This window comes from Ranitomeya variabilis, chromosome 8 (genome assembly GCF_051348905.1).
Source record: "Ranitomeya variabilis isolate aRanVar5 chromosome 8, aRanVar5.hap1, whole genome shotgun sequence".
Taxonomy (NCBI): domain Eukaryota; kingdom Metazoa; phylum Chordata; class Amphibia; order Anura; family Dendrobatidae; genus Ranitomeya; species Ranitomeya variabilis.
Window position 1 is genome coordinate 161,002,764 of NC_135239.1, and position 144,179 is coordinate 161,146,942.

Genomic DNA, 144,179 nt, shown 5'->3' on the forward strand with positions numbered 1-144,179 from the left:
CCTTCAGTGTTCAGTAGTGAACACTGTGTCTGTGTGCTAACAGAGCAAGGAGAAATTACTGAGCTGGTTGTAATCAAAATACACCTCCCTGCCCAAGAATGCGGTCCCTGAGAATCTGCCTGATAAAAGGTCATCGAGGGCCGTAAGTGGCCCTGGGGCCTGAGGTTCCCCATCCCTGGTGTAAAACAATGTTAAGTTTCAGTGACTATTTTTTTAAGTCGTTTTCTTGTAGAAGACATTCTCCCTGACCCTGGACATATTTATTCACACATCTGTAAATCTGTCTGCCTTGGCCTGATGCCACTTTCCGCTTGTATGCAGGGCTCCGCTGACCTCTCTGAGCTACACGCCCTGTATTTCGATGTGCTCGCATCTTCAGACAATTGTGATCCCAGCAATCCTTTGTGCATTGTGTCACCTGAATGTGAACTATACACCTGGGAGGAGAACAGAAACGCAGAGGACAGGTGAGTAAGAGCAATGCAATCTTCTCACTAGGCTCCTAACAAAAGGTCTTCTTATCAATTATGCATCAGTATACTCTGCCTGTGTTGTTTCATGCTGAGTCCTGTGTAGTGTGCGATCCTTAGGGTACCGTCACACAGTGGCATTTTCATCGCTACGACGGCACGATTCGTGACGTTGCAGCGTCGTATGATTATCGCTCCAGCGTCGTAGACTGTGGTCACACGTTGCAATACACGGCGCTGGAGCGATAATTTCATGACGTATTTGCGATGTAGAAGCCGTTGGTTACTGCGCGCACATCGTATACAACCTGTGTCACACGATGCAATCATGCCGCCACAGCGGGACACTAGACGACGAAAGAAAGTTTCAAACGATCTGCTACGACGTACGATTCTCAGCGGGGTTCCGGATCGCAGTAGCGTGTCAGACACAGCGATATCGTAACGATATCGCTAGAACGTCACGAATCGTGCCGTCGTAGCGATGAAAATGCCACTGTGTGACGGTACCCTTACTGAAACATGTATGCCTATGACATAAAATATATACAATACTTTCTGGCATTTTTTTTTTTTACTTTATGCTGAAAAATGATAAAATAAGTCTGGACCAAAATCCAATAGTGTGGAAACCCTGCTGGTCAAACAACAAGACAATAGGACCAATAGGAATTACATGTTTTGTTGGGACTGGACGTGACCAGCAAAGGACAGCTGAGATGTTGTAAACCAAGAAGTAACATTTTATTGGACATTAATATTAAATAAAAATATTAGAAAAGTCGACAAAATTCAACATCCAATAGACCAAGGGACTTGTAGACACATGGGTATTATGGCTTCAAACTCAAAGGTATTATGGCTTCAAACAACCCTTGAATTTGTGTGGAGCCTTAATACAGGACTCATTTGGAGTTTTCTGTACGCTGTATACCTCTGATTTTACATGAGTGAATCAGATGGCATATTATAATTATATTTTCCCTCGGAAATGGGGATGCATTTGGTCCTCTAGTACTTAGCGTGCTTCAGTACATTCACCCCGCGGCCTTAAAGAACATATATATATTCCTATTGACTTTCTTATAAAAAGTATGAATCTATATGCTGTACTTGTGCGAAAGTACCGTACATAGTAAAAAAAGAAAAACACAAATGTAAATATAATATAAAATACACCAATATATAGTTAGGTCCATATATATTTGGACAGAGACATCATTTTTCTAATTTTGGTTATAGACATTACCACAATGAATTTTAAACAAAACAATTCAGATGCAGTTGAAGTTCAGACTTTCAGCTTTCATTTGAGGGTATCCACATTAAAATTGGATGAAGGGTTTAGGAGTTTCAGCTCCTTAACATGTTCCACCCTGTTTTTAAAGGGACCAAAAGTAATTGGACAATTGACTCCAAGGCTATTTCATGGACAGGTGTGGGCAATCCCTTCATTATGTCATTCTGAATTAAGCAGATAAAAGGCCTGGAGTTGATTTGAGGTGTGGTGCTTGCATTTGGAAGGTTTTGCTGTGAAGTAAACATGCGGTCAAAGGAGCTCTCCATGCAGGTGAAACAAGCCATACTTAAGCTGCGAAAACAGAAAAAAAACCATCTGAAAAATTGCTACAATATTAGGAGTGGCAAAATCTACAGTTTGGTACATCCTGAGAAAGAAAGAAAGCACTGGTGAACTCATCAATGCAAAAAGACCTGGGCGCCCACAGAAGACAACAATGGTGGATCATCGCAGAATAATCTCCATGGTGAAGAGAAACCCCTTCACAACAGCCAACCAAGTGACCAACACTCTCCAGGAGGTCGGCGTATCAATATCCAAATCTACCATAAAGAGAAGACTGCATGAAAGTAAATACAGAGGGTTCACTGCACGGTGCAAGCCACTCATAAGCATCAAGAAGAAAAAGGCCAGACTGGAATTTGCTAAAAAACATCTAAAAAAGCCAGCACAGTTCTGGAAGAACATTCTTTGGACAGATGAAACCAAGATCATCCTCTACCAGAATAATGGAAAGAGAAAAGTATGGCGAAGGCGTGGTACAGCTCATGATCCAAAGCATACCACATCATCTGTAAAACACGGCGGAGGCAGTGTGATGGCTTGGGCATGCATGGCTGCCAGTGGCACTGGGTCACTAGTGTTTATTGATGATGTGACACAGGACAGAAGCAGCCGAATGAATTCTGAGGTATTCAGAGCCATACTGTGTGCTCAGATCCAGCCAAATGCAGCCAAACTGATTGGTCGTCGTTTCATACTACAGATGGACAATGGCCCAAAACATAAAGCCAAAGCAACCCAGGAGTTTACTAAAGCAAAGAAGTGGAATATTCTTGAATGGCCAAGTCAGTCACCTGATCTGAACCCAATTGAGCAGCATTTCACTTGTTAAAGACTAAACTTCAGACAGAAAGGCCCACAAACAAACAGCAACTGAAAACCACTGCAGTGAAGGCCTGGCAGAGCATCAAAAAGGAGGAAACACAGCGTCTGGTGATGTCCATGAGTTCAAGACTTCAGGCAGTCATTGCCAACAAAGGATTTTCAACCAAGTACTAGAAATGAACATTTTATTTACAATTATTTAATCTGTCCAATTACTTTTGGTCCCTTTAAAAACAGGGTGGCACATATTAAGGAGCTGTAACTCCTAAACCCTTCATCCAATTTTAATATGGATACCCTCAAATGAAAGCTGAAAGTCTGAACTTCAACTGCATCTGAATCGTTTTGTTTAAAATTTATTGTGGTAATGTCTAGAACCAAAATTAAAATAATGTTGTCTCTGTCCAAATATATATGGACCTAACTGTATAGTTGTTCACACAACTTACCATATTGCTCTTTGCTACTTAGAAAAATAAGTTCTCACAATGCCTGAGTCAGACATAAAAATGATTATAACTTGGCCAAACATCTGTAAATATTGGATATAATATTTTAACTTTATTTTCAGATGGACAGAACAAATTTCTGTCACCCATGTGACTTGTACAGACATCAGAGATGAAATCGGCTCTACGGTACAATTTTACATTTATATGTATTTATTATAACAAAAAGTGGAGAATGTTATTCTAACCAAAAAAGCTTTTCCTAAAACGATTGATGTCTGTAATAACACATAATCTGCCACAATCATAGACCGGGGGCAGGTGGAGGGACTGGGGAATCATAGACCAGGGGCAGATGAAGGGGCTGGGGAATCATAGACTGTGGGCAGACGGAGGGGTCGAATAATCACAGACTGGAGTAAGGTGGAGGGGCTGGGGAATCATAGACCGGGGTCATGCGAAGGGGCTGGGAAATCATAGACCGGGGGCAGGCACAGAGGTGGGGGAATCAAAGACAGGAGGCAGGGGGAGGGACTAGGGAATCAGAGACCGGGGTCAGGCAGAGGGGCTGGAGAATAATAGACCGGAGACAGGCGGAGGGACTAGGGAATCACAGACCAGGAGGAGAAGACCTATCGTACAGTCCGGCCCCTGTGCACCAAAAGCTAATTAGCAGAAAACTTCAGATGGTGATTAAAGAAGAACCACAAAGCGAACTTCTAGTCTTCACAAAACATATCAATATAATCAGTATTACAGCGCCATTACTTCCATGACTTCCATATATCTATGTCAGACGGGTCAGTTTTCTTGCACCACAACTAATGACACCTGATGTCAAAATGGCATAGATTGTCATCAGGTTTTATCATCAGTTTCTACTGCAAAACTACTGAGCCATATCAAAAAATGTAACATATAGTGATTTCTAATCTAGTTCCTCAAAGGATCTGGTGCAACAACTCATGTGACAGATGAATGTGAACGATCCCATGGAAAATTGTGGGATCAGTTCCTCCATCAGTTACCTTCCATTGTTTCACTGCCACGCCAAAGGTAAAATTTAGACGAATGGACAGATAGGTGGAAATTCGGCCTCGCAAATGAATTTCTGCTAGTTCCATTCAGATTACTAGGAAATTTGCATAAACGTCTAGAATTTTTAGTCTTTGTTTTAGTACATTGTACACAACAATTTATTTGGTCTAATATTGGTTTAAATGTACTCTTTAGGGATGGGGAATGAAAAATATCTATGAAGAAGTGTCTGGAATTTTTGAAGCAGAAGGCGAGATGCAGTTTACAGGAAATTGTGGCAACTTCTCCATAAGGTCTCAACAAAGAGACAGCACCCCAATCCAAAGAAGCTTCACACCTGTCACGTCTGTGAAAGAACAACAAAAATATTCCTCATCTATAAAGTCCCAGCAAAGGAGTGGTTGGGATCCTGCAAATGTTCTCCAAAGAGATTCCTCTCCTGTGCCATCGCTACAGAGAAGTTACTCCCCTGTAAGATGTCAGCAAAGAAGTTCTTCTCCTGTGTGGTCACAGCAGAGAAACCCTTCTCCTGTACTATCCCAACAAAGAAGTTCTTCTCCTGCAAGTTCTCATCAAAGATGCGCTTCTCCCATTAGATCCTTGCAACAAAATTACATCACTCCAAAAACACTGCACAATGAATCTTCGCATTTAAGATCCCAACAGAAAATAAATGTACCCATTGAGTCCTATTTAAAGGCAAACACAAATATGAAAGACGAGCATAGATATGCTTCTCCAGTCAGAATACAGCAAAGTACCTCTCCTGCAAGAACACAATGTCCCTCACCGGATAGAACATCTCTTAGGTCTATCTCACCACCTAGAACACCATTTAGATCTACTTCACCAGCTAGAACACCACTTAGGTCTACCTCACCAGCTGGCACACCGCTTAGATCTACTTCACCAGCTAGAACACCACTTAGGTCTACTTCACCAGCTAGAACACAGCTTTGGTCTACTTCATCAACTAGAAAACCACTTAGATCTACTTCACCAGCTAGAACACCACTTAGGTCTACCTCACCAGCTAGCATACCGCTTAGATCTACTTCATCAACTAGAACACCACTTAGGTCTACTTCACCAGCTAGAACACAGCTTTGGTCTACTTCATCAACTAGAAAACCACTTAGATCTACTTCACCAGCTAGTACACCGCTTAGGTCGACTTCACCAGTTAGAACACCACTTAGATCAACTTCACCAGCTAGAACTCTGCTTAGATCTACTTCACCAGCTAGAACACCACTTAGATCTACGTCACCAGCTAGAATACCGCTTAGATCTACTTCACCAGCAAGAACACCACTTAGATCAACTTCACCAGCTAGAACACCGCTTAGATCTACTTCACCAGCTAGAACACCCCTTAGATCTACTTCACCAGCTAGAACACTGTTTAGATCTACTTCACCAGCTAGAACACCACTTAGATCTAGCTCACCAGCAAGAACACCACTTAGGTCTACCTCACCAGCAAGAACACCACTTAGGTCTACCTCACCAGCAAGAACACCACTTAGGTCTACCTCACCAGCAAGACCACCACTTAGGTCTACCTCACCAGCAAGACCACCACTTAGGTCTACATCACCAGCAAGAACAACACTTAGGTCTACCTCACCAGCAAGAACACCTCTTAGGTCAACTTCACCAGCTAGATCACCGCCAAGGAGCACTTCGCCTGTCAGGTCACAGCAAAGAATTTCTTCAGCTTTCAGAGAGCAGCAGAAAAGTGTATCTTCAGTGAATCTTATGAGGAGCATTCCTTCATCCCAGTCACATGAAAGGAGTATACATGATGCTGGCCACAGTAGAAGATCTTCAGAACCAAAAACAGGTCATTCAGCATGTTTTTTACTTTTTCAATAAAGCATAAGCAAAGAGAATGTTTTAATATTTGTGCTTTAGATCAAAGCAGGTTTCCCATTCATATGCTAAGGTCATAGCTAGCTATTTATTATCATTTAAATAAAACAAGGGGTAAATGTTTAATTTTAATAACATAATAAAACATTTTGCATGAAATGACAGAAAAAACATACACTAGATCACTAGTTACAGTAATGAACAATAGTATTCACATTTTTAACAATAAGTTCCCTACCTGGAATGATGGATGCCTTCTGTGTCATGCACAATGTAAAATTATTTCTACTCTAATAATCAAATAATGCAATCATCAAAACAAGTCAATGGGGTGAGATTACAGAGTTAGTGAGATGAGAACATAGTTACAAGTATAACCTAATCAATGGTCAGGGCATGCTAGAGGTTGTTGTATCACAAACTAGAATGCAACAGACCTCACAAGTAGAGATGGGTGAACCCGAACAGTAAGGCTATGTGCACACGTTCAGGTTTTTTCGCATTTTTTCGCGATAGAAACGCATTAAAAAACGCATACATATGCATCCTATCATTTAGAATGCATTCTGCAATTTTTGCGCACATGATGAGTTTTTTTCCGCGAAAAAAACGCATTGCGGTAAAAAAAGCAGCATGTTGATTAATTTTGCGGATTTTTCACGTTTTACCCGCTATTTAATGCATTGGGAAAAACCGCAAAAAAAAAAAAACGCGCAAAAAACCCGCAAAAAAACGCATGCGGATTTCTGGCAGAAATGTCCGGTTTTTGTCAGGAAATTTCTGCAAGAAATCCTGAACGTATGCACGTACCCTAAAGTTTGGCGGCCGTACCGAACACCTACTAATCAGGAATGGACACAGAAAACAGACTTCACCAGGAAGTCTGTGTTGCTGTTTGGGTTTGGCCCCCCGAACACCAGGTGTTTGTCGCACTGTCATGTGCATGACAGAATGGCAAACACTGTATCTGATAGGCGGTAAAATCAGTACTGCCAGTCAGACAGTAACGGTTCCTATGCTGTCAAATGACAGCGTGAGCCCGCAGCTCTGATCGGAGGTATAAAGTTTAAATCCGGTCATTAGTGTCGGCTGATGGGACTACTGCTCACATCAACTTACACCTGCTGCAGCTAATAACAGTGAGAGAAGGAGCGGCTGATGAGAGTATTCATCAGCCGGTGGCTGGCTGTAAATAAATAATTTAAAAAAAAAACTGGCATGAGTTCCCCTTTTTTTTTTATAACCAGCCAGGCAAAACTCACAGCTGGGGGCTGCAACCCTCAGCTATTAGCTTCAGCACGGCTGATTATCAAGAATAGAAGGGTCCCCACTTCATATTTTTTATTTATTTAAATCATTTTTTTAAAAATGGCATGGGGTCCCCCCCATTTTTGACAACCAGCCTTGCTAAAGCAGACAGCGCGGGCTGGATATTGGCCCTACCATCCTAAAAATAGCAGCCCACAGCGGCCAAGAAAAGGCACATCTATTAGATGCGCCAATACTGGTGCTTTGCCCGGCTCTTCCCACTTGACCTGTAGCGATGGCGAGTGGAGTCCATATTTGTGGGATTGACGTCACCTTTGTATTGTCAGGTGACATCAAGCTCACGGCTTAGTAATGGAGAAGTGTCTATAAGACACCTATCCATTACTAATCCTATAGCTGTATGGTAAATAAAGACACAGCCAGAATAAAGTCCTTTATTGGAAATAAACCAAAACACACTTTTACTTTTTATTTAAAAATACAAAACACAGTTATATTCACCTAACGCCTAATTCCACTGAATCTCTCGTCTTCTGTAATAAAACAAAAATGAAAAAAGAATACAGGTGAGGGCTGCCTTTCTGTCCCACGATGTAATCCATTTCTGGGGGATTACTAGCTTTTAACCTCGACGGTGCCAAGATGCGACCATCCAGGATGAGAACCTCCGGTGAATGAGCTGCTGTGACGTCATCGAGGTTACTGCCGGTCACTGAAGCAGCATTCCCAACTGGGCCAATGAACTGCGATGACCTCGGTGAAAGTCTCACAGTGCAGAGGCGAGTTGACCGCAGTTCAAATTTACCACAGTGAAAATCTCCTGGTGAACTGCGGTCAATTCACCTCTGCACCATGAGACTTTTTTCTCTTTGTGCTAGCAGGGATCTCACCGAGGTCACCATAGTTCATTGGTCCAGCCTCGGTGACCGGCAGTAACCTCGATGACGTCACCGCTAGTCACTGAGGCTGCGTTCGCAGCAGCTCATTCACCAGTGGTTCTCAGCCTGGACAGTCGCATCTTGGCACCGTCCAAGTTGAAAACTAATTATCCCCCAGACATGGATTACGGCATGGGACAGAACAACGGAGAGGTGAGGAATATTGTTGTTTTAAATTTTTGTTTTATTACAGGAGACTAGGGATTCAGTGGAATTAGGCATTAGGTGAGTATAACTGTGTTTGTTATTTTTAAATAAAAATGGAAAAGTGTTTTGTTTTATTTCAAATAAAATACTTTATTCTTGCTGTGTCTTTATTTACTATACAACTATAGGATTAGTAATAGATAGATGTCTTATAGACGCTTCTCCATTACTAAGCTGTGGGCTTGATGTCACCGGGCAATATAAAGGTGATATCAACCCCACAAATATGAACCCGACTTGTCACTGCTACAGGGCAAGTGGGAAGAGCCGGGTAAAGCACCAGAATTGGTGCATCTAACAGATGCTGGCTGTTATCTTTAGGCTGGGGAACAATATCCATGGCCCATTACAAGCCTGAGAATACCAGCCCCCAGCTCTGCTTTATCAAAGCTGGTTGTCAAAAATGGGGCGGACCCCCACACCGTTATTTTAAATTATTTATTTAAATAATTACAATACGGCATGAGTATCCCTCTATTCTTGATAACCAGTCTTGCTGAAGCTGACAGCTGAGGGTTGCAGTACCCAGCTCTCAGTTTTGCCTGACTGGTTATCAAAAATACATGGGAACCCACACCTTTTTAAAAATTATTTATTTACAGCGCAGGCAACGGCTGATGAATACTCCAATCAGCCGCTCCTGCTCCCACTGTTATTAGCGGTAGCAGGCGTTGGCTGATGGGAACAGTAGTCCCATCAGCTGACACCAGTGATCGGAGGTAAACTTTAAACCTCCGATCATAGCTGTGGGATCAGTCTGTCATTTGACAGCGTTTGAACCGCAACTGTTTGACTGGCGGTGATGATTTTACCACCGATCAGAAGTGGTGTTTGCCATGCTGACAGCGTGGCAAACACTGGATGTTCGGGCCTCCCATTCAAGTTAATGTTCTGGTACCTGAACTCAAACTTTTTGTAAAACCGTCCGGACCTGACCATCCAGGTGTCCACCCATCTCTACTCACAAGTGAATACAGAACTGAAGAAATGCAGTCAGAAACATAATATGTTAATGATATTCAGTGATATATTGGTGACGTCAGCTGTGATTGGAGCTGTTGTCATTTCCTTTCTTATCCACCTGACCCAGAGCTTTAAAGGAAATCTGTCAGCAGGTTTTTGCTACCTCATCTGAGAGCAGCATACTGTAGTGACAGAGAGCTTGATTCCAACAATATGTCACTTAGCTGGAGCTGTTCTGACAGAATCAGAGTTTTTAGATTGAGCAAAGCAGCAGAGCTGAGAAAGCTGACCCCGCCCACACCAGGCTCTGTACATATAATGTCCATAGACAGAATAGACAGATAGCTACCTGTAACAGGAGGGAGCTTTGCTGGACTAGCACATGATAGTCCAGCAATTATAAGCTCCTGGTGCTAAAACAATCATTGCAAACAAACCATAGGAACTTGATAAGAGTGGCATTACTGAAATCTGTGTGTTAACCCCTATAGCATGCTGTCTTCAGCTGACATAGCAAAAACCTGCTGACAGATTCCCTTTATGGGAAACTGTCAGCACAATTTCACCTCCTAAACTATTTATATGAGCATGTAGCACTCTCAAAGACCGGCAATTCCTTTATACGGACAGTTCGCTCTTCCACTACTTAGAAATCAATGTTTAATTACTATGCAAATCAGGCTGAAGAGCTATGGTAGATCTGAAGCCTCTGTCACTCCAGCTCTTTCCCCGCTCAGAGTTGCCTCCATCTGCTTCACTGACAACCTCTATCCTGTGGATCCATCACTCAAGCAGCAGCTCTTCAGACTCATTTGCATATCCAATTCAAACCCTGATTTCTCAGCAAAGGAGGAACAGACCGGCCATGTAATGGTATTGCTGGACTTGTCTTTGAGAGAGATACATGCTCATATAAATAGTTTGGGGGCGAAATCCTGCTGACATATTCCCTTTAATGACTTGTTTCAACTATGTCTCGCCTCTTTTGCTGCCCAAACTTATTCAGGTCTGCTCTTTTAATAAGTACACCAAAGGAAAAAAGGGAGGGTTTTTGTGTTGATAAGTACACTTTACATATGCGAATGTCCACTAATATAATAACACAAAATCTACTAATAGATGTGAATAAACACAACAACTAGAATAATGTCCAATAAAAAAACACATATTTTTATTAATACATAAGAAATAAAAATTATTAAAAAAGGGGGAATATAGTTTACAGAGAGGATAAATCATGCACCGGGAATTTCACAGGGAATGTGTTAGGACATGGGTATAATCAGAAATGTTAATTTTCCTAAATAAATACATTATACAAGTCTAGGTAAAAATATAGCAGCTGGGTCAATAAATATGCTTATTGAAAAAATGTGTTTTTATTGAACATTATTCTAGATGTGTTTATTCACATCTACAGTTAGGTCCATATATATTTGGACACAGACAACATTTTTCTAATTTTGGTCATAGACATTACCACAATGATTTTTAAACAAAACAATTCCGATGCAGTTGAAGTTCAGACTTTCAGCTTTCATTTGAGGGTATCCACATTAAAATTGGATGAAGGGTGTAGGAGTTTCAGCTCCTTAACATGTGCCATCCTGTTTTTAAAGGGGCCAAAAGTAATTGGACAGATTCAATAATTGTAAATAAAATGTTCATTTCTAGTACTTGGTTGAAAATCCTTTGTTGGCAATGACTGCCTGAAGTCTTGAACTCATGGACATCACCAGACGCTGTGTTTCCTCCTTTTTGATGCTCTGCCAGGCCTTCACTGCGGTGGTTTTCAGTTGCTGTTTGTTTGTGGGCCTTACTGTCTGAAGTTTAGTCTTTAACAAGTGAAAGGCATGCTCAATTGGGTTGAGATCAGGTGACTGACTTGGCCATTCAGGAATATTCCACTTCTTTGCTTTAATAAACTCCTGGGTTGCTTTGGCTTTATGTTTTGGGTCATTGTCCATCTGTAGTATGAAAGACGACCAATCAGTTTGGCTGCATTTGGCTGGATCTGAGCACACAGTATGGCGGCTCTGAATACCTCAGAATTCATTTGGCTGCTTCTGTCCTGTGTCACATCATCAATAAACACTAGTGACCCAGTGCCACTGGCAGCCATGCATGCCCAAGCCATCACACTGCCTCCGCCGTGTTTTACAGATGATGTGGTATGCTTTGGATCATGAGCTGTACCACGCCTTCGCCATACTTTTCTCTTTCCATCATTCTGGTAGAGGTTGATCTTGGTTTCATCTGTCCATAGAATGTTCTTCCAGAACTGTGCTGGCTTTTTTAGATGTTTTTTAGCAAAGTCCAGTCTAGCCTTTATATTCTTGATGCTTATGAGTGGCTTGCACCGTGCAGTGAACCCTCTGTATTTACTTTCATGCAGTCTTCTCTTTATGGTAGATTTGGATATTGATACGCCGACCTCCTGGAGAGTGTTGGTCACTTGGTTGGCTGTTGTGAAGGGGTTTCTCTTCACCATGGAGATTATTCTGCGATCATCCACCACTGTTGTCTTCTGTGGGCGCCCAGGTCTTTTTGCATTGATGAGTTCTCCAGTGCTTTCTTTCCTTCTCAGGATGTACCAAACTGTAGATTTTGCCACTCCTAATATTGTAGCAATTTCTCGGATGGGTTTTTTCTGTTTTCAGAGCTTAAGGATGGCTTGTTTCACCTGCATGGAGAGCTCCTTTGACCGCATGTTTACTTCACAGCAAAACCTTCCAAATGCAAGCACCACACCTCAAATCAACTCCAGGCCTTTTATCTGCTTAATTGAGAATTACATAATGAAGGGATTGCCCACACCTGTCCATGAAATAGCCTTGGAGTCAATTGTCCAATTACTTTTGGTCCCTTTAAAAACAGGGTGGCACATGTTAAAGGGAAGGTGCCATCAAAAAAATTTTTTTTACAGCAATTGTAAAAATGTAAAGAATTAATGTTTACATTTTCTTAAAAAATATTATCATTTGTTTATAATTTAGTAAAATATGAAAAATAAATTTTAAAAGTTTTGGAATTTCCACTTTTAAACACTAGGGGGAGCAGCTGCTGAAATTTCAGAAAAACCTAGTGTACAACTAGCTCACATTACAGCACTGCAGTAATTATGGGCGGAGTCTGCTGACGTGTGTGATGTCTCCTCTCCTTCCCTTCTGGGTGTTTGCTAAGGGATAAGAGGATGATATTCAGGAACCCAGTGAGCAGCCATTTTGTTGGTGACTGCAGAGTAAGGCTGCCGTCACACTAGCAGTATTTGGTCACTATTTTACCTCAGTATGTGTAAGCCAAAACCAGGAGTGGAACACTTAGAGAAGTATAATAGAAACATATTCACCACTTCTGTATTTATCACCCACTCCTGGTTTTGGCATACAAATACTGAGGTAAAATACTGACCAAATACTGATAGTGGGACCGCAGCCTTAGGCTACTTTCACACTAGCGTTGTTTGCAATACGTCGCAATGTGTCGTTTAGGAGAAAAAACGCATCCTGCAAAGTTGTCTGCAGGATGCGTTTTTTCCCCATAGACTAACATTACCGACGCATTGCGATGTATTGCCACACGTCGCAACCGTCGTGCGACCGCCGCCACAAAAAAACGTTACATGTAACTTTTTTTGTTTGTCGAGTCCCACCATTTTCGACCGCGCATGCACGGCCGAAACTCCGCCCCCTCCTACCCAGACCTTACAATGGGGCAGCGGAAGCGTTGTAAGACTGCTTCCGCTGCCCACGTCGGGCATTTCTTTCACAGCATGCGTCGGTACGTCGGGCTCCTCAGATCCTGTCTTGGCGATGTATGAAAGTGAGACGACAGGCGCAGTCTGGGGTGACGCTGGGGGGAAATGTAGCCATATAGTAACAATAAAAATGAGACCCCTCTCTAAAGCTGCCTCACCAGCCCTGACTGCACCTAACTGGAGGTCATGCTGCCCCCTCTATTACCCCAGACCCGCGTGCAGGTGCTCAGCCAGAACCACCATAGAATGGGTCCGCTTTCTGAAGATAATACTGCCATAGTGTTCTCACATAATACCGCCATATAGATCACACATAATACCGCCATATAGATCACACACAATACTATCAAATAGATCACACAATACTGTCATACAGTTCACATAATACCACCATATAGATCACACATACCGCCAGTGTTCTCGCATACCGCCATATAGATCACACAATACCGCCACATACACTCACCGGCCACTTTATTAGGTACACCATGCTAGTAACGGGTTGGACCCCTTTTGCCTTCAGAACTGCCTCAATTCTTCGTGGCATAGATTCAACAAGGTGCTGGAAGCATTCCTCAGAGATTTTGGTCCATATTGACATGATGGCATCACACAGTTGCCGCAGATTTGTCGGCTGCACATCCCAAAGATGCTCCATACAAGGCAGGATGGATCCATGCTTTCATGTTGTTTACGCCAAATTCTGACCCTACCATCCGAATGTCGCAGCAGAAATCGAGACTCATCAGACCAAGCAACGTTTTTCCAATCTTCTACTGTCCAATTTCGATGAGCTTGTACAAATTGTAGCCTCAGTTTCCTGTTCTTAGCTGAAAGGAGTGGTACCCGGTGTGGTCTTCTGCTGCTGTAGCCCATCTGCCTCAAAGTTCGACGCACTGTGCGTTCAGAGATGCTCTTAGGCCTACCTTGGTTGTAACGGGTGGCGATTTGAGTCACTGTTGCCTTTCTATCAGCTCGAACCAGTCTGCCCATTCTCCTCTGACCTCTGGCATCAACAAGGCATTTCCGCCCACAGAACTGCCGCTCACTGGATTTTTTTTCTTTTTCGGACCATTCTCTGTAAACCCTAGAGATGGTTGTGCGTGAAAATCCCAGTAGATCAGCAGTTTCTGAAATACTCAGACCAGCCCTTCTGGCACCAACAACCATGCCACGTTCAAAGGCACTCAAATCACCTTTCTTCCCCATACTGATGCTCGGTTTGAACTGCAGGAGATTGTCTTGACCATGTCTACATGCCTAAATGCACTGAGTTGCCGCCATGTGATTGGCTGATTAGAAATTAAGTGTTAACAAGAAGTTGGACAGGTGTACCTAATAAAGTGGCCAGTGAGTGTACTTCTCACAATGCCGCCATATAGATCTCACATAATACCGCCATATAGATCACACACAATACCACCATATAATTCTCACAATTCTGATCAAGCATAATACCACCATACAGATCACATAATACCGTCATATAGATCTCACATAATGCCATAATACAGCATGACCCCTGCAGCTCCTGTTATCGCACGCATAGAGTTGTGGGTGCAATGGGGAAAGACATGCAGGGGGGAAAGGAATGCATAGGAGAGGATTAGATACACTGTTCACCAGACAGTATCACACAGGATAGGATTAGATATACAGCTCAGCAGCCAGTATCATACAGGATAGGATTAGATACACGGCTCTGTAATAGTATCACACAGGATAGGATAAGATACACGGCTCAGCAGTCAGTATCACAGAGGAGAGGATTATTAGATACACATCTCAGCAGACAGTATCACACAGGAGCAGATTAGATACACGGCTCAGCAGTCAGTATTCCACAGGAGGATTAGATACACAGGTCAGCACAGTATAGGATTAGATACACAGGTCAGCATACAGTATCACACAGTATAGGATTAGATACACGGCTCAGCACAGTATCACACAGGAGAGGATTAGATACACAGCTCAGCAGTCAGTATCACACAGGACAGGATTAGATACACGGCTCAGCAAACAGTATCATACAGGATAGGATTAGATACACGGCTCAACATAGTATCACACAGGATAGGATTAGATACACGGCTCAGCATAGTATCACACAGTATAGGATTAGATGCATGGCTCAACACAGTATCACACAGGATTAGATACACGGCGCAGCAGACAGTATGACACAGGATAGGATTAGATACACGGCTCAGCAGACAGTATCACACAGTATAGGATTACATACACAGCTCAGCAGTCAGTATCACACAGGATAGGATTAGATATACTGCTCAGCAGTCAGTATCACACAGGATAGGATTAGATACACGGCTCAGCACACAGTAGAGGATTAGGTACACAGCTCAGTTAGTATCACACAGGAGATGATTAGATGCATGGATAAGCAGACAGTATCACACAGGAGAGGAGTAGATACACAGCACAGTAAAGGCCCCGTCTCACTAAGCGATTTACCAACGATCACGACCAGCGATACGACCTGGCCGTGATCGTTGGTAAGTCGTTGTGTGGTCGCTGGGGAGCTGTCACACAGACAGCTCTCTCCAGCGACCAACGATCAGGGGAACGACTTTGGCATCGTTGAAACTGTCTTCAACGATGCCGAAGTCCCCCTGCAGCACCCGGGTAACCAGGGTAAACATCGGGTTACTAAGCGCAGGGCCGCGCTTAGTAACCCGATGTTTACCCTGGTTACCAAAAAAAAAAAAACAGTACATACTCGCCTTTCGGTGTCCAGGTCCCTTGCCGTCTGCTTCCTGCTCTGACTGAGCCGCCGTACAGTGAGAGCAGAGCGCAGCGGTGACGTCACTGCTGTGCTGTGCTCTCACTGTACGGCGGCTCAGTCAGAGCAGGAAGCAGACGGCAAGGGACCTGACGGACATCAGATGGTGAGTATGTACTGTTTGTTTTTTTTTACATTTACGCTGGTAACCAGGGTAAACATCGGGTTACTAAGCGCGGCCCTGCGCTTAGTAACCCGATGTTTACCCTGGTTACCAGTGAAGACATCGCTGGATCGGTGTCACACACACCGATTCAGCGATGTCAGCGGGGCCTCAACGACCAAAAAAAGGTCCAGGCCATTCCGACACGACCAGCGATCTCGCAGCAGGGGCCGGGTCGCTGGTACGTGTCACACATAGCGAGATCGCTATGGAGGTCGCTGTTGCGTCACAAAACTTGTGACTCAGCAGCGATCTCGCTAGCGATCTCGCTATGTGAGACGGGGCCTTAACATACATGGGAGGAGATAACTGCTCAGAGTCAGCACCACAAAGGAGAGGATTAGATTCCCTCTCCCCCTCCCCACTGATACTCACGGCTGCCTGCTGAGTCCTTCTCCCTCCCGTCCATGGTCTCCTCCTCCTCCTATGACTGCAGGGCTCCTGCGATCATCCTGGAAAGCTGGCCTGGAGCCCACAGCTGCAGTGTGAGCTCCAGGAAGATGGCGCTGGTCTCCTGCCTCTGCCGTGCTGTGGACGGCTCAGGGGGCGTGGCCAGACACAGCAGAAAGCAGCTTATAATGGTAGGTATAGAGTCGGCTCCCGACTGCAGATCTCTATGCCCTGGGCTGCCGTAAATGCAGAGTGAAAGTGCCGTGCAGCTACACTTACACTCCTGCAAAGCAAAATGGCGGCGTCCAGTGGCTGAAAAAAAAATTAATAATAAAAAAAATGTTAAAGTTAAAAAATGTAAATTTGTATTAAAAATAATTGTTTATATAAACAATCATTTTTAATACAAAAAATAAAATGCGGCACCTTTCCTTTAAGGAGCGGAAACTCCTAAACCCATCATCCAATTTTAATGTGGATACCCTCAAATGAAAGCTAAAAGTCTGAACTTCAACTGCATCTGAATTGTTTTGTTTAAAATTCATTGTGGTAATGTCTATAACCAAAATTAGAAAAATGTTGTCTCTGTCCAAATATATATGGACCTAACTGTATTAGTATGATTTAGGTCTTCTCTTTTGCAGCACATTCTTAAAAGGGTATTCCCATCTTTAAGATCCTATACCAATATGTAGTAGGTGTAAAAATAATATTAGAAAATTACTCCAATTAGAAAGGTAATATTGTCCTTCTGATCAGCTATATCTCGATCCTATGTGCTATGTGCAGGCATTGCAGTAGCTTAGGTATCCATGGTTACGACCACTCATATAGTGACAGCTAGATGCTAGTGGTCGCAACCATGGATACCTAAGCTACTGCAATGCCTGTACTTGAGAAAGGAGATATAGCGAATCAGAATAACGATACTACATTTCTAATTGGAGGTATTTGCTAATATTATCATTATTACACCTGCTACATGTTGGGATAGGATCTTGGAGATGGGAATACTCCTTTAACCTACAGTATATGGGAAGAAAATATTCTTATAGTGCTATAAACTGTGCCCCCTCTAGAAATTATAGTGCCTTACACTATGCTCTCTTGAAAATAACACCTCCACACAGTGCCGTCTGAAAATAAAATTGAAAATAGTATAATAGCTCAATTTGAGACAAAGTACCCCCATAAATAAATGATGCTATACTGGACCCTCAGAAATGAATTCTAATATGCTGTCACTCTGAAATAAATGATAATGTGCACTGCATCCAGATGTCCTAGACCGACTGAAGGGGGATAATAAATAAATGTAAATTATTATAGATTATGATACACTGTGCTCCCAGAAATAAAATATTCTGTTCTCCAAGGAATGAAATTATAGTATTAGTAATATTTTATTTTATATATTGGAAAAGCAGAAAATGAATGATAGAGATTATGAGTGGTAAAGCATACATGTCTATAGTTCAGGCAAATAATAATTTAAAGAGGACTTCTCAGCTCTCCTATCACGTCTGTTTAGGAAATAAATCTACAGTTAAAACCAGAAGTTTACATAAACTATATAAAACGACACATATGCATATTTTTCTCATTATCTGAAATGAAATCAGAATAAACCTTTCCCATTTTAGGTGTCATGTCGGACACTGTCCAGACCAGGTCGTCTGACAGACAGCGGTAATTCCGCGTTTGACCACTGTTTGCTCATTGGCGTCGGCTAGTTTTCGTCTGGCTGCTCCGGGGTTAATTTATCTGATCCTCGGATTGGAAGCTGGGCCATGCAAAATTATGAATACATTTGTCGGAGCTCACTACCTGGTGAGGTGGATTCATGAAGCCTGACATCAGGATGAATACAAAGACCCAGGATGTTGGCACTGCATCATGTGGAACAGTAAAAACCCAGGAAACAGTAAGAACCCAGACAAACATGCGAGGCAGGACACACTAAAAGCCACAGAATCGGGAGGACAGATGAAGAGGGAAATAGCGGGTCCAAAGCAGATCTTAGATGCAGGTTGTAGAATCCACAGCAGGTTGTAACGTAATGAGAATAGACTCTAATTCCAGTTCATAATGTTTACAGCAAATGATGGATTAACCACCAGGTGACAGAAACAATTAATTTAAATTAAAGAATCCACAGCAGATTACAACAGAATATGAACAGAAATGCATACAGCAAATGATGAGCTAACCAGCAGGTCAAAAAAGGTACACATAGGAGTCTGAGAAAATGATATTAACCGAACAAACTGGGTGTTAGCAAACTTCAAACAAACAGCAACTGAACACATTACAGTATCAATACTGAGACACAGAGGTGTGTAATAGTAATAGTGGGACTGAAAGGGACTTGAGAGATGATGTCACTTATGCTGGGCCACCTGTAAGAGATAACGTGGAGCACAACTAAGAGCAGCGTCCATAGGGAAAGGCAGCAGAGCCCACTCCTGAAGACGAGACTGGTACGTAACAAAATTGATAAATTGGCGGTATGTCTCGTAAATATGCATTAATAGAAGGAAGAGTAGGGTAACTACACAGTGTGACCTTTACAATTAGCGCTGCTATGGTCAGACTGTGTAAGGATACAGGAACGTGCCTATTTTACAAGGGGAATAGTACCACTTTGTCTATTTAAGTATATATTTCTAGGAGGAATAACAAAGGAATAGTACAACACAGAGTTATAGAAAAGGTTATCTGGAATTTTAATTTCATGGTGGCTCCTCTGTATAGCAGTGCCACATACAGTACTCGTTACTGGATTGAGATCAGGACTTTATTAAGGTATCCAACCTATTTTTCTTGACCCATTCAAGTGTGCTTTGTGTTTGGATATATTATTTTGCTGAAAGATTAAGCTTAATTTTTTAGCAGGACGAAACAGGTTCTTGACGTGTTTTCTTATTTTTTGCATTTCCCATTCGTCTTTCTAATTTGACTCAACGTCATATTGCTGTTGATGAAAATTACTCACCCAGCACAATGCTTTCATAAAGTGCAAAGCTCTCAATTTGATTTTCCTCAGCGTCTTTGAAAAGGGATTTCTGCCAAAAGAGGAAAAGGAAAACATAAAGTTGTTCCTGTTCTGACTTTAGAGACAAAATGGTGGAAGATCACTGAGAGGAACACTGCAACCCAGAGAAGGCTGAATGTTTTTATTTATAGTAAAACCTTTTGTGCTGGAGGAGTAGTAATAATATCGTATGGCAAGTGGGTGAGAACCGCCTATACTATGGGGTTTATTAAAGTCTTCAAAAACATCGAGCTCTATATTCCTCCCAAAACAACCAGTGGCAAAAAGTTGCTGCATTTTTGTCTTCTGGTCTTAGGATGGAAATCTCTTGCATTATGGCATGCATTTGGCAAACTTAACCCATTACTGATATTACAACTTATATTTTATAAGTACAGATGGCACTGGACCAAATATATAGGAAGTTACTTGAACTCTTCTCTGTTATGTCTTTCTTTATGACCACAGACTCCATGAAGCGTTGGACTAGACCTACACGGCAGCATTTATTACATCATGGAGACCATGGTGTCACACTGTGACATCGCACCTAATGATTTCCTATGGTGTTGCATTGAAAGCTGCGACCTACATTCACAAATGTTTCCAATGTGTTGTTTTTTCTGTCACTGTTTGCAGGTGTTTTGAGGCTCACTTGTCATAAACTTCAATACATGTTGCATGCAACTGCGACTTATCACTTATCTGCTATTTGGCCTGTAATGAAAACACTTCACTTTTGGTCATGAACTTGCAGCTCTCTGGCACCCCCTTGCCCTGCTGGCCAATAAGGGTAATGACAGAGGATAACAAAGTGAGCGCAGCTTCTCTAATTTATGTCGAATATCGCGGCATGTCATGTGAGGGGATGTATATATACCACCGGTTCCTGATAGGAACATATATATATACCCTGATTCAGTCACCATCAAGACCCCAACACCACATAAATATGACAACTATGCTGCCACCACAACCTCTAATAGGTGGAATGGACACCCGTTTGTAATGTGAATTTGCGCAGAGTACGTGGCGGGTAACTTATAGAGCAAGAAGAACGAAGCTAACAAATTTATAAGTTTACTCCAGAAAAAAATCGGCAGTGTTTACAAAAGATACAAATGATAATACAGAAGAGACAAACTATAAGTAAGTACAAACAGTTATGAAATTAAAAGGGCTGAAAATAAGAAACTTACTAAATCTCAGTCAAAGGTATGACGTGTCGATAAAGGGGAGGAGAGGCCCCAAAGAAATGATCCAGTGCCACAGCATGGTGTCTAGCTGTCTCTCTGGCTCTGAATGAATGCCAAAGATGGAAGTTCTAGTCTTATGCTTTGGCCATAAAGCTAAGGCCTCTTTCACACTTCCGTCTTTCATCTCCCGTCACAATCCGTTGAGTTTTGAGAAAACAGGATCCTGCAAATTTTTCTGCAGGATCCTGTTTTTTCTCATAGACTTGGATTAGCGACGTATTGTGAGGGATGGCCATCCGTTTCATCCGTCATGCACTGGATCCGTCGGCCAAAAATGGTCTGTTGGGCGGAGAAAACGTTCAGAGGAACGTTTTTTCAGCACGTCGGAAAATCGCTCAGCGATGCATCCTGCGCTGCCCGTCACTGGCTATAATGGAAGCCTATGGGCGCAGGATGCGTCGCTGACTGTGAAAAACAGGAATCCAGCGACGTATCACGTTTTTATGTTCTGAGCATGCCCGGAAGGATTTTGTAGTCAGGGAAAATCTCTCTCTCTCTCGCTCCCCCCAGAATCTTATACCTGAAAATCCAGGCAGGAACTCCTTAGACGCATCCGTCATAACACTGAATGTGTTGCACACGTTTTCCGCTACTTTCACAACATCCGTCGATACGTCGCTTCACTGCATTACGACGCACCCGCAGCGACGGAAGTGTGAAAGAGGCCTAAGTAGTAGAGCATAGGGACCTTTCGTCAAACTCAATTTGACAGGTGGACCCGCCCCTATCAAAGTGTATCAGAGTGTGTAACCCCTCCCCTCCCTGGCAGCCAGCTGTTCCTCCTTGTCTGGCTCTCCCCTTTTGATATTGTTATCACAGTGTTTAATATTGTTAATTTGATACTGTGATTATTATCACAGTATTTGCCTGCGTTTATATTAGATGCTTATATGTAACTGCGACGAGTTTGAATGAGTCTGGTACTATAATTGCTAGCAGCTGCTAAAATGTATCTCTACTGACCATTAACTAGACAGCCAGAGTTTCTGTGTTGGAGATACAAACATTCCACACAAACATTCCTTAAACCACACAGAAATAATTTGATGCTGTACAGAATGATATAAAAATCATCACATGTACAATTAACATACAGCAAATATTGTTAATTTGATACTGTGATTAGCCTGCGTTTATATTAGATGCTTATATGTAGCTGCGACGAGTTTGAATGAGTCTGGTACTATAATTGCTAGCAGCTGCTAAAATGTATCTCTACTGACCATTAACTAGACAGCCAGAGTTTCTGTGTTGGAGATACAAACATTCCACACAAACATTCCTTAAACCACACAGAAATAATTTGATGCTGTACAGAATGATATAAAAATCATCACATGTACAATTTACATACAGCATTACACTTCTTACAAAATAGATAATATACAGCGTTACAGTTCAGCTACAACAGCACATTTCAGTGGGATTACAGCGTGATGTGCAATAGCACACAGTGGTGCTGAGTTTAATAATATATAGTATCACTGATTTTACAAGTGTTCAGAAAGTGGTGATAGAATAATTTTCAACACTGTCAGGGTGTATGTTAAGAGGTGTTTACCAAATATGTGCTCTGACCAGCAGATAATTAATTAAAATCGCATAAAGTGTGTTAAATAGACATCATACGGATATCGTAGTGAATCAAAATGTATTAAATTGATTACTGATAGGATTCCAACAAATTGATAACAAATTATTCCACCTTTCTTTAATTCAACATTATTTTATCACATATTAATTTCACAGCTGTCTGTGCCGGCTATTTGCACACAACCATTTTGAATCCATGTTTTGCTGACCTTAAACATTTTGATGTGTTTCTCCTGATTTTTCTAGCGCAGCTCGCTGAGCGTTACCACTGTACTCATTTCTCATTGCTGCTTCTGAATGTACACTATTCTCACCCATGACAGTTTTCCTTTAAAAAATATGAATATTATTGAATATAATGTTTTACATATATTACAGTATTTTATTTTTATTAATAGTTACTTTTAACTATTCTTTTAGAGTGTCTAGTAGTTTTATATTCTTTGCCTGATATATTTCTACACAAAGCTTCAAAACTATTTTGTAATTTATAATGTATCACAGTTTTTTCATATGAAGTTACATCTTAGGCCCCGTTCAGACTATTGTAACAACTGTAGCTTAAAATAGAGCCAAATAGCTACTTTCAAATCCGGACATACACCATTGATTTTAATGGGGTCTAAGGGGGTTCTATCAAGGTTTTCCACATAATAGTTATGGAAAGAATAATGCTACAGAATTGGCCGCTCCAGTTATAAAACAAAAATGATGAAAATTATCCATGATGATAATGTGAAAAAGGCTTATGCAGTGGGTTTATGGAACTCTACAATAAACACCATGTGTAGAAATTTGGTTCTAGAACTTGTTGGATTAGTGAATATAATAACGTTTGTCATACTTTATAACATGCAGCTAATGATTCTTGCTTTCAACTTGTATGTAACTGGATTAAAATAAAGAATAATGACCTAGCTGATTGTTTGGGTGATATTGTAAAACCATTTATTGTTTCTACTACTTGGCAATTGTTACATTCAGTTATTTTTATTTATTTATTTATTTATTTTTTTTTTTCCTTGGAATTTGTTAGGCTAGGTTCACATTGCGTTAGGGCAATCCGTTTAGCGCTAGCGGATTGCGCTAACGCAATGTTTATTTAGGGGCCGTGTTAGGGGTCGCGTCAACGTCCCCACTCTCGCAGATCCCCGATCTGCGAGAGCGAGGAACGGACCTCGGGCGCGCCGCGGACGCTGCAAGCAGCGTCCGAGGCGCGTCACAGAAGAACGGCACATCACTAGCGCGAGCCGAAAAAGGCACGCGCTGGTGATGCGCTGCAGGAGAAATTGACATTGCTGTCAATGGGCACGCTAACGGCCCCGTTGCACGGCGTTAATTGCAACATTTTCGCCGTGCAACGCTGTCCGTTAGCGTGCACACATTAACGCAATGTGAACCCAGCCTTAGTCATTACAATTATTTTTGCTCCCAAGATAGGGTTTTAGAGTCACCAAGTTACATAAATGTGCAGGCTCATGAATATTACAATTACAAAACATTCAAAGTTTGTTTCTCCACTTTTTGCAGTTAATAAATCTTATTTTCTTTATAATTTGACTTTTAGTTATAGTTTGTTTCAGTTCTTTGGCGTTCTATGTATACCGTAAATTTTGCTTCCTTTCAGTGAATAATATAAGTCAAATTATTTTTATTCAAAGACATCTAACTTATGTATACTTTTAAAGCTTTGTTACATTTCTAGTCAGTCCACACCATGCTGTGTAACATAAATACATGTGGTCTTGTAGTGATTTAATATAGTGCACCAAACATGATATGGTTTTTGGTTTCTCTGAACTGGCGCAAACAAAACATATAAGGTAGTACGGCACAAGATGTGAGCGTACCCGCAGCTCACTGAGCATTACCACTGTACTCACTTCTCTTTGCTGCTTCTGAATGTACACTATTCCCACCCATGGAGAGTTTTCCTTTAAAATATGAATATTATTGAATATAATGTTTTACTTATGTTACAGTATTTTATTTTCCTGGTGTTACTTTTGTTCGTGTATTACTGGTCTCTTCTGCAGTTGTGATTCGTACCTTTTCTATATAAATATGAGTAAATGAACTGTCCATTATAGAACCATTTTGAATCCATGTTTTGTAGACCTTAAACATTTTGTATAACAGATGTGTTTCTCCTGATTTTTTTTTTCTTGGTTAAGGGATCACTGATGTTTTAATAAACTTTGAATAAATAACTGTGCATACATAAGAAACCTTGCAATATATCTTTATAGAAATAATACTTCTGCACTCATGGCCACTTCTCCTCCACCTTTGCCTCCTTAACTCATCATTCACTGTGAAATAATGCAAAAATCCATCTTTGTGCTGATGGAGGCATCAACATTTTGCCATTATAAGTTTATGGCTCTGTAAAGAGAGATGAGAATTGTCGAAAGAAGATGGAGGCAGACACACACAACACAGAACACACGCACAACAAACACGCAGAACACACGCACAACAAACACACATAACATACAGAACACACACAACACATACAACACACACAACAAACATACACACACAACACATGCAACACACACACAACATACAGAACACACACAACACATACAACACACACACAACAAACATACACACAACATACAGAACACACACACAACAAACATACACACAACATACAGAACACACACAACACATACAACACACACAACAAACATACACACACAACATACAGAACACACACAACACATGCAACACACACAACAAACACACAGAACACACACACACAACACACACACAAGAAACACAAACACACACAACACACGTGTGCTGCTGAAGGCTCTGCGGAGTCAACGTGGTGATTGAAAAGTAGCTGCTATGATGGATTTTTGCATTATTTCACAGTGAATGATGAGTTCAGGAGGCAAAGGTGGAGGAGAAGTGGCCATGAGTGCAGAAGTTTCTATAAAGATATATTGCAAGGTTTCTTATGTATGCACAGTTATTTATTCAAAGTTTATTAAAACATCAGTGATCCCTTAACCAAGAAAAAAAAAAATCAGGAGAAACACATCTGTTATACAAAATGTTTAAGGTCTACAAAACATGGATTCAAAATGGTTCTATAATGGACAGTTCATTTACTCATATTTATATAGAAAAGGTACGAATCACAACTGCAGAAGAGACCAGTAATACATGAACAAAAGTAACACCAGAAAAATAAAATACTGTAACATAAGTAAAACATTATATTCAATAATATTCATATTGTAAAGGAAAACTCTCCATGGGTGAGAATAGTGTACATTCAGAAGCAGCAAAGAGAAGTGAGTACAGTGGTAATGCTCAGTGAGCTGCGGGTACGCTCACATCTTGTGCCGTACTACCTTATATGTTTTGTTTGCGCCAGTTCAGAGAAACCAAAAACCATATCATGTTTGGTGCACTATATTAAATCACTACAAGACCACATGTATTTATGTTACACAGCATGGTGTGGACTGACTAGAAATGTAACAAAGCTTTAAAAGTATACATAAGTTAGATGTCTTTGAATAAAAATAATTTGACTTATATTATTCACTGAAAGGAAGCAAAATTTACGGTATACATAGAACGCCAAAGAACTGAAACAAACTATAACTAAAAGTCAAATTATAAAGAAAATAAGATTTATTAACTGCAAAAAGTGGAGAAACAAACTTTGAATGTTTTGTAATTGTAATATTCAGGAGCCTGCACATTTATGTAACTTGGTGACTCTAAAACCCTATCTTGGGAGCAAAAATAATTGTAATGACTAACAAATTCCAAGGAAAAAAATAAATAAATAAATAAATAAAAATAACTGAATGTAACAATTGCCAAGTAGTAGAAACAATAAATGGTTTTACAATATCACCCAAACAATCAGCTAGGTCATTATTCTTTATTTTAATCCAGTTACATACAAGTTGAAAGCAAGAATCATTAGCTGCATGTTATAAAATATGACAAACGTTATTATATTCACTAATCCAACAAGTTCTAGAACCAAATTTCTACACATGGTGTTTATTGTAGAGTTCCATAAACCCACTGCATAAGCCTTTTTCACATTATCATCATGGATAATTTTCATCATTTTTGTTTTATAACTGGAGCGGACAATTCTGTAGCATTATTCTTTCCATAACTATTATGTGGAAAACCTTGATAGAATCCCCTTAGAACCCATTAAAATCAATGGTGTATGTCCGGATTTGTAAGTAGCTATTTGGCTCTATTTTAAGCTACAGTTGTTACAATAGTCTGAACGGGGCCCAAGATGTAACTTCATATGAAAAAACTGTGATACATTATAAATTACAAAATAGTTTTGAAGCTTTGTGTAGAAATATATCAGGCAAAGAATATAAAACTACTAGACACTCTAAAAGAATAGTTAAAAGTAACTATTAATAAAAATAAAATACTGTAATATATGTAAAACATTATATTCAATAATATTCATATTTTTTAAAGGAAAACTGTCATGGGTGAGAATAGTGTACATTCAGAAGCAGCAATGAGAAATGAGTACAGTGGTAACGCTCAGCGAGCTGCGCTAGAAAAATCAGGAGAAACACATCAAAATGTTTAAGGTCAGCAAAACATGGATTCAAAATGGTTGTGTGCAAATAGCCGGCACAGACAGCTGTGAAATTAATATGTGATAAAATAATGTTGAATTAAAGAAAGGTGGAGTAATATACGTGGCTGTGGCGGTGCTAAAAGTCATGCATTTGTTTCTTACGTACTTTATGCAATTTTAATTAATTATCTGCTGGCCAGATAAATATTATTGGGACTATAGTTGTATGAAAATGTAAATAAAAGAGAATAAACATTATTGGGACTATAGGTGTATGAAAATGTCAATAAAAGAGAATAAATATTATTGGGACTATAAATAAAAGGTCCTATATAATAATAGGTGTAATAATACACTTTGATACACTATGATTTCGGTGTGATATCTATTTAATATGCTTTGCTGTCACTTTGATAACAATTTGTTATCAATTTGTTGGAATCGTATCAGTAATCAATTTAATACATTTTGATTCACTACGATATCCGTATGATGTCTACTTAACACACTTTATGCGATTTTAATTAATTATCTGCTGGTCAGATAAATATTATTGGGACTATAGGTGTATGAAAATGTAAACAAAAGAGAATAAACATTATTGGGACTATAGGTGTATGAAAATGTCAATAAAAGAATAAATATTATTGGGACTATAAATAAAAGGTCCTATGTAATAATAGGTGTAATAATACACTTTGATACACTATGATTTCGGTGTGATATCTATTTAATATGCTTTGCTGTCACTTTGATAACAATTTGTTATCAATTTGTTGGAATCGTATCAGTAATCAATTTAATACATTTTGATTCACTACGATATCCGTATGATGTCTATTTAACACACTTTATGCGATTTTAATTAATTATCTGCTGGTCAGAGAACATATTTGGTAAACACCTCTTAACACACACCCTGACAGTGTTGAAAATTATTCTATCACCACTTTCTGAACACTTGTAAAATCAGTGATACTATATATTATTAAACTCAGCACCACTGTGTGCTATTGCACATCACGCTGTAATCCCACTGAAATGTGCTGTTGTAGCTGAACTGTAACGCTGTATATTATCTATTTTGTAAGAAGTGTAATGCTGTATGTAAATTGTACATGTGATGATTTTTATATCATTCTGTACAGCATCAAATTATTTCTGTGTGGTTTAAGGAATGTTTGTGTGGAATGTTTGTATCTCCAACACAGAAACTCTGGCTGTCTAGTTAATGGTCAGTAGAGATACATTTTAGCAGCTGCTAGCAATTATAGTACCAGACTCATTCAAACTCGTCGCAGTTACATATAAGCATCTAATATAAACGCAGGCAAATACTGTGATAATAATCACAGTATCAAATTAACAATATTAAACACTGTGATAACAATATCAAAAGGGGAAAGCCAGACAAGGAGGAACAGCTGGCTGCCAGGGAGGGGAGGGGTTACACACTCTGATACACTTTGATAGGGGCGGGTCCACCTGTCAAATTGAGTTTGACGAAAGGTCCCTATGCTCTACTACTGGCCTAAGACCTTCCACTTTGCTGACCTCACATATGGGCTATTTTCTGGGAGGTACACATAGCTAGGAAAGTTACCAATAACTAATTTTCTTCATATCTTTAGCCTGGAAGTTCACAGGCCAACGATATTGGCATTACTTTTTTCCCCTGCAAATTTACCGTTCTTTAGAGTCCAAACACGGTATGTCTGTGATTTCCCAGGTTTCTGATGGCCCTGAATGCCGCAAAATGCTGCCATGCATAACCCCAAGTACCCAGATCCTGGAAATCTAATTTTCATGTTTCTGGGATTAATGTGTCTTATTGAATTTGACTTTGAGTATTTTGCTTATAAGACAAAGGGATCTTTGGGGGAAAACACATTCAGCTCTGCTGGCTGGCAGGCAATAAAAACTCATATTCCACATGGACCATTTTCCTGAAGGGAGGGGGTGGAAATTCACAGAGGGGGAGGGGCTGCATGAAGGATTTTGGTCCTACAGAAACCAATGATGGGAGGAGGAGTAGGCCAGCTCTGGTTGTATCCCAGCTCTGGTTGTATCCTGAACAATGGAAAATAATTAATATTTTCCTGACATGGCCATTTTTTTTACAGCGTTTTTTCTTCTTGCACCCATAGACTTGCATTGGCGAGTCTCGTCTGATATACGCGGCCACTGGCATCATGGTGTGATTTTTTTCCGCATGCCGAATACAGGTGAAAAAAAAATAGCAGATCTGCCTCCTTAAATAACATTGATTCGAGTGCATTAATTTTTTTATCACATTGCACTTGGCATATTTATACGCAGATGTGAGCGACCCCTTAAAGGGAACCTGTCACCCCCCCCAGTCGTTTCAAACTAAAAGAGCCACCTTGTGCAGCAGTAATGCTGCATTCTGACAAGGTGGCTCTTTTAGTTCTGGGTGCTGTAACTAGAGAAATAATCATTTTTATAATTTGTCAGAAATACCTGGTCTTCAGTCCTGGAGGCAGGCGTTTCCCCCCTGCTTTAGACGCCACACAGCTGTCACTCACATCTTCTTGGCGCCGCCTCCTCCTCACCGCTGTTTTGAAAATAGCCTGCGCCTGCGCTCTTTTCCCCTGCCTGGTGCAGGCGCAGTGAGCGCTGCCGGTCTTTCCTCATATGCAGCCCAGCTGACTGCGCCTGCGCGGCCGCCCTGCTTGTGATTCCCAGCCCCGCAGTGACTTATGATTTATTCACATTGCGGGGCTGGGATACACAGGCAAGGCGGCCGCACAGGCGCAGTCAGCTGGGCCGCATATGAGGAAAGACCGGCAGCGCTCACTGCGCCTGCACCAGGCAGGGGAAAAGAGCGCAGGCGCCGGCTATTTTCAAAACAGCGGTGAGGAGGAGGCGGCGCCCGGCGCCAAGAAGATGTGAGTGACGGCTGTGTGGCGTCTAAAGCAGGGGGGAAACGCCGTCCTCCTTGACTGAAGACCAGGTATTTCTGACAAATTATAAAAATGATTATTTCTCTAGTTACAGCACCCAGAACTAAAAGAGCCACCTTGTCAGAATGCAGCATTACTTCTGCACAAGGTGGCTCTTTTAGTTTGAAACGACTGGGGGGGTGACAGGTTCCCTTTAAGGGCTCATTCACAGACTTTGATCAGAGTGTGGTCCAAGTATCATCTGTTTTTCTCACACGTTGAGAAATTAAAAAAAAACAAAAACACCTTCTCCATTCTGACAGTCTGTAAAAATTGTACCGCACTCGGATGTCACCCTATTGCGGTCTGATTGTTTACAGAACCATTAATTTGCATTGCCAATTTTGACTCACCCTTGGCTTAAAATCGAACATGTCTCCGTGATTTTCAGTGGACTTCTCAGTCCGTAAAAAATTATGGGCAGGTCAATGTCCCTATAGACTATCCCAGGTACGAGTGTTATCTGTAAAAAACATGGACAGCCTAGTACGTGACAATCGGACGTCTGAATGAGACCAAACTCATTAATACCTAGTAGAGTACAGTATATAAAAAGAAATTAGTTTTACAAACTGGAAATTTTTGGTTGGAGTCAAGCCCCAATTGAGCCAAACTAATACTCTTTGTATTTTATGTACAATTGGCACACTAACAAATATGTAGGCTATGGCATGTCTACTCTACATTTCATTTCCATTACTAATTTTATGTTCTGTATTTATAGAATCTTTTGATAAGAACTATCCTTGGAAAGAAAATGTAAATTCCCCTCGTCATGGAACTAATAAAATTGACCAGTCACCATTCTCTTATCATGGACCATCTCGTGCAAATCACGATCCTCCATCCCTTGGGGTCAGCCACAGGCTCACTTCTTCCACAAGCTCAATTGATTCAGAATGTAGTCAAAGAGGATCCTCAGGCAGAAACCATTACACCACACTAGCGGACATACCTAGAGCAAAGCGTCTGAGACCTGACTTGGCAACTCTTAAAATAAAAGGACAAATGCATAGTCCCGGGAAAGCAGAAGTTGAGCGGATATTTGGTCAGGAACGAAGGTGGGTAGGAATTTGTCATCTATGTTCAACCAATCATTATTATATATCGTAAAAACGTCATAACACTGATATCGGTGGCAGTCCATATTTTCTCACACAGAGATCCAAATACCCTGCATTCTTTCACACAGCCATATAATAAAATATATATTATTTGCTGTCATTTTTTTACTCTCAGGACGACAGAAGCCCTAGAAGCTTTTCAGGCATTAGAAGCTGGGCTAATTGAAAGTCTTTCTGGGAAATACTCACTGATGGAGCAACGTCGAGCTCGACGACAGTCAACTCCTTGCCTTTATCCAGAGGTAAGAAATCATTGTAATAGTGTTACGATCAAGACAAATTCTAATAGTCAATTGTAAATGTTATTGTAGGAAGCACGATGTTTGCATGTGTAGCCATCACTAACTTGAATAGTAAATTTTGAGCTTACCCATTTAGGTGAGTATCCTGCTATTAAACATATCCAATATTGGTGCCCTCATATTCGTAACATTTATAATTAATTTTCTAATTGTTTAATGCTTTTTACTTTATATAGGCTGCATGCACGCTTGCATCAAAAACAGAATTAGAATCCAGTTCAGGGAAGAAGGGAAACAAAGCCCAAACCTCTAAGTCTAAGAAGGAACAATGGACCTCCCTAGCTAAATAAAAATGCAGCCTTAACATTAATTGTTCTAATCCATTTTGACTTTGCTACTTCCTTTTAAAAAATGTGACTGACATTAATTGCTTACAGGAATCAGTCCGTATGCGGCAGGAATTGCGGATGAGGAGAGCCAGTCTACATCCACCGCCAAGGACAGATATGGTGAGGAACTGCACGCTACACAATCATAGGTGTGAGACTCATGGCTTATTCACACGTCCGATTCTTCCACGTATGACAAAAATGGACCAATTATTCTGATCAGAGTTTGAATCAGAGTGTGGCCTGAGTGTCTTCTGTTTTTCTTGAATGTGGAGAAATTAAAAGAAAAGTTTCTCCACCTTCTCCATTCTGACAATCTGTGAAAATTGCATCACACTTGGATGTCACCCTAGTGTGGTCAGATTTTTTTCACGGACCCATTGACTTGCATTGCCGAATTTGATTCAACCCTTGGATCAAAATTGGACATGTCTGCAATATTTTCTGCTGAACTCCCAGGCCAAGGAAAAAATCGGACATGTGCACAGCCCTATAGAATGTGAAACAACAAATGGCGGTTTGTAGAAGGAGCGCTAGCGGCCGTTCCAACGAGGAGGAAATAAGTGCGCAGGTCCCCGCAGCTCCAGCCGGATACCTCACAACGGGGGAGAAAGACTTGCAACAGGAACAGAATACCCGGTCTCAGGAGCACAGAAGGAGAACGCAGACACTAGTTAGGGTAAAACCACAACGCGTGCGCCGTCTTCTTCAGGTACATATTTATTAATGATATGCAAGGAAGCAGTATTTAACCTTACAAGGACAAATCACAGAACAGTGGCGATTACATATGCAAATGTAACATACAAAAAATGGGCATGTATCATTTATTACAACATTTTAGCAGCAAAGCAGCAAATATAACATACAGATAGTGGGCATGTATCATTTGTTACAAATTGCCTAATAAAAACCAATTAGAAGAAAAATAAGAATAAAAAATAAAAATAATCACCAAAGTAATAATAATAAAAATCAGCATAATAAGTTATCTTAAAAAATAAGGAAAAAAAAAAGATACAAATAGACGTCTAATTAGTAACTTTCTAATTAGTAAATTAAAAAAAAAGATACATGATTGAGAAAGTTACTAATTGGACGTCTATTTGTATCTTTTTTTTTTTCCTTACTTTTTATGATAATTTTTTATGCTGATTTTTATTATTATTACTTTGGTGATTATTTTTATTTTTTATTCTTATTTTTCTTCTAATTGGTTTTTATTAGGCAATTTGTAACAAATGATACATGCCCACTATCTGTATGTTATATTTGCTGCTTTGCTGCTAAAATGTTGTAATAAATGATACATGGCCATTTTTTTGTATGTTACATTTGCATATGTAATTGCCACTGTTCTGTGATTTGTCCTTGTAAGGTTAAATACTGCTTCCTTGCATATCATTAAAAAATAACCACCTGAAGAAGACGGCGCACGCCGTTGAAACGTGTTGTGGTTTTACCCTAACTGGTGTCTGTGTTCTCCTTCTGCGCTCCTGAGACCGGCTATTCTGATCCTGTTGCAGCCTTATAGAATATCATAGCAAGAGTGCTCTCTGAGAAAACACGAAAATCGGATGAGGCAATGAGCCCTTAGTGTTTTATTGCCTGTTGCATGTTTCCCTGTTAAAGAGGACAAGTCACCACATCATAATTGACCAATTTTTATTGTTATTTTATTTCCATGAATATTCATTTTTTGTGTGTCATTTTTGTTATTAAATCCACCATACAGTTCCAGATATCGGGGTCTTTTTATTTAGTGCTAATTTTTACGGTCTGTACCATGTGGGTGTGATTCATGGTATAATAATGCAAATCAGCCTAGAGATACTCCTCCAGATAATCATATGAACCACACCCTCTTGGTAAAGACAATAAAAAGTAGAACTAAATAAAAAGACCCATATGTCTGGAACTTAAGAGTGAATAAAAAAAAGAAGCAGAATACTCAGGGGAGGAGCAGAAATCAAATACGTGCAAAAACTGGTGTCTTTTGATCTCTTTAAAGGGATTGTCCACTTTAAAAAATATATAAATATTTATATAACAATTTATCACACTAATGTATTTTTATGAATAAAGGTTCCCTAATCTTCAGATATTATTTTCAGCCCTTGGTTCCCTCAATTTCTGGCCTACGCTCAACACACTTGAGAGATTGTTTCCTCAGCACATCATCATTGCTGTATCTGAATGGCTTCACATAGCTGTATCAGCCCCCTGCTCTGCCTACGCATCGGCTGTAAAATAATCAAACACATTTAAATCCTCTTTTGTTCCAAATCAATGAAAAGATCGAGTGGGTGAAGAACTCCAAAAAGTGAACTGTCTAAACCCTCCCCCAAGCTTCACTTTCATAACTCCCAAACTCAGCCTCTTCTTCACTTGACCAATTAGCTCCTTTTGAACGTCCCCTTTTCCAAATTATCTATTGTTTGCAGGACATATCCCCTCGTTGCTCTCTACACCCACAGGAAGAAAGACAGGAGAGATCCGGTGGGTGGGAAGACTGCCGCCGAAGGCAAGGGAAATGGATAGATGACTGACCCCTAACTGTGGATGGAGAGAGCACTTTTGGCCAATATTTGGGCCAAAGTAACCAGCTTCAAACAAAGCTTTTGTGGCCAAATTTTTCATCATGGTAATTTGTAACTGTGATGGCATTAAAGTTGTAACCCTTGGGAGAAATTAATCCATTAGTGCAATATCACTCCCCTTTTCTGCCCATTAAAAATAAAGAAATTAAAAAAATAAGTATATCTAGTATTTCCGTGTTTATAAAAGTCTGATCTATTGAAATAATAAATTAATTAATATGATTGCTAAACGCCTGGAGAAAAAAAAATCTAAATGTCTCAATTGACCTTTTTCCATCACCACTTTTAACCAAAAAATGCAATAACAAGTAATCAAACTGTCAAATCTACCGGAAAAAGGTAACAATAAAAGCGACAGTTCTTCACTGAAAAAACAAGCTGAATTGACTGAAAAATAAAAATGTTCAGGGTCTCGGAAACTAGAGACACAACTAAAGTGAAAATAAATCTATGTAAGTTTAGTATTGCCGTGATCATACTCACCTGGAGAATTATGATTTAGATAATTGCTTTCCACAGAATTTATACCGTATAAAGAAAACCTAAAAAGTGATGGAATTGCATTTTTTCACAATGTCATTGCTTTTGGAAATTTTTTCTTGCTTTCCAAAACATTGTATAGTAAAAAGAATGGTACTGATGAAAACTACAACACATCCCGCATAAAACAAGCCCTCATATGTCTATATCACAGAAAAATAAAAATGTTATGGCTCCTGAAAGAAAAGGAGGAAACAACAAAGGCGCAAAAATTAATATTCACCACAGAGGCAAGGGTTAATATGTATGCTGCTTATGTTGTTGCTCAGCACTATTTTTAGTAAAATAATTATACGAGTTAACTTGACCCGGGGGCACAGCAGTCATTTTACTGTGATACCTGAAAATTATCACACTAGTTTTCTGCTGCTGAGGACCGGCTGATCTTGACTAAAAGTTCTCTTTCCTCTGACTTCAAAGACAGAGAAACAGGAAATATTGGTGAGAAGCAAAGAGGTGTTCTGATTCTAGTACAAGTATAACACGAGTCAGGGTGGGGCCAAATAGTAGAAAAAATAATACAACGTGAGAGTCCTCAGTGATTTGTACCTCTTAGTTGCTAAAGGGAAAGGTGGTGACTAGTGATGAGAAAACGTGCTCAGATGATATTATCTGAGTATGCTTGTGTGCCGAGTGACTTCGGCGTGCCTTAACACTATCACACCTCCCAACTTTTCAAGAAGTCAAAGAGGGACAAAGGTAGCGGCGTGCGCAGCGGCAAATTTTAGGCCACGCCCTGACTACACCCATTTCACAACTAGTCACACCCATATCCGCGCCCCGACCACACCCATTTAGCACTGCTGATTACAGTTTCATAAACAATAATTATAAACAGAAAAAAATATGGCCACACAGTTTTCCATACTGTATAATGACCACACAGTGCTCCATACTGCATAATGGCCCCACATGATGCTCCATACTGTATAATGGCCACACATGATGTCTCATACTGTATAATGGCCCCACATGATGCTCCATATTGTATAATGGCCACACATGATGCTCCATACTGTATAATGGCCACACAGTGCTCCATACTGTATAATGGCCACACATGATGCTCAATACTGTATAATGGCCACAAATGATGCTCCATACTGTATAATGGCCACATAATGCTCCATACTGTATAATGGCCACACATGATGCTCCATACTGTATAATGGCCACACAGTGCTCCATATGTATAATGGCCACACATGATGCTCCATACTGTATAATGGCCACATAGTGCTCCATACTGTATAATGGCCCCACATGATGCTCAATACTGTATAATGGCCACACATGATGCTCCATACTGTATAATGGCCACATAATGCTCCATACTTTATAATGGCCACACATGATGCTCCATACTGTATAATGGCCACACAGTGCTCCATATGTATAATGGCCACACATGATGCTCCATACTGTATAATGGTCACACAGCGCTCCATACTGTATAATGGCCCCACATGATGCGTACAGTATAATTGCCACTGACACATGATGCTCCATACTGTAAAATGGCCACACATGATGCTCCATACTGTATAATGGTCCCAAATGATACTCAATACTGTATAATGGCCACACATGATGCTCCATACTGTATAATGGCCCCACATGATGCTCAATACTGTATAATTGCCACACATGATGCTCCATACTGTATAATGGCCACACAATGCTCCATACTGTATAATAGCCACACATGATGCTCCATACTGTATAATGGCCACACAGTGCTCCATACTGTATAATGGCCACACATGACGATGCGAGTGTACAGTCGGGGCTGTAGATGTGTCCCAGCAGCTCTGCTTCCAATGCAGGCAAGATTTTACCATCTGTCACTGTCCACACTGCTGCCTCATGGATCCTGCACATTGCAATATAGCCCAGCTCTGTAAACTCTGCATACACTCGGACAACACCACTATCTACTGGCTCCACTCCATAACTGCTGTAGTATATAAAGCATACATATATATATATATATATACTGTGCCTATGACTAACAGGCTGCACTAGATTGCTGTAACTGCTGCCACTACTCCTGGTTATAATGCCTTGTACTGTAAGCACAGCAGAGCCAGCTGCATGTATGTGTGCAGCACACACACACACACACACACACACACACACACACACACACACACACACACACACACACACACACCTCAGAATGGTAGCCCCCCCCTACAATGTGTAGGGAATAAAGGGGGGTCTCATGGCCACACAGACTATGAATAATTCTAAGGCCCAGTTTTTATAGTGTTAAATTAGTGGTCAAACTCGGGGCAAATTATTTATATATTTTTCATCTGAGTAGGATAATCTGGCTTTATCCAGTTTGTTTTGGCGCTCTTTTAACGGCTGTCAATTGGTTAACAGCATGTTGCTGGGCTGTTGCTGGGGTATTTAAAGCCAGGCTCTGGCTAGTTTGAGCCATTCTGAGGTACCTGCCGAAGAAAAGACGATCCCTCCCTCCCTCCCTTTATTTATTCCTTGTCGTGATGTTTGTATTGTGGGAAGATCGCCCAGTCTCTGGGTGGATTGTTTATTGGATTTTGGAGTGTTTTTGGTCATATATCTGAGTAGTTTATTCGGTAATATCCTGTTTTGGTTACAAAGTTACCCAAAAATAAACATCACGGCCAATTTTATCCACACATATTTTGTTATGTCTTTATGAATGAGGCTTGTGTTGCCATGTCCTTTCTCCCTCTCTGAAGCACAGCCCCGGAAGAAGATATGGAGTGGTGTGGCCTAATACAAGGGGACGTGTCGGCTGCTTCTCCTGCTGGCTGTGCGGGAGAAGTGGAGTCCCGTGCGGGACTGCGGGGCACAGTCTTACAATCGGGACAGTCCCGCAGTAGGAGGGACAGTTGGGAGCTGTGCACTACATTCGATTCCCCCCAGGTGCACGTCTCACAGTTGTTCGACAGCCACAACACATGCAGGGTTGCCTGTTTGTTAGGTAATTCCTGCATGTGCTGAGGCTGTCGCACAACTGTGAGACATACAGCCGTGGGGACTCGAACACATTTTTTTGAGCACGCCAAAGACCTTCGGAGAACACCCGAGTGTGCTCAGATAACACCTTATCCGAGTATGTTCGCTTATCACTAGTGGTGACTGTTCGCAGGATATTCAACTCAAGGAAAGTTATTCCCCATGAATTTCATGCTCCTTATTACGCTTTGGGTCTCTCCAGAGCCTAGTACATAATAAACATAAGATATAAAAACTAAAAAAAATCCTTATACTCACCTCATTGCTCCTGCTCCGGTCCCTCCGCTCCTCAATGTCACCCGACTGGTGCTCACTGCTTCTTCAGATCGCTGCTGTTTGTGCTTAAATCCCCGGGCCTCTCACCCTGGTCTTGGACCTCCGGCTTTGATGGGCCCGGGAGGTACATGACCTTTTGTGGGCCAGTGTGAGAAGCCCAGAAATTTCTGTGCAAGCGTCAGCAATCTGAATATAGTAAGATACAGACAGGTGATGGAGCAGAGAGGTTGGAAAGGTAAGCAGAAGTGAATTACAAAAAAATCCACGTTTTGGTGAATGCAGATTTTTAAAAATTTGAGCAGAATTGTATTCCACTTTAATTCATTCAATCGTCTCTAGTGATGACAAACAGCAAGTGTCTGAGACTACTCCGGTATCTGATGAATGCCTGATGAACAGACCCAAGTAGTCTTGAAAGCTACTATTTGTCATCACTTTTTCCATTCCGCTAAGGAACCTCAATTTTTATTATTTTTTTTCTATCTATATTTTTCCTGTAGCCAAATAGTAGAGACATCAGAATTGTTTTGTGAAGGTGCCACTTTTGGCTGGAGGTCATCCATATCTACTGTCTCCGGGGTCACACTATGTCAAGTAAAATAAATTAAATTCTTTCTCTCCATTGCTCGAAGATTTGGACACGGGCAACCGCACAATGTCAGTAGGTCCAGATTCCACGGAAGATGAGAAATATATGTTAAACCAAAGAAATAAGAAAAAAGTAAAGTGGCACCACTCTTCAACTAGAGGACAACTCGGACATATGCACTGCATCCAGCGTGCTTACCAACGGAGGTGCTAGCGTGTGAAAGCAAGTGATTAAGCTGGCGGTAATTCAGAAGAAAAGAGAAACGCAGCACTCACCGGAGTTGGAGAGGATAAGTCTTCTTTATTTAGAACTTGTAGCAGTACATGTTCACGGCACGGGGGAGTAGGAGGTGAGGAGCGTGTGAGGCAAGACGGACAACGGCCGTTTCGCGCTGAACGGTAGCGCTTCTACGGGTCCAACGGTTGGACCCGTAGAAGCGCTACCGTTCAGCGCGAAACGGCCGTTGTCCGTCTTGCCTCACACGCTCCTCACCTCCTACTCCCCCGTGCCGTGAACATGTACTGCTACAAGTTCTAAATAAAGAAGACTTATCCTCTCCAACTCCGGTGAGTGCTGCGTTTCTCTTTTCTTCTGAATTACCGCCAGAAATATATGTTAGTTTGTACTATATTATATTTAGAAAGTACGTACAATGACATTGCCGAGATCCCTTAGGCTATGTGCACACGTTGTGGTTTTTTTCGCGGTGAAAACGCTTACAAAACGCATCCCATTATTTTTAATGGAATTCCGCATTGTTGTGCCCATGCTGCGTTTTTTTTCTGCAAAAAAAAGCATAGCGGAAAAAAAACGTAGCATGTTCATTATTTTTGCGGAATTTCCGTGACTTTGTCGCTATATAATTGTATTGGGACGCTCTGGAAAAAAACGAGCAAAAAAACGCAAGCGAATTTCCTGCGAAAGGAGTCCAGTTTTGCTCAGGAAAATCCTGCAAACATCCGGCAACGTGAGCACATAGCCTTATACTTCTCCCCCAGCAACATGGCCGCCACATTATATAGAGATAGTGGCGCTGCTGCTTTCCATGCACTCTATAACAGCTGGTAACAGCAGATCAGTGGGAAGCTGGACCCTAACTAATATCAACAACCCTTCCTATGGATAGGTTATCATTATGATAGTATATACAGTAATATTATGTAAAAACTCCTTCATATTTCATGTGTGTCATTATAATATTGATAGCAGCAGAATGTATTAGAAAAGTGATTGGTATGGTAGATATTGGGTGTGGATTTCAGATCAAAGCTAACCGAAAGAAACTTTAGAGGACGGATTTTACTATTTTTAGACATTTTGATCTTCCCATTTGTTTTTATGCCTCCCTCAGCAAGCTGACACCCTGGGAACACTTCCTTCATTTCTCTCAAGGGAAGGAGGCGTATACTGGGTACTGCATTACAATGGAATATAGACAGCTAGATCCAGAAATATTAGGACAGTGACCGAATGTTTGTGATTTGGGCTCGACATGACACTATTTTTTATTTTAAAAAGTGCCATTGGAAGCCTTGCAAGCCGTGCAGTTACTTATGGGGGCGATGCTGGTTTTTGCACAGCAGGTACCCTGATGCCACGCTCGGACAGTGTGCTCTCCTCTGTGTTACTGGCTCATTATTGCTAATATGAGTCAGCAACACAGAGCGAGCACGTGACTACACATCGCACAATGACAGCGCGCGCGCATGACTACACATCGCACAATGACAGGGCACGCGCATGACTACACATTGCACAATGACAGCCCACAGGGGCACAGCAGGGACTAGCATGGCCCCGGAAACAAGGGTCATTGTTGATGCTGTGTTTCTATGAGAGGAGAGGCCTATGCACCCTGTTCTGATAACGCTTCCTTTGAGTATCCCAGGATGCACTGGGGAAACTGAAAGAAGAGTCATCAGACAGTAAGTAGGGAAACAAAATACAATAGCTATTAGATAGTGTAGTCAGGGGACAGTAGGGAATTTTTAATGCAAGTATATTAGATACTACAGCATCAAATAGATAAGGATTTAGATTAAAATTTATTTGACCTCCTGACCACCCCTTTAAGCAAATATTTGGCATTTTCATACTGCCAAATATTTCACATTTTGACTCATCAGCACTAGTGATGAACCAACATGCTCGGATAACATGGTCAGGTGTTATCAGAGTGTCTTCGGCGTGCTATTATTTAAGCACGCCCAAGATACTCGGATAGCACCCAAGCATGTACAGATAACATATTATCCGTGCACGTTCGCTCATCAGTAATCAGCACTGAGCACCAGCTGCCATTTTCAGCATTCCAGTTCCTATATTTGCATGAAAATTTAAATCACTAGCTCTTATTTCCATCTCAAAGATATGATTTTTAGCCTCGGTTCATGAAGACCTGTTAGGACTCTGAACATTTTTTATTACCTTTTTGTGCATTACTGCCCTTTTCCAAGATGGCGTCTTTGGTCTCATGTGCACTGTGTCTTCCTGCTATAAAACTCCACCCCAGCCTTCAGTCTGTGCTAGAGTATTCTGCCTTGCATCCAGCTCCTGACCTCTGGTGACTCCCTGGCTATATACCTGCTCCTGTGAACCTGTAGGGTTATCCTGCTACTCTGCTCTGAGTTCCTGCTGCATACACCAGTTCCAGTAATCCTCCTTCATCTGCTGCTCGTGTTTGCTTCCATCTGCATTTGCTGGACATGTAAGCTGTTTCTGCTCTGCAAGAACCTGAGACTATTACCCAGACCTCCCTGGTTGAGCTAAGATATTATTTGAACTGCCTTATAAGCATATCTATCTGTGTTTGGACTAAGACAAGGACTTATTCGTGTCAAGTATCCTCAAGAATAATTGTGCTTCATAGACTTTCTGCATGATTGCATTTTCCTCTGAAGTTTCCTATAGACTGCTGAGCTGCATTTGATATTTGCACCAAGTGTTGTGGACTTGAGTTTCTCTCTGCACCTATTTGAATCACCGATAATATAGACTTTATCTCTTATAAAACTGTGTCCTGTAGTTGTCTTGTTCCACGCAAAGAGTCTCCTGAGTTATCCCCTATAATTATTACAAGACCACTTCAGGTTAGAATGCTCCTAGCATTCGATGGGTGTGGCTGAGTCCCACTAGTCGCTCCAACTTCTGAGTTGATGGCACTGCTGGACATCTTCCAATTTTGAAGGGAAGTAAGCATGATGTGTCTTTCATTTCCTTTGCCAACCGCTGTGCCTACGGTCTTCAATGTTGGCCATTTCGTGTTGTCCTCAATACTTAGAAACACAGGCAGGTACTTATCCATCATGCAATACAATCAAGGAGGCTCCATATTTATTCATCAGCAGGACAACAACCCCAAATACACAACCAAAATCTTTAAGAGTCAAAAGAACAGCAACGAGTTCCAGAATTTATGGTATGGTTCCAAATAGCCCTGATCTCAACATCGAGTCTGTGTTGTATTACCCTAAGGGAAAGAAGGAGTTGTGAAAGCCTCCATCCACAGAAGATCTGTGGTTAGTTCTCCAAGATGTTTGGATTAGCCTCCTTGCTGAATTCTTTCAAAAACTGCATGCAAGTTCAAGTGAACCTAGAAGAATTGATGCTTTAATGCCTTTTTGAAGTCAACAGGGCGTTGGTAACTTCTATGCATGAAACATTATTGTTCTGCCCCCTTGGTGTACACCAAAGTCTTCCCTGGGCTCTACATATAGTACATGACACAAAACTTGCCAGTAAGTACTGTATATACTGTACCACTGACTCCAGACCTCGGCTATCAGAATGCAACAGATATTATCTATTATTCTATTACCACATAATGACGCTTTTATGTTGATCACTAATGTGTCTCATCACACAGGGATTCAGTGGTACAAAAGCAGCGAGTACTAGGAGCCGGGACCCCTCCCCGTACCGTACAAGTGCTCAGGTAAAGCTATGGTAACTTTTAAGTTTTACCTTAATTACTGTGTAAAATAATAAGTTGATTGTATACAGGAAAAATAAATGATAACTGTAATCCTCCTGATATAATGTGATATTGCTTCCATTACCTTACCTAATAGATCTGTGTCCCCATTAGGGTCGAGCAGCATTTCAGGAGCCTGAGTGGATCGATCGGGATAAAATACTGAGACCTGTGGGACCACAATATAAGGTTTGTATATGATGGAAGGAAAGAGGGATATCTAGATGATTAGCTGTTACAGTCTGGGAAATCAGACCGTCCTATGGCCCTACAGGGTAAATTCTGAATTATACAGGGCTCACCTAAATAACTGCCTTGTCCATGTAATGTACGGATGAGAAGTGTCCCCCAGAGGGAGAGGCACTCTGAATAACAGATGGGAGCCCTGAGCTTTGTGGAATGGAGTGTGTCAATGACTGCCTTCTGCACATCTGTCAAGTCAGCAGTCTTCTCCATGATTGTGGAGCCTACTGAAACAGACCAAGGGACCTTTTTAAATGCTTAGGAAGCCTTTGCAGGTGTTTTTTGTTAATTTTTCTAATTTACTGAGATAATGACTTTGGACTATCTGCTATGATACCTTCCATAGACTGTACATACAGAAAGATTCCTGTTCTTTTTCTGTAACACAAAGAAGCAGCAATATGGAGATCATTATGCAGCAGTACTAAGCAGCATAGCTGTGAATCCAGCGCTGAAGTGAAACACATTTGCTAGAAGCTGCAGCTAGACCGGTCTAATCTCTCACTATGCTGAGTGCTCCTCACAACTCCTGCCCCATGCACTCTTCAAAGACTTTAACACCCTCTGTAACCTGATACCTCACTGTGCTGGCAGTCTTTATTCTTTGACCAAGATGGATTTGTGCTTTTTTTATTGCGAAGTGTAGAATAACTATGGTTCTTTGACGAGAATATTACAAAGTTTCTTATATATTCACTTATTTGTCTGATTTATGAAGTTTTTTGCAACTACGTTGACCACATTAGTGCATAATTACCGTGTTTCAAATGTGAAGTTTTGTTTTCCGTGTTTATCTTGTAAAGTATCATCAGAGAATTTAGAAAACAACACAAGACAGACACACAATAACTGCTTTCATACAGGACACAGATTGCAGAACTTCACATAATGCAGCTCTGTAGCAACTAGTGTAAATCATTGCTGCACTATGCTGACCGCTTTGCTGCTCTTCTCCAGCACAAGTTCTCTCTCATGTATCAGCCTCGTGGTTAGATGATTCAGTTAATTTTCTTTTCAGCATGTTTTCTGGTAAATAGAAAACAAACTGGTTTCTGGAAAAGTCTACAAATATTTTACATTTTTAATGCAGAAAGAAGAAAAGTTCAGCAAAAACACTGACTTGGCCTGGAAAAATCGAGAGACCTTCCTAAAATCGGTGAGACAATATAGGTGTGTATATATGTAGATGGTTCTCATGGGTACAGTCCCGTTTATCTGATGACAATATGAGCCAGAGGGGCAGTTATGGTACAGACCGCCATGGCTGTATAAAATGTTTGGTTTAGCAACATTCCTGACACCACTTCTACTTCCAAGAAACATTGAGAAAGACCGAGGGCAGCATGATATAGGGCCAAAGACTATTTTTCAGTGTTGGCTCATTACTGGGATTTGTGGTGTAATTTTGACAAAATTACTGTTTTATCTACTGCAGCTCTTCTAGTCTTCTAAGCTCCTGCACCATAATCATAATCAGTAAATAAATAGGTCACTAGAACCACCATCAGTACATGAATACATCAACAGAATCACCATCAGTACATTAATAAGTCACCAGAACCTCAATCAGTACATGAATACATCATGAAAACCATGGTCAGTCAATAAATACACCAGTAGCATCATCAGTCCATGTATACATCACCAGAATCACCATCAGTACATGAATATATCACCAAGCTTAGCACAGCAATCAATTATAATGCCAAGTCAGGTCAATATACATTTGTATCTCATGATCCTACACCTCCCAGTATATCCTTAACAATGGTATGGAGATGCTGGGAGTTATCAGTCAGACTGCCGACCGTACAGGAAGCACAGTACAGATGAGACGTAGCCAGTATCAACAAGTAAACATTTACATCCAGGTACCTTATAGGTGACATCTTCTCTGATTAAGTAATTTCTTTCTTTACGTCTACATCTTGTCCAGATGCCATGACTATTCACATCCACAGCTCTTCTTTGCTTATTCCCTCTTCTCCAATCTGCAGCAGCATATCCCCACACGGTGCCCTTAAAAATAAGAGTGTTATTAAAATGCCCTTTGCATAAATATATCTATCTATACTATGCCTTAAATAAGCCTCTTATGGTATTTGGCCTCCATACTGTCCGACTTAATGATCTATACCCACCCCACTGTCTCAATCATCAGCTATACAGTAGTCACCACACTGTCAGTCCTTATGAGCCACGGCCTATACCATGGCTGTCCTCTCTCCACTGTTTTCTCTTATGCTCTCTATATCTTCACACTCTCCTCCTGCCATGCTAACCTTTCTCCTTATTGTGCGCATTTCACGCGCCCCCTCTCCATTTACATTCTGTGCCCCATTTTCACACTATGCCCTCATACTGACCACCACGTTGTCGTCTCCAAACTGTACTCTTTTTTAACACTGTCCCCCTACAACCTGCAGTAACCACCGATCGACCAAACCACTGCAAGACCAGCTCTACCCTCACCTACTGTATCCTCACCCATCCCTTGTAGATTGTGAGCCCTTGCGGGCAGGGTCCTCTCTCCTCCTGTACCAGTTGTGACCTGTATTGTTCAAGATTATTGTACTTGTTTTTATTATGTATACCCCTCCTCACATGTAAAGTGCCATGGAATAAATGGCGCTATAATAATAAATAATAATAATAATGGTATGAAAGTCACTACAGCCACCCATACAGAATGATAGACATAACAGCCACCCAATATACACCATGATGTCCACCAGAGTCCCTCCAATATACAGTATAATTTCCACCACAGCCTCAAATAAAGAATGTCCTCAACAGCCCCCTATACAATATGGTCACCACAGCCTCCAATACAGTATGATGTCTCCAGAGCTCCCAGTATAATGTCCCCCACAGCCCCCTATACAGTATGAGGCCTCTCCACATATCCCATATAGTATAATGTCACCACAGCCCAGGTTTTCTGTCCCCACTGCTCCCAGTATAATGTTCCTCATAGTCTCCCATATAATATTATGTCCCCCACAGCCCCTCTGGTTATGTTCCAATTCGCTCCTCTTGTAATGTCCCCACAGCCAGCCCCATGTAGGTCCCCTCAGCCTGCTCCACATTTGTCTCATCTGCCAACCCTACACATGTCCCCACAGCCAGACCCATGCGTTTTGCTGGAGTTCCGAGAGGAGCAGGAGGCTGATTACATATCCTCTGCACATGTCCTTGCAGCGCCAACATCAATTGTATGTACGTCTGACGGACAGAAATACAATTGAGTGCAGGGATGGAGCGATGGCCGGGGCACAGGCAGAGAGAGGGGTGAGCGGTGTAAGTGACTGACACTGCTCCCCTGTGTGCCTGTGCCCTGGCTGTCATGCTGAATGCCTGTGGCTGGGGGAAGGCGTCAGGCAGCCATAAGCATTCAGCAATGTCACTTTTTTCCCCCAAAGTGTACCCCCCCTCAGGGAGGCAGAAAGTAGTACCCTAGGCAGGTGCCTACTCTGCCTACCCCATGTCCTGGCCCTGCTAAAACATCTACACTATGGAGCGTCGCTTTGTTGTCTTTTTCTTTTAGACACAGTGGCGTGGGCGGGTTATACAGAGCTAAGCATTGTGAGGACTAGCAAAGCTGCAGCAGATAAAACTGATTTTAACAAAACTATAGAAAAAAGCAGAGTTAGTGACACATCACTGGAATGATTGTTTCTGTCCCTAATTTACGCTGTCCTCAGATTGGGAAGAATAAATCTTGGGACAGATTCCTTTAAAAAATGTTGGCATAAAATAGGACCAATGATGTGGCCCAAGCATCACCATGTTCTACTTGGTGAGGTGAGAATAGTACAAGATTAAAAAGCAATGTATATAATTGAGGAACCATTTGTATGATATTGGTAGCACATCTAAACCTAGCTATGGTGACGGCATGTCACATGAGATGCAGGAAACGTTGCTGGATGTAACTGCAGAAGTAGTGCAGACATTTTATCTATTTTTCTGCCGTTATGTAAAAACAGTATGGCTGTCTTCTCCCGAGCTTGGAATGTCTGCCTGCAGGGAACAATCAATTACTGTACATTGAACTGCACAGCAAATTCTTTAAGGCATCCGAACCCAACATAGTAAACTATTTACATTTAATCCCAGCTATAAAGATTGTTTTCCATTTTCAGAAAACCTCTGTCCTCAGGTGCACTTTGGTTTTTGAAAAACAAACTGCGCTTTACTCTCCCTCACCCGGTCCAGTGCTGTATCTCCAATGCTGCTTTGTCGTCCGTTATTGTCTGCAGCCAATTTTACAAGAAAGAACACAAGAAATGTTAATTTCAGCTACATTTTCTTTTTTTTTGTAAGTGTGACACGGGATTAGACTACAGGGAATTAACATACAGCCTGATTCTGTTGATTATGTTACAGCACATCTGTGCGTATAGGTGCTGTATTTTGTAAAATAGGAAGAGACTTCTTTTTGTTGTTGTTTTATTTTTCGTGTTTGTGAATTTCCATTTAACGTGGAAACATAAACGAGTGGGATAACATTGCTGACACCTTCCATTGCAGACACCACTGCCGGTAGAGGCTCCATATGAACATCAAACTTCTTATACTGAACGTCAGAGCAAAGAGGTAAAAAAATTTTCACTTACGAGAGGTCAGACTTCTTATCAAAATCAGGATAGAAGATGCTGGAGTGTGTATGACGCGGACTGATGTTAGCAGAGCCCCTTCCTCTACTTACAAATGCAAATTTCACCAACATCACAGCAAATATTTCAAGAACCTGGAACCTTCCTGGAACCTGTGGTTGTTCAATTGTCAAAAAACTACAAGTCCAAGCTTCCCATAACAGCCAGCAACCTTAATGGCATTCTGGTATTTGTGGCCAACAACCAGTGGTCTAGAAGACATGACAATTTCAGCCCTGAGTTTGTTGTTTTGTGGCCATATACTGTGACTAATCACTCCTAGCTAGTAACAAAAGGATTTTATTTTCCATATAACATTGATGGAACTTTATATGAATGTACTGTGCAATGTATTTAATTTATGCTTAAAAGTGTTTTCTGGGAACATTCATTATTTCTGTCAATAGGCTACCAATATGTGATCAATGCAGTTACCATCTCTAGGATGCCCACCGATAAACAGAAACAAAGGGCAGGGACGCTATCTAGGGTGTCCGAACACTTCCACTACAATTCTAACACAGAATTGCACAAGGACACGCTGAGCTGTGCCCCCTAAACAGTATGATGTCCCACAGTAGTATCACACTGTATGATGGCCACACAGTAGCCCCCACACTGTATAATGGCACCATAATAGCCCCCACACTGTATAATGGCACCATAATAGCCCCCACACTGTATAATGGCACCATAATAGCCCCCCACACTGTATAATGGCACCATAATAGCCCTCATACTGTATAATGGCAACATAATAGCCCCCACACTGTATAATGGCACCATAATAGCCCTCGTATTGTATAATGGCACCATAATAGCCCTCATACTGTATAATGGCACCATAATAGCCCTCATACTGTATAATGGCACCATAATAGCCCTCACACTGTATAATGGCACCATAATAGCCCTCACACTGTATAATGGCACCATAATAGCCCCCACACTGTATAATGGCACCATAATAGCCCTCATACTGTATAATGGCACCATAATAGCCCTCACACTGTATAATGGCACCATAATAGCCCCCACACTGTATAATGGCACCATAATAGCCCTCATACTGTATAATGGCACCATAATAGCCCTCACACTGTATAATGGCACCATAATAGCTCCCACACTGTATAATGGCACCATAATAGCCCCCACACTGTATAATGGCACCATAATAGCCCTCACACTGTATAATGGCACCAAAATAGCCCCCACACTGTATAAGGGCACCATAATAGCCCTCACACTGTATAATGGCACCATAATAGCCCCCACACTGTATAATGGCACCATAATAGCCCTGATACTGTATAATGGCACCATAATAGCCCTCATACTGTATAAGGGCACCATAATAGCCCTCACACTGTATAATGGCACCATAATAGCCCCCACACTGTATAATGGCACCATAATAGCCCTGATACTGTATAATGGCACCATAATAGCCCTCATACTGTATAATGGCACCATAATAGCCCTCATACTGTATAATGGCACCATAATAGCCCTGATACTGTACAATGGCACCATAATAGCCCTCATATTGTATAATGGCACCATAATAGCCCTCATACTGTATAATGGCACCATAATAGCCCTCATACTGTATAATGGCACCATAATAGCCCTCATACTGTATAATGGCACCATAATAGCCTTCATACTGTATAATGGACCATAATAGCCCTCACATTGTATAATGGCACCATAATAGCCCTCACACTGTATAATGGCACCATAATAGCCCTCATACTGTATAATGGCACCATAATAGCCCTCATACTGTATAATGGCACCATAATAGCCCCCACACTGTATAATGGCACCATAATAGCCCCCACACTGTATAATGGCACCATAATAGCCCTCACACCCTATAATGGCACCAAAATAGCCCCCATACTGTATAATGGCACCATAATAACCCTCATACTGTATAATGGCACCATAATAGCACTCACGCTGTATAATGGCACCATAATAGCCTTCATACTGTATAATGGACCATAATAGCCCTCATATTGTATAATGGCACCATAATAGCCCTCACACTGTATAATAGCACCATAATAGCCCTCATACTGTATAATGGCACCATAATAGCCCTCACACTGTATAATGGCACCATAATAGCCCTCATACTGTATAATGGCACCATAATAGCCCTCACACTCTATAATGGCACCATAATAGCCCTCATACTGTATAATGGCACCATAATAGCCCTCATACTGTATAATGGCACCATAATAGCCCTCATACTGTATAATGGCACCATAATAGCCCCCACACTGTATAATGGCACCATAATAGCCCCCACACTGTATAATGGCACCATAATAGCCCTCACACTGTATAATGGCACCAAAATAGCCCCCACACTGTATAAGGGCACCATAATAGCCCCCACACTGAATAATGGACCATAATAGCCCTCATATTGTATAATGGCACCATAATAGCCCTCACACTGTATAATGGCACCATAATAGCCCTCATACTGTATAATGGCACCATAATAGCCCTCACACTGTATAATGGCACCATAATAGCCCCCACACTGTATAATGGCACGACAATAACCCTCATACTGTATAATGGCACCATAATAGCCCTCACACTGTATAATGGCACCAAAATAGCCCTCATACTGTATAATGGACCATAATAGCCCTCATATTGTATAATGGCACCATAATAGCCCTCACACTGTATAATGGCACCATAATAGCCCTCATACTGTATAATGGCACCATAATAGCCCTCATACTGTATAATGGCACCATAATAGCCCCCACACTGAATAATGGACCATAATAGCCCTCATATTGTATAATGGCACCATAATAGCCCTCACACTGTATAATGGCACCATAATAGCCCTCATACTGTATAATGGCACCATAATAGCCCCCACACTGTATAATGGCACGATAATAACCCTCATACTGTATGATGGCACCATAATAGCCCTCACACTGTATAATGGCACCATAATAGCCCTCATACTGTATAATGGCACCATAATAGCCCTCACACTGTATAATGGCACCATAATAGCCCTCATACTGTATAATGGCACCATAATAGCCCTCACACTGTATAATGGCACAATAATAGCCCTCACACTGTATAATGGCACCATAATAGCCCTCATACTGTATAATGGCACTATAATAGCCCTCACACTGTATAATGGCACCATAATAGCCCTCACACTGTATAATGGCACCATAATAGCCCTCACACTGTATAATGGCACCATAATAGCCCTCATACTGTATAATGGCACCATAATAGCCCTCACACTGTATAACGGCACCATAATAGCCCTCACACTGTATAATCGCACCATAATAGCCCTCATACTGTATAATGGCACCATAATAGCCCTCACACTGTATAATGGCACCATAATAGCCCTCATACTGTATAATGGCACCATAATAGCCCTCACACTGTATAATGGCACCATAACTAGCCCTCATGCTGTATAATGGCACCATAATAGCCCTCACACTGTATAATGGCACCATAATAGCCCCCACACTGTATACTGGCACCATAATAGCCCCCACACTGTATAATGGCACCATAATAGCCCTCACACTGTATAATGGCACCAAAATAGCCCCCACACTGTATAAGGGCACCATAATAGCCCTCATACTGTATAATGGCACCATAATAGCCCCCACACTGTATAATGGCACCATAATAACCCTCATACTGTATAATGGCACCAAAATAGCCCCCACACTGTATAAGGGCACCATAATAGCGCTCATACTGTATAATGGCACCATAATAGCCCCCACACTGTATAATGGCACAATAATAACCCTCATACTGTATAATGGCACCATAATAGCCCTCACACTGTATAATGGCACCAAAATAGCCCTCATACTGTATAATGGACCATAATAGCCCTCATATTGTATAATGGCACCATAATAGCCCTCACACTGTATAATGGCACCATAATAGCCCTCATACTGTATAATGGCACCATAATAGCCCTCACACTGTATAATGGCACCATAATAGCCCTCATACTGTATAATGGCACCATAATAGCCCTCACACTGTATAATGGCACCATAATAGCCCTCACACTGTATAATGGCCCCATAATAGCCCTCATACTGTATAATGGCACCATAATAGCCCTCATACTGTATAATGGCACCATAATAGCCCCCACACTGTATGATGGCACCAAAATAGCCCCCACACTGTATAAGGGCACCATAATAGCGCTCATACTGTATAATGGCACCATAATAGCCCCCACACTGTATAATGGCACAATAATAACCCTCATACTGTATAATGGCACCATAATAGCCCTCACACTGTATAATGGCACCATAATATCCCTCATACTGTATAATGGCACCATAATAGCCCTCATACTGTATAATGGCACCATAATAGCCCTCACACTGTATAATGGCACCATAATAGCCCTCATACTGTATAATGGCACCATAATAGCCCTCATACTGTATAATGGCACCATAATAGCCCTCATACTGTATAATGGCACCATAATAGCCCTCACACTGTATAATGGCACCATAATATCCCTCATACTGTATAATGGCACCAAAATAGCCCCCACACTGTATAAGGGCACCATAATAGCGCTCATACTGTATAATGGCACCATAATAGCCCCCACACTGTATAATGGCACAATAATAACCCTCATACTGTATAATGGCACCATAATAGCCCTCACACTGTATAATGGCACCAAAATAGCCCTCATACTGTATAATGGACCATAATAGCCCTCATATTGTATAATGGCACCATAATAGCCCTCACACTGTATAATGGCACCATAATAGCCCTCATACTGTATAATGGCACCATAATAGCCCTCACACTGTATAATGGCACCATAATAGCCCTCATACTGTATAATGGCACCATAATAGCCCTCACACTGTATAATGGCACCATAATAGCCCTCACACTGTATAATGGCCCCATAATAGCCCTCATACTGTATAATGGCACCATAATAGCCCTCATACTGTATAATGGCACCATAATAGCCCCCACACTGTATGATGGCACCAAAATAGCCCCCACACTGTATAAGGGCACCATAATAGCGCTCATACTGTATAATGGCACCATAATAGCCCCCACACTGTATAATGGCACAATAATAACCCTCATACTGTATAATGGCACCATAATAGCCCTCACACTGTATAATGGCACCATAATATCCCTCATACTGTATAATGGCACCATAATAGCCCTCATACTGTATAATGGCACCATAATAGCCCTCACACTGTATAATGGCACCATAATAGCCCTCATACTGTATAATGGCACCATAATAGCCCTCATACTGTATAATGGCACCATAATAGCCCTGATACTGTATAATGGCACCATAATAGCCCTCATACTGTATAATGGCACCATAATAGCCCTCATACTGTATAATGGCACCATAATAGCCCTCATACTGTATAATGGACCATAATAGCAACCGCAGGATGACATCAAGTGACCTACAAAAGGAATGGCAAATGGCAGCTGGGGTGAAGTGCACGGCAAGAACAGTTCGTAACAGGCTCCTAGAAGCAGGACTCAAGTCATGTAAAGCTAGAAAAAGCCTTTCATCAATGAGAATCAAAGGAGGCCAGGCTGAAGTTGGCCAAAGACCATAAGGATTGGACCATAGAGGACTGGAGTAAGGTAATCTTCTCTGATGAGTCTAATATTCAGCTTTGCCCAACACCTGTTCGTCTAATGGTTAGATGGAGACCTGGAGAGGCGTACAAGCCATAGTGTCTTGCACCCACTGTGAAATTTGGTAGAGGATTGGTGATGATCTGGGGATGCTTCAGCAAGGCTGGAATAGGGCAAGTTGTTCTTTGCGAAGGACGTATGAATCAAGCCACATACAAGGTTATCCTGGAAAAACAGTTGATTCCTTCTGCTCAGGCAATGTTCCCCAACTCCGAAGGACAATGTGCCATGCCACACAGCTAGGTCAATCAAGGTGTGGATGAAGGACCACCACATAAAATTCCTGTCATGGGCAGCCCAATCTCCAGACCTGAACCCAGGGCCGGCATCAGCACCCAGCGTACCCGGGCAAGTGCCGGGGCCCTGGCGAGACAGGGGGGCCCATTCAGGGCCGGCGTTAGTGGCAGGCAGCTGCCAGTGCCTAGGGTCCCTGCTCCCCCAGGGGCCCTCAGGTAGCGGCTCATCACGCAGTGGCTATGGGGCCCCTGAGAAGCAATGATGGAGGAGAGAGCGTCCCTCTCCCATCATTCCCTACTCTGCCTCTGACACTACCGCTGCGGGTGCGCGATGATGTCATCGCGCACTCGCTGTGTGTCAGGCAGTGCAGCGGCAGCCGCCGAGACCGGAGCAGGGAGGGAGCAGCGCGGCGCGGGAACGTTGAGAGGTGAGGAGTGGTTTTGGTTTTTTTTGGTAACTATAACTGAGTACTGGACTATGGGGACATTCTTGGGGGGAGGGAGCTTTGCTGTATACTACATGTCTGTGCTGTATACTACATGTCTGTGCTATATACTACATGGCTGTTCTATATACTACATGGCTGTGCTATATACTAGGTGGGCCGTGTTATATACTACGTGGGCTGTTATATGCTACGTGGGCTGTGCTATATACTACATGGCTGTTCTATATACTACGTGGGCTGTGTTATATAATATGTGGCTGTCCTATATACTATATGGGCTGTTATATGCTATGTTGGCTGTGCTATATACTACATGGCTGTGCTATATACTACGTGGGCCATGTTATATACTACGTGGGCTGTTATATGCTACGTGGGCTGTGCTATATACTATATGGCTGTTCTATAAACTACGTGGGCCGTGTTATATACTATGTGGCTGTGCTATATACTACATGGCTGTTCTATATACTACGTGGCTGTGTTATATGCTATGTGGGCTGTTATACTGTATACTACATGGCTGTGTTATATGCTACGTGGCTGTGCTATATACTACGTGGGCTGTGTTATATACTACATGGCTGTGTTATATGCGATCATGAATCGTGGTATGTGTTAAAGGGGGGGCCCACTGAGACTCTTTCGCCTGGGGCCCTCAAAAACCTGGAGCCGGCCCTGCCTGAACCCCATTGAAAACCTCTGGAATGTAGTCAAGAGGAAGATGGATAGTCACAAGCCATCCAACGAAGAAGAACTGCTTACACTTTTATGACAGGAGTGGCATAAGGTCACCCAAAAGCAGTGTGAAAGACTGGTGGAAAGTATGCCAAGACGCATGAAAGCTGGGATTAAAAATCATGGTTATTCCACCAAATATTGATTTCCGAACTGTTCCTGAGATAAAACGTTAATATTGTTTTAGTATTGTTATTTCTAAATGATTATGAACTTGTTTTTTTTTTTTTGCATTATTTGAGGTCTGCAAGCAATGCATCTTCGGAGACATGTTGTCAGAAGTTTATAGAATAAAAGAACAATTTACATTTTACTCAAAAATATACCTATAAAGAGAAAAATCAGACAAACTGAACATTTTGCAGTGGTCTATTAATTTTTGCCAGGGCTGTATATGAGAAATGTGCAGAAGGGAAGGAGGGAATATAAGACATCTATATAATCCCAGCAGATGATGCACTCAACCACCTAGAAAACCATAGATGTAAATCTGCACATGCAAGAACACGGTACACGCAGGTACACAGCTTTAATAAAACACAACATTTACATTTTTCTTATCAAGCTACAATTGGAAAAAAACCTATGGACATAAACTATAAAAAATATATTTTGCTATCCCGTTAAAGGGAGTCTGTTCATACTAAATGACTTACAGAGGAAAATTACTCCCTATAAAAAAAATCATGCCTGTAGTTTAGATTTCACTCTTTTGGTTTTACAGAAAAAATATTTTTATTACATATGCTAATGACGGGTCCTCGATGTACCCTTTTGGCCAAGGGTTCGGGGCATTGTTCTGCCCCCTTAATTAGCATCCTCCGCACTTCCACTTGGCTTGACTGACAGAGCTCGTGTGCTGGAGAAAGCACTGCTTCAATTGAAACCACGACCTTGCCCATCCCACTGACTCTGTAGGAGTCTAGCCAGTGCGGGCACCCACAGTATCGGTGCACCGTTCTACCCACTCATCCCTCTCTCCTCTCTTGCATCGGCCGCCCGCTACTGTGTGATCCTGTGTACTTCGAGCGGCAGGACAGGAGAGAGGGGTGAGCGTGTGGCTGTACTGACACTATGTGTGCGCACTTGCTGGGCACCTGCAATATCAGGGTTTTAACTCAAGACACTGCTCTAGCAAGCGAGCGCTGTCAATCAAGCTAAGGCCACGTTCACACTATCAGTATTTTACATCAGTATTTGTAAGCCAAAACCAGGAGAGGAACAATCAGAGGAAAAGTATAATAGAAACACGTCACCACTTCTGTATTTATCACCCACTTCTGGTTTTGGCTTACAAATACTAATGTGAAATACTGACCAAAAACTGAATATGTGAACTGTAGCCTAAGGGGAAGAACAGAGGAGGCTAAGTGAGTGGCTACAATGGTGCAGTGAGTATTTGGCCACACCAAAAAGTGCACCGAGGACCCATTATTTGAATATCTAATAAATAGGTTTTTATGTAAAACTAAAGCCGTGAGTCTATAGGACAGGTATTATTTTTATGGTGTCTAAGTTCCCTATATGACTGAATAAGGGGTTACATTTGAAATTTGGGGCAGAAAGACTCCCATTAAATAACAAGAAAAAATAAAGATGACACATTTCCTTTAAGTGGGAAGCCGCAGAAAACAGCATCTTTGATTTTCAAAACAGCCGTATCCTCACATTGCTTCTTAAAGCAATTCCACTGCTACTAAATAATCGCTTGATCACTCTATAGGAAAACATAGATATACTACATAGATATAGTAACAGTCAGAATATCATGTAACCTGCATACTCTGAGTTTTTCCTTCGCTGTATTCTGTAAATGTACATTTTTCCCTCCGTGCTTGCTGGGTGGGCTGGCTCTTTCTGGAGTAATGTAAATCTCCAAACAGCTGTTCCCTTCCCTTCTCCCACTCATGCTAATTCACTGAGACATTGAGAAGCTGCAGCTGCATCCCCTTCCTCTCCCCTCCGCCCTTCTATTTACTGTTTTTCACGTCACACATTTTTTTTTTCAGTTAAGTTGATTTTCGATCATTTATAGAAAGTGGAGAAGTTTGCAGACAGATTTATTCTGATTGCCACATTTGGAATGGGGAAGGCTTTTCCTCCTTCCTGTGGATCAACAGAGCAGCATAAGTTGAACTAGATAGACTTCTATTTTTTCTAAATGTCCTCCCAAACGTCTTGTTTTGCTGTGATTTTTTTAAAAAGCGCAGCACACTACTGACACTGAAATAAATATTTTTTTGCTAATTGTTTTTTTTTTACTGCAGAATTACCAAGCAAGTATTCCAAGAACATCTGCAGAGCCAGCAATTCGCCACTTCGACAGCTCGCAATATAAAAAATCTGAGAGGTCCCAAAAAGTGGAGCAGCAGTATAAACCATTGCCTACCAATAACTCAGAGTCATACTACACTGGATCTAACCACTTACATCACACACAGCGTTCTCTCTCGTATGGGTCTCTTCACGAGAATGAGCAGCTCTATACTGAAGCCAACTCTATACAAGAGTCAAAAAATGTGGGGTGGTCACAATACAAGCCTGCGGGGCCACTTTCCTGCCACACACCAGAACCGCAAAAACAACAGTTTTTGGGTTTTTCTGAAATTGAAAGTTTACCTCTTAAAATTGAACTGAGGGCAACTGGAACGCAAACAGAAAAGGAAATGTCAGCAAATGGTACTGTGATCTGCAAAGGAAGCCCACCTGAGTCCGAGAGTAGAAAGTCACAGGGCCCGCCATTATTATCAGATACTAAATTACAAAATATTCAAGATCCACCATTCTTTCCACCAGAATCTGGCAACAAGTCTCCACCTGAGTTTATGAAATGGAAACTGCAAAAGGTACAAACCCCCTCCCCACATTCCAGCAGCTCCCCCAATTCACATGATCATTTCAGTGAGCCTAATCATGGTAATCTGAAGGATTATAAATCCAGTGCTCCCGAGATCGTCCATAATGATGCTGTAAGCTCACCAACAAAAAAATCTCCTAGGGTAGAATCTTCAGTATTAGAAAAGCCGGCATCTCAGCACCCCAAACTCAAAACATCCCCTACGGTAGAATCTACAGTATTAGAAAAGCCAGCTTCTCAGCACCCCAAACTCGAAAAATCTCCATCTAAAGGAATGATAGACCTAAACAACAGAGATTGCCCTTATGAAAAGGAAAGTCTACAACAATCACATTCACCATCATCAAGTTATTCTCCAGAAGAGGTCAACAGTACTGAAGAACTAAATTATAACCCAGGAAGGTCTCTGTATAAGCCGGCAGGCCCTCTTTCTTGTTTCAGGCCAGAACCACAGAACCAAGTACTTGTGGCATGGTATAGTGGCACCGAAAGCCCGCTGTCCAAAGTTGTGCTAAGGCCAACGAGAACTGTCATCGAGACGTCCACAAATGATACTTCAGAATCTGCAGAAAGCAACTGCACCCATTCACATGATGTGGAAGTCCAAAAAGAGCCAAGGTGTCAGAATGTCTTGGATGGGAGTGAACGTCCACCAGAAGCTCGAAGCAGGCCTCATACTCCATCGGAAAACTTAAAAACGGGTCATGAGAAGCTACATATGGCTCCAAAAAATACCCTTCAGAAGGATTATCAGAGACCTCCTTCTCCAGAATATATCACCTATGACCTGAAGGAATTAGACTTATCAGATGCTTGTGAGATGCTTCACAATGTAATAATGTCTCCTCGCTCTAAGTCACCTTCAGATGAAATGTCATTCACTACAGGATTTATACATGTGCAGGACGGTGAATATTGCCCTGCGGATAGCAGTACTGAAGAATACGAAGAAGACTGTGACATCGATCTGTACCTGAACACAATGGCCAACCACAGACAGGTAAGGCCCACAATGAAGTCTTCCACTGGCTGATATTGTTTGCGTAATACACATTTATTAAAGGGGTTGTCCGGGGCACGTGGCTTATACATTGATGGCCTATTCTTAGGATAGGTCATCAGAATCTGTGGGGGTGCGACACCCGGTATCCCCACAGAACAGCTTTTTCCGGTGCCGGATGGATGTGTCGAGTTGCGGAACGACACAGCTTCGTCAGTTGTATAGTGGTCATGGCCGGGTACTGCACTCCCGCCTCTCATTGATTCGCCGTGGATGGAGCTGCGTAGCTATACACCTAAGCACTTCTGGCTGCCGCCAGCACCGGGAACAGCTGATCGGTGGGGGAATGCTGGGTATCACTCCCCCAACACCGATCTTATAATAATAATGTATCCGAACAATACACCACCAATGTAAAAGTCCCGGACAAGCCCTTTAATGCATTCATATTCACATGTATATTCCTGTCATTAACCAGGCTTGATTTTGGCATTACTAATTTTTGCCAAGAGAAAAGATAAATAATATTGGATGCAATAATGAGGTTACAGTTTGAAGGGCAATCCCACATTAATACTATATGTTAAAGTATTACTTCGTAATTATATTGTCTTGTTTTCATGAGAACTGACTTCTCAAAGCTTGTCCTCTCCAGACTCATTCATGTGTTCTCTATGGGGAGAGCGGAGTAGACAGCTGCCAGACATACTTGTCAATTGCTTATCTGCTTGCAAAACAAAATGATTGGGAGATTAAATTTAATCTGCCTAATTAATAATTGTTGGAGGTAAATTGTCAGGAAGATCAGTGTCTGGCCCATAGATCTTAACAAATCATTTACATATAAGAAATGTCTCTGGAATAAGACATTGGATCACAGATGCCACTGTATCAATTTCTTCAGCTTCCTATGACCTATATGCCCATATACACAATTTAGAAAGGTTAATCCTACTGACAGATTCCCTTTAATTCCAAGTGAGTGTTATCTGAGTTTTTACTGGGGGTGTGTACTTCTTCCCCCTGTATGACGTTGACCAATCAAAAGCAGGTAGCAACACTCAAAGGAAAGAACACGCCCCCACCGTAGCTTAGAGCAGGTGTCTCAGTGTGTGAGATGTAATGATACCGCCCTGATCTCCTGGTCTAGCCTCCTACATGAGTCAGTGTGGGGGAGAGGCAGCACAGCTCAGTTTACATGTGTCACATACAAACTCTTCTGAGAAATCTGATCCAAGCTATGGTGGGGATGTGTTCTTTTTTCTGTCTGTTGAGTGAAGTGTTATGTGTTTATGATTGGTCAGCATCATACAGGGGGAAGTGAAAACTATGTAATAACACCAACTTGGATATAAGAAAGTTAACTCATTTTATTCTGCTCTGCAGTCACCATTACGTGTCCAGTTCAACACCACAAATTTGGTGAAAGGTGCTCTTTAACTTTTGAGCCATGGTATTCCTTCAATGCATTCAGTTTGCCTATAACTCAGTTTTTCAATTGGGTCAACTCTTTGGCTTTTGAATTTTTTATGTTTCCCAAGTCAAAGCAAAGTGCAGTTTTTCACAGATGAAAAAAAGCAGGATTTTCGGAGTTTTTCCTGCGTTTTTGTTGTCTCTTGTGCATGTTGATAAAAGTTTAGTGCAGCAAAAACGGATACCTGCGTATTTTGCACTTGCCCATTGTTTCCAATGGGTGGAAAACTCTGAAAATACACTGAAAAAATGCTGAAAGTAGTGACACGCTGCAGTTTGCAAAAATGCAGCAGTTTTCCAAATCAGTCAGGAAAATAAAACCAAGGTGTGTACATGAGATTTCGGAAATCTCATAGACTTTGCTGGAACTGTAAAAAACAGCTTAAAATTTGCATAAAAAAGCTGTAAAAACGCAACGTGTGAACAGAGCCTCCTGCATGGATGACACAGGGATGGCAGTGCGCACTGAGTTCTTCACGCGGGCGTGTAACCCCTCTGATTCCGCAAGGCATTGCAGAGGGAACGAGCGCCCTCTCTGCTCCCATCGGCATAACGCGATGCGCTCACGTTATGCCAATAGTCTCCATGGTGAACCCAGGCCAAAAGATGGCCGCGGGGTCACTCATGGACGGTGGCCTGTAAGCTCCTGCTACGAGCTGACGCCTCCTCCCTGCATGCCAGATGCTGATCTAATACCCTACAATACAGAAGCACTGCAGAGTATTAGATCAGCGATCCGTCAGTGTAAAGTTGATCTTCCATCCTGGGACAATGTAAAAAAGTTTTAAAAAAAAAGTTAATACATTTTGTAAGAATATTAAAAAAATAATAATAATAATCATAAAATCAAGAAAAGAAGAATAAATTTTAATCAAATAAATACATTTATTTATGTAAAAAAAACGACAACCCATATTTGGTATCACCACGTTCAGAAGGACCTTACCTCTTATGGTACGTTTTAATCACAATAATTTGCCCCAAGTAACTCAACCCGTATTTCATAAGGGTTCACGCACCACAAATAACTAGATATCACACTGATAGAAACCAGTATGTAAAAAATGGTGCCAAAAATTGGTACTCACTGAATAAAAGTATATCTTTATTGTAAAGACAATTAAAAACATGATAACTAGAAAGGTGATAGATCAAAAAAATGAAGAGGGACTACAAAGCCCTGGGGTATCCTACAACAAAAACCCACTGATGTACGCAAGCCCCAAACAGAAAATCCAATTTAATCACAAAGGTGCTCAGATGATAATAATAGTTGCAATATGCAATAAAGAAGACAAAATGTGAAAAACGCTAATAGTAGCAGCAAAATAACAGGCGACTCCTGTAGAAGCAGAGCGAAACGCGCGTCGGGGCAGAGGGGCGCCTGGGAATCTCCACCAGCAATTTACTAGGCATGTAACGCCCTGTTATCCATTTTAGATTTTATACTGTTTGGGGCTTGAGTACATCAGTGGGTTTTTGTTGTAGGATACCCCAGGACTTTGTAGTCTTTCTTCATTTTTTGATCTAGCACCTTTCTTATCATGTTTTTAATTGTCTTTACAATAAAAATATACTTTTATTCAGTAAGTACCAATTTTTGGGATCATTTTTTACATATTGGTTTCTATCAGTGTGATATCTATTTTGGTACGTGCCCATAATCCGGAATAGCAGTGTTTTGGACGTAGCTCACCTGCACTGTGTCCAAAACGCTGCGTTCTACGTTAGAAATCCCATGCCCACTGTGCTCCTATTTGACGCTGCGTAAACTCACCCACGGTGCAGGTTTACAAGCCGCAGCATGTCTCTGCAACAGAAATTTCCACAATAGAATGCATTGGATGTGGTAAATCTGTATTGCTCAGTGATCACATGCGGATTCACTTGCGTGATTAGAATGCAGTGTTTTGGATGCACCAAAAAAACACTGCATCCAAAACGCTGCTACCTCCTGACCGTGGGCACGTACCCTAAAACTGTCCCACTAGTTAGCCCCTTCAGTGAACACCATTAAAAAAAATAAATAAAAAGACGAGGCAAAAAACAATTATCATTATACCGCTAAGCAAAAAAGTGGAATAAAATGCGTTAAAAAAGACAAATATAAATAAACATGGTAGCTCTGAAAACATCATCTTGTCCTAGAAAAAACAAACTGCCATAAAGCTCAATCAGGGGAAAAATAAAAATGTTATAGCTCTCAGAATAAAGAGATACAAAATTAATTATTTTTTCTATAAAAGTTTTTATTGTGTAAAAGAGCCAAAACATTAAAAAAAACCTATATAAATGTGGTATCGCTATAATCGTACTGACCCGAAGAATAAAACTGCCTTATCAATTTTACCACACACGGAACAGCATAAAAAAAAAACAATCCCTGAATTGCTGGTTTTTGCTCATTCTGCCTCCCAAAAATCAGAATAGAAAGCGATGAAAAGATGCAATGTGCCCAAAAATGGTGCCAATAAGAAAGTCAACTTGTCCTGAAAAAAACAAGCCCTAACATGACTTTGTCAGCAGAAATATGAAAAAATTATAGCTCTCAAAATATGGTGATGCAAACAACTAGTTTTTGAAAACAATAAAAGCGTCTTTTAGTGTGTGACAGCAGCCAAACATAAAAACTATATAACTCTGGTATCGCTGTAATCGCACCGACCCGAAGAATAAAGTCGCCTAATCACTTATAATGCATGAGGAATGGCATAAAAAATAAATAAAACTAAATCTTCACATGCTGTTCTGCCTCCCAAAGATCACAGTAAGGCTCAGCGCGCATTTATCCTGCGCACTGCACTGAGCGCTTACACTGGGGTTTCCGTGTAAAACTCTGAAATAGGTGATTCAGATGGAACCCCCGGCGGAAGATGTGATATAAAGAGGCAGATGGAGGCACTGTGGATGCCATATGACCCGTGATCCGACAGTGTCCGTCTTTTTAGGATTGTATAAAAGTGCCGTCCGCCACAGTTTTGTGCACTTCTGAAAAGAAGGACACCGCTGAACAGGGGCCAGAGTAACTCTGCTGCTTCATTATAGTGAATGGATCCCTAGGGGGTTTAATCTGAAACACGACACTCAGAGCTTTAGATGGAAACACCAAAGTGCTCAGGGTAGAGCGCCGGATAAAAGTGATCCCAACCGTTATGTAAAGTGTTCCCAATAAAAGCTTCAACTCAGTCCACAAAAAAAGCAAGTCCCCACTCAGGTCTGTCATCTGTTAACAAAAATAAAGGGGGCTTCCACGTTACTGGTAGCACAAAGGCTCTGGAAAAGCTCTATGGCTCCTTGCCTCCCAAAAGTAATTCCCCAAATTCTCCACTCCCAAATTCAACTGCCCCCCTCCCTTCTGAGCACCACATTGTGCCTAAAACGCATAAAGGCTATGTGCACACGTTGCAGATTCGTGTGTGGATTTTTCCGCACAGATTCTGAAAAATCCACAGGTAAAACGCCCGGCGTTTTTACACCTGCGGATTCCGATTATGGAACAGGTGTAAAACGCTGCAGAAACCGCACAAATAATTGACATGCTGCAGAAAATAAACCGCAGCGTTTCCGCACAGTATTTTCCACAGCATGTGCACTGCGGATTTGGTTTTCCATAGGTTTACATGGTACTGTACAACGCATGGAAAACTGGTGCGAATCCGCAGCGTCAAATCCACACCGTGTGCACATACCCATAGCGTCCACGTTTGCCATTTCTGTAGCACTAATTTACAGGTGCACGCCTCCAGAAGCATGAGATGGGCACAGTGTACTGATGACTAGAATGGCAGATTTGCAATTTTCACTCCGCAACATCCACTGCTGCCTCTTTCTGGAAAACACCCATGGAGTCAAAATTGTCACTACACCGGCTGTAGATAAATTCCCACAGGGATACAGGTAATTTCCCCTTGGGGGGGGGGGGGGGGGAATTGTGCTCTTCTAGCACTTAGGGGCTCTGTATATGGAGTCTGCAAACTACTCTAGCAAAATCTGTGCTCCAGGAGGCAAATAGTGCTCTGTTCTTCCCGTGTCTCTCCGTATGGCTAAGCAGTACTGTACAGCCACATATGGGGTATTGCCACATTCAGCAGGCATTGTGGGACACATTTTGGAGCCATTTTTACCTATTTCCCAGTTTTAAAATGTAAAATATGGGGCTGAAACAACATTCTGGTGGTAATAAATGTAATTAATTTTTCTTCACTGCCCAATGGTATAAAATTCTGTGACCCACCTGTGGTGTTAATATGATCACTACACCCCTAGATGAATTCATTGTGAGGTGTAGTTTGTAAAATGGGGTCACTTATGGGGGGTTCTGCACCTTAGGGGCTCTGTCAATGTGACATGGCACCCACAAACCAGTTCAGCAAAATGTGAACTCCGATATGGCGCCTCTTCCCTTCTGAGCTTTGCACTGTGCCTTAAACGTAGTTTTGGACCACATATGGGGTATTGGCGTAATCAGGAGAAATTACACAACAAATTTTAGGGTCCATTTTCCCGTTACCTTGTGAAAATAAAAATTGGGGGCTACAATTATTTGTGGGAAAAAAAATATTTTTTTATTTTTATGGCTCAATGTTTTAAACTTCTGTGAAGCACCTGGGGGTTGAAGTTGCTCACCACACATCTAGATAAATTCCTTTAGAGGTCTAATTTCCAAAATGGTGTCACTTGTGGGGGGGTTTCCACTGTTTAGGCACATCAGGAGCTCTCCAAATGCAACCTGACGCTCACAGAACATTCCATCAAAATCTGCGTTACAAAACGTCACTCCATCCTTTCCGAGCCATCCCATGTACCCAAACAGTAGTTTCCCCCTCAGGAGACATTGCACAACACATTTTGGGATCCATTTTCTCCTGCTACCTTGTGAAACTAAAAAAAATGGGGCTAAAAACATTTTTGTGGGGTAAATGTGAATTTTTTTATTTTCATGGCTCTACATTATAACCTTCTGTGAAACACCTGGGGGTTTAAGCTCTAGATAAGTTCCTTGAGGGGTCTAGTTTCTAAAATGAGGTCACTTGTGGGGGGGTTTCCACTGTTTAGGCACATCAGGGGCTCTCCAAACACAACATGATGTCTGCTAATGATTTCAGGAAATCTTGCATTCAGTCAAATGACGCTTATTCTATTCCGAGCCCTGTTGTGCGTCTAAACAGTAGTTTTCCTCCACATGAGGTATCTGCGCACTCAGGATAAATTGCACAACAAATTGCAAGGTGCATTATCTCCTGCTGCCCTTGTGAGAAAAAAAAATGGGGCTAAAAAACATTTTTGTGAGGACACGCTGTGCTAGTCGCACAGCAGATGGGACAAGGAGCTGCTTGCTGTTACACTATTTTGTCAGGAAAATGGCGCAGTCTAGTGCTCTGGTGACGTTTTGGCACGTCCATGTGGGGAACATATAAGGTGCAGTTGTTCTGATGCTCAGTGTAGTCCGTCACTGGCCGCCGTGTCCGGGAGCAGCAGCGCTGAGGCCTATGGCACCTGCTGTACCCAGGGTTGTGCCCACAGCAGCGGTGGCAGGTGTGGCACCTCCCGAGGGGCCGTGCTGTCACCTGCAAGGTCCGAGAATGAGCCACCCACCAGCCCCATAGCAAGTAGCAGGACAGCAATGGCTATAAGAAAAACAGCACTACAAGTCCCAGCAACTTCTTCCAAACTTCTCTGCTTAACCACAAGGCCTTGTGACACTACTGCCCCCATTATGCTCAGTATGCTGGGAGTTGTCGTCCCACAGGAGCTGCAGACAAGCTCTCTTCTTGCCCGGTATCTGCACGGTGGGGCAGCAGCTCCGGCACAGTGTGTCAGTTCCTGCAGTCAGTGTGCACTTCCTATGTGACCTCCTCCTCCTCCCGCCGGTTCCTCCTTCCTCGCTCGGGTACTTTTCCTGTCCCCTCCCAGGAAGTTTCTAAAGAGAAAAAAAATAGAGGAAACGCAGAAGGGAAAAGTTCCTAAAAACGACGAAGTTGGGGACTTTACCGTGAGGCCATTAGAAGAGGCGGGAGCCGTGCCCGGGCGTGCGAGAGCAGGACACGGAGGAGACTGGACACGGAGGAGCCATGACGGTGAGACTGCAGGCACGGGGTGCAGCACCTCACCTGGCGGCACCGGCCATTACCGGCGTGGGTGACCGGGGAAGCGTGCTGCATTACCTCTGTGCCACCCCCTATATCACCTCTGCGTCCCCTATATAACCTCTGCTTCTCCCCCCCTCACCCCATACCACCTCTGCACTCCCCTACCCCATACCACCTCTGCACTCCCCTACCCCATATCACCTCTGCTCCACCCTGGCACCCAATATCAGCTCTTCTCTACCTGCACCCCGTGCCCCCTGCACCCCATACCACCCGTGCCCCCCGTCACCCCATACCACCCGTGCCCCCCGCACCCCATACCACCCGCACCCCATACCACCCGTGCCCCCCGCACCCCATACCACCCGTGCCCCCCGCACCCCATATCACCCGTGCCCCCCGCACTTTTGTACCCTCAGGGCAGGAGAGCTGCCCCCTCTGTGCGACCTGTCCACCACTACAGCTGTGGCAACAGTGCAGTGATATGTGAGGTGGTCTCCTTAGTGGGCTCACGCGGGCCCTGGAGCTTAGGAGACCCCAGCAGAGAAGTCCTATAGACCGGGGATGACTGGGGGCCCTGTTGGAGATTTTGCATTGGTGTCTGGGAGCTAAACCCTGCAGCAGCCATAACGGCGGCCATACTGCTAAACAGCGTGTCCAAAAACACATGGTTAAAGGGGTTGTCCACTTTAAGTTTGTTATAAATAAATAAAAAAACAAAACCTACAAATGCGCTTTACACTCGGCGTCTCCTCAGCTGCTATCTGTTATTGTCTGCAGCGCTGACATCCCTGCAGGCCATCATTGAGTTCAGGGGCTTTTTGTTTTCATTCACTTCCATGTAATCCCGGAAGGGCAGGTCCTCTCCATCAGTCTGTCCGGTGTGCTTTCTTTTGGTGCTTGGCATGTCTCCCCCTCCTGTGCATCATGGAGTCAGTGGTGCTATAGACATTCAGTAATAAATCAGTGACACAGTTCAGTCTTTGGTGCGATTCCCGCGTAGCTCAGTGACGTGTTCTCGGTGCTGTCACCCTTCAGTAATGTCCGGCTGTGGTGCTAGTTCACACAGGGGTTTGGTCCGTATGGAGTCTCCGCGCAGTATTCCTGTCCGATTTACAGAGCACATAAATAATAGTCAGCGCCTGCACCCGTCCGCTGTCTGGGCGAGCACACAGACATGTCCGCTGGTTATGAATGTGACTGGTCAGTGCTTGTCTGAACGTAGCCTTAGGCCTTGTGCGCTGACTGTATCCAAGAACAGGAAGAATTGTTGTTTTCCCATCAAAATGAACGATTTAATTATCAATGTCTGGGGTCTCTCGGGGGCTGCTGGTATTCATGGTAGGACTAGTCTGGCAGTGCTGTTCGTAAACCAACAGCCATACGTTTTTCTTGTTTGGGGGGACGAGGCGCCTTAGGAGGAAATTCTGCAACACTGCAGTGAGGTGACACTTCCTGGAAGTCACTAACCCTTCACATTGTCAGGCTTTACAGCACTGTCTATTTACTGTACAGTAATGGTCATTAACCTGTCGCTTACCAGAAGGTACAGAACTACAACTCTCAGCATCTTGGGAACTGAGAACGGCTGGCGAGCCACAGGCTGCGGACCACCATTGTAACGGAGGAGATCGGTCACAGTGCTGTGCTCCACTTACTCCCAGCATCCGTCCTGGGGGGCTACATGGACAACTGGGCAAGAAATGATCAGGTGCTGTCTGTCCGGGGTCTCCGGAGCCCCCATATTAAAAGCATTGTCTGGGATGAAACAACCCCTTTATATAATTTGGGGAAGGACTTGTCAAAAATAGTAACAGACATGACATATAATTGGGGTATTAAGAGGGGTTCTCCATCATTCTGCCTGCCAATCTGTACTGTCTGTATGCTCCCCGCTTCTGCTGACAGTGTCTGTAATTGTCTGCAGCGCTGATATTACATCAACAACACTGCAGCCAATCTGAAATGATGGCACATGGCGCTGAACTCACTGATTGTCTGCAGTGCTCAGCACTGCAGACAATAATAGACAATGGGACCAGCGGAGGAGACTCAGATCCCCGTGTTCTTGTGTGCCCCTCCATGTCTTCTCGCAGGCAGAGGAAGGGGGGACCCAGTGCTGGACCACTCAGGTGAGAGGACACTTTCTACACATCATGTAGACAGACATCTGGCTGTCGTCCCCTTATTAATTGCCCCAAGGTGCTGCATAAAGTGAATAAAAACATTCTATATTTTCCTCCAGGAGTGGCACTGATTCTCCGCTCTCAGCCCTGTGCCCCCTGCCGGTCTCCTGAAATAACCTGCTACTACTGATTGGCTGCAGCGTTTACCTCTCTTGTCCAAGTGGAAGAAACAATGTTTTATGTCAGGAGTTCAGCAAGGACACAGGGCTGACAGCAGAGCAGCGGTGCTGGTCCAGAAAGTAACTACAATTTATTTTTTATTTGCTTTATGCTGTTTTTCTTTTTTTGTGAATAAAAAAGTAAATTTTCCTTTTTTTTTTTGTTGTCATATTCGTTGGCATTTTTTATTTATTTATTTTTTTTCACCGGATCCTTAAAAAAGTCACAAGCCGTTCTTGAATTTTGCACAAAGTAAACCAAAAAGTATCTTCTATTTTATTTAATTTTATTTTTTTTTTTAGCTTAAAAAGTCACATAGTTCTCAAAAAAGTCACAAAAGTTGTGCAAAAAATTTGTCGTGTACATAGAATTATTACTGGAGTAAATTTTGAAACTGTTCGAAAAGTTGCAAATGATAAATGAGGTGAATATATCTAGTAAGCCCACAGTGCCAAAACAAACCCCAGACTAAGTGCAAAAGTAATGATGAATCAGTGCCATTGACTCAGAGGTTGCTTTATCAGACAATGGACACTGGACCAGTGCACAGAACACAACTTTCTCTTGTGTCCATCACAGGCTTAAAACTAAAACATATTTGAGAGTGAACCCTACAGAAAACTAATAGACCATATAAATCAGTCCAGAAAGTAGTAGTAATCGATGTACAGTGGCATTAAAAGTTTGGGCACCCCTAGTCAAAATTACTGTTATTGTGAACACTTAAGCATGTTGAAGATATGATCTCTAAAAGGGCTAAAGTTAAAGATGACACATTTCCTTTGTATTTTCGGCAAAAAAAGGTAATTTTTTTACATTTTAAAAATGACAAAAAGGAAAATAGGCCGATGCAAAAATTTACGCAACCTTGCAAATGTGTGCGCTCATAACTTTGACCAATGTTTCAGACCTTAATTGGCCTGTTAGGGTTATGGCTTGTTCACCATCATTGTTAGGAAAGGCCAGGTGATGCACATTTCCCAGCTTTATAAATTCCCAGCCTCCTCTAACCTTGTGCCAAAAACAGCAGCCATGGGTTCCTCTAAGCAGCTGCCTAGTACTCTGAAAATGGTGGAGGCCCAAAAAGCACGACAAGGTCATAAGAAGATAGTAAAGCGAATTCAAGTTTCCCTTTTCTCAGTTCGAAATGTAATTAAGAAATGGCAGGTGACAGGAACAGTGGAGGTCAAGATAAGGTCTAGTGGACCATGCAAAAATTTCAGTGAGAGCTGCTTGTAGGCTTGCTAGGGAGGCAAATCGGAACCACCCGCTTGATTGCAAGATATCATCAGAAAGACTTAGCAGACACTGCAGTTGTGGTACATACGGTAGTTCTACTGTTCAGAGACACCTGCACAAATATAGCCATCAAGAGTCATCAGAAGAAAACCTCTCCTGCGTCCTCATCATAAAATTCAGTGCCAGAAGTATGCAAAAGAACATCTGAACCAGCCTGATGCATTTTGGATACAAGTCCTGGGGACCGAAGAGGTTAAAATAGAACACTTTGGCCACAATGATCAAAGGTATGTGTGTGAAGAAAAAAGGGCACAGAATTTCAGGAAAAGAACATCTCGCCAACCATTAAGCACTGGGGAGGGATCAACCATGTTTTTGGTTTGTGTTGCAACCAATGGCACGGGGAACATTTCATGGGTAGAGAGAAGAATGGATTCAATGAAATTTCAACAAATTCTTGATGCAAACATAACACCATGTGTAAAAAAAAGCTGAAGTTGAACAGAGGATGGCTGGGTAATGATCCTAAACACACGTCAGAATCCAGACTAGACTATCTCAAAAGGCGCAAGCTGAAGGTTTAACAATGGCTCTCACAGTCCCCTGATCTGATCATCATTGGAAATCTGTGGCTAGATCTCAAAACAGTAGAGATTGCAAGACAACCCAGGAATCTCACAGAACTGGAAGAATTTTCCAAGAAAGAATGGATTAAAATCCCTCAAACAAGAATTGAAAGGCTCTTGGCTGGCTACAAAAAGGGTTTACAAGCTGTGACACTTTCAAATGGGGGTGCTAATAGATACTAAACGTACAGGGTGCACAAACTTTTACATTGACCCAGTTTCCTTTTTGTAATTTTCAAAATGTAAAATATTAAAAAAATATATATAATTTTTTTTTTTTGCATAAAATGCAAAGCAAATGTGTCATCTTTAACTTTAGGCCTTATAGATTTCATTTCATTTTCATCTCACTTAACTGTTCACAATAACAGTAATTTTGACCAGGGGTGCCCAAACTTTTACATGCCACTGTATATGATGTTTACCCCAGGGCTATGGACATCTGTGATGCTGGAATTATTTATGGCCTGAGAGGCGTAGGCCATCATTATCAATTAATGACATTAATTACCATTAATTGTTGCCTTATGAGAACACCATTATTAGTAAGGCGAGGTGTAATATCCGCATTAGTGCCCTTGTTACGATTAGTTATTTTCCTCCCCCTGTCTATGACTCAATGCTCTGCACGTTACTACATGTATTATGTAATACTAGTATTTCCAGACTCCGTAATATATGGTACAGCCGTCATTCATGGTTTTCAGCTGGTTATTGCTTCTTACTATGTCTGCCCATCCCGTGAGTTTAGTGTGCCATCGCCCCGGGGTCTTTCATTGTTATTGTGTCTCTCTCAGCTCTTCTTTCTCTGCTGATATTTGGTCGTGGATTGCGCCGTACGCCGTATATGTTAGCGTCAGGTTGTGTAATCTGGTTAGTTCTTCCTATTCCTTGTGTTCCTGTCATGTACACGGTCCCCTCATACACATCGCTAGTTGGGGTCACTTTTCTGTGATGGTTGTACAGGGTGTACACGGTCCCCTCGTACACATCGCTAGTCGGGGTCCCTTTTCTGTGATGGGTGTACACGGTCCCCTCGTACACATCGCTAGTCGGGGTCCCTTTTCTGTGATGGTTGTACAGGGTGTACACGGTCCCCTCGTACACATCGCTAGTCGGGGTCCCTTTTCTGTGATCTTGTACTGGGTATACACGGTTCCCTCATACACATCGCTAGTCGGGGTCTCTTTTCTGTGATCTTGTACTGGGTATACACGGTTCCCTCATACACATCGCTAGTCGGGGTCCCTTTTCTGTGATCTTGTACTGGGTATACACGGTTACCTCATACACATCGCTAGTCGGGGTCTCTTTTCTGTGATCTTGTACTGGGTATACACGGTTACCTCATACACATCGCTAGTCGGGGTCTCTTTTCTGTGATCTTGTACTGGGTATACACGGTTCCCTCATACACATCGCTAGTCGGGGTCCCTTTTCTGTGATCTTGTACTGGGTATACACGGTTCCCTCATACACATCGCTAGTCGGGGTCCCTTTTCTGTGATGGTTGTACTGGGTGTACACGGTCCCCTCGTACACATCGCTAGTCGGGGTCCCTTTTCTGTGATGCTTGTACTGGGTGTACACGGTTCCCTCATACACATCGCTAGTCGGGGTCCCTTTTCTGTGATGGTTGTACTGGGTGTACACGGTCCCCTCGTACACATCGCTAGTCGGGGTCCCTTTTCTGTGATGGTTGTACTGGGTGTACACGGTTCCCTCGTACACATCGCTAGTCGGGGTCCCTTTTCTGTGATGGTTGTACTGGGTGTACACGGTCCCCTCGTACACATTGCCTTTTCTGTGATGGTTGTACTGGGTGTACACGGTTCCCTCGTACACATCGCTAGTCGGGGTCCCTTTTCTGTGATGGTTGTACTGGGTGTACACGGTCCCCTCGTACACATTGCTAGTCGGGGTCCCTTTTCTGTGATGGTTGTACTGGGTGTACACGGTTCCCTCATACACATCGCTAGTCGGGGTCCCTTTTCTGTGATGGTTGTACTGGGTGTACACGGTTCCCTCGTACACATTGCTAGTCGGGGTCCCTTTTCTGTGATGGTTGTACTGGGTGTACACGGTCCCCTCATACACATTGCTAGTCGGGGTCCCTTTTCTGTGATGCTTGTACTGGGTGTACACGGTTCCCTCATACACATCGCTTGTCGGGGTCCCTTTTCTGGGTTTTCCAGGAATGTAATACCTATTCTTCCCGTACACCATCAGTATGAGATTGCGTGCTGGGACCCCCAACAATCAGCTGACAGAAGGCACCATGGCGCTTGGATATGGCACTCCTCACTATATTGACTGGTGCCGCAAGCTCTAACATACAGGTGAATGGCAGATGCTTGCACAATGCCAACTTTATTTGCCTGGGGCACCCGCCCATCTGATATTGATGACATACTAAGGTCAGGAAAATCCCGTTACTGTACGGAGATTTTTTTGATTATACCGCTTTGTAATACTTTGCACTATATAATTGCCATCTTGGACATCCTGAACGTGTCCTACAAAAGAAATCTTGCTATCGCACCATCACCATTGATACCTGAGCCCTGTAGTATGTAGCGTCCTATTAACCAGCTGCATGCTGACCGTTTCTCTGATCATTCAGTGTCTCCTATATACCAGTGGGGTATTGGGTGTCTGAAATGCTTATGCTCTCTATGGGGCAGTCTTACTTTTCGCCCATCTCATGCGGTATTCACAGGGTGAAACCAAATCTGCTACATCCGTCGTATGTCTCTCTCTGCCCCCCTTTGCCCTCGAACCAACGGGCCTGTGGCCAAGGGGCGGGTGTCACCAGCGTCCCTGCCATGCACACAACAACTCTGTAACTGGAGAAGGAAAAGGCTGGAGAGGGGGACAGGACTCAGTCACATCAGACTCTCGTGTGCTGGCGAGATAGAAGAAAAAATAGATTGAGTCCCCTAAATGTATAGATAGACTGGAGGAAGTCTGTAGGACACGGCTTAGGTCTTGTGGCCTGTGCGGCCATGACTGAAGAATTGCCTTCCAAGAAGGACAAACTTCATTGAGGCACCGTGGTGGTGAGACGTGCCCATGTTGCCCAGTAATGCACCCTCTGAGAGAGGTGCCAGCTCTGACCTGGAGGTATGAAGTCCTCCGCCAAGGACCACATCTATCCTCCTGTGGTGTTGCATCCCTTTCCTGTTCGGTCTCTGCTGTACACATACATAGTCGTATTAACCCCTTCCGCTCTTTTTGTACTACTGAATGTTCAGTTGCAGTCCATGTGTGTTTTCTCTCAACAGCCCGACCTGCTGAACTTCAAGAAGGGCTGGATGTCCTTGCTGGACGCAAATGGAGAGGTGAGTGTAGATCTGTGTGCTGTGATGGCTGTTACTTGGTCAGTAGTGGTGTGCTGTGAGCTCAGCTGTGGCTATAACCCCGGCCACCATAGCCACGTGTACATAGCTTTGCCCATGTACAGGGAATGTGTCCCTATGGGCTCGGGAGGTGGCCAACGTCTATGGCCAGACATGTAAGCATTGCATACAGTGTCCTCGGACCAGTAAGGGAATATTTATTCTCTTCTGTTTGCTGTATCCCTGGAGCCATTGTTTTCCCGGCCAGCTTACAAAGCCCTTACCTGCTGCCGGTGTTTTCCAGGTGTATATAATGTTAGCTACCAGCCTGATATACAGGATATTACAGCGGCGCTGTCTCTGGACACAGCGTGTAGAGCGCAGACCGGTCCACACAGAGGATGCATATAATACAACTGGTGCAGATCTGTGGCTGCTTGACGGGAGCCATGAGATTGTCCTCCTACCTCCCGGCATCCACAGCACTTCCTTTATTTAGCCGTCCTGGTTCAATGATACCTGTGCTTTATGCGCAATAACAGCATCACGCCAGGCCAGCAAATAATAATAAGATGCCACAAGGTTGGAGGCGAGTCCCAGAGGTCCCGTCTGATGGCCGCAGATTACTGACCTGACCGATGGACCGGGTCCTGTGACTAGATTGGCACCAAGTCCACATGTAATCATACTGAGGATGTAATTTACTTTTATCCTTCCTCGTAGTGGAAGAAGCACTGGTTTGTCCTGACAGATTCCAGCCTCAGATATTACAGAGACTCCAATGCCGAAGAGGTGAGCATCTAGTTTCCGAATGCGCTATTTTCTGTTTTTGATGTAAAGTGTCAATATATTAAAGGGGTTGTCCTGCCTTAAGGTACAAGTCTGCAGTCAATCTAACTTTTTGCCCCTAAATCTGAGTATATGTGTATGTAGTATCAGTGTGATAATGCACTCGCCTTTCGCCGCCTCTTCCATCATACAGCACAGTTCTGCTTCTCTTCTCGATGACATCACCTCTCTTCAGATTCTCCGGATCACACTGTGCCCTGCGTGACACGGAAGTGGCTTTTCCAATGGAAGTCTATGGAGTATCCGAATGAGGCCCCATAGGCTTACATTGTGATAGACTTCTGGCTCTCAGATAAAGTGATCCGAAGAGTCTGAAGACGTCACTCAGAAGAGGAGCAGAACTGTGCTAGATGTTGGAGAAGACAGCAGTAGGCGACTATATTAACCCCTTCATGACCCAGCCTATTTTGGCCTTAATGACCTTGCCATTTTTTGCAATTCTGACCAGTGTCCCTTTATGAGGTAATAACTCAGGAACGCTTCAACGGATCCTTGCGATTCTGAGATTGTTTTTTCGTGACATATTGGGCTTCATGTTAGTGGTTAAATTTGGGTCGATAATTTCTGAGTTTATTTGTGAAAAAAACGGAAATTTGGCGAAAAATTAGAAAATTTTGCAATTTTCACATTTTGAATTTTTATTCTGTTAAACCAGAGAGTTATGTGACACAAAATAGTTAATAAATAACATTTCCCACGTCTACTTTACATCAGCACAATTTTGGAAACAAATTTTTTTTTTGCTAGGAAGTTATAAGGGTTAAAATTTGACCAGTGATTTCTCATTTTTACAACAAAATTTACAAAACCATTTTTTTTAGGGACCATCTCACATTTCAAGTCAGTTTGGGGGTTCTATATGGCTGAAAATACCCAAAAGTGACACCATTCTAAAAACTGCACCCCTCAAGGTGCTCAAAACCACATTCAAGAAGTTTATTAACCCTTCAGGTGTTTCACAGCAGCAGAAGCAACATGGAGGGGAAAAATTAACATTTAACTTTTTAGTCACAAAAATGATCTTTTCGCAACAATTTTTTTATTTTCCCAAGGGTAAAAGGAGAAACTGGACCACGAATTTTGTCCAATTTCTCCTGAGTACGCCAATACCTCATGTGGGGGTAAACTACTGTTTGGGCACATGGTAAGGCTCGGAAGGGAAGGAGCGCCATGTGACTTTTTGAATGAAAAATTATCTCCATCATTAGCGGACACCATGTCAGGTTTGGAGAGCCCCTGTGTGCCTAAACATTGGAGCTCCCCCACAAGTGACCCCATTTTGGAAACTAGACCCCCCAAGGAACTTATCTAGATGCATAGTGAGCACTTTAAACCCTCAGGTGCTTCACAAATTGATCCGTAAAAATGAAAAAGTACTTATTTTTCACACAAAATTTCTTTTAGCCTCAATTTTTTCATTTTCACATGGGCAACAGGATAAAATGGATCCTAAAATGTGTTGGGCAATTTCTCCTGAGTACGCCGATACCTCATATGTGGGGGTAAACCACTGTTTGGGTGCAAGGCTCGGAAGGGAAGGCGCGCCATTTGACTTTTTGAATGGAAAATTAGCTCCAATCGTTAGCGGACACCATGTCGCGTTTGGAGAGCCCCTGTGTGCCTAAACATTGGAGCTCCCCTACAAGTGACCCCATTTTGGAAACTAGACCCCCCAAGGAACTAATTTGGATGCATAGTGAGCACTTAAAACCCCCAGGTGCTTCACAGAAGTTTATAACGCAGAGCCATGAAAATAAAAAATTATTTTTCTTTCCTCAAAAATGATTTTTAGCCCGGAGTTTTTTATTTTTCCAAGGATAATAGGAGAAATTGGACCCCAAATGTTGTTGTCCAGTTTGTCCTGAGTACGATGATACCCCATATGTGGGGGTAAACCACTGTTTGGGCGCACGGCAGGGCTCGGAAGGGAAGGCACGCCATTTGGCTTTTTGAATGGAAAATTAGCTTAAATCATTAGCGGACACCATGTCGCGTTTGGAGAGCCCCTGTGTGCCTAAACATTGGAGCTCCCGCACAAGTGACCCCATTTTGGAAACTAGACCTCCCAAGGAACCAATCTAGATGTGTGGTGAGCACTTTGAACCCCCAAGTGCTTCACAGAAGTTTATAACGCAGAGCCGTGAAAATAATAAATGTGTTTTCTTTCTTCAAAAATATTTTTTTAGCCCAGAATTTTTTAATTTTCCCAAGGGTAACAGGAAAAATTTGACCCCAAAAGTTGTTGTCCAGTTTCTCCTGAGTACGCTGATACCCCATATGTGGGGGTAAACCACTGTTTGGGCACATGCCGGGGCTCGGAAGGGAAGTAGTGACGATTTGGAATGCAGACTTTGATGGAATGGTCTGCGGGAATCATGTTACATTTGCAGAGCCCCTGATGTGCCTAAACAGTAGAAACCCCCCACAAGTGACCCCATTTTGGAAACTAGACCCCCCAAGGAACTTATCTAGATGTGTGGTGAGCACGTTCAACCCCCAAGTGCTTCACAGAAGTTTACAACGCAGAGCCGTGAAAATAAAAAATCATTTTTCTTTCCTCAAAAAAGATGTTTTAGCAAGCAATTGTTTATTTTCACAAGGGTAACAGGAGAAATTAGACCCCAATATTTGTTGCCCAGTTTGTTGTGAGTACGCTGATACCTCATATGTGGGGGTAAACCACTGTTTGGGCGCACGTCAGGGCTCTGAAGGGAAGTAGTGACATTTGAAATGCAGACTTTGATGGAATGGTCTGCGGGCGTCACGTTGCATTTGCAGAGCCCCTGATGTGCCTAAACAGTAGAAACACCCCACAAGTGACCCCATTTTGGAAACTAGACCCCAAAAGGATCTTATCTAGATGTGTGGTGAGCACTTTCAACCCTCAAGTGCTTCACATAAGTTTATAACGTAGAGCCGTGAAAATAAAAAATAATTGTTCTTTCCTCAAAAATTATGTTTTAGCAAGTAATTTTTTATTTTTGCAAGGGTAACAGGAGAAATTGGACCCCAATAGTTGTTGCCCAGTTTGTCCTGAGTACGCTGGTATCCCATATGTGGGGGTAAACCACTGTTTGGGCGCACGTCGGGGCTTGGAAGGGCGGGAGCACCATTTGACTTTTTGAACGCAAGATTGGCTGGAATCAATGGTGGCGCCATGTTGCGTTTGGAGACCCCTGATGTGGAAACCCCTCAATTCTAACTTCAACACTAACCCCAACACACCCCTAACCCTAATCCCAACTGTAGCCATAACCCTAATCACAACCCTAACCCCAACACACCCCTAACCACAACCCTAACCCCAACACACCCGTAACCCTAAATCCAACCCTAACCCTAATCCTAACCCTAATCCCAACCCTACCCACAACTGTAACCCCAACACAACCCTAACCCTATCTTTAACCCTAACCACAAGCCTAATCTTAACCCTATTTCCAACCCTAGCCCTAATTCCAACCCTAAGGGTACCGTCTCACATAACGATTTACCAACGATCACGACCAGCGATACGACCTGGCCATGATCGTTGGAAAGTCGTTGTGTGGTCGCTGGGGAGCTGTCACACAGACCGCTCTCCAGCGACCAACGATGCCAAGGTCCCGGGTAACCAGGGTAAACATCGGGTTACTAAGCGCAGGGCCGCGCTTAGTAACCCGATGTTTACCGTGGTTACCAGCGTAAAAGTAAAAAAAAAACAAACCGTACATACTCACATTTCGGTGTCCTTCAGGTCCCTTGCCGTCTGCTTCCCGCTCTGACTGAGTGCCGCCGTACAGTGAGAGCAGAGCACAGCGGTGACGTCACTGCTGTGCTGTGCTCTCACTTTCCGGCCGGCAGACAGTCAGAGCGGGAAGCAGACGGCAAGGGACCTGAAGGACACCGAAATGTGAGTATGTACGTTTTTTTTTGTTTTTTTTTTTACTTTTACGCTGGTAACCACGGTAAACATCGGGTTACTAAGCGCGGCCCTGCGCTTAGTAACCCGATGTTTACCCTGGTTACAAGCGAACGCATCGCTGGATCGCTGTCACAACGATCCAGCGATGACAGCGGGAGATCCAGCGACGAAAGAAAGTTCCAAACGATCTGCTACGACGTACGATTCTCAGCAGGGTCCCTGATCGCTGCTGCGTGTCAGACACAGCGATATCGTATGGATATCGCTGGAACGTCACGGATCGTACCGTCGTAGCGATCAAAGTGCCACTGTGAGACGGTACCCTAACTCTAATTCCAACCCTAACCCTAAGGCTATGTGCCCACTTTGCGGATTCGTGTGAGATTTTTCCGCACCATTTTTGAAAAATCCGCAGGTAAAAGGTACTGCATTTTACCTACGGATTTACAGCGGATTTCCAGTGTTTTTTTGTGTGGATTTCACCTGCGGATTCCTATTGAGGAACAGTTGTAAAACGCTGCGGAATCCGCACAAAATTGACATGCTGCGGAAAATACAACACAGCATTTCCGCACGGTATTTTCCGCACCATGGGCACAGCGGATTTGGTTTTCCATAGGTGTACATGGTACTGTAAACCTGATGGAAAACTGCTACGAATTCGCAGCGGCCAATCCGCTGCGGATCCGCGGCCAATCCGCTGCGGATCCGCGGCCAATCCGCTGCGGATCCGCGGCCAATCCGCTGCGGATCCGCGGCCAATCCGCTGCGGATCCGCGGCCAATCCGCTGCGGATCCGCGGCCAAATCCGCACTGTGTGCACATGCCCTAACCCTACCCCTAACACTAATTCTAACCCTAATTCTAACCCTAGTTCTAACCCTAGTTCTAACACTAACCCTAGTAGAAAAAAAATATATATATATTTTATTTATTTTTATTATTGTCCCTATGGGGGCGATAAAGGGGGGTCATTTACTATTTTTTTTATTTTGATCACTGTGATAGGCTATATCGCAGTGATCAAAATACATCTGAAACGAATCTGCCAGCCGGCAGATTCGGCGGGCGCAGTGCGCATGCGCCCGCCATTTTGGAAGATGGCGGCGCCCATGGAGAAGCCGGACGGACACCGGGAGGCCCGGTAAGTATTAAGGGGGGGTGATCGGATCACAGGGGGGGGGGGGGACCGGAGCACAGGGAGGGGGGACCGGAGCACGGGGGGAGCGGACAGGAGGACGGAGGAGCGGACAGGACGACTTAGGGGGGCGGACCACGTAACGGAGCACTGGGGGGGCAATCGGTGGGGTGGGGGGGGGACAGATTAGGTTTTCCAGCCATGGCCGATGATATTGCAGCATCGGCCATGGCTGGATTGTAATATTTCACCGTTTTTTGGGGTGAAATATTACAAATCGCTCTGATTGGCAGTTTCACTTTCAACAGCCAATCAGAGCGATCGTAGCCATGAGGGGGTGAAGCCACCCCCCCTGGGCTGAAGCACCACTCCCCCTGTTCCTGGAGATCGGGTGAAATTGGAGTTAACCCTTTCACCCGATCTGCAGGAGCGCGATCCCTCCATGACGCATACGCTGCGTCATAGGTCGGATTGGCACCGACTTTCATGACGCAGCGTATGCGTCAAAGGTCGGGAAGGGGTTAACAAACTGACATGACATTGCATGCACATGTACACACATTTAAAGAAGGAAAAAAAGGTCATGTTAGGGTTTCCTTAATGGATATATGGGGAATGTTTTGCCATGTTAAATGCAAGTATGTGATTTGCATTCATACGGTTACACGCCGAAAAGACGTGCGTGGCCTCGCTCAATTTAGTGCATTGATCGAGGCTGTACACATCTAGTCGGAATGTGGCCCAAAGTAAGCAAATCACATATTTGCTGTCAAATGACCAGCAGTGGCAGGGAAGAATCTTCACAGTGCGCTGTGCCTGTGATGTGAGTGTTCGCAAGTCCGCAGTCACATAGGCTACGAGTCTGCAGTCACTTTACTGAAGGAAACAAGCGACGTCCCTTACCTTTCTACAGTAATGATCCATGAAACATACAACTAACATCTTGAAAGAAATCTGTTTCCGGGCTTTTCCCACATTATCTGATAGCAGCATGATGCAGAGGCAAGGACCCTGATTTCAGTGATGTATCAATTATTGGGCTGCGCACCGTAGTTTTCATAAAACCACAGGATTAATTAGAAATCTGCAGTAATTGGCCATCACAATGCTTTATTTTTTGCGGAGGATGATGTGGCATATTGTAAGCATGTGTGGAGTATTTTGCAGAATATTATTATGCCTTGTAAGTTAGCACCAAAGACTAGCAATTCCTCATCTGTGACGGGTATGGATGCAGCTCCAGGAGTATACTTGGTCCAATGCAGCAATTTTCCCCAACCCTCCTCCGGGGTTTTTGTTTGTTTGTTTTTTTAGCCCCGCTGCACAGATTTCATGTTTTGTAATCACAGCATTTCCTCTTTGTTTCTGCATCAAAATCCACTTTTGTCACATGCAGATTTTTTTTGTGAATTTCACCCTATGCAATGCAAGAGTGAAGACTGCAATAAAATCTGCACAAAGCATTGACATATTAGGGATTTTAAAATCCGCACAGCAGACCAATTTACGTGTGGAAAATTTCTGCAGCATGGAGATGAGATTTTAAAAATCTTATCGACTTTGCTAGAACTGTATAAGGTATGTGCGCGTGTTTGTTTGTAGCATTTTTTTTTTCTGCACTAAAAACACATTTCCTGGCAGGAAAAATGCAGCGTAGGATGAGCACATTTTTAATGCGTTTTTACGTGAGCATTTTATGCATTCATTTGTGTAGTTGAAAAAGGCTGCAAGAACATTAAAAGAATTGACACAATGCAGAGTTGAAAAATGCATTGATGCTTAAAATATACGGTACATGGGGAAAAAAAAGCATCGTGTGCATTTCAGAAATCTTATTAAATTTGCTGGTGCTGTAAAATGGAGCATTGTTTTACACGTATGGTGGACATAGCCTTTCTCTGTGTTTCTTCCACATTGAACATCTGCGACATGTAGGTCCGGCCTTAGTGTGAAATACTGTCCCTCAGCCCCTGGCATGGATTGCTGGCAGCATGCAGCTGCCACTAACAGTCCCATCTATATGAATCTGACCCCTAAGGAAATATGTCTATAGAAACCAAAATGTGGCTTCTCTGCTGTATAATAACTGTTGGTTTGTGTCCGGATCACTTCTGGGAGGCATTTGTGCAAGTTTTGAGGAATTCATCAATCAGGGATGAAAAAGGAGTAAAACATAAACAGTCATTATGGACGTCGGCCAAGTTGAGCTGTAAGAAATGTAGAAATGAAGGGTTATGTGAAGGTTCGATGCATTACAGTGGTGTAATAGTGTATGTTGGAGACTCCTCCAAGTTCTCTCCAAAGAGGAGCAGAAATAAGTAGGAAACCACTGTGGTTTTTTGTAACGTGGCCAGAGGTCATCATTAGTGTTGAGCGAGTATTCTCGTTACTCGGGTTTCTCTGAGCATGCTCCGAGTATTTCGGCGTGCTCGGAGATTTACGGAGATTTAGTTTATGTTGACGTAGCTGCATGATTTGCAGCTGCTAGACAGTTTGAATACATGTGGGGGGTTGCTTAACAAACAGGCAATCCTCACATGTATTCAAGCTGTCTAGCAGCTGCAAATCATGCAGCTACGTCAACATAAACTAAGTCTCCGAGCACGCCGAAATACTCGGAGACCACCCGAGCATCCTCAGAGAAACCCGAGTAACGAGCATACTCGCTCAACTAGTCATCATTAGTGATGAGTGAGTGTGTTATCCGAGTGTCTTCGGTGTGGTTGAATACTATGTTTGGGTCCCTGCTCCTGCATATGTTGCGACTGTTAGGGTATGTGCACACGTATCTGTGAGGGCTGCGGATTTTTCCGCAGCGGATTTGATAAATCCGCAGGTTAAAACCGCTGCGGTTTTTCCTGCAGATTTATCGCGGTTTTTATTGCGGTTTCCGCTGCGGGTTTACACCTGCAGTTTTCTATTGGAGCAGGTGTAAAACCGCTGCGGATTCCGCACAAAGAATTGACATGCTGCGGAAAATAAACCGCTGAGTTTCCGCGCGTTTTTCTCCGCAGCATGTGCCCTGCGGATTGCATTTCCCATAGGTTTGCATGGTACTGTAAATGCATGGGAAACAGCTGCGGATCCGCAGCAAAATTTGCAGCGTGTGCACATACCCTTAAACAGTTCCTGCATGTGTTGCGGCTGTTAAAAAGAAAAAAAAAAAATCCCTGCATGTGTTGCGGCGGTTGTACAGCTGAGAGACCTGCAGCCGCAGGGACTCATAGTATTCTAGCAGACCTTAGATACTCGGATAACACCTGAGCATGCTCAGATAACGCCTTATCCAAGCACGTTCGCTCATCACTAGCCATCATACACAGATTTGTTTGCTCCATGTACTAGAAAAAAATCCAGATATTACATTTTCTGAGTTTGTATTTGAAAATGCTGAATTTTTAGAGTTTGATGTAACTAGATTATACTCTCAATAATCAGATCTTCCTGATGTATTTTTCCCCATTTGAAGAGGGAGGAATTTTGGTAAAAATACAATTCTAATAGGGTGCTCATACAAATACCCTGTCTCCTGCAGCACCACCATTAAGTGTGGAGGAGGCCGTGCCCAGGATTTCAGTTTTATTGGGTCTGTGTGATGTGTGTACTGAAGGATCTGCGTTTATGGGGACTATATTTAGGGTAGAGTTTGTCAGTTTCGTGGTGTTTCTATCACATTTAGCAGTCTCCTAACACTACATAGGTGTAACTTTGCTGTGCGATATTACAATGTTCTGACTCGTCCTAAGTCTGCGTTGTCGCTCACCATTTTGTGCAGAGCTTTGTGTGTAGATCGGCGCGTAGATAGCAGCTTTATAAGAAATGAAAAAGTGAATGCGAGTGGGGAGCAATGGTGCAAGTCTTAACACATTTTCCTCCACTCCTCAGGCAGATGAATTAGATGGGGAGATTGATCTGCGAACTTGTACTGACGTGCCGGAATTTGCTGTACAGAGGAATTATGGCTTCCAGATTCATGTGAGATGATTTGCAGAATTTACATGTTCATATGTCGGTGTGTTGTAGTATTTTATGTCACTGATATTTTATCTAGAAGAAAAACTGATGTGGACACTTTTTTTGCTACCATCGTCCATTACCAGTCAGCAGCCATTGCCCTTTTTTATGGCAGTAGTCTAATAAGACCGCATGCAGACAAGGCTTTACCCATTGCTGAGTGTTATAGACAGTACTTTTGGAAGAAGAGGATATTTTATATTACTACGTTTTTGGAAAAGGAAAGGTAAACTCCAGATAAAACCTTCCTGTGCTGCCTGCAGTAAGGCGATGTTTCAGGTCGTCTGTACCCCGACACTGCAGGCATATGCAACCCTTACTAACTTTTTTTTTTGCGCCTGTACATAAGGGATGTAAACATTGAATAAAGTTGAACTGATACTCTGTTCAGTGTGTAGTGGTTGCTGCCGAGTGCTGAAGATCAGCTCCTGTTCTATTAGGCCAGAGCTCTAAGAGCAGCTGACCGGTGGGATCCTTAGTGATCTGATATGAATGACATATTGTCAGGATAGTTCACCATTATTATTTATCTGGACATGCCATTTTTTTAAACATCTTACTCTTCTTCTAGACAAATGAAGGTGTATTCACACTTTCCGCCATGACATCTGGTATAAGGAGAAACTGGATCGAAGCACTGAGAAAAAATGTCCACCCAGTTTCCATCCCTGATGTAACCAAGTAAGCATCTGTTACACTTCAATGGTCAGATATGCAAGTACAAAAGATATAAGCGGATGGATTATGTCAATTACCAGTTTGATGTTCTACCCTGGGCCGCAGGGGGGATGGGCTACTAGCTGGTTCCTAGTTCCTTCACAGCACGTTATTCGACGTGGCCCCCACTTTCAAAGTGAACAACAAGCATAACAGCTTGAGCAGCATAGCATGGCCTTACACTAGCCTTTATCCCCTTTGGGTCACTCCGCTCCTGCCCTCTGAGCTGAACCTAAATCTCATCCCCTTGCCTCTAGCAGCTAAAAACTCCAAAAGCTAAGTGTTCGGTCCGTTTCAGAGATCTTGAAAATGTAACTGGTGTGTGACCAGGACTTACGATAAGTTCATATTCTCCTTATGAAATCATAGCAGACTTATCTAAGCAGTTAGACCGCATGGCATCTATACAGGGGGTCTTCCTGTAGTAGCTTGATACTAGCTAGCTGGTGGGGGTGTGAATTTCTTCTCTGAAGCTGAGAATGCTGGGCCCCCCTCCTGAGCCAGGTGTCCTGTTACAGCTGCACAAGTAAGGGTACTGTCACACAGTACCATTTTGATCGCTACGACGGCACGATCCGTGACGTCGCAGCGATCGTATGATTATCGCTCCAGCGTCGTAGACTGCGGTCACACGTTGCAATCACGGCGCTGGAGCGATGCCAAAGTCCCCGGTAACCAGGGTAAACATCGGGTAACTAAGCGCAGGGCCGCGCTTAGTAACCCGATGTTTACCGTGGTTACCAGCGTAAACGTAAAAAAAACAAACAGTACATACTTACATTCCGGTGTCTGTCCCCGGCGTTCTGCTTCTCTCCACTGTGTAAGCGCCATAGCCGGAAAGCACAGCGGTGACGTCAGACGTCACCGCTGTGCTCGCTTTCCGGCCGGCAGGCGCTCACAGTGGAGAGAAGCTGAGACGCTGGAGGACAGACACCGGAATGTAAGTATGTACTGTTTGTTTTTTTTACGTTTACGCTGGTAACCACGGTAAACATCGGGTTACTAAGCGCGGCCCTGCGCTTAGTTACCCGATGTTTACCCTGGTTACAAGCGAACACATCGCTGGATCGCTGTCACACACAACGATCCAGCGATGTCAGCGGGTGATCAAGCGACGAAAGAAAGTTCCATACGATCTGCTACGACGTACGATTCTCAGCAGGATCCCTGATCGCTGCTGCGTGTCAGACACTGCGATATCGTAACGATATCGCTAGAACGTCACGAATCGTACCGTCGTAGCGATCAAAATGGTACTGTGTGACAGTACCCTAAGGGGGTTTCATAATCCCATGCCAAATAGGATACAAATGATTGACTTGAAATTATATCCCCAATATTCTTTACAATTGCCTCTTAGGCAATTCACTCTGGCCGCTGTACAGTTTTCACATCAAAAGGTCGCTATGTGCCACTTCTGCGTCACAGCATAATGCAGGTGATTGTGGGCACATTGAGATCTGCAAACTAGTGCGATCATGGCAAACAAGTGGCTAATGGCTAAACCATCTGAATTTTTTGTGACCTGCCTATCACAGTACCTTCCATGCAGCCCATTAACCCCTTAATTCCATATGACGTACTATCCCGTTAAGGTGACCTGGGACTTGATTCCCAGTGACGGGATAGTACGTCATATGCGATCGGCCGCGCTCACGTGGGGAGCGCGGCCGGGTGTCAGCTGACTATCGCAGCTAACATCCGGCACTATGTGCCAGGAGCGGTCACGGACCGCCCCCGGCACATTAACCCCCGGCACACTGCGATCAAACATGATCGCAGTGTTCCGGCGGTATAGGGAAGCATCGCGCAGGGAGGGGACTTCCTGCGTGCTTCCCTGAGACCCCCGGAGCAACGCGATGTGATCGCGTTGCTCTGAGGGTCTCTTACTTCCTCCTTGCTGCAGCAGGCCCGGATCCAAAATGGCCGCGGCATCCGGGTCCTGCAGGGAGGTGGCTTCACAGCGCCTGCTCAGAGCAGGCGCCGGGAAGCCTGGAGCTGTGCACGTCAGATCGCCGATCTGACACCGTGCACAGCAAAGTGTCAGATCAGCGATCTTACACTATAACATGATGCCCCCCCCTGGGGCAATGTTATAGTGTAAAACCCAAAAAAATATTCACATGTGTAAAAAAAAAAAAAAAAAAAAAAGAAAAAAATTTCCTCCAAAAAAATCTCTCCCCCCCCCCCCCCCCCAAAAAAAAAAAATATTGCTCCTATAAATACATTTCTTTATCTAAATAATAATAATAAAAAAAAAAAGTACACATATTTAGTATCGCCGCGTCCGTAACGGCCCGACCTATAAAACTGACCCACTAGTTAACCCCTTCAGTGAACACCGTAAAAAATAAAAGAGGCAAAAGACAACGCTTTATTATCATGTCGCCAAACAAAAAGTGGAATAACACGCGATCAAAAAGACGGATCTAAATAACCATGGTACCGCTGAAAACGACATCTTGTCCCGCAAAAAACGAGCCACCATACAGCATCATTAAAGAATAAAAAAGTTATAGTCCTCAGAATAAAGTGATGCAAAAATAATAATTTTTTCTATAAAATAGTTTTTATCGTATAAAAGCGCCAAAACATAACAAGAAATGATATAAATGAGGTATCGCTGTAATCGTACTGACCCGAAGAATAAAACTGCTTTATCAATCTTACCAAATGCGGAACGGTATAAACGCCTCCCCCAAAAGAAATTCATGAATAGCTGGTTTTTGGTCATTCTGCCTCACAAAATTCGGAATAGAAAGCGATTAAAAAATGTCACGTGCCCGAAAATGTTACCAATAAAAACGTCAACTCGTCCCGCAAAAAACAAGACCTCACATGACTGGACCAAAATATTGAAAAATTATAGCTCTCAAAATGTGGTAACGCAAAAAATATTTCTTTGCAATAAAAAGTCGTTCAGTGTGTGACAGCTGCCAATCATAAAAATCCGCTAAATAACCTGCTATAAAAGTAAATCAAACTCCCCTTCATCACTCCCTTAGTTAGCGAAAAATTTAAAAAAATGTATTTATTTCCATTTTCTCATTGGGGCTAGGGTTAGGGCTAGGGTTAGGGTTGGGGCTAGGGTTAAAGCTACAGTTAGGGTTGGGGCTAGGGTTAAAGCTACAGTTAGGGTTGGGGCTAAAGTTAGAGTTTGGATTACATTTACGGTTGGGAATAAGGTTGGGATTAGGGTTAGGGGTGTGTCAGGGTTAGGGGTGTGGTTAGGGTTACCGTTGTGATTAGGGTTAGGGGTGTGTTTGGATTAGGGTTTCAGTTATAATGGGGGGGTTTCCACTGTTTAGGCACATCAGAGGCTCTTCAAACGCGACATGGCATCCCATCTCAATTCCAGCCAATTCTGCGTTGAAAAAGTAAAACCGTGCTCCTTCCCATCCGAGCTCTCCCGTGCGCCCAAACAGGGGTTTACCCCAACATATGGGGTATCAGCGTACTCGGGACACATTGGACAACAACTTTTGGGGTCCAATTTCTCCGGTTACCCTTGGGAAAATACAAAACTGGGGGCTAAAATATAATTTTTGTGGAAATAAAAAAGATTTATTTTCACGGCTCTGCGTTATAAACTGTAGTGAAACACTTGGGGGTTCAAAGCTCTCACAACACATCTAGATGAGTTCCATAGGGGGTCTACTTTTCAAAATGGTGTCACTTGTGGGGGGTTTCAATGTTTAGGCACATCAGGGGCTCTCCAAACGCAACATGGTGTCCCATCTCAATTCCTGTCAATTTTGCATTGAAAAGTCAAACGGCGCTCCTTCCCTTCTGAGCTCTCCCATGCGCCCAAACAGTGGTTTACCCCCACATAAGGGGTATCAGCGTACTCAGGACAAATTGGACAACAACTTTTGGGGTCCAATTTCTTCTCTTACCCTTGGGAAAATAAAAAATTGGGGGCGAAAAGATTATTTTTGTGAAAAAATGATTTTTTATTTTTACGGCTCTGCATTATAAACTTCTGTGAAGCACTTGTTAGGTCAAAGTGCTCACCACACATCTAGATAAGTTCCTTAGGGGGTGTACTTTCCAAAATGGTGTCACTTGTGGGGGGTTTCAATGTTTAGGCACATCAGGGGCTCTCCAAACGCAACATGGCGTCCCATCTCAATTCCAGTCAATTTTGCATTGAAAAGTCAAATGGCGCTCTTTCGCTTCCGAGCTCTGCCATGCGCCCAAACAGTGGTTTACCCCCATATATATGTTGTATCGGCGTACTCAAAACAAATTGGACAACAACTTTTGGGGTCCATTTTCTCCTGTTACCCTTGGTAAAATAAAACAAATTGGAGCTGAAGTAAATTTTTTGTGAAAAAAAAGTTAAATGTTCATTTTTATTTAAACATTCCAAAAATTCCTGTGAAACACCTGAAGAGTTAATAAACTTCTTGAATGTGGTTTTGAGCACCCTGAGGGGTGCAGTTTTTAGAATGGTGTCACACTTGGGTATTTTCTATCATATAGACCCCTCAAAATGACTTCAAATGAGATGTGGTCCCTAAAAAAAAAAAATGGTGTTGTAAAAATGAGAAATTGCTGGTCAACTTTTAACCCTTATAACTCCCTAACAAAAAAAAATTTTGGTTCCAAAATTGTGCTGATGTAAAGTAGACATGTGAGAAATGTTACTTATTAAGTATTTTGTGTGACATATCTCTGTGATTTAATTGCATAAAAATTCAAAGTTGGAAAATTGTGAAATTTTCAAAATTTCCGCCAAATTTCTGTTTTTTTCACAAATAATCGCAGGTAATATCAAATAAATTTTACCACTATCATGAAGTACAATATGTCACAAGAAAACAGTGTCAGAATCACCAAGATCCGTTGAAGCGTTCCAGAGTTATAACCTCATAAAGGGACAGTGGTCAGAATTGTAAAAATTGGCCCGGTCATTAACGTGCAAACCACCCTCGGGGCTTAAGGGGTTAATTAGCACTGTGGTGCTATGTAGCAGCGATCTTTGGCTGTATGATGTCTTGGCGAGAGTCTCCGTATACCCCCATGTGACTGTTAGGGTATGTGTCCATGTTCAGGATGGCCGGCGCTTTGGACGGAGCAGAAAACTCGCTCCGTCCAAAGCGCCACCCCCTTCTGTAGACTCGATGATGCCGGATGTGTTCATTGCACACATCCGGAATCATCGCACCCCACACATAGGGCGGCGCCGCAAGGTAAACGGACATGCTGTGTTCTAAAAAGACGCGCCGCATGTCCGGAAACGCAGGGCCGCCGGATGCGTGTTACCACGCATAGTGGAGACGGGATTTCATAAAATCCCCTCCACTATGCTGTAACATCTTGATGCTGCGGATTGAACGCTGCGGCTCCACGCAGCGTTCAATCTGCAGCTATTCCGGATGTAATACGGCCCGTGGACACATACCCTTAGGCCTTGTTTTGTTCCAGGGCATGTCTCTGGTTCTGCACTTTCTACAGTTACTTCTGCTTTTTGTCTCCTGGGGAAATTGAACCTTTCTTTCTTCTGATGGAGGGAGTGCCCCCATTGTCTTTAGAGGGGGTTTACATGAAGCAGCCTTTGATTATAGTTTGTATGGGACATTTAGTTAATCATGTTCTCCCTTAAACCTTAAACGTCTCTTTTCAAGACTAAATAAATATAATTCTTTAATAAGTCTTTCCTGAGAGCTAACATCTTCAATGCCCCTTATCAGTTTTGTCGCTTTTCTTTGTACATTTTCTAACTCCAGGACACTAAGGGTACCGTTACACTAAATGATTTACCAACGATCACGACCAGCGATACGACCTGGCCGTGATCGTTGGTAAGTCGTTGTGTGGTCGCTGGGGAGCTGTCACACAGACCGCTCTCCAGCGACCAACGATGCTGAAGTCCCCGGGTAACCAGGGTAAACATTGGGTTATTAAGCGCAGGGCCGCGCTTAGCAACCCGATGTTTACCCTGGTTACAATTGTAAATGTAAAAAAAACAAAACAAAAAACACTACATACTCGCATTCCGATGTCTGTCACGTCCCTCGCCGTCAGCTTCCCGCACTGACTGTGTCAGTGCCGGCCGTAAAGCACAGCACAGCGGTGACGTCACCGCTGTGCTCTGCTTTTACTTTACGGCCGGCGCTCAGTCAGTGCGGGAAGCTGACGGCGAGGGACGTGACAGGCACCGGAATGTGAGTATGTAGTGTTTTGTTTTTTTTACATTTACAATGGTAACCAGGGTAAACATCGGGTTACTAAGCGCGCCCCTGTGCTTAGTAACCCGATATTTACCCTGGTTACAAGCGAACACATCGCTGGATCGGCGTCACACACACCGATCCAGCGATGACAGCGGGTGATCCAGCGACGAAAGAAAGTTTCAAACGATCTGCTACGACGTACGATTCTCAGCGGGGTCCCTGATCGCAGTAGCGTGTCAGACACAGCGATATCGTATGTATATCGCTGGAACGACACGGATCGTGCCGTCGTAGCGATCAAAGTGCCACTGTGAGACGGTACCCTAACACTAGGTGGTTGTATTAGATCCTGTGATGTGAGTCCATATTTAACCCCTTTACGAGATTGTGCATAATAGTATGCCGATGTCAGACTTTCCCTGTTTGGTGTGGGCTCTGGCACTGAGCCCGCACCTTTCCGGACACATGTCAGCTGATATATACTGCTGACATGTGCCCAGAACAGCCGCGGGTGGAATTGCGATCCACCTGCGGCTGTTAACTAGTTAAATGCCTCTGACAATTTCTAACCGTGGCATTTAACTCGCGCTTACCGAAAGTGCGTCGTAAATCCTGCCATCGGTGACCCTGTCACATGATCGCAGGTCACAGATGGGTCGGCATGACAACCTGAAACAGACTTCTATGGTTGTCATTGCCAGATTTCTAGGAGTGCCACCCTGTGATCGAAGCTGATAATCGCCTGTGTGTAGCAGAGGCGATCAAAGTAGTGCAGCTTCTAGTCTCCCATGAAAAAACAAAAAATTAAAAGTTCGAATCACCCCCCTTTCACTTCAATCAAAATAAAACAATAAAAAAAATCAAATATGCACATATTTGGTACCGCCGTTTTCAGAATGGCCCGATCAATGTAAAAAAAAAAGATTAACCCAATCGAAACTTCATAATTACGCTTTTTTGGTTGATGCTACATTGCAATAACGAGCGATCAAAATGATCGAATCTACACCAAAATGGTATCGATAAAAACATCATAAAGGCAGGACAGTTCTAGCATTTAGTCAACATGGTAAAAGACAAACAAACTGGAATTGCACTTTTTTGCAATTTCACATCACTTAGTGTCCTGGTTTTCCAGTACACTATATGTTAAAACAAATGGTGTCGTTCAAAAGTACAACTCGTCCCGCAAAAAACAAGCCCTCACATGGCTATTTTGACCGAAAAATAGAAAAGTTATGGCTCTGGGATTTAGAGGAGCAGAAAATGGAAATACCTCTGGTCGTGAGGGTATTAAAAAAATAAATAAATAAATAAAAAAAATAGTACACTGCATGTACAATACCCTGAATGATGGCCTGTATCCAGAAAAGTAAAGCTCTGACCACCATTAAAGAAATGAAGGGCTTGTGTAGCACCGCTCTCCTGTGTAATCTGACATGGCTGCTGCACCCAGGTGAGATAGTTGCCCCTGCAAAAATCCAACATCCAGGAGTTATTGAGCTTGTATTTAATAGCTCATATGCCCAATACCTGATCAAACATGAAAATGACATGATGATTGCAGATATATGCGGCATAGTCCCACTAAGTCAATTAGCCAAGTGAAATGCCAAAATAACATTTTGGTGACTATTGGCTTGTTTTTTTTAGGTTTTACAGCAGATATGATAAATTAAAGGATAACATCAATGTTTATTCCAAAATAGTTAAAAGCATCTTCATTATTGTATATTCCATAAATGGATTAGGCAAACGATCTGTAAGATATGGGAGTTATTGGGAGTTTTGATCCCTTTGGCTATGTTTTCACATTGCTTTATTCTGCAGCCAAAACCTGATCCCTGGGCAGTAAAAAGGCTGCAAACAAAAATCGGGTTTTGCTGCTTTTTTACTGCATTTTTCAGGATCCTACAGTTCAGCTTTCCTTCCACCATGCATACATGAACAATGTGAGGTGTTAGGGCAGCAATGCAAGACATATGTGATGCCATAAAACATTTTGGGGTGGAAAAAGGCAATTTGATTAATTATTTAGTGGATTTTTTTTTTTTTTTTTACATCTGAAAAGTGACTATTCTGAACAGAACAGCTGGATTCATATATGAAGCACGGGCGTGAACTAAGGTTATGAATTCATGAAAAAAGAACACAATTGCAAATGTGAAAACAGCAGGGGGAGTGGAATTGATCGGGCGTAGTTTACCTAAGACATTGGCAGTGCATTGACTTGGTCAGGCTTTGTTTACTTTACACGCATCACTATGTTAATGGGGTTGTCCACTACTAGGATAACCCCTTCTCGTATCCCATGTTTGGCCCCGTTAAAGTAAAAGCACCTATACTCACTTCCCGTCCCGGTGCTGTTCCAGCACTCTCATTCCTGGGGTTCACGTGAGCGTGCCATGTCACGTGAGCCCTGTGCCCACTCAGCGCTGGCATCACTGCCCCCGCCTTCATACGTGCTGAGGAGCGCTGTTGCAGATGGTGGCACTGGTGTACATTATACCTGCATTTCTGCACATTTCTCTTTTTCAGGCTGTCGGAGAGCAATAAGGAGAATACATTTGTTCCCACGCGGCAGAGTCAGAGACCAGATGAACTCCGGCTTGGCTCAGAAGTCCGAGCCAGGAAAGTGGAGCTGGCAGGATCTCGCCAGGGTTCCTTTGATTATGTAGAGTTGTCCCCGCTGTCCCCCGGAGATGAACGGGATCAGAGATCGGAGGAGCGCAGACGCTGGTTTGAAGCGCCCCCTGGAGGAGACTCTTCTTCTACACGTCGTATCACACAGACCCCACTCACAGAGGAGCAAAAGCAACGCCTCGGTGACGATATTGAGGCTAAATGGAGGGAGCTGGAGCGGCTACCATTGCGAGACACAAAGCAGACGTCCCTTACGTGTCTACTAGGCGGGAGCAGAAACAGGACTGGTGGAGAAAGCACGGCGGCACTTGAGAAGCAGGTACGTACAGTGCTATTATTTTATTTCTACACTTTGTTGTGTTTTGAAGCTTGTATTGTGCCATGCAATAACAAGGCTTCAGGTGACACATGGGGACATGAGAAATTTAGGGACAGAAGCTGGGATTGCTCTCCTGTGATGGAAACTGTGGCCTCTTGTAAGGAATATCCTGACCGCTGATATGAAGGCGTGAAGGTGGCATATGCTGGAGCACGAGATCATGAAGGAGAACCTGCTGAGGTCCAAGAAAGCTCCCTGCCTTCCGCCAAACCAGAGAGCACAATGCGCTGACTTTTTCTGTGGGTCACCTGTGGTGTGCCAGTGACTTTTGTGGCTTTCAAATGTACTAATAAATGTGACATTTTATCTAGAAATCACACCTTCCATCGCAGGAGGATCTTTCCTTTTTCTGCATTGACTTACGACTTATTTTTTTAGTGCAGCCCTATTTTCCCCCCTGAAGATAATGGGGGCCTCACAGAACCAATCTGACACCAGTGTAGATGGAGCTATACTTCATACTGCCTTTACCAGTAGTTGAGGGGCTTTATGGTGATGAATTACTATGCATTGCTCATATTTAGGTCCAGAGTTTAAAGATGCAGCTGGAGAAGGCGAAGAAGGAGACGGAGACCCAGAGGGGAGCGGGCGAGGGGGCTTTACCCCAGGGTTATATATCTCAGGTAAGTTCCCCATAGATGGCATGCCTAACATAGTGTGCCATAGGATTATTATTCCTCTTACATTTGCTCCTGGTATATGGTTATTATGTGTCTTTGATTACTATTAAAAGGTTTTTCCCACTAAATACATTTATCACCTATTGATGGGATAGGTGATAAATCTACTGTGATATCGCTGGAAGTCTGATCGCTGGGACCCTACAAATCTTGAAAACTGGATCCTAAAGTTCTTTGTGTGGTTAATACAGTGTTTCTCATGTGTGACTGCCACTCCATTCTTTTCTATGGGGCTGGTGGAAAATGTCTGTCAACAAGTCCCATAAAAAGTGAATAGAGTAGTGGTCAGACAGGCAGACCACTGCTGCAGTGGGGTCCCACTATACGGACCCTCCAAGAGTCATACATTAAAGGGAATGTGTCAGCAGTTTTTTGCTATGTAATCTGAAAGCATCATGATGTAGGGACAGAGAACCTGATTACAGTGATGTATTACTAGGCTGTGAGAAAAAATAGAAAAACCAGCTCACCCTGTGTGTAGCGTGTTGAAGCACGAACTCCAAGGGACTACTTGAAGAGAACTATATAAAAAAAAAAAAATGGTAAGGTCCCAGCTTCCGTGAAGGCTTCAATTTATTGGTAAAAATAAAAATTTCATGGCCTCAATGACTGCAGCAACGCATTTTGAACACTATAGTGTCGTTTGTCATTGCTGTGTGTTGCTGTTTCAATAAAATCAGTGTTTTTATCAGCAGGAAATTATCAGTACATGACTAAGCGCCTCGTGCCTCCTAGTCATTCTGCTCTGTGTAACCCCGCCCCTTCCACTGATTAGCAGTGTACACAGGAAGCGGCCAATCAGTGATGTGGGCGGGGTTATACACGGCTGTACCTCAGAGAAAACTGATTGTATCAGGACAGCAAGCAGCCTAAGTAAGTGACACATCACTGGAATCGGGGGTCTCGTACCCTACCTACATTGTGCTGCTATTTAGCAGGACAGCCCTTCCGTGTCCCAATAGAGAATGTTTCAGCAGTGTTAATTTCTGCAAATCAAGTTTAGACTACCGGATCTGTATTGCACCAAATTTAAGAGGGTGAACGTGGCGTATCAAATCTGGCACACCTAGGCAAACTTTTTTATTTTATTTTATTTTTTTGTCTTCCCGCATCATGGTGGGCATAAACTTTTTTTTTTTTTTTTTTTTTCTTGTTATTTTGTTTACATTCATAAGAAGTTGTCACGGCAATTATAAAATGCAAATAGTTCATGATTTGGCGCTTGTCCACCTTCTGATATGATACATTTGCTCAGTTATTAATGATAAACAATTATAGATAAGTTTTTGTATGAATATTCAAAGAAATGAATTCTCCCAAGTAGAATCTAATAATAATAATAATTGTATATATATAGCGCCAACATATTCCGCAGCGCTTTACAACTTATAGAGGGGACTTGTACAGACAATAGACATTACAGCATAACAGAAATCACAGTTCAAAACAGATACCAGGAGGAATGAGGGCCCTGCTGCTCGCAAGCTTACATCCTATGAGGAAAAGGGGAGACACGAGAGGTGGATGGTAACAATTGCTTTAGTTATTTGGACCAGCCATAGTGTAAGGCTCGGGTGTTCATGTAAAGCTGCATGAACCAGTTAACTGCCTAAGTATGTAGTAGAAGTAATCTAGTAGAAGAGTTTAGTTACCAGAAAGGTTAGCCTGTGCCCTGAGTGTCATGCCCCTGGTCACTGATGGTCATGCCCTGGTTATGGCTCCCATTATCCACACTGCACAGAAATGCCCTCCAACTGTTGTTGCAGGTAATGGCGCCACCTAATGGCAGAAATAAGAAATATGCAAAGAAGTAAAAGTTCACACTTCTGCATAGCTTTCTCCTAAAGCGAGAATGAATGTGACAAACCTAAGAGTAGAGATACCAAAATCTCTGATTCGTGCTGCTCAAGATTTGGGCAGCATGAGTCACGTAACAGGCTCTCTATTTCTAGCAATTTGCATCCAAACATCCAATATTTGCTTGATTTTAGGACTCTGATACATGTGCATCACGTCTAACAGCAATAATGTTGTAAGCACACATTCCCTTTACTCTGTATTGCAGGAGGCCTGTGAGCACAGCCTCTCTCAGATGGAGAACTCGCACAAGCAGCTTTTATCCGAACTCCAGAGACACCATGAATGGGAGATCCAGAGACTGCGGCAGGAGAAGGATCAGCTGTTAGCGGAGGAGACCGCAGCCACGGCATCTGGTATGGCGCAGTACAGTAATGGATGTTGGTGCCGGGGATATTTCTTCGCCCGTTCTGCTAACACTACTCTCTTTGATGAATTGTCAGAGCTCGTCTGCAATGTAATGAAAGTCCTTCTTCTGTTAATCAATATGGAATTGAAAGCCGCTATTGTAAAATCGCCGCATGTACCCACCTGCTACATAGTGTCTGCAAGCAGCCAAGGAATCAGATTGCGGCTGGATGTTTACAGAATCCTAGTGTAAAATTTTGGGAAAAACTCCGACCATTATGTACAGACAAATGGTGCAAGTGTTTGTATTCTCCTTATTGAGAGGCTCCATCACTATGGCTTTAGTCCGGGCATAGTGGACCCAGCAGCTGGACCCCGATCCCCAGACTGATGGCTGACGTGCGTTGCTAATTCTGCAGGTAATGTGTAGATTTTTAGTATCCTCTTTGCTCTTCCACAGTGATTGAAGCTATACGGGCTGCTCACAAGGAAGAACTACAAAGAGAAGTGGAGAAAGCTCGGACATTCCAACATGGCGGCTCCTCAACCAATGAGATGCTCCGGCGGCAGCACCAGTAGGCTCTTCTTATTTGTTTGTTTTTTTTATTTTGATTTAACATGTAGATTTGTGACATCACTTTTTTTTTTTTTAATTGGATACATTTTTTTTTTTTTTTAATTTTCCTTTTTCTTACTATAACAATCACAAATAAATAACACGCTCCCCCCGTCCCCACTTCCCTTTTCCATCTATGGACCTTATAAATTTCATCATAGATATAGCGGACCATCATTTACAATCAAAGATGGAGAACATGTTGATACATAAAAATAAAAAGTACCGGCAAAGAGAAAACTGTTCCATCAAAGCGTCCAGACATCATATTTTTACACTATGACCTGTACACTGGGTGCAGCGAAGAAGTTGTTCCCAAAATTAGAACATAAGTATTTACACCATGATGGACAGAAGACTGAGAAACCATAAACTAATACCGCCACATAGCAGGAGAGGACCATCTGAAAGGGATCATCCCAAAGATATCATAATGGGAATAAATGGGGGGAGTGAAGTTGCCTAGATGGGTTGTGCTTTTTTTTCCCAAGGCATGTTCACACATTGCGTTTTTGCCTTGGTTTTCCACATGTGTTTGCCACGTAAAAAGTTTTACCGTCTCAGCAAAGTGAATGAACTTTCTGAAGTGTCATGTACACGCTGCTTACTTTTTACTTGCAGTTTCATATCTGCAGCGTAAATTCTTTCAGCTTTTTTGCAGCATTTTTCACCCAGTCAAATGAATGGGGAAAAATGCATCAAAAACTCATGCAAAAAAAATACATCAAAGCTCATTTATTGTACATGTTTCCTGCAAGAAACTTGTTTTCAGTACAGAAGGGAGTAGACGACAGCGCTTTTAATGCAGACATCTCTGTTGCAAATACTTTGTGTGCCTTTTTTATGTATTTTTTTTTTCCCCATTCATTTGAATGGGTAAAAAACACTGCAAAAAAAAAAGTTTAAAAAATTGACATGCTGCAGATATGAAACTGCTTCAAATCTACAAGAAAAGAATAAGCAACCTGTGAAATCTCATTCACTCTGCTGGTACAGTAAAACACAACATTTTTTTTCCTCTTGAAAAACGCAACGTGTGAACACGCGCATTTGCTACAAGCAATGATTTTATTTGTTCTTTTGGACACAGCAGCTCCTCATCCATGCATGTTTAGTGTGCTTTGCCAAGTGATGCATTATGGCGTCAAAATGTCATGTAGGTTGCTTATAGGTTTTCTTTTTTTTCTCTTTTATCCTCCGGGCAGGTCTGATATGGAAGCACTAAGGCGGGAGCTGCAGACTTTGTCCGAACGTTACTCACAAAAGTGCTTAGAGATTGGAGCATTGAACCAGGCTGCATCAGAGCGAGACAGAGAACTGCAAAAATACCAGCAAGAAGTAAAGGAGCTGCTGAGGCAGAATCAGGCAAGTGCTGTAGTCTCTAAACAATATTTCTCACCACCGTGTATTATATTCCTAATCAGAATCCCTTGACTAAGGGCTCTTTTCTGTGTAAAGGGAAGAAAGAAAAAAATAAATCGCACTGATGTTGATCCAGAAAAGTAGGACGAGTGTCATGCAAATACAATGTGATTTTTCTCACCTAGCATTCCTATGCAATGCGCTTTTAACATCAGCTTTTACTTACAGAAATTCTGTCATTTAAAGTTATGTTTAGAAACAAAGCAATCTTATATAGAGATATACAGGTGCATCTCACAAAATTAGAATATCATCAAAAAGATAAGTTATTTCAGTAATTGAACACAAAAAGTGAAACTCATATTATATAGAGTCATTCCAAACAGAGTGATCTATTTCAAGTGTTTATTTCTGTTAATGTTGATGATTATGGCTTACAGCCACTGAATACCAAAAAATCATTATCTCAGTAAATTAGAATACTTTATAACACCAGCTTGAAAAATGATTTTAAAATCCGAAATGTTGGCCTACTGAAATGTATGTTCAGTAAATGCCCTCAATACTTGGTCGGGACATGGAGGCGATCAGCCTGTGACACTGCTGAGGTGTTATGGAAGCCCAGGATGCTTTGATAGCAGCCTTTAGCTCGTCTGCATTGTTGGGTCTGGTGTCTCTCATCTTCCTCGTGACAATAACACAGAGATTCTCTATGAGGTTCAGGTCAGGTGAGTTTGCTGCCAATCAAGCACAGTGATACTGTTGTTTTAAAACCAGGTATTGGTACTTTTGGCAGTGTGGACAGGGGCCAAGTCCTGCTGGAGAATGAAATTTCCATCTCTAATAAGCTTGTCGGCAGATGGAAGCATGAAGTGCTCTAAAATATCCTGGTAGACGGCTGTGCTGACTTCGGTCTTGATAAAACACAGTGGACCTACACCAGCAGATGACATGGCTCCCCAAACCATCACTGATTGTGGAAACTTCACACTAGACATTGGAAATCAAGGTCCCGGAGTCTGGAGGAATAGTGGAGAGGCCACAATCCAAGCTGCTTGAGGTCCAGTGTAAAGTTTCCACAATCAGTGATGGTTTGGGGAGCCATGTCATCTGCTGCTTTATTCTCTAGAAAATGTGCTCAATAGAGGATAAAAACATCACCGTAAACAGTAGATAAAATGCGATATCAATGCGTTTCTGGTGACTAAGCACCCTTAATCATGAATATGAATACATATGCACATGACAATTTTTACTTATTTGATCCCTTGAATATAATTTATGCTTCGATTTTTCTGACTTCATCAACTTAGACTATGTATTGCTGATGCATCACACCCATATCAGATCAACACAGGTTGTAATGTAGCAAATAGGTAAAAAGCCAAGAGGTGTGAATACTTTTGCAAGTCAGTGTAATTGACTTACTAAGGCTACTTTCACACTAGCGTCGTTTGGAATACGTTGCAATGCGTCATTTAGGAGAAAAAACGCATCCTGCAAAGTTGTCTGCAGGATGTGTTTTTTCCCCATAGACTTACATTAGCGACACATTGTGACGTATGGCCACACGTCGCATCCGTCGTGCGATGGATGCGTCGTGTTTTGGCGGACCGTCGGCACAAAAAAAGTTACATGTAACGTTTTTTTATGCGTCGTGTTCTCCATTTCTGACCGTGCATGCGCGGCCGGAACTCCGCCCCCTCTTCCCCGGACATTACAATGGGGCAGCAGATGCGTTGAAAAACTGCATCCGCTGCCCCCGTTGTGCTTTTTTTACACAGCATGCGTCGGTACGTCGGGCCGACTCACTGCAACGGGCCCGTACCGACGCTAGTGTGAAAGTAGCCTAATTCTACTCCATACGTTTTTTGTTTTTTTTCAAATTGCCTCATGCAATGTAAAGTTATTTGGTATTTTTTAAATTGTGTATCATTTATTTTAATTTTAGGAATTAAACAACCGGCTTTCAGAAGAAATCTCAAAATTGCGGACCTTTATGGCTGGTAATGGGCCAAGTGAGGGACGGTTACAAGCAGGAGAGAGGAACAGTGCCGAGCTGGAGGTGACTGCACTAGCATGGGTTGAAGGATCATGGTTGATTTGTTTAACATAGCAATTTGCACGCTTCTGCTTATGGCGGAGTTTTGTTATACTCCTGCATTAGTTTGTCTTACAAAATACACTTACATTTCTTATGAATTTTTGGGGGTGAGGGTTAATGAAAAATGTATTCCTTCCTGCATCATAATGCTATGTGAGGCTAGTGAAAAGTGTATTTATTTGTTTTTTTGCTGAGTTTTTAAAGCAGAAACTTTCCATAAACCACTAGTTTGATAGGAGAGCTGAAGTCCTTTTGGTTTTTGGAGAGTTTCTGCTTCAAATACTGCACAAAAAACTCAGCATGAATACGCCCTTAGGCCACATGCACATGTTTGAGTATTTGGTGAATTTTTACCTCAGTATTTGTAGCCAAAACCAGGAGAGGAACAATTGAAGAAAAAATATAATAGAAACACGTCACCACTTCTGTATTTTTTTTACCCACTTATTTGGGGGGTTTGCAAATACCGAAAACTCCCACAATACTCAACATGTGTATGTGGCCTTGTGATGTCCTGACGTATCAGTGTCTGAAATAAGGATGGAAACCAATGTTTATGGAAAAGTTCTGGTTTTTCAAATACAGAGAAGGAGGAAAAACAAAAGCAACACAGGTTGAAGAAATGCAAAATTGGCCAACATCCCTAATGGGTTAAACGGGAGGTTTCTGCATCCGGTATGTGTGTCCGTCTCACTCCAGTAGTTGTACTTTGACATGGGATTAATGTGTGGGCTGTAAGAGATCGCCAATCATTTATCCAGGGCAGGTTGTAAAGTGACACAAATGACAATGATTTGATTGATGCTTTCTGTGGGCAGCCGATATATAGGAGTCATTCAGGTCATAGTGTAGTGTATAGAACCAGCCGTGACATTATGACTGCCTCCTTTAGGCACATAGCTAACCCTGGTGTAAATATGATGCACAATCCGCAGGCTGTGTGCAGACAGTATCTTAGAAGCCGCCTAAAGAATGAGAATGTCAGTGCTTTTCACCAAACTTTGATGCAGTTAAAAAAAAAAAAAAAAAAAAGTGACTTGAGATGGAATATGTATACAGCAGAACCCTATTGACATTGCTGTGTATTATGTTCATGTACTGGATCGCCTTTTCTACGGATTCTGATTGTAAAAAGTGCCGTGTGCACATAACCTTACATCGGCTTTTGCTTTGATTTTAGAAAGGAAGAATGTCATGTACCTATTACTGATGCAGTGGAACCTGCAGGGCACACTGCCTTCTCAGGGGTTTGTCAGAGGTTCTCTGGGGGCAAAACACGCGACTAAGGCTGCAGATATCACCTCTGTGAAATGAGCTGTAAATCCAAACCGTTTCCACATCAAAATGTGTGGGAGTGGATTGTGTCCCTGCAGGATTTCTAGTAGTCCGTAGCAGATCAGTCACGTACCCCTAAATAATACCATCCTCCTCTACTCCCCCCCCGTCACCACCAGCAGTAAGCACCGGTCCTTCTTCCTCATCACTTTAGCTGCCTGAGTCCACTCGATCCCACATGTGCTGAGATCCATCTACAGCCGACGTCATTCTTGTCAATGTGTCCGTGCTGCTGCTCCTCCCGCTATTGTTTGTCCTGCTGTGTGTCCTTAATACTCCAGGACTGGAAGATGATTACCATTTTAATTAACCACAATATTCTCCCCCTAAATAAAACAAATTAGTTTTGCAGATCAAAGGTATTTTAGGGTTTTATTTTCTAAATATATATGGTAAATAATAATAATAAAATGTTTCTCCTTCTCTCAGGGGTGCCTGTTAAAGCAAATTTAATGAAAACTCAATCATGGTAAAATTGATCACGTTCCACCATGTTTCTACATAGCATACAACATGCAAAAATAGCTTCTGCTAAAACTTTAGTGTCCCACATGTAGCCACAACTGTCCATGTATTCGACTTTTCATCTAGTATTGATGGACATTTGTCTGTGTGTATATGTATGTATGTGTATGTGCGTTCATACATACATACATACATACATACATACATACATACATACATACATACATACATACAGACCCAATTCATTGTTAACATCTGGCACATTGGTTTCCATTGTCTGATATTTCTGGAATATTTTCTAGCATGGGCCATTTGAGTGATTCTTTTTTTTTTTATTTATTTATTTTTTTTTTTTGTTTCATTAATTATTTTTGTGCATGTTTCTCTAACCGAAGTGCTTCAATTTTAGGTTTTACTTCGAGTGAAAGAGAATGAGTTGCAATATTTAAGAAAAGAAATCTCCTGTCTCCGTGAAGATGTCCAGAACATGCAGAAAGTAAGACATTTATGTAATTGTGTTATTGTTGTAAAATTGGTAATAGATATAGATACCAGAAAAAATACTTGCTGAGAGTGATTTAAAAAGGGAAGTTGTCTATATATCTGCCTATTGCAACCCACCCAGACCACCATATTTACATCTAAACACTATGGAACAATGCAGGGCTACTGTACCTGTAATATATTAAAATGCTGCTTGTGACTTTTATGCATATTTGTGCTCAGAGCTTGTATTATATCCTTTTTTTCCTCTATGTAGTCATGTTGTTATCAGGAATGACAAATTTCTCATAAGTCAGTGGTAAATCTGATCTGGGTCTGCTAACACGAAGCTGTTCTTCTATGCCATCAAGACCCCCAGTGCCAGTTCCCATAGAGCCATGGGCATTGCCACTGCTTCCATTTACTACATATCGCTTACTAAGCACTATGAAGTTTGGAAAAAATAAAGATGGAAGTGGTGATAAAGTGACCTGCTCCTGACAGACTGCAGAAGTAATAGGGTATTTCAGCATTGTCAATGTCACGGGTTTACCGCAACATAGAGGAGCCAGAAGATCGCAGCGTCTGATTTCTCCTACTCCTGTACTGATTAGAAGCACTTCACCTTCATATTAAATGGTGTAAGTTTCTTTTAGCAGTGCAGGGGTTAATCTGCTCAGTTGAGAGCTCCAGGGGCGTTAAGGCTCAGCTGTGCACTGTTAGCCATTCCCATCTCCTATATAATCTGGGTCCTGGCTAGCACTCATTGTCAGAGATGGCTTATGCTGCATGGCTGGAAGTTGTTGATGGCTGTTATTGGAGAAGGCATTTGGTGGATTTATCTGTGACTGTTGCTAGGTTTTGAGGGTGTGATTTCCTTTCTTCTCCTACTTTGGTTTAACCCCACCCTCCACTTCCTTGTGTTTACCTCTGTTTGTATGAGTATATTTGTATGATTGGTATTTTCCTTTAATCCTGTTCATATCACCTTGTTAGTCTGGTTGGTGTATTACTATGTATCATTGCTTAAATTTAAGAGGGGACTGGATACCTTTCTGGAAAAGTATAATGTTACAGGGTATATATATTAGATTCCTTGATAAGGCGTTGATCCAGGGAACTAGTCTGATTGCCGTATGTGGGGTCGGGAAGGAATTTTTTTCCCCATGGTGGAGCTTACTCTTACCACATGGTTTTTTTTTGCCTTCCCCTGGATCAACATGTTAGGGCACGTTAGGCTATGGGTTGAACTAGATGGACGTAAAGTCTTCCTTCAACCTTAATAACTATGTAACTATGTATTACGGTACACTACTACTTCCCTCTTTCCTGCGTGGGGAAAAGGTACAGACTAAGGGCGGATTCAGGAGCTAAGGCAAGGTACGTGGCCCCGGCGTCTTCACCATCAGAAAATCCGAAGAACAGGGCGAGCTAGGGCGCCCCTAGCGTTGGGGACAGGGAAGGAGCCCCTGGTCCCGGGACACGGAAGGAGCCCCTGGTCCCGGGACACCTAACAACAGTCGTGACAGTCAAAATGTCACTCGGGACCTAAACCACTAGCTGACATAAGACATTTGGATGTTAAAGAGAATATATCACATGTATTTTTTTCTGCTAGTTAGAACCAGATTTCTTATTAATCGCTCTGGAAGACACATGTGGGTATACGCCCCACCACTAAGAGGCTCATCGCCAGGTAGAAATAAACTGTTGGCTGTGCCGCCTGGTGGGCTATAATCTTTTGTCAGACAAAAGGCAGCTAAGGTTAACCTAGTGTCTGTAGATGAAGACTTGATCTGTATCAGGTCTTCTGTATGTTGTAGATGTAAAGTAAACTGAACGTAGCAATAACTATATATAAAAAATGGAAAAGTATTTATAATGTATGCATAAAAAAATAATGTATGATATAAAGTGGCTAAATGGACTAATGGAAGACCATTCAAGATTAAAGAAAAAACAAAAAGAAACCAACTCGAACTAATGGTCAAAAAAGTACAAATGCAATTTTTGTTAAAATAAAATACCTTTATTAGACAACAGTGGTAAATAGTAGCACTAAAGCAAAGATGTGCTCGTACTTGGAGTACATAAACACAGTAGTTAAAATATTCCATATAAAAATATTAAAATTACAGCAGATCCCAAGGAAACAAAGTTAAATAGAAACCATATGTGTTATCAAAAAAAAGAAAAATAATGGAAAATAAAATATATAAAAAAATACCAAAAATGGGGGTGATGCACATGTGTACGTTCCAAAAATAAAGAAATAAAATACACACACACACACACACACACACACACACACACACACACACACACACACACACACACACACACACACACACACCCCCCGTATATACTCGAGTATAAGCCGAGATTTCCAGCCCATTTTTTTGGGTTGAAAGTCCCCCTCTCCGCTTATACTCGAGTCATACCCAGGGGTCGGCAGGGGAGGGGGAGCGGGGGCTGTCTAATTATATTCACCTGCTCCTGGCGCGGTCCCTGCTTCCCCGGCGCCGCAGCTTCTTCCTGTACTGAGCGGTCACATGGTACCGCTCATTACAGTAATTAATATGCGGCTCCACCTCCCATAGGGGTAGAGCCGCATATTCATTACTGTAATGAGTGGTAACAGTGACCGCTCAATACAGGAAGAAGCTGCGGCGCCGGGGAAGCAGGGACTGCACCGCGCCAGGAGCAGGTGAGTATAACCGGGAGGGGAGCGCTGCGCGATATTCACCTCTTCCTAGTTCTGGCACCGCTCCATCTTCAGCGTCTTCTGCAGTGACGCTCAGGTCAGAGGGCGCGATGACGTGGTTAGTGCGCGCCCTCTGCCTGAACGTCAGTGCAGAAAACGCTGAAGATGGAGCGGCGCCGGAATGAAGTCGGGTGAATATTGAAAGTGCCGGGGGCCTGAGCGACAGAGGTGAGTATGTGATTTTTTTTTTTTTTTTTTTTTTTAGTCACAGCAAATGGGGCAAGTGTCTGTATGGAGCATCTTATGGGGCCATAACGTTTGTGCAGCACTATATGGGGCAAATGTCTTTATGGAGCATCTTATGGGGCCATAATTAACGTTTGTGGAGCATTATATGGGGCGAGTGTCTGTATGGAGCAGCTTATGGGGCCATAATCAAGGTTTGTGCAGCACTATATGGGGCAAATATCTTTATGGAGCATCTTATGGTGCCATAATCAACATTTGTGCAGCATTATATAGGGCAAATGTGTCTATGGAGCATCTTATGGGGCCATTATTAACCTTTATGCAGGATTATATGGGGCATATTTTAATATGGAGCATCTTATGGGGCCATCATAAACTTTATGGAGCATTATATGGGGCTCCTGATTCAATATGGATATTCAAAAACACTTAACCTACTGATGTCTCAATTAATTTTACTTTTATTGGTATCTATTTTTACTTTTGACATTTACCGGTAGCTGCTGCATTTTCCACCCTAGGCTAATACTAGAGTCATTAAGTTTTCCCAGTTTTTTGTGGCAAAATTAGGGGGGTCGGCTTATACTCGAGTATGTGTGTGTAAAATATATAATATACCGCGACCAATCAGCGACGGCCACAGTCCGATTAGTCCCTCCCTACTCCCCTACAGTCACCGCTCACACAGGGTTAATGCCAGCGGTAACGGACCGCGTTATGCCGCGGGTAACTCACTCCGTTACCGCCGCTATTAACCCTGTGTGACCAAGTTTTTACTATTGATGCTGCCTATGCAGCGTTAATAGTTTAAAAAAATCTAACGTTTAAAAATAATAAAAAAAATAAAAAATCATTATATACTCACCTTCCGCCGGCAGCTTCCGGTGGCAAGGATGGTATGCGCGAAGGACCTGCCATGACGTCACGGTCATGTGACCGCGACGTCATCACAGGCCCTGCGCGAGAAGGACCTGCCATGACGTCACGGTCATGTGACCGTGACGTCATGGCAGGTCCTTCTCGCGCAGGTGCGAAGAAGCTGCGATACCATGGGACAGGCAGGGACAGCGTCAGGAGTGCCAGGAGCAGGTGAGTATTTCATATTCACCTGTCCGCGTTCCATTCGCCGGGCGCCGCTCCGTCTTCCCGTCCTCTGCAGTGACTGTGCAGGTCAGAGGGCGCAATGACGTTATTAGTGTGCTCGCCGCTCTCTGCCTGAACAGTCAGTGCGGAGAGACGGGACGCTGAGGAGCAGCGACGAGAGGTGAGTATGTGATTTTTTAATTTTTTTTTTATTGCAGCAGCAGCATTACATGTGGCACAATGCTGTATGGAGCGTCTATGGGGCCATAAAGAACTGCATGGAGCATTATATGGTTCATCTATGGGGCCATAACTGCATGGAGCATTATATGGGGCCATAACTGCATGGAGCATTATAAGGGGCCATAACTGCATGGAGCATTATATGGGGCATCTATGGGGCCATAACTGCATGGAGCATTATATGGGGCCATAACTGCATGGAGCATTATATGGAGCATCTATGGGGCCATAACTGCATGGAGCATTATATGGGGCATCTATGGGGCCATAACTGCATGGAGCATTATATGGAGTATCTATGGGGCCATAACTGCATGGAGCATTATATGGAGCATCTATGGGGCCATAACTGCATGGAGCATTATATGGGGCATCTATGGGGCCATAACTGCATGGAGCATTATATGGAGTATCTATGGGGCCATAACTGCATGGAGCATTATACTACGTGACTGGGCAAAATACTACGTGACTGGGCAATATACTACGTGGACATGCATATTCTAGGACACCTAATGTGTTAGAATCAGGCCACCATCTAGTGTGTGTGTGTATATGTGTGTGTGTGTATGTATATGTGTGTGTGTATATATATGTGTGTGTGTATATATATATATATATATATATATATATATATATATATATAGCTAAAAGGGTAAAGTATATCGTATAAAAAAAGTGCAAAAATGAATAGAGAATGCAAACAATACTTATTGCCAATAAGTGAGAAACCCCAAACCAAGTGGATAAGATTAATTACGGTATGGGAAAAAAAATTGTGTAAAAAATGCAAAGGTACAATAAAATCCAAGTGGAATAATATTGGTAGTATACCTTTAAGGCCCGCTGGTCCAAGTACAGAGGACACCCAGATGCGCATTTTAGATCAAAATCCTTCTTCAGGGGGTCTTGTCCACCCGATAGTGAGAGGCCACCCAAGGAGTGACCTTGTGGGCTTCCGAAGATGCCGAATGGATGAGCATAATTCTCCTATATGTAATCCTCACCCTCGCCTCCATGGGTTTTGATTGTTATTCCTCCTGGGGATCTCCTTTTATCTTTGTTCCCTCTAGCCCACCCTTCTCTGCAGTTTTACAGCCTTTTTAGATTTTTTTTTGGTTTGTTTTTAAATGTAAACACTTTCTTGCTTCTTCTCTGATGCCATTTTTTTGGGTGTTTCAACATATTTTTGTGACACTTCATGGGATCTTCAGTGGTCACCAGAGTCCCACTGGTCCCCCCAACCCACTTAATGACTAACACACCAGGGGTGCCACACGGCTTGATGGCTTAACTAGTTGAGACCCCGGCTTTAGGGTATGTGCACACGTTCAGGTTTTTTGGGTTTTTTCGCGATAAAAACGCTATAAAAACTCATTAAAAACGCATACATTATGCATTCTATCATTTAGAATGCATTCCGCATGTTTTGTGCACATGATGCGTTTTTTTTCTGCGAAAAAAACGCATCGCGGTAAAAAAAAAGCAGCATGTTCATTAATTTTGCGGATTTTCCGCGTTTTTCCCGCTTGTCTATGCATTTGGAAAAAAAACGCGAAAAAAAAATGCATGCGGATTTCTGGCAGAAATGTCCGGTTTTTGTCAGGAAAATTTCTGCAAGAAATCCTGACGTGTGCACATACCCTTACTTGTAGCTAGTCTGCAATCATCATTTCATTCTCACGGCGGTGTGTAACTTCCCTCCACCCCCTCCATTGCTCGGGGATGGACAGAGTGCAGCTTTATAATCTTGAACACTTTTGCGCTAGTTACTGGGGCAGATGCTTATTTTCTCGGGTTATCTTTCAGGCTGTATCTGCATTCCTGTAGGCTCCTTTTCTGGTTCTTTTCACCTGTCCCGGAACTCTTCTTTTCCACAACCAGCATCCAGACAGATGACCCAGCTGCCAGCGCCATTCTGGCTCAATCACAAGGCCTCAACCTTTTGTCGCAGGTCTGAGATCCATGGAGGGGACAGAGTTATGTCTGCTCTATCTTCTCCTTCTTTTTCACTGCTTTCCCACTTTCGCTAGTGGATAAAGGTGGAATACGTTGCAGTGATTTTTGGCACTGGACTCGCTTGGCTTGGCATTGCTCTCCGACCTTATTTAGTTGGTCACAGATGCTCCATGGCCTTTTCCTTCTCATTATGACCTTCTTTCACAATGTCCATTGTTTACTTCAGCTGCGTTTTAAGTGTGGCTGGTAAAACTAAGGTTCTGAGATCCAAGGGTCTGTCTGACTTTGTTGTGTAGAATGAGCTGAGGGCTTGTAAGCTGCAATCTGCCAAGGTTTACCTCTGCACCTCGCTAATGTGAACAGAGGGCCTTCCATCACTTGGTTTTCTTCACTTCTAGAATACCTTCCTTTTCTTCAGTTTGGCATGTGTATAGGCCTCAGCCTTGCCTCCCCAAAGGGACACTTTTTTTGCCCTTTCCATACTTTATCAGCATATGCTGGATTTTTATAAGCTGGTGAAGACCTTCATTTTGGGCTGGCACATTGCGGCCATCCACGCAGGCATCCTGTGGGCCCTTGGTACCTCATCCTTGTTCTGGCTGCACTCTGGGAGTCTCTCTCTCTCGTTTTTTTTTTAGCCTCTCTGCAGGGTTCTTTACATGGAGGGTGACTCTTCCTTGTTCTCAATCAGGACACGTTGGTCTTTCACCCTTATTGTTTTTATAAACTTTCTTTTCTTCCATATCAATGAGAGCATCATACTCTCATCCTTTTGGAGTCTCATTCCCAGGAGTCTTCTTTGCACCATGACGTCCAAATGACCCTGAACAGATCAAATTTTTCAGTTACTGAAGCCTTCCTGTGTTCAATTATCTCTTCCTGATCCCTGATAGGTCACACAAGGGCCTGTCGGCCTCCAAGACAACCATGTCCAAATGGATTGGCAAGGCCATAGTTGTAGGCTAACCGAAATCTCAGGCCTTATATCTTATAGCTTATCCATCCAGGCTGGTGGGGCCTTCTGGGCAGTCAGGCATCAGGCCTCTTTGTCTCCGGTTTTCAAGGCTGTCACCTGGGCCACTGTCCACACCTTTGTCAAATTCTACAAGATGCCAGCGTGGGGTGTAGGATGCTAAAGGCCGCTGTCTGCTGGGCAGCCTGCATGGTCTCCTGGTGTCTTTTTCCTTCCCTTCTGGGAGTGTTCAAATACATGCCACAGTGCTGTGTCTCCCAATGCTATTAACAAGAACAGTGGAGTTTTGTACTTGCTGTAAAATCTCTGGGAAGCGAGCACTGTTGATCAGAAGCAGGGGAAGGACCCCAATATGTTAATAAAGAGGCGTAACTGTGCACCACACTTTTGGCCACACTGTTTTAATGCAAAGGTTGTTATCATTGTGGCTGCACTGTTACACAAATGGTTAGTATCTCTGTATCTCTGTTTGTAAAGCATAACTGTTAAACTCTGGATATTGCCGTACTATCTAATTTTCTGTTTTGGGCAAAATTTGTCATAGAAGTAGTATGTGTCCTCAAAAATCTATTTTTCTTCCCTTCTAGGATAAGAGATACGCATCAGAAAAATACAAAGATATTTATGTAGAACTTAATAACATCAAATCTCGGTCAGAACGCGAAATTGACCAGCTGAAAGAACACTTGCGACTTGCCATGGCCGCTCTGCGAGAAGAGGCTGCAATGCGCAACAGCGTCGGAGAGTAACGGTGAGAGATCTGCTCGTCTACTGTCATGTAATCTGATAAATGGACCATGCACTCACCCCGTGCATAGGCGTCCACGTCATACACATCATGTATGCCACTGTAGATTCACCAAGGACACTTATTTTATTTTTGGCATCTGTTGTCTCAGTGGAGACCTGTGGATACATTCGGTGTTGGCTATCCTTGCTAACCTACTGCACATGTAGACATGGCCTATTCCGTGATGTTCTTGTCTGTGTGCCGTGCCTCTGCGTCCTCATCCCCCTCCTATACCCTGATATACATACAGCATATATTACTTTTATTTTAGTCATTCCAATAACGTTTTGTATTCTTTCTGCAGGTTAATGCACTGACTCTTAATCACGGAGATGGATATCACTCACACCGACAAGTGACATCGCCGAGTCTCCACCTTTCACCACAAAACTGCTCCATTTTATATGTGAATCACAGAATTTTATACAACTTGTTATTAATATTGTTAATATGTTATTAGAAATGGGGATTCCTCCAACCTTCTAGACAGTGGTACAAGGTCATATAGCTCAAATTGAGGTGTCCACAGGTCTGGCGCATTGTCACATATCCTACCTATTACTGTTACGTATGGGGAAGCGACTGTATGTAGAGCAGGGAGTGTGCGGGGAGGGGGGCATGACCGGTTATACAGTAAGTGCACTAAATGTGAACACTGCCAGGAAGCGAGTAGGTCCGTACCCAGCAGATAACGGTTTTACATCACAGGGACTAAGAGAATAATTATATGTATATGCCCTTGTTTTAATTATATAGGGAATATCTTTGTACAGATGTGCATTGTAAGGTTGGGGGCAATGTATGAATGCTGGGTGCAGTAGTGCCCCCAGTGTGTGTGGATTTATAGTCGTTCATTTTAGTGAACACTGTATGATGATTTTGAAAGGCGAAATTGAGTGCTAGATACGTGGAGCAACGTGAAGATTTGACACATGATTGAGTACTGTGGACGCCCACAACTATAGAAAAGCACATATGCAGTTAGCATTAAATAATCCACTGTTCATCAAACTGTTTTTTGCTCTGTATTTTATTTTTTGTAAGATTATTCACGTGTTGTTCAGTTTAGTTAAAGTGGTTCACAATATTTTGGGGCCTTTTTTTTTTGCATAAATGCATATATTTAGAGCTAAAAAAACAATTTTTGCAATTAGATTTCATTAAAATGTTGCATAGTTTTTTGCTTTAGAGGCCCTCTGTTCAACTTTTTGATGTGGTCTATGGTCCTAAATCATATGAGAGGAGATAAGGAAAAAAAAAGACAGATAAAAGCTGCAAACTTCCTGTCCAACGTCATGGTGAGCTCACTGACGGATTCTCCATGAATTAATTCTACAGCCAGCAATACACAGCACAACAGAGGCGCTCAGGAAGGCACACATTGCAAACACATCCTGTGTAAATAGTTTTTTTTTTACATCACAATACATGCATTTTGGTTGCAAAAAAAAAAAAAATTTCCAAAAAGGTAGACAACCACTTTAGGCTGGCCAACGTGTAATGTGATCTCATCGGTTCACCTCAGCCACTCGCCATACTTTGTGCCTTTTATTGTTCCTAGTAAATGAATATGGATAGCACTGCAATATATTCAATATCTGTACCATGTATAATGGCCTCATCCTGCATGATCTGTGACTTATGGCTTCACTAGGCCTAGATATGGAGCACGTGTATATAGTGCAGAAGAGCTGGCATCAGCTCGCTCCTTGGCGGCTGTCAGACCTCAGCTTTCATTCTCCAGCCTCTCTCATAGACCACTTTGTATCGTAACCAGTTCAATAGGCTAGCCAGCTTTCTCAATAACTGATGGAACCAAAAAAAACACAATTTACCTCTTCTTTTCCCACAAGATGTAGAGATGATGCCCTAGTGGCCCCTATGTCTTTGGTAACTGGTGGGCAGTCTGTGCCAGCCACTTGTAATCAATGATAGCGGGCATGATGCCATTGTACATGACTGATGTGGCCAGTGATCGGCTTCACTGGCCACGTGCCAGCCACATGTAAACTAAGGCCAGGGGCACCTCTTCAGCGTCAGCACTGTAATGGTGGGGACTATAGTTTTTTTTATTTTGTAACATATTTTGTGCTGGATAAACCTCTTAATGTCAGGCATCGAGAATGTGCCCGTACTACACACCATAATATTGCAATAAACCTTTTCACAATGGAATACCTTAACTGACCTATGCACGAGTGTAGTCGGGTAATACTTTATCCTAGCGCGCGAGCATAGTTGGATAACACTTTATCCTAGCGCATGAGCGTAGTCGGATAAAACTATCCTAGCGCAGGAGCGTAGTCGGATAACACTTTATTCTAGCGCACGAGCGTAGTCGGATAACACTTTATCCTAGCGCAGGAGCGTAGTCGGATAACACTTTATCCTAGTGCACGAGCGTAGTTGGATAACACTTTATCCTAGCACACGAGCGTAGTCGGGTAATACTTTATCCTAGCGCATGAGCGTAGTCGGATAACACTTTATCCTAGCGCATGAGCGTAGTCGGGTAATACTTTATCCTAGCGCATGAGTGTAGTCGGATAACACTTTATCCTAGCGCACGAGCGTAGTCGGATAACACTTTATCCTAGCGCACGAGCGTAGTCGGATAACACTTTATCCTAGCGCATGAGCGTAGTCGGATAACACTTTATCCTAGCGCATGAGCGTAGTCGGGTAATACTTTATCCTAGCGCATGAGTGTAGTCGGATAACACTTTATCCTAGCGCGCGAGCGTAGTCAGATAACACTTTATCCTAGCGCGCGAGCGTAGTCAGATAACACTTTATCCTAGCGCACGAGCGTAGTCGGATAACACTTTATCCTAGCGCACGAGTGTAGTCGGATAACAGTTTATCCTAGCGCGCGAGCGTAGTCAGATAACAGTTTATCCTAGCGCACGAGTGTAGTCGGATAACAGTTTATCCTAGCGCGCGAGCGTAGTCAGATAACAGTTTATCCTAGCGCACGAGTGTAGTCGGATAACAGTTTATCCTAGCGCACGAGCGTAGTCGGATAACAGTTTATCCTAGCGCACGAGCGTAGTCGGATAACAGTTTATCCTAGCGCACGAGCGTGGTCAGTTAAGACTTTATCCGAGCACATGAGCGTAGTTGGATAACACTTTCTCCTAGCACGCTCGCTCATCACTAGTTGTGAAGCCTCAGCATCCAACATGGAATGCTGGGAGTTGTAGTTTCACAACAGCTGGAGTCCTGAATCTATCTGATTATTTTGAATATTCTTTTACAACACTGGACCACATAATGGACTTTAAAAGGGACTGTCCAGGATGTAACAACTGATGATATAACCACAGAATGGGCCATCAATATGAGATTGGTGGGGTCCGAAACCTAGCACTGCCACCGATCAGCTGACATCTGCTCATGCAGTGCTTGGATAGAAGCAATGTACGGGGTGGAATGTAGCAGCCAGTGCCGAGTACGGTGCTTTATGTCCCACTCACTCCATCTGATTGCGGGAAGTGTCGGACCGCTAACAATATCGTATTGATGACCTGTCCAAAAGGTAGTGTAACAATGGATAAGCCTCGGAAAACCCCTTTAACCTATACAGCGAATATTTGAGAGACTGGCAGAGCTATCACCGATATTCCTATTCAAGCGCTCCTTCATCGTTTTTAAATGGTTATAAGCCTTGCCATATATAATAAACGGTTTTAGTGTTTTTATGTGGGATTTTATTTTGTAACCTTTTAAAAACTTTTGCATTTTATTTTATTTTTTTAACGCTTAGAGAGGCCTTTGAAGGAAAAAATGCCATAAAAACATCCTATTCATAGCATGTGTGGTGTTCTGGAAACCAAGCCACAAAACCGATGTGTGCGTAAACTTTTCAAGAATTTGCTTTAGACTAGAAACTACGGTACCATTTGATTACATTAAGTTAAGTTGGTTTAAACATTTTTTTTATTTTAAAACTCCCAATAATGCCGCACAGAACCCTCATAACTCTAAATGCAGCTGTTTACAGTTAATTCCATTCATTCACAGAAATATAAAACTAATGCTGTATTATAAACTACGGTAATGCCGAATATTTAAGAATAATCTATTGATGGATGAAAGGCGTGTTGTTGTGTACTTTACTGAAGGTCAGAGACAATTATTCTGTCATTATTTAAAACCCTTGTTAGGATTTTGATTTTAGACTTGCAGCTTTTTTATACTTTTGCTTCTGGAGGATGACCCTACTAGATTAGCATTTTTATTACAGACAAGGATGTGCTTTAATTTTTCTATTTTACAGATTGTCCTAATGATAAACTGCATTTACTGGACAGACGCGCAGCAAAATCCAAACACGGGAACCCAGAACTACTATACTTGGTCTCTTGCAACTTTCTTGTTCCACACAAAGGTGTTACCTTTTTATGTTTTAAACTTTTTTTTTTGTTTACTTTTTTTTGTTAGATTAGCAGGATTGAGATGGTGCTTGTAAATAAAGTGGCTGAATTTCTGGGCTTCTTTACTAGATTTGAAGTGACAGGCGAGAAGGTGCGAGACTAGTATCATTTTACAAACTTTGTAATGTTTCATACACATGGAAGTTTTTTTTTGTTTTTTTTATGTGGTCTCTTGTGAAACTGCAAGGAAACTAATTATGTCTTCCTCGTTCTTGTCTTCACCTTCCAAGATTGCACTGGATTAGGAATAAGATGTCTTAATTGCTTTTCTCTTGGAAGACTGACTACATTGATGTTGTGCCTTTTTAATAAAGGGGATGGTATTTGTTTTTGTGGCTTGTGATATCCCCGGATTGATAGCCATGAAAAATCCCCAACTTTGCTCTATACCACTCCCTACATCCCCATATGTCTAATGGTTGTCACTCAGTTTTAATAAAGGATTTATCTATTGTATTTGTTTGGTGTTTGTGTGTTTTTTTTTGTTTTTTTTTACATGATCTTTAGGATTAAAGCTTCTTTCAGGCAATTGAGAACTACAGTGCCCACAATGCCATGGTGAAGCTCGATGCATATTAGTCACATGATTAATAAAGATCTTAAATAGTAGGTGACCTTCTTAACTGTATAATCCTTTCCTGAATGAGTCCAAGCTAAGGGCAGATGCTTGCAGAAAAACTGCCGTCAGTAATGCAAAATGTATTTAATGCATTTTCTTTAAAGTCTTTAAAATGATGTGATTGTAGCATATACTTCAGCTCTGGCAAAAATTAAGAGACCACTGCAAAATGTTCAGTTTGTCCGATTTTTCTCTTTTTATAGGTACACTTTTGAGTAAAATGTAAACGTTTTTTTATTCTATAAACTACTGACAACAAGTCTCCGAAGTTCCAAGCAATACATTTTGTATTTATTATCTGAAAATGAGAAATGGTCAAAATATAAAAAAAAATGCATTACTTGCAGACCTCAAATAATGCAAAAAAAAAAAAAAGTTCATAATCATTTAGAAACAGCAATACTAATGTTTTAACTCAGGAAGAGTTCAGAAATCAATATTTTGTGGAATAACCATTATTTGTAATCACAGCTTTCATGCGTCTTGGCATGCTTTCCACAAGTCTTTCACACTGCTTTTGGGTGACCTTATGCCACTCCTGGTACAGAAATGTAAGCAGTTCTTCTTTGTTTGATGACTTGTGACTATCCATCTTCCTCTTGATTACATTCCAGAGGTTTTCAATGAGGTTCAGGTCTGGAGATTGGGCTGGCCATGACAAGGATTTGATGTGGTGGTCCTTCATCCACACTTTGATTGACCTAGCTGTGTGGCATGGCGCATTGTCCTGCTGGAAAAACCAGTCCTCAGAGTTGGGGAACATTGCCTGAGCAGAAGGAATCAACTGTTTTTCCAGGATAACCTTGTATGCGGCTTGATTCATACGTCCTTCGCAAAGATTAACCTGCCCAATTCCAGCCTCGCTGAAGCATCCCCAGATCATCACCGATCCTCCACCAAATTTCACAGTGTATGCAAGACACTGTGGCTTGTACGCCTCTCCAGGTCATGAAACGACCAGGTGTTGGGCAAAGCTGAAAATTAGACTCATCAGAGAAGATTACCTTACTCCAGTCCTCTATGGTCCAATCCTTATGGTCTTTGGCAAACTTCAGTCTGGCTCTCCTTTGATTCTCATTGATGAAAGGCTTTTTTTCTAGCTTTACATGACTTGCTTGAGTCCTGCCTCTAGGAGCCTGTTACGAACTGTTCTTGCCGTGCACTTCACCCCAGCTGCCATTTGCCATTCCTTTTGTAGGTCACTTGATGTTATCCTGGGGTTGCTGAGTGACATTCAAATAAGATGACGGTTATCCCGGTCAGTGGAGAGTCGTTTTCGCCCTCTGCCGGTCTGTAGTTTTGTTGTCCCCAATGTCTGCTGCTTGACCTTGTTGTAATGGACTGCCATCTTAGACATTTTAAGGATGGAGGCAACATGACGCGCACTGTGTCCCTCTGCTAGTAAAGTCAGAATTGAGCCCTTCTTTTCCTCACTCAAGACTTTTCTTTTCAACTCCTTTGGCATGGTTAAAACTTTATTTTTTCATTGCTATTACTTTTGGGATATTACTGGCACTAGTTCTGCCATCCAGCTGCTTGTCCTATTGTAAGAGGATTGTGAACACCACTGCAGTGTTTTTTATACTTTCCTTTGCTAATTAAGATTTGGTTGAGGTGATCACATAATCAGAAGCACGTTAACTAGAATGAGGTGTACTCTGGTTGGAATTCAACTGACACTGGAATGGCATGGCTGTCAGACATGAAGAGAAGCTGATTTATATAAAACTGTGCGGTGGTCTCTTAATTTTTGCCAAAGCTGTATATATATTTTATACACAAATAATAGAATACTTACCAGTCCCCTCTTCTTTAGCTCAGACCAGTCACATGATCATGATGTTAACAAGGGTCCTAAAGTCCCAAAGAGTACAAGACCTGTGGTGCCATCACAGTCACATGACTGTGATCTCACGGAAGGTCCTTAAGCTGTCTCAGTCTTAGGTTTTGATGGCCTTCAGTAAGGAAAAGGGGCCTTAAACTATATTTGGAGTTGGGACCCTAAGGGTACGTGTCCACGTTCAGGATGGCCGGCGGTTTGGACGGAGCGGAAAACCTGCTCTGCCCTAAGCTCCACCCTTTCTGTGACACGATGCTGCCGCATGTGTTCATTGCACACATCTGGCATCATCGCACCCCACACATAGGGCCCTGTGTTAAACGGACATGCTGCGATGTTAAGACGCGCCGCATGTCCGGAATCGTAGGGCTGCCGGATGTGTGTTACCACGCATAGTGGAGACGGGATTTCATAAAATCCCCTCCACTATGCTGTAACATCTGGACTCTGCGCAGCGTCAAACACGCGGCATTTCCTGAACGTGGAAACATACCCTTACTATACCTGGCCCGAGGGTACTCTTGAAGGTAGAGAGGCCTGGGTCCCCGACCTTACTATGGTCCTGTGAAAAACAAAATCTGTCCCCTCCCTCACCCGATGAGGCATGAAACAGAAATGAAAGGTAACCCAGACACAAAGACAAAACAGGGATAACAGAAAACCTCTATCATACAAATGCACTAACCACTAATCGGGAGGAGGATAGGGGCAGGGAGGAATAAACTAAATGGGAAAAGGGTACCAGGAGATAAACACACACACGTACAACAGCAAACTACAGAACACCACAACTTCAACCCTCTACTTATCTTTAGCACACAGCAAACAAAGGTGAATCTCTAATGGTAACAACAAACTCCTATTCAGCACAGTGTCTAAGAGCAAGGAAGCAGAGCTTTCACTGGCAAGGCAGAGAGAATCTGTCCATGTTTTGTAAGAGTTAACAACCAGATCAGAAGCAGCTGAAATGGAGCTACATGTTTCTGACCAGCATAGAAAGGGTCATTAACCCCTTCAGCACCAAAGCAAATTAATAAGGAATCCAAATACACAGGCTAAGGCCAGGGTCGCACTTGCAACTGCAATGCGAGAAACTTGCGCGAGTCTCTCGCCTCAATAGCCGGCACTGCCACTGGCGGTTCAGACCGGATCGTTCAGATGCAGAGAAATGCATGAAGCAGCACACTCCTGTCCCAAGTGCCGGCGGCAGTGCTGGGTATTGAGGCGAGAGACTTGCGCGAGTTTCTCGCATTGCAGTTGCAAGAGAGACCCCGGCCTAAATGGAAGATCTGTGATTCACAATACGCAGTGATCTTCTACCCCCAGATCTCCCAGGTTGGCATGACACACTTGTGACACTCAGTGCTATTATCAATCTAATTTTTGCTGTAGGCGATAGGGGGCCCCTGGGGAGTGGGAGCCCTAGGCAAATGCTTATTTTGCCTACCCCTAGCGAAGACCCTGCTCCGGTTCTGTAATATTGTCCCCTGTCCTGCAGTAATGGTCCTGATCTTGCAATAATGCCCCCCATCCTGGTCCCAATCCTGTAATAATGTCCCTCATCCTGTAATATTGGTACCCTTCTTGTAGTAATGTCCCCACCCTGGTCCCATCGTATAGTTATGTCACCATCCTGATCCCATCTTATAGTAATGTCTCCAACGTGGTTGTATCTTTTAGTAATGCTCCCATCCTGGTCCCATCTTATAGTAATGTCTCCATCCTGGTAGAATCTTATAGTTATGGTACCATCCTGGTCTTATCTATTAGTAATGTCTCCAACCTAGTCGTATCTTGTAGTAATGTCCCCATCCTGGTCCCATCTTATAGTAACAGAATCTTATAGTAATATCCCCATCTTGTAGTAATATCCCAAATCCTGGTTCCCTTCTTGTAGTAATGTCCACATCCTGGTGTCCTTCTTGTGGTAATCTCCCTATCCTAGTTCCTTTCTTGTAACAATCTCTCCATCCTGGTTCCCTGCTTGTAGTAATAATAACCCAATCTTCTAACAATCTCCCTCTTTGCGTCACTCTTTACATACACATAAAAAAAATATTTTCTCCTGACATAATTTCCTCGCTGAACAGTGTTCGCTTCCCCCTCCACAGTCAGTTTGGCGTATAGTAGTTACGTCATGCGCAGCCGCAAAGGAGATGCCAACATCAGCTGCTGGCCTCTGATCACCTAGTGGCTGGTATTAGTAATGCGATGCAGAGGACTGGCTTCCGTGCCGCAATACATTTCACTTGAATTTGTGTCTGAGGGCGCACATTCGGTTGAAAAGAAGCGCTCGTGTCGGTGGGCCCCTGACTCTGTGGACGTGATGGTCTCAGAGGTCCAAGGGCCACACAATGTAGTCTCTGTGGCCGCATACGGCCAACATGTTTGAGAGCTCTAATTTGTCATGTGCATTCTATCTATCTATGATAAATCACTATCGTGAAACGGTAACCCTTCTTTACATACGTCTAGTCTTGAGGAAATGTTTGTTGGTGATTCTGTCTTTTGTTGTTTTAAAACACCACTCCAGTGGTATTTTTTTTTCAGCACTGGAGTGGCATTTTAAATGTAAGCTCTTTGCCCCCAGTCATATATTCACCCTCCAACGTCTTCACCGTTTCTCAGCCCCATTCTGGTCCCGCAGCCCCATCTTGTGAGACTGGTTACAAGCTCTCAGTGCAAGTCTATGAGAGACAGAACGAGGCCTGAAACGAGGATCTCATGGACTTGTATTGAAAAGTGACCTCCGACGCGCTCCATGAAACACTGGAGATGCAAGCAGGTCACGTTTCGCCGGAGACCGATGGGAGCAGCGGCCTAAACAGATGAAAACCCCAGAAGATTAGTATGAGACAAGGGGCAGGTGACTTACATTTAAAGCACCACTCCAGCAGTGCAATAAAATAACAATAACGCTGGAGTGGTGCTTTAATGAGATTTTTACAACACTAGTTAAGATGTCTCCATTCCTGTGAGCCCTCGCGGGCAGGGTCCTCCCTCCTTCTGTACCTGTTAGTGCCTTGCTTTTTGCTCATGTATATTGTTTGTCTATATTTGCCCACTTTTCACATGTAAAGCGCCATGGAATAAATGGCGCTATAAAAAATGTATAATAATAATTCCCAACCAATGTATCTGAATACTCACAAATTTCATAAATGTATCAAAAGTGCATGAGAGTTGCAGGTGATTTGAAAAAAAAGGGTATTTTTAATAATGTAATGAAGCGCATGAATTTGCAAGTTTTTAAATATAGTGAAAATTGTATCAAATATATATCAATATGGCCATGTGAGGGCTTATTTTTTGCAGGACAAGTTGTACTTTTGAATGACATCATTGGTTTTACTATGACGTGTACTAGCAAATGGGAAAAAAATTCCAAGTGCGGTGAAATTGCAAAAAAAGTGCAATCCCGCACTTGTTTTTTGTTTGGCTTTTTTGCTAGGTTCACTAAATGCTAAAACTGACCTGTTATTATGATTCTCCAGGTTATTACGAGTTCATAGACACCAAACATGTCTAGGTTCTCTTATCTAAGTGGTGAAAAAAATTCCAAACTTTGCTTAAAAAAAAAAAAAAAAAAATTGCGCTATTTTCCGATACCCATAGCATCTCCATTTTTCGTGATCTGGGGTCGGGTGAGAGCTTATTTTTTGTGTGCCAAGCTGATGTTTTTATTGATTCAAAAAAGAAAAGAATGTCCGGCTTCACCGAATCCGTAAAAAAGAGTTTTCTATATTCACAAACTTTAAGCATAGAGGATACAGACTTCAGCACGAGCCATATGGGTAAGAATCTCTTTTTTAATGATACCACGTTTGTGCAGATATGTTCTTTTGATCGCCCGTTATTGCATTTTAATGCAATGTCGTGGCGACCAAAAAAAAACGTAATTCAGGCGTCTCAAATTTTTTTCTCGCTACACCCTTTAGCGATCAGGTTAATCCTTTTTTTATTGATAGATCGGGCGATTCGGAACGCAGCGATACTAAATATGTGTAGGTTTGATTTTTTTTAATTATTTTATTTTGAATGGGGTGAAGGGGGTGATTTAAACTTTTATATTTTTTTTCACATTTTTTAAATTTTTTTTATACTTTTGCCATGCTTCAATAGCCTCCATGGGAGACTAGAAGCTGGCACAACTCGATCGGCTCTGCTACATAGCAGCGATCATCAGATCGCTGCTATGTAGCTGAAATTCAGGCTTGCTATGAGCGCCGACCACAGGGTGGTGCTCACAGCAGGCCGGCATCAGTAACCATAGAGGTCTCAAGGACCGATCATGTGACGATGTCGGCGATGCTCTCATTTCCAGCCGGAAGCGCCGGTTAAATGCCGCTGTCAGCATTTGACAGCAGCATTTAACTAGTTAATAGCGGCGGGTGGATTGCGATTCCACCCGTCGCTATTGCGGGCACATGTCAGCTGTACAAAACAGCTCACCGCTGGAGCCCGCATCAAAGCGGGGGTTCTGACCTCGGACGTACTATCCCGTCCGAGGTCAGAAAGGGGTTAAAGGGAATGATCTATTGACTAAATCAGTTTTTTAAATTAAATGTATTTTTTTTTATATTTGTTATTTTATATAGCGCAGTCTGTAATAAAAATAAAAAATAGAAATCTTGCAATTTTCACATTGGCCACTGGGGCTTATTTAGGCTCACACTTCCTTTTGTTTCAGGAAATAACACATGGACATCAGCCACAATCCCGACCCAATCTTTTGTATTGAAGAGTCCAATGAGCGTGTGCAAAGGTGATAGTGAAGGGAGAGGGATCAGGAACCCTGTGACATCTCATAGTGTTGTTGATGGATCCTGTGTTATCAGCCGTGTGTAGAGGTGTCACCTGTCATTGTAACTCTGCTTCTGATAATAAGAGACTGTTGTAAACTGTTCCCGAAAGGACAGGAAATAGGAGTCTTAAAAAGGCCCCAGTGGCCATGTGATAACTGCAAAATTACTAATTTTATTATTTTTTGAATAAAGATCGTGATTGACAATGGTTTATTTTATAATACAAGTAAAATAAATAGGTAATTTTCTGATGATGTCCCTTTGAAGTTACTGCTGAACAGTTTTTTTTTCTTGTGTTTTTTCCCCAGAGACTTCTATTAGGAGTCTTAAAAAAAATCACAATTAAAATCGCAATTGCTTTTTTAAATGTAGAATCATAATGTTTCTGCTGTAAAAATGCATTAAAAATCACTGCAACAAATCCTCACCATAACCCAGAGGAAAAAATGCATTAAAAACAATAAAAACTGAATAAACAAAGCAGATTGTGCAAATTCCTTTGGATAACATGCAAAAATGTGCAACTGAAAAAAAATTGAACTTTTCTGCACATGGAAACTTGGCCTTAAGACACTTTTCTCTATTTTACAAATAACTACACACTTTATAACCAGGAGAGATTTACTAAGCAAAAAGTGCCTGAATGTCGGTGGAAATGCACACAAAAAATCCCCATATATTAATTTAGAATTTTCCAGTTTTGAAATTAACCACCTTTCCTTATGCCAGAACATGGCTGGTGCCTGTTTCACCAATATTTTGCAACATAAAAAGGTGCACATTGTGAATAACGTTTTTACATTTATTTTATGACTCTCTTGACGTCCGTGTCTCTTTTTCTAGATGCTTTTCAAAACTGGAAAATTATAAATTAATATATGGGGATTTTTTTGGTTATAGGATGTTTTGCCCCCGGGTACATTTCGCCCACACACATTTCGTCCCCAGCATTTGGCCCCCAGGATGATAATTACCTGTTGCAGCTGCAGCTCCTTGGGTCGGAGTGCAGTCTAGCAGTTCCCTGTGACGTCAGATGGAACCAGTTGATTTAACATGTCACAAAAGTGCAGCACTCTGTACAGTACTTTTGTGACATGTGGATTGATGACGGACGGAAATTCATGAACCACAAGGACAAACTGGCGAAACATCCAAACACAAAATTCTGGAGGCAAAACGGTACAAGGGTGAAATATAGCCGGGGGTGAACTGCTGGAGGTGAAACATCCAAATCCCAGGAAAGGTATCCAGCATGTCTGTATTGAGTTGCCACAAGTATTACACACCATTGTTATTGTTCACCATTTTGTGAAGTTGTCAGAAAATGTTACCATTGTTGCTATTATGTATTTTGGGTTACTAACAATAAATCTTCTGTGGATCTTTGTGCCAAAAATTTACAGAAGCTGTAAATATATATACACTGCTCAAAAAAATAAAGGGAACACTTAAACAACAGAATCTAACTCCAAGTAAATCAAACTTCTGTAAAATCAAACTGTCCACTTAGGAAGCAACACTGATTAACAACCAATTTCACAAGCTGTTGTGCAAATGGAATAGACAACAGATGGAAATTATTGGCAATTATCAAGACACACTCAATAAAGGAGTGGTTCTGCAGGTGGGGACCACAGACCACATCTCAGTACCAATGCTTTCTGGCTGATGTTTTGGTCACTTTTGAACGTTGGTTGTGCTTTCACACTCGTGGTAGCATGAGATGGACTCTACAAGCCACACAAGTGGCTCAGGTAGTGCAGCTCCTCCAGGATGGCACATCAATGCGAGCTGTGGCAAGGTTTGCTGTGTCTGTCAGTGTAGTGTCCAGAGGCTGGACACGCTACCAGGAGACAGGCCAGTACACCAGGAGACGTGGAGGGGGCCGTAGGAGGGCAACAACCCAGCAGCAGGACCGCTAACAGCCTTTGTGCAAGGAGGAACACTGCCAGAGCCCTGCAAAATGACCTCCAGCAGGCAACAAATGTGCATGGGTCTGCACAAACCGTTAGAAACCGACTCCATGAGCATGGTCTGAGAGCCCGACGTCCACAGATGGGTGTTGTGCTCACAGCCCAACACCATGCAGGACGCTTGGCATTTGCAACAGAACACCAGGATTGGCAAATTCGCCACTGGCGCCCTGTGCTCTTCACAGATGAAAGCAGGTTCACACTGAGCACATGTGACAGACGTGACAGAGTTTGGAGATACCGTGGAGAGCGATCTGCTGCTTGCAACAATCTTCAGCATGACCGGTTTGGCAGTGGGTCAGTAACGGTGTGGGGTGGCATTTCTTTGGAGGGTCACACAGCCCTTCATGTGCTCGCCAGAGGTAGCCTGACTGCCATTTGGTACTGAGATGAGATCATCAGACCCCTTTTGAGGCCATATTCTTGTGCAGTTGGCCCTGGGTTCCTCCTAATGCAGGACAATGGCAGACCTCATGTGGCTGGAGTGTGCCAGCAGTTCCTGCCAGATGAAGGCATTGAAGCTATGGACTGGCCCGCCCTTTCCCCAGACCTGAATCCGATTGTACACATCTGGGCCATCATGTCTCGCACCATTCACCAAGTCACATTGTAGCACAGACTGTCCAGAAGTTGGCGGATGCTTTAGTCCAGGTCTGAGAGGAGATCCCTCAGGAGACCATCCGCCGCCTCATCAGGAGCATGCCCAGGTGTTGTAGGGAGGTCATACAGGCACGTGGAGGCCACACACACTACTGAGCATCATTTCCTTGTCTTGAGGCATTTCCACTGAAGTTGGATCAGCCTGCAATTTGATTTTCCACTTTGATTTTGAGCATCATTCCAAATCCAGACCTCCATGGGATATTAATTTTGATTTATTTTGATCATTTTTATGTTTTATTGTTCTCAACACATTCCACTATGTAATGAATAAAGATTTGCAACTGGAATATTTCATTCAGTGATATCTAGGATGTGGGATTTTAGCGTTCCCTTTATTTTTTCGGAGCAGTGTACATACATAGATATGGCACTTGATGCTTCTATCCAATGCCTCTTTTTCTTTTTTAGACAAATTAAAATTGTGGGCAGGATGTTTAACAAGGTGTATTTTTTGACAGACAGAAATGTATCATAAAGCTTGGATGGGACTGTGTGCCCACAATGAGATTTTTGTGAATTTTTAATGTTGCGTATTTTTGCTATGTCAAAAATGCAGCATCTTACAGTTCCAGCAAACTGGATGGGATTTATAGAAGTCTCCTGCCATCTGTACTTCTTTTTAAGGGCTTTAGATTTTTTCACGTACCAGAAAAACAGATTGATTATTCTGATCAGAGTTTGACCAGAGTGTGGTACGAGAGTCATCTGATTTTATTGTATATGGAGGAGTTAAAAAACAAAAATTCTCCACCTTCTTCATTCCGACAGTCCAAGAAAATTAGACTGGACTCGGATGTCATCAGAGTGCAGTCCAATTTTTTCTGGGACTCATTGACTTGCATTGTCAATTTTGATCTGACACTCGGATCAAAATCAGATATGTCCCAATAATTTTCCGAGGCCGTCTCAGTCCATGAAAAATCACAGACATGTGAATGGCCTCATAGGCTATCACAGGTACTAGTGTTATCGTTGAAAATCACGCATAATCACTCATAAGCAAATAGACGTTTGACTGAGCCTTTACTCAGCATAAACTGACCTGCGGTGCATGTTTCAAATCCATAACATGTCAATTTTTGTTGCAGGTACGCTGAATTTTATGTACAGATTTTTCCCTGAGATGTGCATTAGATGTGGGAAATCCACAAGTAAAAAACGTGTATGCATTTTTAGTGTGTTTCTGCACCGGAAACACATCATAAAGGCATGTAATCCGCACATCGCTATATGAATATAGTTTTGTCAAAACCAAATACCAGGAAGTATGAAAAACAAAGCAGCTTTGTTTAAAACATAACATATCAACAAGAGACAAAAGACGCAGCGTCAAAAACACAAAAATAACGCATGTAAAAAATGCAATGACGAAGGCTGGCAACCTAATTTATTTAATGGGTGCAGAAATTCTGGCTCATCATGGGAACAGAGCTCAAAAACTTTAAAAATAAAAAGGTCTTGTGTGGTTTTATTTTTTGCTAAAACCAAAATCAGGAACAGGGTGTGTGCACTACATAAGGATTAGATGCTGAAGCTCCGGCGGTACCCCACCACGGTAATGATGAATTCTGCTTAGTAACTTAGTACGTCTTCCCCAATGTAACCCATTTACAGGCTAGAACAAGGCTCTACATATAGTGTCAATAGCCATAATCAAATTGCAAATAACTTTTTTTGCCCTTCAAACTAGAACATATCAATAAAAAGGATTTTCCTAATTCTTTATCCAAATCATCTCTACAGAAAATGTTTCAGCACAATTTTGAAACTTTTTTTTTCTATTTTAGGCAGGAAGTGTTTAATGAATTCTGCAACATATGATGAAAACAGATAATGCATATCAGACTACGCACACATTAGGAATAGCAGAAAAACATGTGTAAATATTACGCTAAATATATCTGATTGGGGTAAAAGTCGGCATTAATGTGATGCAATTCATTAGGCAGGTTACACAATTTACTCTTTTGTGGCCGGAGAATATTTTCACCAATATTTTATAAGAAAAACAAAAAGACATTTTCAATTAAATGTTATGCATTTTATGACTCCTTTAACCACCTCCTTTTTTTCTTGTCACCCTTGAACGCAGGTGTAAATATTATAAAAAAGCACAATAAACAAAATGAAATGGTTTACAAAACACAAGAAAAATGTGCTACATTTTAAGGCAGTTGGTGATGTAAAATCTCATAGTGTCTGCTGTCAAATGTTACATAACTGCTCAAATAACTAATCTGCTCCCACAAATGTTGAGTGATTGGTTACATTATTACAGGAATCGTGCAATGTCTAGAATAAAATGGTTCCAGGTATGCAGAGTTGGCAGAACCATGTGATGGAGATTAAGGAGCTGTAAGTGATCCCTGCTGCAGAAAGGGGGGAATACTGTACATGAGATGGCTGCAAGTTATTTCTGTCCCCATCACAAGTAGGACCCTCGCAGCTGTGGCATATACACAGTATATACATTATATACACCCAGGCTCCTCGGTGTGATCGGCTCAGGTGATTGCACTGTAATAAACTTCTCTTGTTTTCAATGGAGAAGGGAGAGGAAAAAAACACACTAGCAACTCCCTCCAAGCAAGATGGCGATCAGAGCTGCTATGCTCTTGGCAAGACAATTTAGGAAGGTTTGACATCCTTAAAATCGGCTTAATCCTTTTGTTTAGTCATGGACCAGAGAGGCTGAGATTAAACAGCAGCCATGCTGTATGTGTGGTCGGCTATACAGTCCTAATCCCCCCGCCATAATCGTGCCCTGCCCTCCATGCACTGTGCCCTGCAGTGCCACACACACAGCAGGGGGTCTCAGCAGGCTCTGTGCCCCCCATACCAGGAACCATACAGACTCCCATTACCTCTCATTATCACTAGTGTATTCATATAGTACAATACTGACATTACACCTGGTCATGTAAAGGTCTGGGTGCAAAAAACAACAACCCAAAATGTGGTGGCAAGACCCAGCTTTACAGCCAGGCACTTTAGGGGGGCTCGTGTGTGAGACCCCTCAGTAATGGGGGGCAGGTGAAATAAGGCTCAATGTACAGGATGGGTTTATTATAAATGAGGTCAGAGCCCCCCTAACAGTAGAGCTGCCCCTGCTGGGGCACAGTGTCTGCCCCCATGGTGAGGAGTGAGGTGGGGGCACACCTGCTATTGGGGGGTGTCCTGGGTGGGCTCCTGCTGGGGGTCACCTGCTCTGTCCCCCTGCTTTCCTGGCTGCAGCACAGGAATGGCAGCCTATGCACATGACAAAAGTCAGCTGGAAAGTTTTGCCAAGAAGCTGTGAAACATTGCCGGGAAGGGTGCAGGCCGGGGATTTTGGGGGTGCCGGTGTGCGGGGTGTTGGGGTGCACCCCATGCTGTTGCTGTGTCCCCCAGGAGGGCTGCAGACCCTCCCACCTCTCCCTGATGGACACACTGTGCTCTCAGGGCTGTGTGTTAGTTGGGGTCGCTTTTGCCCCCCTCAGTGAGGACAGGGCAGGAGCCAGCAGGCATTTTAGGACCCCCAGTCATGGCTCAGGGTTACACCTACACCCTGCCACAGTCTCACGCCGAACGGGCCCCCAGGGTCTGCTCCACAGGGGCCACAAAGGACGAAATGAGTGCGATTCCTGCAGCACCACGGCGGTTTTCGGGGCTCTCCCGGGGGCTGTGCGATGTCCCGGGACTGGGAGACAAGAGGGGGCGAAAGACCAAAGACTGGGCTCACGGGAGCTCCGGCTGGGAGAATGGCACAGCCTCCGGGGGCTCAGGGAATGGACACTTTGTGTGCGGGAAGAAACACAGATAGCAGCAGAGCGGCGCCATGTCTGCCTCTTCCCGCCCGCAGCCGCCAGTCTTCAACTCGGTCCGACCCCAGCAAATAAAAGGCGGGAACCGGCGGGAGGGGCCAGCAGAGGGAGGGAAGGTGCTGAGGAGAGAGCGCCTGTGACTGTCACTGAGCGGAGGAGAGACGGCGAACAAATAGCTGAGAGGAAAGAGACGGCTGCCAGGCGAAATCTCACACCGAACCTGACAGAAAAACACCGGACTGACACATTTCACCTGGGAGGCGGAAAGACCTGAGAGAGACTGACTGACAGGTGGAAGGTGAGGACTGGTGTGCACAAAGACGAAGCCAGCCTGACCTTTCCATTACTCCTGGGAGGGCTGAACTTGGCTGAGAGGAAAGAGTCTGCCCTCACCCATAGAACTAGTGCCCACAGGAGACAGCTGGGAACACAAGTTCTCCACAAAGTTTGAGACACCTGAACTGTTGGAGAAGATGGCAGAGAACTCCGCGTCCGCCCCTGCGGCCAAGCCCAAGAGATCCAAGGCAGCCAAAAAATCCACAGACCACCCCAAGTACTCGGACATGATTGTGGCCGCCGTCCAGGCGGAGAAGAGCAAATCCGGCTCGTCTCGTCAGTCCATCCAGAAGTACATCAAGAACCACTACAAAGTGGGGGAGAACGCCGACTCCCAGATCAAACTGTCCATCAAGAGGTTGGTGACCTCCGGCGTCCTCAGACAGACCAAGGGCGTGGGCGCCTCCGGCTCCTTCAGGTTGGCCAAGGGAGATGAACCCAAGAAACCAGCCAAGAAAGCGAAGAAGGAGGTGAAAAAAGTGGCTTCACCCAAGAAAGCAGCTGCAAAGCCTAAGAAAGCTGCCAAGTCTCCAGCCAAAGCCAAGAAGGCCAAAGCTCCGGAGAAAAAGGCAAAGAAGGTGGCCAAGAAGAAGCCAGCCCCCTCCCCTAAGAAAGCCAAGAAGACAAAGACTGTGAAAGCCAAACCTGTCAAGGCATCTAAGGTGAAGAAGGCCAAGCCGGCCAAACCCAAGGCCAAGGCCAGCCCAAAGAAGTCTACAAGGAAGAAGTGAGCGCAGCTGGACAGCTCCCCACAAGTCCTGTACATAGTTTTATAACCTTTAACTTTTTTCTCCTCCTGTGCAACTTTCTTAAGCTGATCCGCTTCCCTGTAATTCCTGAGGACAATACCTTTATTTATGGACATTTTTTTTTTTAATTTGATTTTTTCTTTTTGTGTGTGTGGGGGGTGGGGATATAAAAGTTTGATGGCATTAATATTTGTTTTTATTTCCTGCACTAATTTTCTACCTTTAATTTATAGGCTGTAGTCACTGGTAATCCATGTCCCAGTTAGTAGAGATTTCCCATATGTGTAGGCTGTATACATCCCATGTGTAATCTGTATCGGTGACATTGCTGGAATTATAGCCATATCATGTAATACACGTCAGTGCTACGGAGCCACCATGTCAAGAATGAATTTAGTGTATCGTTTATTTTTTTTTTTTATAAAGCTCAGTTCCGTCCCCAAGTAAATAATAACTAGTGAGAGATTTGGGATGTAGAAGTGGATGTGTCGGTATCCGTTACTGTGTATACTGGATATGTAATATCAGCACCAGCCCTGGCTGGCAGTCCTGAGAACAGATCCTCCTGGCCACGGCTCCACCATGCTGGACTATATTCTCACCCGTTTAATCATTGACAATGAACCGTACAATGCCGGCTGTTTCTCATTCTTTTTCCAGCGTCGTCTACAGAAGAATTGCACTTTTCCACTTTCAGCTCAATTCTATAAATGGATCACAAATCCATCACAAACGCTTTACTAGAGGATAAGTCTTTGTTTTTTTGGCATTGATATATATGTATTTTTTTTTGTATGTAAAAAGGTGGGAGTCTAGACCAGATCTTTTCTTCAATACATGATTTATTAATTATGGACTTAATGGGAGGATTTATTTTGTCCTTAGCTTTGACGTGTGATTGCTTTGTAGTTTAGCATTGACTAAATCCTAAACTTTGTATTCATGAGTTTCAAAATTAAAAAAAAAAAAGACATGAACCTCATCTGTTGTGTAAGTTATTAATGCTGTGATGTTGATGGGCAGGTTTTTACAGAAACATTCCTTTAATCTGAAAGACCGTCATGCAGGGGCAATCTAGAATAATGATCTAGAAAGTGCAAAACTACAACGTCCAGCATGCAATGAGAGCCTGCACTGGACAGTCTCACAAGAGCCAATGACGATACATCAAAGGGGATGTACAGTATGTGTGATTTGTAGTTCTCATTTTTTTCTATATTTTATTTCTTTATACCGTCCTGAGTGTTTCCACTCTTGCAAGTAAATTCTTAATGTTTTTATGTTCATCCAAGGAAGCACACTAGGCTAATAGTACTTTACTGTTCCAGGTAATACTGGATTAAAGGGATTTTGCTGCATACATTTCTCCTGATAACATGAACATAGAGTATAATGCTTTCACACTAGATTTTACTATCCACTAAAATCTAAAACTGTTCCTTTTTTTATTGAAGGGGTATCCTTACTACTGAACAACCTCTTATTAACAGGACTGGAAAGGTGGGTAAAAAAAAAAACAACTTGTCTCGTGGTCTGGCATGTTTCCTCTGCCCATCTGGCATCAGCTGAAACGTCACGTGAGTGCTGCAGCCACTGATTGGCTGCAGCGCTCATGCGACGTTCCCATTGGATGTTGATGCCATGAGCCTGGCGGCGGAGGCAGCGATTATTACGGACAAGAATTGTCTTTTTGCTTAACCTACCAGGAACTATTAATTAGCCATTAACCTTTTAAAACACATTAACCCTTTTACCTGCCAATCTGACTCAACTTCACGGTAAAATATTGTATTCCCAGTTTCTACTTCCCTGCAAACTTTCAAGAATCTGCAATAGGCCACTTCTATGCAGTATTTTGCCGGAGGAGTATTTTGTAAGCCAAAATCAAGAGTGCAGAATGCAAATATTTGTACCTCTTCCATGTTTTGTACCTATTCCCAGATTTAGCTGACAATGTTAATGCAAAATTCTGATGTAGAAAAAAAACGTGGGTAAATGGCCAAGGGCTGAGCTCAAACTTTGAGTTTTGGTGCAGCCCAAGGTCAGATTGCTCATGTAAAGCTCAAACTTAAAGGGGTTTAACATTGATGGCCTATCCTTTGTATAGGTCATTAATGTCTGATGGGTGGGAGTATGACAACTGGCACCCCGCTGATCAGCTATACTTGGTGCAGGCGGTGTAAAGCATTGCTCAGTTGCAGAGCAGCACAGCTCCATCACCAGAACGGCTGTGGACAGGAACTGCACATCCATCTCCTATTGATTCGAGTAGGGGGCGTATGTGCAGTACTCAGCTGTGGCCACTATAAAGCTGGTGGAACTGTGTTGTTTAGCTCCGTAACTAAGTGATTCTGACTGGCGCTGGGAATAGCTCATCGGCGGGGGTGCCAGGTGTGTTCCATCCCACCCATTAGACATTGATGACCTATACCAAGGTTAGGCCATGAATGTTAAGGTACCTTCACACTAAACGATATCGCTAGCGATCCGTGAAGTTGCAGCGTCCTGGATAGCGATATCGTTGAGTTTGACACGCAGCAGCGATCAGGATCCTGCTGTGATATCGCTGGTCGTTGGTTAAAGTTCAGAACTTTATTTGGTCGTCAGATCGCCGTGTATCGTTGTGTTTGACAGCAAAAGCAACGATACCAGCGATGTTTTACAATGGTAACCAGGGTAAATATCGGGTTACTAAACGCAGGGCCGCGCTTAGTAACCCGATGTTTACCCTGGTTACCAGTGTAAAATGTAAAAAAACAAACAGTACATACTCACCTTCGCGTCCCCTGGCGTCCGCTTCCTGCACTGACTGAGCGCCGGCCGTAAAGTGAAAGCACAGCGGTGACGTCACCGCTCTGCTGTTAGGGCCGGCACTCACAGTCAGTGCAGGAAGCGGACGCCGGGGGACGCGAAGGTGAGTATGTACTGTTTGTTTTTTTACATTTTACACTGGTAAACAGGGTAAACATCGGGTTACTAAGCGCGGCCCTGCGCTTAGAAACCCGATGTTTACCCTGGTTACCCGGGGACCTTGGCATCGTTGGTCGCTGGAGAGCGGTCTGTGTGACAGCTCTCCAGCGACCAAACAGCGACGCTGCAGCGATCGGCATCGTTGTCTGTATCGCTGCAGCGTCGCTTAGTGTGAAGGTACCTTTAAAGTCCCACACAACTGCTTCAATTACAAAAGGAAATGTAATTACTGTATGGTGGTTGCGCACATTGGTAACTTTAATTGGTGTCAATGGGTAAATAACAGAAGATTCTTTAACAAATAGGACATGCAGCAGTAATTATATATAAAATGTGAAAGCACAAAAAAGGCAGCAAACTCCATTTAATGATCTTCCATACACATTAAAGTGGATATCCGGGACTGTAAATGAAAAAAAAAAAACAGGCATGTAGTTTCTAACAGAGGAAACTACCTGCCTGTTGCACCCGGCGCCAGTCACTGGCCCCTCCTGCCTGAGATTCAGCTACTCCCTGTCAACAGAGCAGCAGTTTCTCTTCCTGTTGACAGGGCAGGACTACTGGTGTCATGCTGATTGACAGCCAGTTTCCCATAATGAGGCAGTGGAAGCCAGCTGTCAATCAGCATGACACCAGTAGTTCTGCCCTGTCAACAGGAAGAGAAACTGCTCTGTTGACAGGGAGTAGCTGAATCTCCGGCAGAAGCGGTCAAGGACGGGCACAAAAGGCAAATAGTTCCCTGTTACCAGCTACATGCCTTTTTGTCTAAAGTCCCGAATATCCTCTTTATTGTCAGTAAAATCTGCCAATATCAGTGAGTGCGGACGGCAGTCTAATGTCTGTGTGGCCTCTGAACACTTGGGGCGTTAAGGATCTAGCATGTCTAATTCTGGACAGCCAATCCTTTGTTTCCTCTGGAGATAAGCCACCATCAGACATTTCAGGCGGCAACTTACACAGAGCACAGGAGCGCTCGGCCAAAAAATCTCTCCTGTGCATGGGAGAGATGGCTGTCGGCTGAACCATTCTTGGGCCAACAGCCATCTAATGTGTACAGTGGGCTTAAGGCCATTTATTGATGAGCGTAATATTGCCGCATATTAGTGTCTGTGTTACAACTGCAAAACTTGTATCTCTATCACATCAAAGGGTTGTATGGCGACTGGAGGTTGGTTCTGTATAGTGGGTGAGGATCCAGTGGTCACAACACAGACACAAACACATCCTTATTATAGCCGTGTGTAACTGCCCTAAGGCAGATTTACTTTTCACTATTTTTTTCCTTCCAGCTGTGTTTTAGTTACATTTTGCTACCTTTTTGTACAATGCTTTTTCTCTTTAATATTACACTACAATACACAGACTTATCCTTAAAGGGAACCTGTCACCAACAATGCTATTAACCAGCAGATATGAGGATTATCTGCAGGTCAATAGCATTACTAACCTGCCTGGGCGCCTGCACGTAGCCGAACGCCATGGGGAGAAAATTTAACTCACCCCAGCAGCATTCGGTTGCAGTCACGGGGGCCGCGATGGTTCAGTCATTGCCCTGAAAACACAAAGGCAGCTGTTACCGCGTCCCAGCCCTGACTGACATTCCTTCTGCATTAGGCCGGGATCACACATACGCGAGATACGTCAGAGTCTCGCAGGTGAAAACCCAGCTCTGGCGCCAGCACTGCGGAGCGCGCAGCCGCACAGCAATACATGGAGCTGCATGCTCCGCTCCAGAGTGCTGGCGCCAGAGCTGGGCTTTCACCTGCGAGACTTGGCCGTATCTCGCGTATGTGTGATCCCGGCCTTAGAAAGTGAGAATCCGTCGGTGTGCTCATTTTGATAGACTAACAATAGTTTGGAACTCTTATTTATCTTTCATTTTCTGATCTCTCAGCGGATTTATGATCACAGATCACATTAAAGTTGAATGTGCAGGGAGATAAAAGGGCTATAAAAGGCCAAACTGCAAAATTTGTGATGAAACCCAATTACAAAACTGGCTAAATTACAAAATACATACATTTCTGTAAAAGAAGAAAATTGTCCCCAAAGGTGACCAACCCCTTTAAGGTGTATTTATACTGACAAATTATCATAAGACTCCTTATGATAATCTTGCAGTGTAAACAAGTTAGCATTCACTTAATAAATGATCAAAACAGTCGTTCATCAGGAGAACTGAGTTTTGTACTTGCTTGGTGGCGTAATGTCATGTGTAAACAGGACTCACACTGCTGATAACAATGGCAGCCAATGCGCCAATCAATCTATTACAGATCATTCAGTACTCTTCGGTTAATGTGGTCAGCCTGTGTAAATAGTGACTGACAGTCGGTAAATATTTACCAATCGGTAGTCGCTAGTCATTTTGTGTAAACCGACACTTAAAGGGGTTTTCCCTTGCTAAGGGGGAGTCCGAGCTGTAGCTGCTCTCACCTACTCCGGATGGCTGATTTTTCCGAAGGACAGGAGAGTAAAGTGGCCGCTAATTAGCTGCAGAGATTGCATGGCATAATGTCAAGTGAGCCCCTGGAGAGGCAGTGACAACACTGCTGGAACGGCGTCAGCACCTGAGGTGAGTCTAGGTGTTAATTTATAAGGGGGGAAACATAGGGGTTGTCCAAATAAGGTTCTGGTATGTCTGATCTTGGACTGCAGATCCTTTTGTTCTCTACAGATAATCCACCACCAGAGATTTCTGGCAGAGGCTTTCTTGTAAAGAATGCCAGAGCAGAGCGTCATAGCCAAAAGTATTGGCACCTTTTGAAATTGTTCCAGAAAATGAAGTATTTCTCCCAGAAAATTATTGCAATTACACGTGTTTTGTTATGAACATGTTTATTTCTTTTGTGTGTAGTGGAACAAGACAAAAAAGCATTCTCAACTAAATATTTGGTTGCACACCCTTTGGAATAAATAACTGCAATCAATTGCTTCCTGTAACCTTCAACAAGATTCTTACACCTCTCATCTGGAATTTTGGAGCACTCTTCCTTTACAAACTGCTCCAGGTCTCATGTGAAGACACCTTCTCCCAACAGCAATTTTAAGATTTCTCCACAGGTGTGATTTAGATCTGGACTCATTGCTGCCACTTCAGAACTCTTCAGCACTTTGTTTCCATCCATTTCTGGGTGCTTCTTGAAGTTTGGGGTCATTGTCCTGCTGGAAGACCCATGACCTAGGATGCAAACCCAGCCTTCTGACACTGGGCACTACTTTGCGACCCAAAATCCATTGGTAATTTTCAGATTTCATGATTCCTTGCACACAGTCAAGACTGTGGGTACTGTGTTCTTGTCTTTGTTAGCCTCATTCCATTTTCAGTAAACAGTAGAATGATGTTCTGTACTAGTGATAAGCGAACGTGGTCGGATAATGTTAGCCGAGCATTCTGTGATGTTATCCAAGTATCTTGGGCGTGCACGGATAATATATTCCAATCCCTGCAGCTGCACATCATGCAGAGGTAGACAGTCACAACATTATTATTATTATCCATGCACGCTCAAGATGCTCGGATAACACGTTATGCAAGCACGTTCGCTCATCACTATTCTTTACCAAAAAGCTCTATTTTGGTCTCATCTGCCCACACAATGCTTTTTCAGAAAGATTTTGGTTTACTCACGTACGTTTTGGCAAACTGCAGTCTCCTGGGTCTCCTGCCATAGCGTTCATTTCATTCAAATGTCAACGGATAGTTCACGCTGACACTGATGCATCCTGTGCCTGGAGGACAGATTGAATTCCTTTGGAACTTGATTGGGGCTGCTTAGCCACCATATGGTCCATCATGCCTTGCAACCTTTCATCAAATTTTCTCTTTTACACGTTCAGGGACATTAGCTACAATACCATGGTTTGTAAACTTCTTGTTTATGTTGTGCACCGTGGACAAAAGAACTTCAAGATCTCTAGTGGTGGAGTTGTAATCTTGAGATTGTTAAAAATATCAACAATTTTAACTTTCAAGTCCTCAGACAGTTCTCTTCCCTCTCTCTGCTCTCCATGCTTAGTGTGGCACACGCAGACACACAAAGTAAAGATTGAGTCAACCGTTCCCCTTTTTATCTGGTTTCAGGTGTGATTTTCATATTGCCCACACCTGTTACTTGCCACAGGTGCATTTGAACGAGCATCACAAGTTTGAAGCAAAGTTGTTTACCCATTATTTTGTCCGGCCCATTTTGGGGGTTTTGTGTGAAATTTTGTCCAGTTTGCCTTTTTTTCCAGCTTTTTTTGTGTTGTTCCAATACACACAAAGGTAATAAATATGTGTATAACATCTGTAATTGCAATAATTAGGAGAAACACTTCATTTTCTGGAACTATTTCAAGGGTGACAACACTTTGGCCAGGACTGTAATGCGTGTTAGGGTCTTTAGTCTGGCGGGTAATATGGACTGTAGTATGAAGATCATAATGTAGCTTCAAATTGGGAATATAATGTGATATGTGACATCAAATGGAGATTACAAGTCCAAATCTTCACTGATGTAAAATATGCAGAAAACAGTTTGCACACCCTGAAGAACTAAATATATGTATCGATTGCTGAAAAGATAGACCCACTGATGTAAAGTACAAATTATCGAGGACAGCGTTGTTGTTACTTGTGGTATAAGAGACCTTGACAACATGTAGATTTTCCTCCAGAGAGAAATATTTAAAGGGATGCTGCAGGCAATATCTGAAAGATTTAATATCTAAATTACACTATCCCGAGTGGCCTATTAATGGTTTCTGGTTTTGCATCAGTAGTCATTACCTTAAAAGGAAACCTATATAGGAAATGACTCTATGTGCATGCAGCTGACTTCAGGAGTAGCCTACAACAAGACCTCCACAGACACCTATTCAGCTTGAAATATAGACCCTCTTTTTCTGCTTCTGGCAAATTTGAGAACAAATATGTTTTCAGTTGCTACATGGTATTGTTTTTCCACTTTCCCAGCCTCCTTAAAGGTCTAATTATGTAATAACTGTAGAAAAAAAAAGATATGGATTGCATTTGCAAATATTTTACATATATCTTTTGTGGCTAAGCGACATTTTTCAAAACTGAATATGATGTTGTTCTTTAACATTTTGATCAAATTGTATAAACCCACCGCCATGTTATGGAGAACTATTTATAAGGGGGTCCCTCCTCTACTAAGTGCAGCGCCGCACCCTCAGGGAGAGCCATCTCTCCTGCCAGGCAAAGCCCCTTGGGTCAGACCACCACCCGACCACAGCCGCAATGGCTGCCAGAGCATTAGCACAAGTGAACTGATCTCATAAACAGTCCTTTCCATGCAAATATTTGGGTGTACGGTTCAGGTCTCCATTATGATAATGTACGTAAACCTGTCTAATTATGGTATACCGTAATAACTTCCTGTGACCCATATCTCAGTGAGACAGATTTGCTGTAAAATTATGTTGGAATGGCTAGAAGACAACAGAGACCTAAAGAGTATTCTTTTGACCTCATTTGTTCAGTATGCAGAAAATATACAATTTTTTTCCATATAGAATAGAAAACTGTAAAAGTGCAGTGTAAAATGTGGGAATCTCAAGGACAATTTTAAAGAATTATTTTCAGGTGATCGGACATGACAAATGTGTGAGGAACTGACAATTACGATAATTTGATTTACCGTAATCCCTGACACTAGTTTGGACTGAGAAGGGTTAAGATGAATAGTATGGCTTAATATCTTGCATGGGTTTGGCAGTGTTATTAAAGGATAGTAATGAAGTGTTTTCTACAGTGTGTGATAGATACTTAACATTCCATCATCATTGCTTGTCAGTCCTAAGATGGATGCGTTCCATGCTTCAATAATGTAATAAATTTTATTATAAATCAGTAATATGCTGGCCATATATTTACTGAGCCTGAGATTAGGCATTGTAACATGCTAGGGCGTTATAGGTCATCACGGCAGTGACATAGCGTGGGGCTTTATTTTCAGCCAAAAAGGTAACAAACAGTAAAGAAACCAAAAACAACAAAGACTTGCCCGGCTAGGCGCTAACTAACATACCGCTGACTCACGCTATCAGAGATGTATGCGGGCTTGGCTTTCCAGCAAGTCAGCATTTAGCACATTTAACCACTGTATTTCTTCCTCGGGAACACTTCATATCGGTTTGGAGGTCGTGACCCTCTGAAGCTTTTCCTTCAGCCTTTCTGTGTCTGTAATGACACGACCTCTCCCAGCTGAGCTGGCTAAGGCTCCAGTACTACCTGTACTGAAGAGGGAGTGGGAGTGATGAGTCCCACCACTAAATCCTCCTCATCACTCCAATAAAACCCAGCTGGTATGGTCATAAATGAAACAGCGCAACATCTAAGCTGCTGCACCAACCATTACTACCCAGCTTTTAATTTCTCGCCCGGCTTAACTTTCTGGAAGAGATATACACTCCGTCCAGTATCTTCCATGTCGTAAGAAATCTTGTTTTGGAGCGGATTTTATTAAATGAATGCAATGTACTGCAAATACTTTATACACCAAGTATTGTGATCATCCACATGATCCTCATTTATATTTTAAACAAGTTGAATGTGCTAAAACTCCTTGCACATTACAGACCTCCAAACCATCCGATTTGGGCAGAGTCAGCCAACCATTTGTATATAGGAGTGTCCTGATTCCCCGGAGGTGAAAAAAAGTATCGTTCAGTTTGGATTTAGACGCTTAAACCTTTTGTTCTCCCAGAGGTAAGCCAACACCATAGCTGCTGGACCACCGTAGGGTGGGCCGACGGGTCAGAGCCTTTGTTAGCCAAAATGTAATGATAGCACCCAAGATTTATTCTGTGATGTGCCATTATTTTGTAATGTGTATGGCAATAATGATGTTGGTTGGGGACAGTTTTGAATTTAGTGAATGGAGTGAAAGCCCTTTAGGTGCCAAGTATCTATCCCAGAAGATGCAAATTCTTAGAGCTCATTGACTGCAAGTTGTGACTATAAATGTCCATGTATGTAATATAGTTACTTGAATACTTGACATGTATTCTCTTTTTCCCCCCATTCTCCCATGTATCATGCTCATCATGTACGTCTCATAATCCCTTTTTATGATTTATACGTTGACTTTGTGTCAAAGTCATGAAGTTGCCCCAGAAGAACAAACATTATTGCTATTTTTACATAGCAGCCATTCATATACATGTCTGTAGATGTAATACATGGTAGGGCCACCGTAGCGAGAAACACTGCTTTCAACCATAGGACCTCCCTCTATGACACCCGTAGGCCCTAATAGGGCTTACCGAAAGAGCTTTTCTGAGACAACCCCTTGAAAATACGCATTACTGATACTTTACGTGAAATATGACTATCTCAGTAAACACCCACTCATTGCGTTAGTTCAGTTCCTCCGCCAGAAATCACAGCCTACCTTAAATATTAATGTAACTTATTATTTTGATTGTGCATGATATGCATTTCTATAGATATATAAAGGGTGGGCCATGTATATGGATACACCTCAATAAAATGGGAATGGTTGGTGATATCAACTTCCTGTTTGTGGAACATTAGTATATGGCAGGGGGAAAACTTTTCAAGATGGGTGGTGACCATGGCAGGCCATTTTGTAGTCGGCCATTTTGGATCCAACTTTATATATGGCCCACCCAGGTGTGTCCACATAAATGGCCCACCCTGTACATTTACATAAAATATATCCCGCCTATCTCAGGATTTGTAATTAATTATGACATTTGGTAGACTATTGAGAATCATTTTGCTGCAACCATTTAGCATGGTGATTACTATCGCTGGAAGGAAGACCAAAAAAAAAATAGTCAAAAGTATTTCAGTTTTGATAACAGAATGCACAGTATTTCTTTAGGATTAGGCTGAAATTTGTCACAATGAGAAGTTCTCTGTAAATGGTATGATTATTGTCCATAGGAAGCAACAGATGGTCTTCCTCCTTAGTGGCTCTGTTGGAGCACTTATCCTCAGTAAGCTTAGGTATCTGGTATATAAATAATAGTGTTAGAAATTGCCGACTTCCTAGGAAAACGCTGAAGATTACAGCAGCAGACCATGAGTACAATACCTTTGGAAACCTTTTTCCTTTTCTTGCTTTCATTTGCTCATGTCTTACATGGAAGAAAAATAAACAAAAGAAAAATTGCAAATGTTTAAAACAAGAGTTGTGAACCCAGGCTATATCCTGGAAAATGACGGAAAAAAGTATTTAAGCCTTCGACTGGTGTTTATATGACCATGTGCCCTGAAAGACTTCATCATATAGAGGTGTATTTGTGTATAATGATTTATACACTGCTCAAAAAAACAAAAGGGAACACTTAAACAACAGAGTATAACTCCAATTGAATGAAACTTCTGTGAAATCAAACTGTCCACTTAGGAAGCAACACTGTTTGACAATCAATTTCACATGCTGTTGTGCAAATGGAATAGAAAACTGATGGAGATTATTGGCAATTATCAAGACACACTCAATAAAGGAGTGGTTCTGCAGGTGGGGACCACAGACCACATGCTTTCTGGCTGATGTTTTGGTCACTTTTGAATGTTTGTTGTGCTTTCACACTCGTGGTAGCATGAGACAGACTCTACAACCCACACAAGTGGCTCAGGTAGTGCAGCTCATCCAGGATGGCACATCAATGTGAGCAGTGGCAAGAAGGTTTGCTGTGTCTGTCAGCGTAGTGTCCAGAGGCTGGAGGCGCTACCAGGAGACAGGCTAGTACACCAGGAGACGTGGAGGGGGCCATAGGAGGGCAACAACCCAGCAGCAGGACTGCTATCTCAGCCTTTGTGCAAGGAGGAACAGGAGGAGCACTGCCAGAGCCCTGCAAAATGACCTCCAGCAGGCCACAAATGTGCATGTGTCTGCACAAACGGTTAGAAACCGACTCCATGAGGATAGTCTTGTCATGGTTAGGACATGGTTAATTTCCTGTTCTCTCAGGATTAATATGGTTGGCCTCTCTTTCAAGATGAGAGGGGTATTTATACTCACTCCTAGCTGGGTTTCTTTGTCAGCTATACGTTCTGCTTCAGTCTGTGTGCTTGACCCTTGGAGTGTGTGCCCGGTTTGCACTGTGTTTATCTTGCTCTCCATGTATTACTCTGTTTGCTATTCTGGATTTCTGACCTCTGGCTTTGCTTCTGATGATCCCGTCTCTTCCCTTTGGTACTTCGTGATCTCCTGGCTCTGATCTTTGCTTGTTTGATAATTCTCTAGTGTTTATCCCTTCTCTGTTTCCCGGTGTCTGGCTCCGCCCCCTGACCTCCTCCCACTCTGTCACATATCTAAGGTCCTGTTGGCTACCAGGTTAGTAACTCGGCATTTAGCTCAGCTCCTTTCCTGCTGTGTGTAGCTCTCCCTGCAGCATTAATACCCGGGAGCCGTGACAGGTCTGAGTGCCCGACGTCCACAGATGGTGGTTGTGTTCACAGCCCAACACCGTGCAGGACGCTTGGCATTTGCCACAGAACACCAGGATTGGCAAATTCGCCACTGGCGCCCTGTGCTCTTCACAGATGAAAGCAGCTTCACACTGAGCCCATGTGACAGACGTGACAGAGTCTGGAGACACCGTGGAGAGCGATCTGCTGCTTGCAACAACCTTCAGCATGACCGGTTTGGCAGTGGATCAGTAATGGTGTGGGGTGACATTTCTTTGGAGGGTCACACAGCCCTCCATGTGCTTGCCAGAGGTAGCCTGACTGCCATTAGGTACTGTGATGAGATCCTCAGACTCCTTGTGAGACCATATTCTGGTGCAGTTGGCCCTGGGTTCCTCCTAATGCAGGACAATGGTAGACCTCATGGGGCTGGAGTGTGCCAGCAGTTCCTGCAAGATGAAGGCATTGAAGCTATGGACTGGCCCACCCGTTCCCCAGAACTGAATCCGATTGAACACATCTGGGACATCATGTCTCGCACCATCCACCAAGTCACGTTGAAGCACAGACTGTCCAGGAGTTGGTGGATGCTTTAGTCCAGGTCTGGAGATCCCTCAGGAGACCACCCGCCGCCTCATCAGGAGCATGCCCAGGCATTGTAGGGAGGTCATACTGGCACGTGAAGGCCACACACACACTACTGAGCCTCATTTCCTTGTCTTGAGGCATATCCACTGAAGTTGGATCTACCTGTAACTTCATTTTCCACTTTGATTTTGAGCATCATTCTAATTCCAGACCTCCTTGGGATATTAGTTGTGATTTACATTGATCATTTTTAGGTTTTATTGTTCTCAACACATTCCACTATGTAATGAATAAAGATTTACAACTGGAATATTTCATTCAGTTATATCTAGGATATAAAATTTTAGAGTTCCCTTTATTTTTTTGAGCAGTGTATATTATGTGTTCCCAGCTGCTCCCCACAGGCTCACAATGTGACATACTGACATTAACGCACTTGCAGCGCCCCAGGGTCCTGGTCGTTGCAGTAATGTCATTTTCCTCTAGGGGGGAGTGATATTACGTTTGAAGGCAAAGAAGGACAACTGCATCCAGGTATCACAAACATGGAACACATTTCATGTTCCAGGCCACCAGGGGGAGCTATGCTCCTATTTATTAGGTCACACTCCTCACATTGGTAAAACTGGTAGCCTGAAGAGGAAGTTAGTTAGTTGCTGGCTGAGCTTCACTCGGGTAGTTGGTCCCTGACAGGGGTGGGATCCTGTCAGAGATCGAGGAGAAGGACACGGAGCTGTGCATGCCCTAAGTGCGGCAGCTTCTAGAAAGAGACACTGAAGGAGAACTGTATTGCAGAGAGGGTGAGAAGAAGTCATAGCAAAGGAGTGGATACCAGGAGGAGTTCTGCCCTACACAGGCTGCCTCCTGAGGCGCAGGATCCCGGTAGCCGGAACACCGAGGGAGCAACGATCCTTTATGCCTTGCTCCAGAGACCGGCAGT

The 144,179-nt window shown here is 42.8% G+C and overlaps 3 protein-coding genes across 5 annotated transcripts; all 3 read left to right on the plus strand.

Moving 5' to 3' along the window:
• Positions 1-315: 315 nt before the first annotated feature.
• Positions 316-32,449, plus strand: LOC143788832 (uncharacterized). Its single transcript, XM_077278742.1, has 7 exons — positions 316-467; positions 3,449-3,515; positions 4,560-6,210; positions 30,894-31,230; positions 31,409-31,535; positions 31,973-32,044; positions 32,384-32,449. Exons 1-7 carry the CDS (start codon positions 316-318, stop codon positions 32,447-32,449), a joined length of 2,472 nt encoding a protein of 823 aa, XP_077134857.1.
• Positions 32,450-57,255: 24,806 nt separating this feature from the next.
• Positions 57,256-112,509, plus strand: TRIOBP (TRIO and F-actin binding protein). Of its 3 annotated transcripts, none has more exons than XM_077276549.1 (14): positions 57,256-58,882; positions 73,939-73,995; positions 74,716-74,784; positions 83,769-83,858; positions 84,469-84,578; positions 93,332-93,755; positions 94,340-94,438; positions 96,561-96,708; positions 97,161-97,275; positions 98,522-98,681; positions 100,630-100,743; positions 102,992-103,078; positions 110,864-111,027; positions 111,371-112,509. In XM_077276549.1, the coding sequence occupies exons 1-13, from the start codon at positions 57,692-57,694 to the stop codon at positions 111,023-111,025; spliced, it is 2,826 nt and encodes a 941-aa protein (XP_077132664.1). In that variant the 5' UTR covers positions 57,256-57,691; the 3' UTR covers positions 111,026-111,027; positions 111,371-112,509. The 3 variants fall into 3 exon arrangements, with proteins under 3 accessions (XP_077132664.1, XP_077132666.1, XP_077132665.1); XM_077276551.1 differs by lacking the exon at positions 57,256-58,882 and adding an exon at positions 66,123-66,432; XM_077276550.1 differs by lacking the exon at positions 57,256-58,882 and adding an exon at positions 73,585-73,777.
• Positions 112,510-129,289: 16,780 nt separating this feature from the next.
• H1-0 (H1.0 linker histone) lies at positions 129,290-131,267 on the plus strand. Its single transcript, XM_077276243.1, has one exon. The coding sequence runs from the start codon at positions 129,679-129,681 to the stop codon at positions 130,270-130,272; it is 594 nt and encodes a 197-aa protein (XP_077132358.1). The 5' UTR covers positions 129,290-129,678; the 3' UTR covers positions 130,273-131,267.
• The last annotated feature ends 12,912 nt before the right edge of the window (positions 131,268-144,179 follow it).

Coding starts and splice junctions, on each gene's coding strand:
- H1-0 (XM_077276243.1), top strand. CDS start 129,679: ATGGCAGAGAACTCCGCGTCCGCCCCTGCGGCCAAGCCCAAGAGATCC.
- TRIOBP (XM_077276549.1), top strand. CDS start 57,692: ATGTCAGCAAATGGTACTGTGATCTGCAAAGGAAGCCCACCTGAGTCC. Junction 74,785..83,768: donor GAGACTCCAATGCCGAAGAG/GTGAGCATCTAG, acceptor TCCACTCCTCAG/GCAGATGAATTAGATGGGGA. Junction 84,579..93,331: donor TCCATCCCTGATGTAACCAA/GTAAGCATCTGT, acceptor TCTCTTTTTCAG/GCTGTCGGAGAGCAATAAGG.
- LOC143788832 (XM_077278742.1), top strand. CDS start 316: ATGCAGGGCTCCGCTGACCTCTCTGAGCTACACGCCCTGTATTTCGAT. Junction 31,231..31,408: donor ATATTTGGTCAGGAACGAAG/GTGGGTAGGAAT, acceptor TTTTACTCTCAG/GACGACAGAAGCCCTAGAAG. Junction 32,045..32,383: donor CACCGCCAAGGACAGATATG/GTGAGGAACTGC, acceptor CTGAACTCCCAG/GCCAAGGAAAAAATCGGACA.